The following is a 121,896-nucleotide window of genomic DNA, read 5'->3' on the forward strand; positions in this document are numbered from 1 at the left end:
GAGAGAGGAGAGAAGATAGAGAGGGGTGAGAGGAGAGAGAGGGTAGAGAGGAGAGAGAGTGTAGAGAAGAGAGAGAGTGGAGAGAAGATTGAGAGGGGTGAGAAGATGAGAGGGGCGAGTAGATAGAGATGGGAGAGAAGATAGAGATGGAGAGAGGAGAGAGAGGGGCAAGAAGATAGAGAGGGTCGAGAAGATAGAGAGGGGCGAGAGGAGAGAGAGGGGAGAGAGGAGAGAGAGAGTTGAGAGGAGGGAGAGGGGAGAGACGATTAAGAGGGGTGAGAAGATGAGAGGGGCGAGAATATAGAGCGGGGAGAGAGGAGAGAGAGAAGCGAGAAGATAGAGAAGGGCGAGAAGATAGAGAGGGGAGAGAGGAGAGAGAGGGGAGAGAGTGGAGAGAAGATAGAGAGGAGAAAGAGGAGAGAGAGGGGTGAGAACATAGAGAAGGGCAAAAAGATAGAGAGGGGCGAGAGGAGAGAGAGGGGAGAGAGGAGAGAGAGGGTTGAGAGGAGAGAGAGGGGAGAGAAGATAGAGATGGGCGAGAGGAGAGAGAAGAGCGAGAGGAGAGAGGGTAGAGAAGATTGAGAGGGGTGAGAAGATAAGAGGGGCGAGTAGATAGGGGAGAGAAGATAGAGATGGAGAGAGGAGAGAGAGGGGCGAGAAGATAGAGACGGGCGAGAGGAGAGAGGGGAGAGGAGAGAGAGGGGTGAGAAGATAGAGAGCTGGTGAGAGGAGAGAGAGGGGTGAGAAGATAGAGAGGGAAGTGAGGAGAGAGAAGAGCGAGAGGAGAGAGGGGAGAGAAGATAGAGAGCGGAGAGAGGAGAGAGAGGTGCGAGAGGAGAGAGAGGGGAGAGAAGATAGAGAGGAGAGAGAGGAGAGAGAAGGGAGAGAAGATAGAGAGGGGCGAGAGGAGAGAGAGGGGTGAAAAGAGAGAGGGGCGAGAGGAGAGAGAGAGGAGAGAGGAGAGAGAGGGATGAGGGACGAGAAGATAGAGAGGGGAGAGAGGAGAGAGGAGAGAGAGGGACGAGAAGATAGAGAACGGCGAGAAGATAGAGAGGGGTGAGAGGAGAGAGAGGGTAGAGAGGAGAGAGAGTGTAGAGAAGAGAGAGAGTGGAGAGAAGATTGAGAGGGGTGAGAAGATGAGAGGGGCGAGTAGATAGAGATGGGAGAGAAGATAGAGATGGAGAGAGGAGAGAAAGGGGCAAGAAGATAAAGAGGGGCGAGAAGATAGAGAGGGGAGAGAGGAGAGAGAGAGTTGAGAGGAGGGAGAGGGGAGAGACGATTAAGAGGGGTGAGAAGATGAGAGGGGCGAGAATATAGAGCGGGGAGAGAGGAGAGAGAGAAGCGAGAAGATAGAGAAGGGCGAGAAGATAGAGAGGGGAGAGAGGAGAGAGAGGGGAGAGAGGGGAGAGAAGATAGAGAGGAGAAAGAGGAGAGAGAGGGGTGAGAACATAGAGAAGGGCAAAAAGATAGAGAGGGGCGAGAGGAGAGAGAGGGGAGAGAGGAGAGAGAGGGTTGAGAGGAGAGAGAGGGGAGAGAAGATAGAGATGGGCGAGAGGAGAGAGAAGAGCGAGAGGAGAGAGGGTAGAGAAGATTGAGAGGGGTGAGAAGATGAGAGGGGCGAGTAGATAGGGGATTGAAGTTAGAGACGGAGAGAGGAGAGAGAGGGGCGAGAAGATAGAGAGGGGTGAGAGGGGAGAGAGGGGAGAGAAGATAGAGAGGAGAAAGAGGAGAGAGAGGGGTGAGAACATAGAGAAGGGCAAAAAGATAGAGAGGGGCGAGAGGAGAGAGAGGGGAGAGAGGAGAGAGAGGGTTGAGAGGAGAGAGAGGGGAGAGAAGATAGAGATGGGCGAGAGGAGAGAGAAGAGCGAGAGGAGAGAGGGGAGAGAAGATTGAGAGGGGTGAGAAGATGAGAGGGGCGAGTAGATAGGGGAGAGAAGATAGAGATGGAGAGAGGAGAGAGAGGGGCGAGAGGGGCGAGAAGATAGAGAGGGGAGAGAGGAGAGCGAGAGGAGAGAGGGGAGAGAAGATAGAGAGCGGAGAGAGGAGAGAGAGGGGCGAGAGGAGAGAGAGGGGTGAGAAGATAGAGAGGAGAGAGAGGAGAGAGAAGGGAGAGAAGATAGAGAGGGGCGAGAGGAGAGAGAGGGGTGAAAAGAGAGAGGGGCGAGAGGAGAGAGAGAGGAGAGAGGAGAGAGGGATGAGGGACGAGAAGATAGAGGGGGGCGAAAAGATAGAGAGGGGCGAGAAGATAGAAAGGGGAGAGAGGAGAGAGGAGAGAGAGGGACGAGAAGATAGAGTAGGGCGAGAAGATAGAGAGGGGCGAGAGGAGAGAGAGGGTAGAGAAGATTGAGAGGGGTGAGAAGATGAGAGGGGCAAGTAGATAGGGGATTGAAGTTAGAGAGGGAGAGAGGAGAGAGGGGGCGAGAAGATAGAGAGGGGTGAGAGGGGAGAGAGGGGAGAGAAGATAGAGAGGAGAAAGAGGAGAGAGAGGGGTGAGAAGATAGAGAAGGGCAAGAAGATAGAGAGGGGAGAGAGGAGAGAGAGGGGAGAGAGGGGAGAGAAGATAGAGAGGAGAAAGAGGAGAGAAAGGGGTGAGAAGACTGAGAAGGGCAAGAAGATAGAGAGGGGAGAGAGGAGAGAGAGGTGATTGAGGGGAGAGATGAGAGAGAGGGACGAGAATATAGAGAGGGGCGAGAAGATAGAGAGGGGCGAGAGGAGAGAGGGGAGAGAAGATAGAGAGCGGAGAGAGGAGAGAGGGGTGAGAAGAGAGAGGGGCGAGAAGAGAGAGAGAGGAGAGAGAGGGACGAGAAGATAGAGAAGGGCGAGAAGATAGAGAGGGGTGAGAGGAGAGAGAGGGTAGAGAGGAGAGAGAGAGTTGAGAGGAGAGAGAGGGGAGAGACGATTGAGAGGGGTGAGAAGATGAGAGGGGCGAGAAGATAGAGAGGGGCGAGAGGAGAGAGAGGGGAGAGAGGAGAGAGAGAGTTGAGAGGAGAGAGAGGGGAGAGACGATTGAGAGGGGTGAGAAGATGAGAGGGGAGAGAGGAGAGAGAAGAGAGAGAGGGGCGAGAAGATAGAGAGGGGCGAGAGGAGAGAGAGGGGAGAGAGGAGAGAGAGAGTTGAGAGGAGAGAGAGGGGAGAGACGATTGAGAGGGGTGAGAAGATTAGAGGGGAGAGAGGAGAGAGGAGAGAGAGGGACGAGAAGATAGAGTAGGGCGAGAAGATAGAGAGGGGCGAGAGGAGAGAGAGGGTAGAGAAGATTGAGAGGGGTGAGAAGATGAGAGGGGCGAGTAGATAGGGGATTGAAGTTAGATTTGGAGAGAGGAGAGAGAGGGGCGAGTAGATAGGGGATTGAAGTTAGAGACGGAGAGAGGAGAGAGAGGGGCGAGAAGATAGAGAGGGGTGAGAGGGGAGAGAGGGGAGAGAAGATAGAGAGGAGAAAGAGGAGAGAGAGGGGTGAGAAGATAGAGAAGGGCAAGAAGATAGAGAGGGGAGAGAGGAGAGAGAGGGGAGAGAGGGGAGAGAAGATAGAGAGGAGAAAGAGGAGAGAAAGGGGTGAGAAGACTGAGAAGGGCAAGAAGATAGAGAGGGGAGAGAGGAGAGAGAGGGACGAGAATATAGAGAGGGGCGAGAAGATAGAGAGGGGCGAGAGGAGAGAGAAGGGCGAGAGGAGAGAGGGGAGAGAAGATAGAGAGCGGAGAGAGGAGAGAGAGGGGTGAGAAGAGAGAGGGGCGAGAAGAGAGAGAGAGGAGAGAGAGGAGAGAGGAGAGAGAGGGACGAGAAGATAGAGAAGGGCGAGAAGATAGAGAGGGGTGAGAGGAGAGAGAGGGTAGAGAGGAGAGAGAGTGTAGAGAAGAGAGAGAGTGGAGAGAAGATTGAGAGGGGTGAGAAGATGAGAGGGGCGAGAAGATAGAGAGGGGCGAGAGGAGAGAGAGGGGAGAGAGGAGAGAGAGAGTTGAGAGGAGAGAGACGGGAGAGACGATTGAGAGGGGTGAGAAGATGAGAGGGGAGAGAGGAGAGAGAAGAGAGAGAGGGGCGAGAAGATAGAGAAGGGCGAGAAGATAGAGAGGGGAGAGAGGAGAGAGAGGGGTGAGAAGATAGAGAGGAGAGAGAGGAGAGAGAAGGGAGAGAAGATAGAGAGGGGCGAGAGGAGAGAGAGGGGTGAAAAGAGAGAGGGGCGAGAGGAGAGAGAGAGGAGAGAGGAGAGAGAGGGATGAGGGACGAGAAGATAGAGAGGGGCGAGAGGAGAGAGGGGAGAGGAGAGAGAGGGTTGAGAAGATAGAGAGCTGGTGAGAGGAGAGAGAGGGGTGAGAAGATAGAGAGGGAAGTGAGGAGAGAGAGGGGCAAGAAGATAGACAAGGGCGAGAAGACAGAGAGGGGCGAGAGGAGAGAGAGGGGAGAGAAGAGAGAGAAGATAGAGAGGAGAAAGAGGAGAGAGAGGGGTGAGAAGATAGAGAAGGGCGAGAAGATAGAGAGGGGAGAGAGGAGAGAGAGGTGATTGAGGGGAGAGATGAGAGAGAGGGACGAGAATATAGAGAGGGGCGAGAAGATAGAGAGGGGCGAGAGGAGAGAGAAGGGCGACAGGAGAGAGGGGAGAGAAGATAGAGAGCGGAGAGAGGAGAGAGAGGGGTGAGAAGAAAGAGGGGCGAGAAGAGAGAGAGAGGAGAGAGAGGAGAGAGGAGAGAGAGGGACGAGAAGATAGAGAAGGGCGAGAAGATAGAGAGGGGTGAGAGGAGAGAGAAGTGAGAGGGACGAGAAGATAGAGTAGGGCGAGAAGATAGAGAGGGGCGAGAGGAGAGAGAGGGTAGAGGAGATTGAGAGGGGTGAGAAGATGAGAGGGGCGAGAAGATAGAGAGGGGCGAGAGGAGAGAGAGGGGAGAGAGGAGAGAGAGAGTTGAGAGGAGAGAGAGGGGAGAGACGATTGAGAGGGGTGAGAAGATGAGAGGGGAGAGGAGAGAGAAGAGAGAGAGGGGCGAGAAGATAGAGAAGGGCGAGAAGATAGAGAGGGGAGAGAGGAGAGAGAGGGGAGGGAGGAGAGAGAGGGTTGAGAGGAGAGAGAGGGGAGAGAAGATAGAGAGGGGCGAGAGGAGAGAGAAGAGCGAGAGGAGAGAGGGGAGAGAAGATAGAGAGCGGAGAGAGGAGAGAGAGGTGCGAGAGGAGAGAGACGGGTGAGAAGAGAAGATAGAGAGGAGAGAGAGGAGAGAGAAGGGAGAGAAGATAGAGACAGGCGAGAGGAGAGAGAGGGGTGAAAAAAGAGAGGGGCGAGAGGAGAGAGAGAGGAGAGAGGAGAGAGGGATGAGGGACGAGAAGATAGAGTGGGGCGAAAAGATAGAGAGGGGCGAGAAGATAGAGAGGGGAGAGAGGAGAGAAGAGAGAGGGACGAAAACATAGAGATGGGCGAGAAGAGAGAGAGGGGCGAGAGGAGAGATAGTGTAGAGAGGAGAGAGAGGGTAGAGAGGAGAGAGAGTGGAGAGAAGATTGAGAGGGGTGAGAAGATGAGAGGGGCGAGTAGATAGGGGAGAGAAGATAGAGATGGAGAGAGGAGAAAGAGGGGCGAGAAGATAGAGAGGGGCGAGAGGAGAGAGGGGAGAGGAGAGAGAGGGGTGAGAAGATAGAGAGCTGGTGAGAGGAGAGAGAGGGGTGAGAAGATAGAGAGGGAAGTGAGGAGAGAGAGGGGCAAGAAGATAGAGAAGGGCGAGAAGATAGAGAGGGGCGAGAGGAGAGAGAGGGGAGAGAAGAGAGAGAAGATAGAGAGGAGAAAGAGGAGAGAGAGGGGTGAGAAGATAGAGAAGGGCGAGAAGATAGAGAGGGGAGAGAGGAGAGAGAGGTGATTGAGGGGAGAGATGAGAGAGAGGGACGAGAATATAGAGAGGGGCGAGAAGATAGAGAGGGGCGAGAGGAGAGAGAAGGGCGAGAGGAGAGAGGGGAGAGAAGATAGAGAGCGGAGAGAGGAGAGAGAGGGGTGAGAAGAGAGAGGGGCGAGGAGAGAGAGAGGAGAGAGGAGAGAGGAGAGAGAGGGACGAGAAGATAGAGATGGGCGATAAGATAGAGAGGAGAGAGAGGGGAGAGAAGATTGAGAGGGGTGAGAAGATGAGAGGGGCGAGAAGATAGAGAGGGGCGAGAGGAGAGAGAGGGGAGAGAGCAGAGAGAGAGTTGAGAGGAGAGAGAGGGGAGAGACGATTGAGAGGGGTGAGAAGATGAGAGGGGAGAGAGGAGAGAGAAGAGAGAGAGGGGCGAGAAGATAGAGAAGGGCGAGAAGATAGAGAGGGGAGAGAGGAGAGAGAGGAGAGAGTGGAGGAGAGAGGGGAGAGAAGATAGAGAGGAGAAAGAGGAGAGAGAGGGGTGAGAAGATTGAGATGGGCAAAAAGATAGAGAGGTGCGAGAGGAGAGAGAGGGCAGAGAGGAGAGAGAGGGTTGAGAGGAGAGAGTGGGGAGAGAAGATAGAGAGGGGCGAGAGGAGAGAGAAGAGCGAGAGGAGAGAGGGGAGAGAAGATAGAGAGCGGAGAGAGGAGAGAGAGGTGCGAGAGGAGAGAGAGGGGTGAGAAGATAGAGAGGAGAGAGAGGAGAGAGAAGGGAGAGAAGATAGAGAGGGGCGAGAGGAGAGAGAGGGGTGAAAAGAGAGAGGGGCGAGAGGAGAGAGAGAGGAGAGAGAGGGATGAGGGACGAGAAGATAGAGAGGGATGAGAAGATAGAGAGGGGAGAGAGGAGAGAGGAGAGAGAGGGACGAGAAGATTGAGAACGGCGAGAAGATAGAGAGGGGTGAGAGGAGAGAGAGGGTAGAGAGGAGAGAGAGTGTAGAGAAGAGAGAGAGTGGAGAGAAGATTGAGAGGGGTGAGAAGATGAGAGGGGCGAGTAGATAGAGATGGGAGAGAAGATAGAGATGGAGAGAGGAGAGAGAGGGGCAAGAAAATAGAGAGGGGCGAGAAGATAGAGAGGAGCGAGAGGAGAGAGAGGGGAGAGAGAAGAGAGAGAGTTGAGAGGAGGGAGAGGGGAGAGACGATTAAGAGGGGTGAGAAGATGAGAGGGGCGAGAATATAGAGCGGGGAGAGAGGAGAGAGAGAAGCGAGAAGATAGAGAAGGGCGAGAAGATAGAGAGGGGAGAGAGGAGAGAGAGGGGAGAGAGGGGAGAGAAGATAGAGAGGAGAAAGAGGAGAGAGAGGGGTGAGAACATAGAGAAGGGCAAAAAGATAGAGAGGGGCGAGAGGAGAGAGAGGGGAGAGAGGAGAGAGAGGGTTGAGAGGAGAGAGAGGGGAGAGAATATAGAGATGGACGAGAGGAGAGAGAAGAGCGAGAGGAGAGAGGGGAGAGAAGATTGAGAGGGGCGAGTAGATAGGGGAGAGAAGATAGAGATGGAGAGAGGAGAGAGAGGGGCGAGAGGGGCGAGAAGATAGAGAGGAGAGAGAGGAGAGAGAAGGGAGAGAAGATAGAGAGGGGCGAGAAGATAGAGAGGGGCGAGAAGATAGAGAGGGGAGAGAGGAGAGAGGAGAGAGAGGGACGAGAAGATAGAGTAGGGTGAGAAGATAGAGAGGGGCGAGAGGAGAGAGAGGGTAGAGAAGATTGAGAATGGTGAGAAGATGAGAGGGGCGAGTAGATAGGGGATTGAAGTTAGATTTGGAGAGAGGAGAGAGAGGGGCGAGTAGATAGGGGATTGAAGTTAGAGACGGAGAGAGGAGAGAGAGGGGCGAGAAGATAGAGAGGGGTGAGAGGGGAGAGAGGGGAGAGAAGATAGAGAGGAGAAAGAGGAGAGAGAGGGGTGAGAAGATAGAGAAGGGCAAGAAGATAGAAAGGGGAGAGAGGACAGAGAGGGGAGAGAAGATAGAGAGGAGAAAGAGGAGAGAAAGGGGTGAGAAGACTGAGAAGGGCAAGAAGATAGAGAGGGGAGAGAGGAGAGAGAGGTGATTGAGGGGAGAGATGAGAGAGAGGGACGAGAATATAGAGAGGGGCGAGAAGATAGAGAGGGGCGAGAGGAGAGAGAAGGGCGAGAGGAGAGAGGGGAGAGAAGATAGAGAGCGGAGAGAGGAGAGAGAGGGTAGAGAAGATTGAGGGGGGTGAGAAGATGAGAGGGGCGAGTAGATAGGGGATTGAAGTTAGATTTGGAGAGAGGAGAGAGAGGGGCGAGTAGATAGGGGATTGAAGTTAGAGACGGAGAGAGGAGAGAGAGGGGCGAGAAGATAGAGAGGGGTGAGAGGGGAGAGAGGGGAGAGAAGATAGAGAGGAGAAAGAGGAGAGAGAGGGTTGAGAAGATAGAGAAGGGCAAGTAGATAGAGAGGGGTGAGAGGGGAGAGAGGGGAGAGAAGATAGAGAGGAGAAAGAGGAGAGAAAGGGGTGAGAAGACTGAGAAGGGCAAGAAGATAGAGAGGGGAGAGAGGAGAGAGAGGTGATTGAGGGGAGAGATGAGAGAGAGGGACGAGAATATAGAGAGGGGCGAGAAGATAGAGAGGGGCGAGAGGAGAGAGAAGGGCGAGAGGAGAGAGGGGAGAGAAGATAGAGAGCGGAGAGAGGAGAGAGAGGGGTGAGAAGAGAGAGGGGCGAGAAGAGAGAGAGAGGAGAGAGAGGAGAGAGGAGAGAGAGGGACGAGAAGATAGAGAAGGGCGAGAAGATAGAGAGGGGTGAGAGGAGAGAGAGGGTAGAGAGGAGAGAGAGTGTAGAGAAGAGAGAGAGTGGAGAGAAGATTGAGAGGGGTGAGAAGATGAGAGGGGCGAGAAGATAGAGAGGGGCGAGAGGAGAGAGAGGGGAGAGAGGAGAGAGAGAGTTGAGAGGAGAGAGAGGGGAGAGACGATTGAGAGGGGTGAGAAGATGAGAGGGGAGAGAGGAGAGAGAAGAGAGAGAGGGGCGAGAAGATAGAGAAGGGCGAGAAGATAGAGAGGGGAGAGAGGAGAGAGAGGGGTGAGAAGATAGAGATGGGCAAAAAGATAGAGAGGGGCGAGAGGAGAGAGAGGAGAGAGAGGGTTGAGAGGAGAGAGAGGGGAGAGAAGATAGAGAGGGGCGAGAGGAGACAGAAGAGCGAGAGGAGAGAGGGGAGAGAAGATAGAGAGCGGAGAGAGGAGAGAGAGGTGCGAGAGGAGAGAGAGGGGTGAGAAGATAGAGAGGAGAGAGAGGAGAGAGAAGGGAGAGAAGATAGAGAGGGGCGAGAGGAGAGAGAGGGGTGAAAAGAGAGAGGGGCGAGAGGAGAGAGAGAGGAGAGAGGAGAGAGAGGGATGAGGGAAGAGAAGATAGAGAGGGACGAGAAGATAGAGAGGGGAGAGAGGAGAGAGGAGAGAGAGGGACGAGAAGATAGAGAACGGCGAGAAGATAGAGTGGGGTGAGAGGAGAGAGAGGGGTGAGAAGATAGAGAGCTGGTGAGAGGAGAGAGAGGGGTGAGAAGATAGAGAGGGAAGTGAGGAGAGAGAGGGGCAAGAAGATAGAGAAGGGCGAGAAGATAGAGAGGGGCGAGAGGAGAGAGAGGGGAGAGAAGAGAGAGAAGATAGAGAGGAGAAAGAGGAGAGAGAGGGGTGAGAAGACTGAGAAGGGCAAGAAGATAGAGAGGGGAGAGAGGAGAGAGAGGTGATTGAGGGGAGAGATGAGAGAGAGGGACGAGAATATAGAGAGGGGCGAGAAGATAGAGAGGGGCGAGAGGAGAGAGAAGGGCGAGAGGAGAGAGGGGAGAGAAGATAGAGATGGAGAGAGGAGAGAGAGGGGCGAGAGGGGCGAGAAGATAGAGAGGAGAGAGAGGAGAGAGAAGGGAGAGAAGATAGAGAGGGGCGAGAAGATAGAGAGGGGCGAGAAGATAGAGAGGGGAGAGAGGAGAGAGGAGAGAGAGGGACGAGAAGATAGAGTAGGGTGAGAAGATAGAGAGGGGCGAGAGGAGAGAGAGGGTAGAGAAGATTGAGAATGGTGAGAAGATGAGAGGGGCGAGTAGATAGGGGATTGAAGTTAGATTTGGAGAGAGGAGAGAGAGGGGCGAGTAGATAGGGGATTGAAGTTAGAGACGGAGAGAGGAGAGAGAGGGGCGAGAAGATAGAGAGGGGTGAGAGGGGAGAGAGGGGAGAGAAGATAGAGAGGAGAAAGAGGAGAGAGAGGGGTGAGAAGATAGAGAAGGGCAAGAAGATAGAAAGGGGAGAGAGGACAGAGAGGGGAGAGAAGATAGAGAGGAGAAAGAGGAGAGAAAGGGGTGAGAAGACTGAGAAGGGCAAGAAGATAGAGAGGGGAGAGAGGAGAGAGAGGTGATTGAGGGGAGAGATGAGAGAGAGGGACGAGAATATAGAGAGGGGCGAGAAGATAGAGAGGGGCGAGAGGAGAGAGAAGGGCGAGAGGAGAGAGGGGAGAGAAGATAGAGAGCGGAGAGAGGAGAGAGAGGGTAGAGAAGATTGAGAGGGGTGAGAAGATGAGAGGGGCGAGTAGATAGGGGATTGAAGTTAGATTTGGAGAGAGGAGAGAGAGGGGCGAGTAGATAGGGGATTGAAGTTAGAGACGGAGAGAGGAGAGAGAGGGGCGAGAAGATAGAGAGGGGTGAGAGGGGAGAGAGGGGAGAGAAGATAGAGAGGAGAAAGAGGAGAGAGAGGGTTGAGAAGATAGAGAAGGGCAAGTAGATAGAGAGGGGTGAGAGGGGAGAGAGGGGAGAGAAGATAGAGAGGAGAAAGAGGAGAGAAAGGGGTGAGAAGACTGAGAAGGGCAAGAAAATAGAGAGGGGAGAGAGGAGAGAGAGGTGATTGAGGGGAGAGATGAGAGAGAGGGACGAGAATATAGAGAGGGGCGAGAAGATAGAGAGGGGCGAGAGGAGAGAGAAGGGCGAGAGGAGAGAGGGGAGAGAAGATAGAGAGCGGAGAGAGGAGAGAGAGGGGTGAGAAGAGAGAGGGGCGAGAAGAGAGAGAGAGGAGAGAGAGGGACGAGAAGATAGAGAAGGGCGAGAAGATAGAGAGGGGTGAGAGGAGAGAGAGGGTAGAGAGGAGAGAGAGTGTAGAGAAGAGAGAGAGTGGAGAGAAGATTGAGAGGGGTGAGAAGATGAGAGGGGCGAGAAGATAGAGAGGGGCGAGAGGAGAGAGAGGGGAGAGAGGAGAGAGAGAGTTGAGAGGAGAGAGAGGGGAGAGACGATTGAGAGGGGTGAGAAGATGAGAGGGGAGAGAGGAGAGAGAAGAGAGAGAGGGGCGAGAAGATAGAGAAGGGCGAGAAGATAGAGAGGGGAGAGAGGAGAGAGAGGGGTGAGAAGATAGAGATGGGCAAAAAGATAGAGAGGGGCGAGAGGAGAGAGAGGAGAGAGAGGGTTGAGAGGAGAGAGAGGGGAGAGAAGATAGAGAGGGGCGAGAGGAGACAGAAGAGCGAGAGGAGAGAGGGGAGAGAAGATAGAGAGCGGAGAGAGGAGAGAGAGGTGCGAGAGGAGAGAGAGGGGTGAGAAGATAGAGAGGAGAGAGAGGAGAGAGAAGGGAGAGAAGATAGAGAGGGGCGAGAGGAGAGAGAGGGGTGAAAAGAGAGAGGGGCGAGAGGAGAGAGAGAGGAGAGAGGAGAGAGAGGGATGAGGGAAGAGAAGATAGAGAGGGACGAGAAGATAGAGAGGGGAGAGAGGAGAGAGGAGAGAGAGGGACGAGAAGATAGAGAACGGCGAGAAGATAGAGTGGGGTGAGAGGAGAGAGAGGGGTGAGAAGATAGAGAGCTGGTGAGAGGAGAGAGAGGGGTGAGAAGATAGAGAGGGAAGTGAGGAGAGAGAGGGGCAAGAGATAGAGAAGGGCGAGAAGATAGAGAGGGGCGAGAGGAGAGAGAGGGGAGAGAAGAGAGAGAAGATAGAGAGGAGAAAGAGGAGAGAGAGGGGTGAGAAGACTGAGAAGGGCAAGAAGATAGAGAGGGGAGAGAGGAGAGAGAGGTGATTGAGGGGAGAGATGAGAGAGAGGGACGAGAATATAGAGAGGGGCGAGAAGATAGAGAGGGGCGAGAGGAGAGAGAAGGGCGAGAGGAGAGAGGGGAGAGAAGATAGAGAGCGGAGAGAGGAGAGAGAGGGGTGAGAAGAGAGAGGGGCGAGAAGAGAGAGAGAGGAGAGAGAGGAGAGAGGAGAGAGAGGGACGAGAAGATAGAGAAGGGCGAGAAGATAGAGAGGGGTGAGAGGAGAGAGAAGAGAGAGGGACGAGAAGATAGAGAGGGGCGAGAGGAGAGAGAAGGTAGAGGAGATTGAGAGGGGTGAGAAGATGAGAGGGGCGAGAAGATAGAGAGGGGCGAGAGGAGAGAGAGGGGAGAGAGGAGAGAGAGAGTTGAGAGGAGAGAGAGGGGAGAGACGATTGAGAGGGGTGAGAAGATGAGAGGGGAGAGAGGAGAGAGAAGAGAGAGAGGGGCGAGAAGATAGAGAAGGGCGAGAAGATAGAGAGGGGAGAGAGGAGAGAGATAAGAGAGAGGAGGAGAGAGGGGAGAGAAGATAGAGAGGAGAAAGAGGAGAGAGAGGGGTGAGAAGATAGAGATGGGCAAAAAGATAGAGAGGGGCGAGAGGAGAGAGAGGGGAGAGAGGAGAGAGAGGGTTGAGAGGAGAGAGAGGGGAGAGAAGATAGAGAGGGGCGAGAGGAGAGAGAAGAGCGAGAGGAGAGAGGGGAGAGAAGATAGAGAGCGGAGAGAGGAGAGAGAGGTGCGAGAGGAGAGAGACGGGTGAGAAGATAGAGAGGAGAGAGAGGAGAGAGAAGGGAGAGAAGATAGAGACAGGTGGGAGGAGAGAGAGGGGTGAAAAAAGAGAGGGGCGAGAGGAGAGAGAGAGGAGAGAGGAGAGAGGGATGAGGGACGAGAAGATAGAGTGGGGCGAAAAGATAGAGAGGGGCGAGAAGATAGAGAGGGGAGAGAGGAGAGAAGAGAGAGGGACGAAAAGATAGAGATGGGCGAGAAGAGAGAGAGGGGCGAGAGGAGAGAGAGTGTAGAGAGGAGAGAGAGGGTAGAGAGGAGAGAGAGTGGAGAGAAGATTGAGAGGGGTGAGAAGATGAGAGGGGCGAGTAGATAGGGGAGAGAAGATAGAGATGGAGAGAGGAGAGAGAGGGGCGAGGAGATAGAGAGGGGCGAGAGGAGAGAGGGGAGAGGAGAGAGAGGGGTGAGAAGATAGAGAGCTGGTGAGAGGAGAGAGAGGGGTGAGAAGATAGAGAGGGAAGTGAGGAGAGAGAGGGGCAAGAAGATAGAGAGGGGAGAGAGGAGAGAGAGGGGAGAGAGGGGAGAGAAGATAGAGAGGAGAAAGAGGAGAGAGAGGGGTGAGAAGATAGAGAAGGGCAAAAAGATAGAGGGGGCGAGAGGAGAGAGAGGGGAGAGAGGAGAGAGAGGGTTGAGAGGAGAGAGAGGGGAGAGAAGATAGAGAGGGGCGAGAGGAGAGAGAAGAGCGAGAGGAGAGAGGGGAGAGAAGATTGAGAGCGGAGAGAGGAGAGAGAGGTGCGAGAGGAGAGAGACGGGTGAGAAGATAGAGAGGAGAGAGAGGAGAGAGAGGGTAGAGAGGAGAGAGAGTGGAGAGAAGATTGAGAGGGGTGAGAAGATGAGAGGGGCGAGTAGATAGGGGAGAGAAGATAGAGATGGAGAGAGGAGAGAGAGGGGTGAGAAGATAGAGAGGGAAGTGAGGAGAGAGAGGGGCAAAAAGATAGAGAAGGGCGAGAAGATAGAGAGGGGCGAGAGGAGAGAGAGGGGAGAGAAGATAGAGAGGGGAGAGAGGAGAGAGAGGAGAGAGAAGAGAGAGGGGTGAGAAGATAGAGAGGGGAGAAAGGAGAGAGAGGGGAGAGAGGGGAGAGAAGATAGAGAGGGGCGAGAGGAGAGAGAAGGGCGAGAGGAGAGAGGGGAGAGAAGATAGAGAGCGGAGAGAGAAAAGAGAGGGGTGAGAAGAGAGAGGGGCAAGAAGAGAGAGAGAGGAGAGAGGAGAGAGAGGGATGAGGGACGAGAAGATAGAGATGGGCGATAAGATAGAGAGGAGAGAGAGGGGAGAGAAGATTGAGAGGGGTGAGAAGATGATAGGGGCGAGAAGATAGAGAGGGGCGAGAGGAGAGAGAGGGGAGAGAGCAGAGAGAGAGTTCAGAGGAGAGAGAGGGGAGAGACGATTGAGAGGGGTGAGAAGATGAGAGGGGAGAGAGGAGAGAGAAGAGAGAGAGGGGCGAGAAGATAGAGAAGGGCGAGAAGATAGAGAGGGGAGAGAGGAGAGAGACGAGAGTGTGGAGGAGAGAGGGGAGAGAAGATAGAGAGGAGAAAGTGGAGAGAGAGGGGTGAGAAGATAGAGATGGGCAAAAAGATAGAGAGGGGCGAGAGGAGAGAGAGGGGAGAGAGGAGAGAGAGGGTTGAGAGGAGAGAGAGGGGAGAGAAGATAGAGAGGGGCGAGAGGAGAGAGAAGAGCGAGAGGAGAGAGGGGAGAGAAGATAGAGAGCGGAGAGAGGAGAGAGAGGTGCGAGAGGAGAGAGAGGGGTGAGAAGATAGAGAGGAGAGAGAGGAGAGAGAAGGGAGAGAAGATAGAGAGGGGCGAGAGGAGAGAGAGGGGTGAAAAGAGAGAGGGGCGAGAGGAGAGAGAGAGGAGAGAGGAGAGAGAGGGATGAGGGACGAGAAGATAGAGAGGGACGAGAAGATAGAGAGGGGCGAGAGGAGAGAGAGGGGAGAGAGGAGAGAGAGAGTTGAGAGGAGGGAGAGGGGAGAGACGATTAAGAGGGGTGAGAAGATGAGAGGGGCGAGAATATAGAGCGGGGAGAGAGGAGAGAGAGAAGCGAGAAGATAGAGAAGGGCGAGAAGATAGAGAGGGGAGAGAGGAGAGAGAGGGGAGAGAGGGGAGAGAAGATAGAGAGGAGAAAGAGGAGAGAGAGGGGTGAGAACATAGAGAAGGGCAAAAAGATAGAGAGGGGCGAGAGGAGAGAGAGGGGAGAGAAGATAGAGATGGGCGAGAGGAGAGAGAAGAGCGAGAGGAGAGAGGGGAGAGAAGATTGAGAGGGGTGAGAAGATGAGAGGGGCGAGTAGATAGGGGAGAGAAGATAGAGATGGAGAGAGGAGAGAGAGGGGCGAGAGGGGCGAGAAGATAGAGAGGGGAGAGAGGAGAGCGAGAGGAGAGAGGGGAGAGAAGATAGAGAGCGGAGAGAGGAGAGAGAGGGGCGAGAGGAGAGAGAGGGGTGAGAAGATAGAGAGGAGAGAGAGGAGAGAGAAGGGAGAGAAGATAGAGAGGGGCGAGAGGAGAGAGAGGGGTGAAAAGAGAGAGGGGCGAGAGGAGAGAGAGAGGAGAGAGGAGAGAGGAGAGAGAGGGACGAGAAGATAGAGTAGGGCGAGAAGATAGAGAGGGGCGAGAGGAGAGAGAGGGTAGAGAAGATTGAGAGGGGTGAGAAGATGAGAGGGGCGAGTAGATAGGGGATTGAAGTTAGAGACGGAGAGAGGAGAGAAAGGGGTGAGAAGATAGAGAGGGGTAAGAGGGGAGAGAGGGGAGAGAAGATAGAGAGGAGAAAGAGGAGAGAGAGGGGTGAGAAGATAGAGAAGGGCAAGAAGATAGAGAGGGGTGAGAGGAGAGAGAGGGTAGAGAGGAGAGAGAGTGTAGAGAAGAGAGAGAGTGGAGAGAAGATTGAGAGGGGTGAGAAGATGAGAGGGGCGAGTAGATAGAGATGGGAGAGAAGATCGAGATGGAGAGAGGAGAGAGAGGGGCAAGAAGATAGAGAGGGGCGAGAAGATAGAGAGGGGCGAGAGGAGATAGAGGGGAGAGAGGAGAGAGAGAGTTGAGAGGAGGGAGAGGGGAGAGACGATTAAGAGGGGTGAGAAGATGAGAGGGGCGAGAATATAGAGCGGGGAGAGAGGAGAGAGAGAAGCGAGAAGATAGAGAAGGGCGAGAAGATAGAGAGGGGAGAGAGGAGAGAGAGGGGAGAGAGGAGAGAGAGGGTTGAGAGGAGAGAGAGGGGAGAGAAGATAGAGATGGGCGAGAGGAGAGAGAAGAGCGAGAGGAGAGAGGGGAGAGAAGATTAAGAGGGGTGAGAAGATGAGAGGGGCGAGTAGATAGGGGAGAGAAGATAGAGATGGAGAGAGGAGAGAGAGGGGCGAGAGGGGCGAGAAGATAGAGAGGGGAGAGAGGAGAGCGAGAGGAGAGAGGGGAGAGAAGATAGAGAGCGGAGAGAGGAGAGAGAGGGGCGAGAGGAGAGAGAGGGGTGAGAAGATAGAGAGGAGAGAGAGGAGAGAGAAGGGAGAGAAGATAGAGAGGGGCGAGAGGAGAGAGAGGGGTGAAAAGAGAGAGGGGCGAGAGGAGAGAGAGAGGAGAGAGAGGGATGAGGGACGAGAAGATAGAGAGGGATGAGAAGATAGAGAGGGGAGAGAGGAGAGAGGAGAGAGAGGGACGAGAAGATTGAGAACGGCGAGAAGATAGAGAGGGGTGAGAGGAGAGAGAGGGTAGAGAGGAGAGAGAGTGTAGAGAAGAGAGAGAGTGGAGAGAAGATTGAGAGGGGTGAGAAGATGAGAGGGGCGAGTAGATAGAGATGGGAGAGAAGATAGAGATGGAGAGAGGAGAGAGAGGGGCAAGAAAATAGAGAGGGGCGAGAAGATAGAGAGGAGCGAGAGGAGAGAGAGGGGAGAGAGAAGAGAGAGAGTTGAGAGGAGGGAGAGGGGAGAGACGATTAAGAGGGGTGAGAAGATGAGAGGGGCGAGAATATAGAGCGGGGAGAGAGGAGAGAGAGAAGCGAGAAGATAGAGAAGGGCGAGAAGATAGAGAGGGGAGAGAGGAGAGAGAGGGGAGAGAGGGGAGAGAAGATAGAGAGGAGAAAGAGGAGAGAGAGGGGTGAGAACATAGAGAAGGGCAAAAAGATAGAGAGGGGCGAGAGGAGAGAGAGGGGAGAGAGGAGAGAGAGGGTTGAGAGGAGAGAGAGGGGAGAGAATATAGAGATGGACGAGAGGAGAGAGAAGAGCGAGAGGAGAGAGGGGAGAGAAGATTGAGAGGGGCGAGTAGATAGGGGAGAGAAGATAGAGATGGAGAGAGGAGAGAGAGGGGCGAGAGGGGCGAGAAGATAGAGAGGAGAGAGAGGAGAGAGAAGGGAGAGAAGATAGAGAGGGGCGAGAAGATAGAGAGGGGCGAGAAGATAGAGAGGGGAGAGAGGAGAGAGGAGAGAGAGGGACGAGAAGATAGAGTAGGGTGAGAAGATAGAGAGGGGCGAGAGGAGAGAGAGGGTAGAGAAGATTGAGAATGGTGAGAAGATGAGAGGGGCGAGTAGATAGGGGATTGAAGTTAGATTTGGAGAGAGGAGAGAGAGGGGCGAGTAGATAGGGGATTGAAGTTAGAGACGGAGAGAGGAGAGAGAGGGGCGAGAAGATAGAGAGGGGTGAGAGGGGAGAGAGGGGAGAGAAGATAGAGAGGAGAAAGAGGAGAGAGAGGGGTGAGAAGATAGAGAAGGGCAAGAAGATAGAAAGGGGAGAGAGGACAGAGAGGGGAGAGAAGATAGAGAGGAGAAAGAGGAGAGAAAGGGGTGAGAAGACTGAGAAGGGCAAGAAGATAGAGAGGGGAGAGAGGAGAGAGAGGTGATTGAGGGGAGAGATGAGAGAGAGGGACGAGAATATAGAGAGGGGCGAGAAGATAGAGAGGGGCGAGAGGAGAGAGAAGGGCGAGAGGAGAGAGGGGAGAGAAGATAGAGAGCGGAGAGAGGAGAGAGAGGGTAGAGAAGATTGAGGGGGGTGAGAAGATGAGAGGGGCGAGTAGATAGGGGATTGAAGTTAGATTTGGAGAGAGGAGAGAGAGGGGCGAGTAGATAGGGGATTGAAGTTAGAGACGGAGAGAGGAGAGAGAGGGGCGAGAAGATAGAGAGGGGTGAGAGGGGAGAGAGGGGAGAGAAGATAGAGAGGAGAAAGAGGAGAGAGAGGGTTGAGAAGATAGAGAAGGGCAAGTAGATAGAGAGGGGTGAGAGGGGAGAGAGGGGAGAGAAGATAGAGAGGAGAAAGAGGAGAGAAAGGGGTGAGAAGACTGAGAAGGGCAAGAAGATAGAGAGGGGAGAGAGGAGAGAGAGGTGATTGAGGGGAGAGATGAGAGAGAGGGACGAGAATATAGAGAGGGGCGAGAAGATAGAGAGGGGCGAGAGGAGAGAGAAGGGCGAGAGGAGAGAGGGGAGAGAAGATAGAGAGCGGAGAGAGGAGAGAGAGGGGTGAGAAGAGAGAGGGGCGAGAAGAGAGAGAGAGGAGAGAGAGGAGAGAGGAGAGAGAGGGACGAGAAGATAGAGAAGGGCGAGAAGATAGAGAGGGGTGAGAGGAGAGAGAGGGTAGAGAGGAGAGAGAGTGTAGAGAAGAGAGAGAGTGGAGAGAAGATTGAGAGGGGTGAGAAGATGAGAGGGGCGAGAAGATAGAGAGGGGCGAGAGGAGAGAGAGGGGAGAGAGGAGAGAGAGAGTTGAGAGGAGAGAGAGGGGAGAGACGATTGAGAGGGGTGAGAAGATGAGAGGGGAGAGAGGAGAGAGAAGAGAGAGAGGGGCGAGAAGATAGAGAAGGGCGAGAAGATAGAGAGGGGAGAGAGGAGAGAGAGGGGTGAGAAGATAGAGATGGGCAAAAAGATAGAGAGGGGCGAGAGGAGAGAGAGGAGAGAGAGGGTTGAGAGGAGAGAGAGGGGAGAGAAGATAGAGAGGGGCGAGAGGAGACAGAAGAGCGAGAGGAGAGAGGGGAGAGAAGATAGAGAGCGGAGAGAGGAGAGAGAGGTGCGAGAGGAGAGAGAGGGGTGAGAAGATAGAGAGGAGAGAGAGGAGAGAGAAGGGAGAGAAGATAGAGAGGGGCGAGAGGAGAGAGAGGGGTGAAAAGAGAGAGGGGCGAGAGGAGAGAGAGAGGAGAGAGGAGAGAGAGGGATGAGGGAAGAGAAGATAGAGAGGGACGAGAAGATAGAGAGGGGAGAGAGGAGAGAGGAGAGAGAGGGACGAGAAGATAGAGAACGGCGAGAAGATAGAGTGGGGTGAGAGGAGAGAGAGGGGTGAGAAGATAGAGAGCTGGTGAGAGGAGAGAGAGGGGTGAGAAGATAGAGAGGGAAGTGAGGAGAGAGAGGGGCAAGAAGATAGAGAAGGGCGAGAAGATAGAGAGGGGCGAGAGGAGAGAGAGGGGAGAGAAGAGAGAGAAGATAGAGAGGAGAAAGAGGAGAGAGAGGGGTGAGAAGACTGAGAAGGGCAAGAAGATAGAGAGGGGAGAGAGGAGAGAGAGGTGATTGAGGGGAGAGATGAGAGAGAGGGACGAGAATATAGAGAGGGGCGAGAAGATAGAGAGGGGCGAGAGGAGAGAGAAGGGCGAGAGGAGAGAGGGGAGAGAAGATAGAGATGGAGAGAGGAGAGAGAGGGGCGAGAGGGGCGAGAAGATAGAGAGGAGAGAGAGGAGAGAGAAGGGAGAGAAGATAGAGAGGGGCGAGAAGATAGAGAGGGGCGAGAAGATAGAGAGGGGAGAGAGGAGAGAGGAGAGAGAGGGACGAGAAGATAGAGTAGGGTGAGAAGATAGAGAGGGGCGAGAGGAGAGAGAGGGTAGAGAAGATTGAGAATGGTGAGAAGATGAGAGGGGCGAGTAGATAGGGGATTGAAGTTAGATTTGGAGAGAGGAGAGAGAGGGGCGAGTAGATAGGGGATTGAAGTTAGAGACGGAGAGAGGAGAGAGAGGGGCGAGAAGATAGAGAGGGGTGAGAGGGGAGAGAGGGGAGAGAAGATAGAGAGGAGAAAGAGGAGAGAGAGGGGTGAGAAGATAGAGAAGGGCAAGAAGATAGAAAGGGGAGAGAGGACAGAGAGGGGAGAGAAGATAGAGAGGAGAAAGAGGAGAGAAAGGGGTGAGAAGACTGAGAAGGGCAAGAAGATAGAGAGGGGAGAGAGGAGAGAGAGGTGATTGAGGGGAGAGATGAGAGAGAGGGACGAGAATATAGAGAGGGGCGAGAAGATAGAGAGGGGCGAGAGGAGAGAGAAGGGCGAGAGGAGAGAGGGGAGAGAAGATAGAGAGCGGAGAGAGGAGAGAGAGGGTAGAGAAGATTGAGAGGGGTGAGAAGATGAGAGGGGCGAGTAGATAGGGGATTGAAGTTAGATTTGGAGAGAGGAGAGAGAGGGGCGAGTAGATAGGGGATTGAAGTTAGAGACGGAGAGAGGAGAGAGAGGGGCGAGAAGATAGAGAGGGGTGAGAGGGGAGAGAGGGGAGAGAAGATAGAGAGGAGAAAGAGGAGAGAGAGGGTTGAGAAGATAGAGAAGGGCAAGTAGATAGAGAGGGGTGAGAGGGGAGAGAGGGGAGAGAAGATAGAGAGGAGAAAGAGGAGAGAAAGGGGTGAGAAGACTGAGAAGGGCAAGAAAATAGAGAGGGGAGAGAGGAGAGAGAGGTGATTGAGGGGAGAGATGAGAGAGAGGGACGAGAATATAGAGAGGGGCGAGAAGATAGAGAGGGGCGAGAGGAGAGAGAAGGGCGAGAGGAGAGAGGGGAGAGAAGATAGAGAGCGGAGAGAGGAGAGAGAGGGGTGAGAAGAGAGAGGGGCGAGAAGAGAGAGAGAGGAGAGAGAGGGACGAGAAGATAGAGAAGGGCGAGAAGATAGAGAGGGGTGAGAGGAGAGAGAGGGTAGAGAGGAGAGAGAGTGTAGAGAAGAGAGAGAGTGGAGAGAAGATTGAGAGGGGTGAGAAGATGAGAGGGGCGAGAAGATAGAGAGGGGCGAGAGGAGAGAGAGGGGAGAGAGGAGAGAGAGAGTTGAGAGGAGAGAGAGGGGAGAGACGATTGAGAGGGGTGAGAAGATGAGAGGGGAGAGAGGAGAGAGAAGAGAGAGAGGGGCGAGAAGATAGAGAAGGGCGAGAAGATAGAGAGGGGAGAGAGGAGAGAGAGGGGTGAGAAGATAGAGATGGGCAAAAAGATAGAGAGGGGCGAGAGGAGAGAGAGGAGAGAGAGGGTTGAGAGGAGAGAGAGGGGAGAGAAGATAGAGAGGGGCGAGAGGAGACAGAAGAGCGAGAGGAGAGAGGGGAGAGAAGATAGAGAGCGGAGAGAGGAGAGAGAGGTGCGAGAGGAGAGAGAGGGGTGAGAAGATAGAGAGGAGAGAGAGGAGAGAGAAGGGAGAGAAGATAGAGAGGGGCGAGAGGAGAGAGAGGGGTGAAAAGAGAGAGGGGCGAGAGGAGAGAGAGAGGAGAGAGGAGAGAGAGGGATGAGGGAAGAGAAGATAGAGAGGGACGAGAAGATAGAGAGGGGAGAGAGGAGAGAGGAGAGAGAGGGACGAGAAGATAGAGAACGGCGAGAAGATAGAGTGGGGTGAGAGGAGAGAGAGGGGTGAGAAGATAGAGAGCTGGTGAGAGGAGAGAGAGGGGTGAGAAGATAGAGAGGGAAGTGAGGAGAGAGAGGGGCAAGAGATAGAGAAGGGCGAGAAGATAGAGAGGGGCGAGAGGAGAGAGAGGGGAGAGAAGAGAGAGAAGATAGAGAGGAGAAAGAGGAGAGAGAGGGGTGAGAAGACTGAGAAGGGCAAGAAGATAGAGAGGGGAGAGAGGAGAGAGAGGTGATTGAGGGGAGAGATGAGAGAGAGGGACGAGAATATAGAGAGGGGCGAGAAGATAGAGAGGGGCGAGAGGAGAGAGAAGGGCGAGAGGAGAGAGGGGAGAGAAGATAGAGAGCGGAGAGAGGAGAGAGAGGGGTGAGAAGAGAGAGGGGCGAGAAGAGAGAGAGAGGAGAGAGAGGAGAGAGGAGAGAGAGGGACGAGAAGATAGAGAAGGGCGAGAAGATAGAGAGGGGTGAGAGGAGAGAGAAGAGAGAGGGACGAGAAGATAGAGAGGGGCGAGAGGAGAGAGAAGGTAGAGGAGATTGAGAGGGGTGAGAAGATGAGAGGGGCGAGAAGATAGAGAGGGGCGAGAGGAGAGAGAGGGGAGAGAGGAGAGAGAGAGTTGAGAGGAGAGAGAGGGGAGAGACGATTGAGAGGGGTGAGAAGATGAGAGGGGAGAGAGGAGAGAGAAGAGAGAGAGGGGCGAGAAGATAGAGAAGGGCGAGAAGATAGAGAGGGGAGAGAGGAGAGAGATAAGAGAGAGGAGGAGAGAGGGGAGAGAAGATAGAGAGGAGAAAGAGGAGAGAGAGGGGTGAGAAGATAGAGATGGGCAAAAAGATAGAGAGGGGCGAGAGGAGAGAGAGGGGAGAGAGGAGAGAGAGGGTTGAGAGGAGAGAGAGGGGAGAGAAGATAGAGAGGGGCGAGAGGAGAGAGAAGAGCGAGAGGAGAGAGGGGAGAGAAGATAGAGAGCGGAGAGAGGAGAGAGAGGTGCGAGAGGAGAGAGACGGGTGAGAAGATAGAGAGGAGAGAGAGGAGAGAGAAGGGAGAGAAGATAGAGACAGGTGGGAGGAGAGAGAGGGGTGAAAAAAGAGAGGGGCGAGAGGAGAGAGAGAGGAGAGAGGAGAGAGGGATGAGGGACGAGAAGATAGAGTGGGGCGAAAAGATAGAGAGGGGCGAGAAGATAGAGAGGGGAGAGAGGAGAGAAGAGAGAGGGACGAAAAGATAGAGATGGGCGAGAAGAGAGAGAGGGGCGAGAGGAGAGAGAGTGTAGAGAGGAGAGAGAGGGTAGAGAGGAGAGAGAGTGGAGAGAAGATTGAGAGGGGTGAGAAGATGAGAGGGGCGAGTAGATAGGGGAGAGAAGATAGAGATGGAGAGAGGAGAGAGAGGGGCGAGGAGATAGAGAGGGGCGAGAGGAGAGAGGGGAGAGGAGAGAGAGGGGTGAGAAGATAGAGAGCTGGTGAGAGGAGAGAGAGGGGTGAGAAGATAGAGAGGGAAGTGAGGAGAGAGAGGGGCAAGAAGATAGAGAGGGGAGAGAGGAGAGAGAGGGGAGAGAGGGGAGAGAAGATAGAGAGGAGAAAGAGGAGAGAGAGGGGTGAGAAGATAGAGAAGGGCAAAAAGATAGAGGGGGCGAGAGGAGAGAGAGGGGAGAGAGGAGAGAGAGGGTTGAGAGGAGAGAGAGGGGAGAGAAGATAGAGAGGGGCGAGAGGAGAGAGAAGAGCGAGAGGAGAGAGGGGAGAGAAGATTGAGAGCGGAGAGAGGAGAGAGAGGTGCGAGAGGAGAGAGACGGGTGAGAAGATAGAGAGGAGAGAGAGGAGAGAGAGGGTAGAGAGGAGAGAGAGTGGAGAGAAGATTGAGAGGGGTGAGAAGATGAGAGGGGCGAGTAGATAGGGGAGAGAAGATAGAGATGGAGAGAGGAGAGAGAGGGGTGAGAAGATAGAGAGGGAAGTGAGGAGAGAGAGGGGCAAAAAGATAGAGAAGGGCGAGAAGATAGAGAGGGGCGAGAGGAGAGAGAGGGGAGAGAAGATAGAGAGGGGAGAGAGGAGAGAGAGGAGAGAGAAGAGAGAGGGGTGAGAAGATAGAGAGGGGAGAAAGGAGAGAGAGGGGAGAGAGGGGAGAGAAGATAGAGAGGGGCGAGAGGAGAGAGAAGGGCGAGAGGAGAGAGGGGAGAGAAGATAGAGAGCGGAGAGAGAAAAGAGAGGGGTGAGAAGAGAGAGGGGCAAGAAGAGAGAGAGAGGAGAGAGGAGAGAGAGGGATGAGGGACGAGAAGATAGAGATGGGCGATAAGATAGAGAGGAGAGAGAGGGGAGAGAAGATTGAGAGGGGTGAGAAGATGATAGGGGCGAGAAGATAGAGAGGGGCGAGAGGAGAGAGAGGGGAGAGAGCAGAGAGAGAGTTCAGAGGAGAGAGAGGGGAGAGACGATTGAGAGGGGTGAGAAGATGAGAGGGGAGAGAGGAGAGAGAAGAGAGAGAGGGGCGAGAAGATAGAGAAGGGCGAGAAGATAGAGAGGGGAGAGAGGAGAGAGACGAGAGTGTGGAGGAGAGAGGGGAGAGAAGATAGAGAGGAGAAAGTGGAGAGAGAGGGGTGAGAAGATAGAGATGGGCAAAAAGATAGAGAGGGGCGAGAGGAGAGAGAGGGGAGAGAGGAGAGAGAGGGTTGAGAGGAGAGAGAGGGGAGAGAAGATAGAGAGGGGCGAGAGGAGAGAGAAGAGCGAGAGGAGAGAGGGGAGAGAAGATAGAGAGCGGAGAGAGGAGAGAGAGGTGCGAGAGGAGAGAGAGGGGTGAGAAGATAGAGAGGAGAGAGAGGAGAGAGAAGGGAGAGAAGATAGAGAGGGGCGAGAGGAGAGAGAGGGGTGAAAAGAGAGAGGGGCGAGAGGAGAGAGAGAGGAGAGAGGAGAGAGAGGGATGAGGGACGAGAAGATAGAGAGGGACGAGAAGATAGAGAGGGGCGAGAGGAGAGAGAGGGGAGAGAGGAGAGAGAGAGTTGAGAGGAGGGAGAGGGGAGAGACGATTAAGAGGGGTGAGAAGATGAGAGGGGCGAGAATATAGAGCGGGGAGAGAGGAGAGAGAGAAGCGAGAAGATAGAGAAGGGCGAGAAGATAGAGAGGGGAGAGAGGAGAGAGAGGGGAGAGAGGGGAGAGAAGATAGAGAGGAGAAAGAGGAGAGAGAGGGGTGAGAACATAGAGAAGGGCAAAAAGATAGAGAGGGGCGAGAGGAGAGAGAGGGGAGAGAAGATAGAGATGGGCGAGAGGAGAGAGAAGAGCGAGAGGAGAGAGGGGAGAGAAGATTGAGAGGGGTGAGAAGATGAGAGGGGCGAGTAGATAGGGGAGAGAAGATAGAGATGGAGAGAGGAGAGAGAGGGGCGAGAGGGGCGAGAAGATAGAGAGGGGAGAGAGGAGAGCGAGAGGAGAGAGGGGAGAGAAGATAGAGAGCGGAGAGAGGAGAGAGAGGGGCGAGAGGAGAGAGAGGGGTGAGAAGATAGAGAGGAGAGAGAGGAGAGAGAAGGGAGAGAAGATAGAGAGGGGCGAGAGGAGAGAGAGGGGTGAAAAGAGAGAGGGGCGAGAGGAGAGAGAGAGGAGAGAGGAGAGAGGAGAGAGAGGGACGAGAAGATAGAGTAGGGCGAGAAGATAGAGAGGGGCGAGAGGAGAGAGAGGGTAGAGAAGATTGAGAGGGGTGAGAAGATGAGAGGGGCGAGTAGATAGGGGATTGAAGTTAGAGACGGAGAGAGGAGAGAAAGGGGTGAGAAGATAGAGAGGGGTAAGAGGGGAGAGAGGGGAGAGAAGATAGAGAGGAGAAAGAGGAGAGAGAGGGGTGAGAAGATAGAGAAGGGCAAGAAGATAGAGAGGGGTGAGAGGAGAGAGAGGGTAGAGAGGAGAGAGAGTGTAGAGAAGAGAGAGAGTGGAGAGAAGATTGAGAGGGGTGAGAAGATGAGAGGGGCGAGTAGATAGAGATGGGAGAGAAGATCGAGATGGAGAGAGGAGAGAGAGGGGCAAGAAGATAGAGAGGGGCGAGAAGATAGAGAGGGGCGAGAGGAGATAGAGGGGAGAGAGGAGAGAGAGAGTTGAGAGGAGGGAGAGGGGAGAGACGATTAAGAGGGGTGAGAAGATGAGAGGGGCGAGAATATAGAGCGGGGAGAGAGGAGAGAGAGAAGCGAGAAGATAGAGAAGGGCGAGAAGATAGAGAGGGGAGAGAGGAGAGAGAGGGGAGAGAGGAGAGAGAGGGTTGAGAGGAGAGAGAGGGGAGAGAAGATAGAGATGGGCGAGAGGAGAGAGAAGAGCGAGAGGAGAGAGGGGAGAGAAGATTAAGAGGGGTGAGAAGATGAGAGGGGCGAGTAGATAGGGGAGAGAAGATAGAGATGGAGAGAGGAGAGAGAGGGGCGAGAGGGGCGAGAAGATAGAGAGGGGAGAGAGGAGAGCGAGAGGAGAGAGGGGAGAGAAGATAGAGAGCGGAGAGAGGAGAGAGAGGGGCGAGAGGAGAGAGAGGGGTGAGAAGATAGAGAGGAGAGAGAGGAGAGAGAAGGGAGAGAAGATAGAGAGGGGCGAGAGGAGAGAGAGGGGTGAAAAGAGAGAGGGGCGAGAGGAGAGAGAGAGGAGAGAGGAGAGAGGGATGAGGGACGAGAAGATAGAGAGGGGCGAAAAGATAGAGAGGGGCGAGAAGATAGAGAGGGGAGAGAGGAGAGAGGAGAGAGAGGGACGAGAAGATAGAGTAGGGCGAGAAGATAGAGAGGGGCGAGAGGAGAGAGAGGGTAGAGAAGATTGAGAGGGGTGAGAAGATGAGAGGGGCGAGTAGATAGGGGATTGAAGTTAGAGACGGAGAGAGGAGAGAGAGGGGCGAGAAGATAGAGAGGGGTGAGAGGGGAGAGAGGGGAGAGAAGATAGAGAGGAGAAAGAGGAGAGAGAGGGGTGAGAAGATAGAGAAGGGCAAGTAGATAGAGAGGGGAGAGAGGAGAGAGAGGGGACAGAGGGGAGAGAAGATAGAGAGGAGAAAGAGGAGAGAAAGGGGTGAGAAGACTGAGAAGGGCAAGAAGATAGAGAGGGGAGAGAGGAGAGAGAGGTGATTGAGGGGAGAGATGAGAGAGAGGGACGAGAATATAGAGAGGGGCGAGAAGATAGAGAGGGGTGAGAGGAGAGAGAGGGGTGAGAAGATAGAGAGGGGAGAAAGGAGAGAGAGGGGAGAGAGGGGAGAGAAGATAGAGAGGAGAAAGAGGAGAGAGAGGGGTGAGAAGATAGAGATGGGCAAAAAGATAGAGAGGGGCGAGAGGAGAGAGAGGGGAGAGAGGAGAGAGAGGGTTGAGAGGAGAGAGAGGGGAGAGAAGATAGAGAGCGGAGAGAGGAGAGAGAGGTGCAAGAGGAGAGAGAGGGGTGAGAAGATAGAGAGGAGAGAGAGGAGAGAGAAGGGAGAGAAGATAGAGACAGGCGAGAGGAGAGAGAGGGGTGAAAAGAGAGAGGGGCGAGAGGAGAGAGAGAGGAGAGAGGAGAGAGGGATGAGGGACGACAAGATAGAGTGGGGCGAAAAGATAGAGAGGGGCGAGAAGATAGAGAGGGGAGAGAGGAGAGAAGAGAGAGAGGGACGAAAAGATAGAGATGGGCGAGAAGATAGAGAGGGGCGAGAGGAGAGAGAGTGTAGAGAGGAGAGAGAGGGTAGAGAGGAGAGAGAGTGGAGAGAAGATTGAGAGGGGTGAGAAGATGAGAGGGGCGAGTATATAGGGGAGAGAAGATAGAGATGGAGAGAGGAGAGAGGGGCGAGAAGATAGAGAGGGGCGAGAGGAGAGAGAGGGGTGAAAAGAGAGAGGGGCGAGAGGAGAGAGAGAGGAGAGAGGAGAGAGGGATGAGGGACGAGAAGATAGAGAGGGGCGAAAAGATAGAGAGGGGCGAGAAGATAGAGAGGGGAGAGAGGAGAGAGGAGAGAGAGGGACGAGAAGATAGAGTAGGGCGAGAAGATAGAGAGGGGCGAGAGGAGAGAGAGGGTAGAGAAGATTGAGAGGGGTGAGAAGATGAGAGGGGCGAGTAGATAGGGGATTGAAGTTAGAGACGGAGAGAGGAGAGAGAGGGGCGAGAAGATAGAGAGGGGTGAGAGGGGAGAGAGGGGAGAGAAGATAGAGAGGAGAAAGAGGAGAGAGAGGGGTGAGAAGATAGAGAAGGGCAAGTAGATAGAGAGGGGAGAGAGGAGAGAGAGGGGACAGAGGGGAGAGAAGATAGAGAGGAGAAAGAGGAGAGAAAGGGGTGAGAAGACTGAGAAGGGCAAGAAGATAGAGAGGGGAGAGAGGAGAGAGAGGTGATTGAGGGGAGAGATGAGAGAGAGGGACGAGAATATAGAGAGGGGCGAGAAGATAGAGAGGGGTGAGAGGAGAGAGAGGGGTGAGAAGATAGAGAGGGGAGAAAGGAGAGAGAGGGGAGAGAGGGGAGAGAAGATAGAGAGGAGAAAGAGGAGAGAGAGGGGTGAGAAGATAGAGATGGGCAAAAAGATAGAGAGGGGCGAGAGGAGAGAGAGGGGAGAGAGGAGAGAGAGGGTTGAGAGGAGAGAGAGGGGAGAGAAGATAGAGAGCGGAGAGAGGAGAGAGAGGTGCAAGAGGAGAGAGAGGGGTGAGAAGATAGAGAGGAGAGAGAGGAGAGAGAAGGGAGAGAAGATAGAGACAGGCGAGAGGAGAGAGAGGGGTGAAAAGAGAGAGGGGCGAGAGGAGAGAGAGAGGAGAGAGGAGAGAGGGATGAGGGACGACAAGATAGAGTGGGGCGAAAAGATAGAGAGGGGCGAGAAGATAGAGAGGGGAGAGAGGAGAGAAGAGAGAGAGGGACGAAAAGATAGAGATGGGCGAGAAGATAGAGAGGGGCGAGAGGAGAGAGAGTGTAGAGAGGAGAGAGAGGGTAGAGAGGAGAGAGAGTGGAGAGAAGATTGAGAGGGGTGAGAAGATGAGAGGGGCGAGTATATAGGGGAGAGAAGATAGAGATGGAGAGAGGAGAGAGGGGCGAGAAGATAGAGAGGGGCGAGAGGAGAGAGGGGAGAGGAGAGAGAGGGGTGAGAAGATAGAGAGCTGGTGAGAGGAGAGAGAGGGGTGAGAAGATAGAGAGGGAAGTGAGGAGAGAGAGGGGCAAGAAGATAGAGAAGTGCGGTAAGATAGAGAGGGGCGAGAGGAGAGAGAGGGGAGAGAAGAGAGAGAAGCCCTGCTCAAACTCCTCAATCTCATCATGACAGCTGGATGTTTCCCCGAGGCCTGGAACCAAGGACTGATCACGCCCATCTATAAGAGTGGAGATAAACTCGATCCCAACAACTACCGGGGCATCTGTGTGAACAGTAACCTGGGGAAGGTATTCTGCAGTATCCTAAATACACGAATACTGGCCTTCCTTACCGAACACAATGTCCTGAGTAAAAGTCAGATTGGCTTCTTGCCAGATCACCGCACATCTGATCACATTTACACCCTACACACACTGATAGACAAACACGTCCACCAAAAACACAAAGGAAAAATTTTTGCCTGCTTTGTCGAATTCAGAAAAGCATTTGACTCGATTTGGCATGAGAGATTGTTTTATAAACTACTCCAAAGTGGCATAGGGGGCAAAGTGTACGACATAATTAAATCAATGTATTCAGAGAGCAAATGTGCAGTGAAAATTGGAAACAAAAGGACTAAATTCTTCACCCAAGGCCGCGGGGTGAGACAGGGCTGCAGCCTGAGCCCAACACTGTTCAATATCTATATCAATGAATTAGCAGGAATGTTGGAGCAGTCTGCAGCTCCTGGTCTTACACTACACGACACAGAAATCAAGTTCCTGCTTTACGCAGATGACCTGGTCCTGCTGTCGCCCACAGAACAGGGGCTGCAGCAGAACCTGGCACTGCTGGAGCAGTACTGTCAGACCTGGGCACTGACAGTCAATCTGGACAAGACCAGAGTTATGGTTTTCCAGAAGAAAGCCAGACCTCAGGGAAACAGGTACAAATTCACACTGAACAACAACACATTGGAGCACACATCCAGCTACACATATCTCGGTCTCACCATCAGCTCTTCCGGGAGTTTTGACCTGGCAGTGAAGGCACTGAGGGAGAAGGCACTCAGGGCTTTCTACGCAATAAGAAGGAGGCTCTTCAACATCAACCCACCAACAAGAATCTGGCTCCTAATATTTGAAAGTGTAATCCAACCCATTGCCCTATACGGCAGTGAAGTTTGGGGTCCCCTCACAGACCAGGATTACACCCAATGGGACAAACACCCCACAGAAACTCTGCACATGGAAATCTGTAGAATCATCCTCCGTGTGCAGAGAAAAACTCCTAACAACGGGTGCAGGGCCGAATTAGGCCAGTACCCACTATTGATAAACATACAGAAAAGAATATTAAAGTATTGGCTACACCTAAAAAACAGTGACCAAAATTCCTACCACCACAAAGCCCTGCTCAGCCAAGAGCTGAGCCCAAAACAGAGCCCCCTGAGCCAGCTGGTCCTGAGGCTCACCAACACTAACCAGCCTCAGGACAGCACTGCTAGAGCACCACAACCCAGACTCAACCACATCACAGCACAGATCAAACAGCAATATCTCACACACTGGGACACACACACACACAAACACAACATAAACTGGAATGCTACAGAACCTTAAACAGACAATACACACTAGCTGAATATTAGACCAAAATAAAAAATAACAAACAGAAACAGACCCTGACGAAGTACAGGCTCAGTGACCACAACCTGGCCATAGAAACTGGGTGACACAGGCAGACCTGGCTGCCCAGAGAGGACAGGCTGTGCTCCCACTGCCAGCAGGGAGAAATAGAGACAGAGGTGCACTTCCTACTGCACTGTGACAGATACTCTGGGATTAGAGAAACATTCTTCCAGAAATTCAGAAATCTAATCCCAGAGTTCCCACACCTGCCAGAATCACAATGGGTCCCAATCCTACTGGGAGAGGGAGGAGGGAACTCAGTTGATCTGGCAGCCCAGTATGTGATCTCCTGTCACAGCCTGAGGAACAGTGAGTCCGTCTCCCAATAATGCTCCAGCCGCCTACAGTATATGTCGATATTATATAATATGTCTTTGTTGTAAATGTCTGTAACATGTCTGTAGATTTTATTTTACTTCTATTTTTTGTTTTGTTCTATGTTAATTTTATTATTTTTATTTGCTTTGGCAACACTGATTGTACCCATCGCTCATGCTAATAAAGCACCTTGAATTGAATTGAATTGAGAAGATAGAGAGGAGAAAGAGGAGAGAGAGGGGTGAGAAGATAGAAAAGGGCGAGAAGATAGAGAGGGGAGAGAGGAGAGAGAGGTGATTGAGGGGAGAGATGAGAGAGAGGGACGAGAATATAGAGAGGGGCGAGAAGATAGAGAGGGGTGAGAGGAGAGAGAGGGGTGAGAAGATAGAGAGGGGAGAGTGAAGTTAGAGGGGCAAGAAGATATAGAGGGGAGAGAGGAGAGAGAGGAGAGAGGAGAGAGAGGGGTGAGAAGATAGATAGGGGAGAAAGGAGAGAGAGGGGAGAGAGAGGAGAGAAGATAGAGAGGAGAAAGAGGAGTGAGAGGGGTGAGAAAATAGAGAGGGATGAGAGGAGAGAGGTGCGAGAGGAGAGAGGAGAGAGGAGAGAGAGGGGTGAGAAGATAGAGAGGGGTGAGAGGAGAAAGGGTAGAGAAGATAGAGAGGGGAGAGAGGAGAGAGGAGAGAGAGGGACGAGAAGATAGAGAGGGGTGAGAGGAAAGAGAGGGGCGAGTAGATAGAGAGGGGAGAGAAGATAGAGAGGGGCGAGAAGAGAGAGAGGGGAGAGAGGAGAGAGAGGGATGAGGGACGAGAAGATAGAGAGGGGCGAGAAGATAGAGAGGAGAAAGAGGAGAGAGGAGAGAGAGGGACGAGAAGATAGAGAAGGGCGAGAAGATAGAGAGGGGTGAGAGGAGAGAGAGGGTAGAGAGGAGAGAGAGTGTAGAGAAGAGAGAGAGTGGAGAGAAGATTGAGAGGGGTGAGAAGATGAGAGGGGCGAGAAGATAGAGAGGGGCGAGAGGAGAGAGAGGGGAGAGAGGAGAGAGAGAGTTGAGAGGAGAGAGAGGGGAGAGACGATTGAGAGGGGTGAGAAGATGAGAGGGGAGAGAGGGGTGAGAAGATAGAGAGGAGAGAGAGGAGAGAGAAGGGAGAGAAGATAGAGACAGGCGAGAGGAGAGAGAGGGGTGAAAAGAGAAAGGGGCGAGAGGAGAGAGAGAGGAGAGAGGAGAGAGGGATGAGGGACGAGAAGATAGAGTGGGGCGAAAAGATAGAGAGGGGCGAGAAGATAGAGGGGGGAGAGAGGAGAGAAGAGAGAGAGGGACGAAAAGATAGAGATGGGCGAGAAGATAGAGAGGGGCGAGAGGAGAGAGAGTGTAGAGAGGAGAGAGAGGGTAGAGAGGAGAGAGTGGAGAGAAGATTGAGAGGGGTGAGAAGATGAGAGGGGCGAGTAGATAGGGGAGAGAAGATAGAGATGGAGAGAGGAGAGAGAGGGGCGATAAGATAGAGAGGGGCGAGAGGAGAGAGGGGAGAGGAGAGAGAGGGGTGAGAAGATAGAGAGCTGGTGAGAGGAGAGAGAGGGGTGAGAAGATAGAGAGGGAAGTGAGGAGAGAGAGGGGCAAGAAGATAGAGAAGGGCGAGAAGATAGAGAGGGGCTAGAGGAGAGAGAGGGGAGAGAAGAGAGAGAAGATAGAGAGGAGAAAGAGGAGAGAGAGGGGTGAGAAGATAGAGAAGGGCGAGAAGACAGAGAGGGGAGAGAGGAGAGAGAGGTGATTGAGGGGAGAGATGAGAGAGAGGGACGAGAATATAGAGAGGGGCGAGAAGATAGAGAGGGGTGAGAGGAGAGAGAGGGGTGAGAAGATAGAGAGGGGAGAGAGGAGTTAGAGGGGCGAGAAGATAGAGAGGGGAGAGAGGAGAGAGAGGAGAGAGGAGAGAGAGGGGTGAGAAGATAGAGAGGGGAGAAAGGAGAGAGAGGGGAGAGAGGGGAGAGAAGATAGAGAGGAGAAAGAGGAGAGAGAGGGGTGAGAAAATAGAGAGGGGTGAGAGGAGAGAGGTGCGAGAGGAGAGAGAGAGGAGAGAGGAGAGAGAGGGGTGAGAAGATAGAGAGGGGTGAGAGGAGAAAGGGTAGAGAAGATAGAGAGGAGAGAGAGGAGAGAGGAGATAGAGAGGAGAAAGAGGAGAGAAAGGGGTGAGAAGACTGAGAAGGGCAAGAAGATAGAGAGGGGAGAGAGGAGAGAGAGGTGATTGAGGGGAGAGATGAGAGAGGGACGAGAATATAGAGAGGGGCGAGAAGATAGAGAGGGGTGAGAGGAGAGAGAGGGGTGAGAGGAGAGAGGGGAGAGAAGATAGAGAGCGGAGAGAGGAGAGAGAGGGGTGAGAAGAGAGAGGGGCGAGAAGAGAGAGAGAGGAGAGAGGAGAGAGAGGGATGAGGGACGAGAAGATAAAGAGGGGCGAGAAGATAGAGAGGAGAGAGAGGAGAGAGGAGAGAGAGGGACGAGAAGATAGAGAAGGGCGAGAAGATAGAGAGGGGTGAAAGGAGAGAGAGGGTAGAGAGGAGAGAGAGTGTAGAGAAGAGAGAGAGTGGAGAGAAGATTGAGAGGGGTGAGAAGATGAGAGGTGCGAGAAGATAGAGAGGGGAGAGAGGAGAGAGAGGGGAGAGAGGAGAGAGAGAGTTGAGAGGAGAGAGAGGGGAGAGACGATTGAGAGGGGTGAGAAGATGAGAGGGGAGAGAGGAGAGAGAAGAGAGAGAGGGGCGAGAAGATAGAGAAGGGGGAGAAGATAGAGAGGGGAGAGAGGAGAGAGAGGAGAGAGAGGAGGAGAGAGGGGAGAGAAGATAGAGAGGAGAAAGAGGAGAGAGAGGGGTGAGAAGATAGAGATGGGCAAAAAGATAGAGAGGGGCGAGAGGAGAGAGAGGGGAGAGAGGAGAGAGAGGGTTGAGAGGAGAGAGAGGGGAGAGAAGATAGAGAGGGGCGAGAGGAGAGAGAAGAGCGAGAGGAGAGAGGGGAGAGAAGATAGAGAGCAGAGAGAGGAGAGAGAGGTGCGAGAGGAGAGAGAGGGGTGAGAAGATAGAGAGGAGAGAGAAGGGAGAGAAGATAGAGACAGGCGAGAGGAGAGAGAGGGGTGAAAAGAGAGAGGGGCGAGAGGAGAGAGAGAGGAGAGAGGAGAGAGGGATGAGGGACGAGAAGATAGAGTGGGGCGAAAAGATAGAGAGGGGCGAGAAGATAGAGAGGGGAGAGAGGAGAGAAGAGAGAGGGACGAAAAGATAGAGATGGGCGAGAAGATAGAGAGGGGCGAGAGGAGAGAGAGTGTAGAGAGGAGAGAGAGGGTAGAGAGGAGAGAGAGGAGGAGAGAGGGGTGAGAAGATGAGAGGGGAGAGTAGATAGGGGAGAGAAGATAGAGATGGAGAGAGGAGAGAGAGGGGCGAGAAGATAGAGAGGGGCGAGAGGAGAGAGGGGAGAGGAGAGAGAGGGGTAAGAAGATAGAGAGCTGGTGAGAGGAGAGATAGGGGTGAGAAGATAGAGAGGGAAGTGAGGAGAGAGAGGGGCAGGAAGATAGAGAAGGGCGAGAAGATAGAGAGGGGTGAGAGGAGAGAGAGGGGAGAGAAGATAGAGAGGAGAAAGAGGAGAGAGAGGGGTGAGAAGATAGAGAAGGGCGAGAATATAGAGAGGGGAGAGAGGAAAGAGAGGTGATTGAGGGGAGAGATGAGAGAGAGGGACGAGAATATAGAGAGGGGCGAGAAGATAGAGATGGGTGAGAGGAGAGAGAGGGGTGAGAAGATAGAGAGGGGAGAGAGGAGTTAGAGGGGCGAGAAGATAGAGAGGGGAGAGAGGAGAGAGAGGAGAGAGGAGAGAGAGGGGTGAGAAGATAGAGAGGGGAGAAAGGAGAGATAGGGGTGAGAGGGGAGAGAAGATAGAGAGGAGAAAGAGGAGAGAGAGGGGTGAGAAAATAGAGAGGGGTGAGAGGAGAGAGGTGCGAGAGGAGAGAGAGAGGAGAGAGGAGAGAGGGGTGAGAAGATAGAGAGGGGTGAGAGGAGAAAGGGTAGAGAAGATAGAGAGGGGAGAGAGGAGAGAGGAGAGAGAGGGACGAGAAGATAGAGAGGGGTGAGAGGAAAGAGAGGGGCGAGTAGATAGAGAGGGGAGAGAAGATAGAGAGGGGCGAGAAGAGAGAGAGAGGAGAGAGGAGAGAGAGGGATGAGGGACGAGAAGATAGAGAGGGGCGAGAAGATAGAGAGGAGAGAGAGGAGAGAGGAGAGAGAGGGACGAGAAGATAGAGAAGGGCGAGAAGATAGAGAAGGGTGAGAGGAGAGAGAGGGTAGAGAGGAGAGAGAGTGTAGAGAAGAGAGAGAGTGGAGAGAAGATTGAGAGGGGTGAGAAGATGAGAGGGGCGAGAAGATAGAGAGGGGCGAGAGGAGAGAGAGGGGAGAGAGGAGAGAGAGGGGTGAGAAGATGAGAGGGGAGAGAGGGGTGAGAAGATAGAGAGGAGAGAGAGGAGAGAGAAGGGAGAGAAGATAGAGACAGGCGAGAGGAGAGAGAGGGGTGAAAAGAGAAAGGGGCGAGAGGAGAGAGAGAGGAGAGAGGAGAGAGGGATGAGGGACGAGAAGATAGAGTGGGGCGAAAAGATAGAGAGGGGCGAGAAGATAGAGGGGGGAGAGAGGAGAGAAGAGAGAGAGGGACGAAAAGATAGAGATGGGCGAGAAGATAGAGAGGGGCGAGAGGAGAGAGAGTGTAGAGAGGAGAGAGAGGGTAGAGAGGAGAGAGTGGAGAGAAGATTGAGAGGGGTGAGAAGATGAGAGGGGCGAGTAGATAGGGGAGAGAAGATAGAGATGGAGAGAGGAGAGAGAGGGGCGAGAAGATAGAGAGGGGCGAGAGGAGAGAGGGGAGAGGAGAGAGAGGGGTGAGAAGATAGAGAGCTGGTGAGAGGAGAGAGAGGGGTGAGAAGATAGAGAGGGAAGTGAGGAGAGAGAGGGGCAAGAAGATAGAGAAGGGCGAGAAGATAGAGAGGGGCGAGAGGAGAGAGAGGGGAGAGAAGAGAGAGAAGATAGAGAGGAGAAAGAGGAGAGAGAGGGGTGAGAAGATAGAGAAGGGCGAGAAGATAGAGAGGGGAGAGAGGAGAGAGAGAGGAGAGAGGAGAGAGAGGGGTGAGAATATAGAGAGGGGTGAGAGGAGAAAGGGCAGAGAAGATAGAGAGGGGTGAGAGGAAAGAGAGGGGCGAGTAGATAGAGAGGGGAGAGAAGATAGAGAGGGGCGAGAGGAGAGAGAGTGGAGAGACGATTGAGAGGGGTGAGGAATTGAGAGGGACGAGAAGATAGAGAGGGGAGAGAGGAGAGAGAGGGGAGAGATGATAGAGAGGAGAAAGAGGAGAGAGAGGGGTGAGAAGATAGAGATGGGCAAAAAGATAGAGAGGGGTGAGAGGAGAGAGAGGGGAGAGAGGAGAAAGAGGGTTGAGAGGAGAGGGAGGGGAGAGAAGATAGAGAGGGGAGAGAAGATAGAGAGGGGTGAGAAGATAGAGAGGAGAGAGAGGAGAGAGAGGGGAGAGAAGATAGAGAGGGGCGAGAGGAGAGAGAAGGGCAAGAGAAGAGGGGAGAGAAGATAGAGAGCGGAGAGAGGAGAGAGGGGAGAGAGGGACGAGAAGATAGAGAAGGGCGAGAAGATAGAGAGGGGTGAGAGGAGAGAGAGGGTAGAGAGGAGAGAGAGTGTAGAGAAGATTGAGAGGGGTGAGAAGATGAGAGGGGCGAGTAGATAGAGAGGGGAGAGAAGATAGAGATGGAGAGAGGAGAGAGAGGGGCGAGAAGATAGAGAAGGGCGAGAAGATAGAGAGGGGCGAGAGGAGAGAGAGGGGAGAGAGGAGAGAGAGAGTTGAGAGGAGAGAGAGGGTAGAGAGGAGAGAGAGTGTAGAGAAGAGAGAGAGTGGAGAGACGATTGAGAGGGGTGAGAAGATGAGAGGGGCGAGAAGATAGAGAGGGGAGAGAAGAGAGAGAGGAGAAAGAGGAGAGAGAGGGGTGAGAAGATAGAGATGGGCAAAAAGATAGAGAGGGGCGAGGGGAGAGAGAGGGGAGAGAGGAGAGAGAGGGTTGAGAGGAGAGAGAGGGGAGAGAAGATAGAGAGGGGCGAGAGGAGAGAGAAGAGCGAGAGGAGAGAGGGGAGAGAAGATAGAGAGCGGAGAGAGGAGAGAGAGGTGCGAGAGGAGAGAGGGGTGAGAAGATAGAGAGGAGAGAGAGGAGAGAGAAGGGAGAGAAGATAGAGACAGGCGAGAGGAGAGAGAGGGGTGAAAAGAGAGAGGGGCGAGAGGAGAGAGAGAGGAGAGAGGAGAGAGGGATGAGGGACGAGAAGATAGAGTGGGGTGAAAAGATAGAGAGGGGCGAGAAGATAGAGAGGGGAGAGAGGAGAGAAGAGAGAGGGACGAAAAGATAGAGATGGGCGAGAAGATAGAGGGGGCGAGAGGAGAGAGAGTGTAGAGAGGAGAGAGAGGGGAGAGAAGAGAGAGAAGATAGAGAGGAGAAAGAGGAGAGAGAGGGGTGAGAAGATAGAGAAGGGCGAGAAGATAGAGAGGGGAGAGAGGAGAGAGAGAGGAGAGAGGAGAGAGAGGGGTGAGAAGATAGAGAGGGGTGAGAGGAGAAAGGGCAGAGAAGATAGAGAGGGGAGAGAGGAGAGAGGAGAGAGAGGGACGAGAAGATAGAGAGGGGTGAGAGGAAAGAGAGGGGCGAGTAGATAGAGAGGGGAGAGAAGATAGAAAGGGGCGAGAGGAGAGAGAGGGGAGAGACGATTGAGAGGGGTGAGGAATTGAGAGGGACGAGAAGATAGAGAGGGGAGAGAGGAGAGAGAGGGGAGAGAAGATAGAGAGGAGAAAGAGGAGAGAGAGGGGTGAGAAGATAGAGATGGGCAAAAAGATAGAGAGGGGTGAGAGGAGAGAGAGGGGAGAGAGGAGAGAGAGGGTTGAGAGGAGAGAGAGGGGAGAGAAGATAGAGAGGGGCGAGAGGAGAGAGAAGAGCGAGAGGAGAGAGGGGAGAGAAGATAGAGAGCGGAGAGAGGAGAGAGAGGGGCGAGAGGAGAGAGAGGGGTGAAAAGATAGAGAGGAGAGAGAGGAGAGAGAGGGGAGAGAAGATAGAGAGGGGCGAGAGGAGAGAGAGATGAGAGAGGGGAGAGAGTGTAGAGAGGAGAGAGAGGGTAGAGAGGAGAGAGAGTGGAGAGAAGATTGAGAGGGGTGAGAAGATGAGAGGGGCGAGTAGATAGGGGAGAGAAGATAGAGAGGGGAGAGAGGAGAGAGAGGGGCGAGAAGATAGAGAGGGGTGAGAGGGGAGAGAGGGGAGAGAAGATAGAGAGGAGAAAGAGGAGAGAGAGGGGTGAGAAGATAGAGAAGGGCAAGAAGATAGAGAGGGGAGAGAGGAGAGAGAGGGGAGAGAGGGGAGAGAAGATAGAGAGGAGAAAGAGGAGAGAAAGGGGTGAGAAGATTGAGAAGGGCAAACAGATAGAGAGGGGAGAGAGGAGAGAGAGGAGATTGAGGGGAGAGAGGAGAGAGAGGGACGAGAATATAGAGAGGGGCGAGAAGATAGAGAGGGGTGAGAGGAGAGAGAGGGGAGAGGAGAGAGAGGGGTGAGAAGATAGAGAGGGGAGAAAGAAGAGAGAAGGGAGAGAGGGGAGAGAAGATAGAGAGGAGAAAGAGGAGAGAGAGGGGTGAGAAAATAGAGACGTGTGAGAGGAGAGAGTTGCGAGAGGAGAGAGAGAGGAGACAGGAGAGAGAGGGTTGAGAAGATAGAGAGGGGCGAGAGGAGAAGGGGGAGAGAAGATGAGAGGGGAGAGAAGATAGAGATGGAGAGAGGAGAGAGAGGGGCGAGAAGATAGAGAGGGGCGAGAGGAGAGAGAGGGGTGAGAAGATAGAGAGTGAAGAGAGGAGAGAGAGGGGCGAGAAGATAGAGAGGGGCGAGAGGAGAGAAGGGAGAGAAGATAGAGAGGGGAGAGAGGAGAGAGGGGCGAGAGGAGAGAGAGGGGTGAGAAGATGAGAGGGGAGAGAAGATAGAGAGGGGAGAGAGGAGAGAGAGGGGCGAGAAGATAGAGAGGAGAGAGAGGAGAGAGGAGAGAGAGGGGCGAGAAGATAGAGACGGTAGAGAGGAGGCTGGTGTCTATCAGGAAGAGCACACAGTCGAGCCCGAGGTGTCCTGCTCGACGCAGCAGGGTGAAGGTCAGCTCCCTCCAGGACAGCGAGGCCGGGCCGAACAGCAGTTTCTGCACTGCCTTCAGGCGAAAGGTGTCCACCCGGCTACGGATGTCGATAAGTCCTTGCCCTCCGTCCTCTCTGGGCAGATAGAGGACGCCCCTCCACAGCCAGTGCAGTCCGTCCCAGAAGAAGTCGAGGAGCGTGGCCTGCAGCTCCTCGACCAGTCGGGCTGGTGGCTCCAGGCACACCAAGCGATGCCACAACATCGAAGCCACCAGGGTGTTGACAATCAGAACCCGGCCTCTGTAGGAGATCTGGGGGAGCAGCCAGCGCCAGCGGTCCAGACGACCTTTCACTTTTTCCAGGAGCCCCTCCCAGTTCTTTTTCACGCTGGCCTCGTCCCCCAGGTGCACCCCCAGGTATTTGAGTCCCCCTCAGGTCCAGCTGAGCCTCTCTGGCAAGACTGGGGGACCCATCTCGCTCTACTCCCCCAGGAGTAGGGCGCTACTCTTGGCCCAGTTTACTTTGGCTGATGATAGCCGCTGGAAATCACTCAAAGTTGTCTGTAGCGCCCTGACATCCTGTTCTCCTCCAACCACAACCATGATGTCATCAGCGTACGCCGAGATCTTGACAGTGGAATCGGGGCAGCCCGGGATGGACAGGCCCCTGATGACCCGGCGCAGCTGATGTAGCAGAGGCTCAATGGCAAGGGAGTAGAGCATTCCTGAGAGTGCACAGCCCTGCCTGATTCCCCTCCACACTGGAAACGGAGCACTCAGCCCTCCGTTGACCTTTAGCACACTGAAGATGTCACTAAACAGCACCTGAATCATGGCAACAAAGATGGGGCTGAACCCTTAGGACCTCATGGTCCTCCACAAATACTGATGTTCAACCCTATCAAAGGCCTTTTCCTGGTCTAACGAAATGAGACCAGTATCTTAACCCAATAGTCTGGAGGTGGCCAAAACATCTTGAATCAGAAATATGTTATCAAAGATTGACCTTCCGGGCACGCAGTACAATTGGTCGGAGTGCACCACGGACCCTAGCACCACCTTCAGCCTGTTGGCCAGAGCCTTGGACAGGATTTTATAATCCACACACAGCAGGGCAACAGGTCTCCAGTTCTTAATGTTATACAGGTCCCCTTTCTTGGGCAGCAGGGTGACAACAGCTCTCCTGCAACTCAGTGGCAGGTCCCCCTGCTCCAGACTTTCCAAATATACATCGAGCAGGTCAGGACCCAGCACAGCCCAGAAGGCACGATAGAATTCGGCTGGCAGGTCATCGAGACCAAGGGTCTTGCCATTGCTCAAGCCACTGAGTGCAGTGGAGAGCTCCTCCAGGGAGAGAGGCCTCTCCAGCCCTGCCCTCTCCTCTTCGGGGACCTGTGGAAGGTCTTCAAGGAACCTGCGTGTGCGGACCGAGTCCTCACTAGCCTCGCTGGAGAAGAGCGCTTTGTAGAACTGCACGGTCCTCTCCTGGATCTGCCCGGCCTCGTGCAGCTCCTGCCCTGTCTCCGAGCGCAGGCAGTGGATTTGCCGGCTCTGGCCCGGTTTCTTCTCTAGGCCGAAGAAGTAGCGAGTCGGGGCGTCTACATGTGATGCACTCTGAACCCTAGAATTTATTAGAGCTCCTTGTACTTTTGTGTCCAGAAGGCCAATGAGTGATGCTTTTTGGGTGTGGAGGTCATCAATTAGCCTCCTGTCTGCACGACACTCTAGAGCCTGGTGGAGCTCCAGAATGTCTCTCTCCAGAGCCTTCATGGACTCACGGATAACTCTCATGACACTTCCAGTGTACTGCTGGCAGAACTGGCAAATCTGCACCTTGCCAATATCCCACCACTGCCTCAGGGAGACAAAGTGGGCTTTCTGACTCCTCCACTGCTGCCAGAAGAACACCAGGCAGTCACAGAAGTGAGCATCGTCAAGCAGCTGGGTATTAAAGTGCCAGTAGGCACTGTGGGACCTCACTGATGGCACAGCGACTGTGCAGACAGTGAGACAGTGGTCCGACAGGCCCACTGGACAGATGGAGCACTGCTTGACGATGCTGTAATGATGTTTACGGCAGTAGAATCGGTCTAGCCTGGCCAGAGAGAGGGTATTCCCCCTGACCTGGGCCCAGGTGTACTGCCTCGTGTCCCCATGACATCTCCTCCAGATGTCAGTGAGGTCAGACTTGACGAGGATCCTGCGCAGCTCCCTGGCCAACGGGCCATGTGGCTCTGCGTGATTCCTGTCCAGTGTGCTGCTCTCTGTGCAGTTGAAATCCCCCCCAGGAAGACCAGCTCTTCAGGCTGGCAGGTCGCCAGTGCAGTCTCAAGCTCCCTGAAGAGGGTGACCCTCTCCCCGCCGTCGGTGGGTGCGTAAACGTTAATAAAAACAATGGATTTCTTCCCGAGAACTACTCGCACGAGTAGCAAGCGACCCTTCACCACCTCCTGGACGGCGATAGAGAGGGGCTTGAACCCCACAGAGAACAGCACCGCGACCCCCGCGCTCACAGGGGACCCGTGACTGTACACGATGTCCCCCTGCCACTCCGCTGCCAGGCGACGATGTTGGAGCTGTCGGTGTGGGTCTCCTGCAGGAAAGTCACCTGCAGGCTCTTTTTTTTGATAATCTCCAACACCGCAGCTCGCTTCAAAGCCCTCCGGCACACATTGGTGTTCAAACTCCCTCTTCTAATGTCGCCCATGTTTGCGGAAAAGAAAAAAAGAAAGAACATAAAACACGAACAGATCGGCCAGATCGGTAGACTGCAGGAAAATGACTATCCCTCCACTCATGCGGGAAGCGGACCTGATGTTCCTGCAGCCCACAACCTCCCCGACTGCAAGAATGCACCACTCCAGCGGACAGAACTCCGCAGGGGAGATTTTCACACCATGGCGTCGAGTTAGTTTCTCAAAGGAGAGGTCTGGAGGATCAGAGCCTCCAGAACCAGCCATGATGAGAAAATAAACCCCGCTTTTCCCCAAAAAAGACAGAAAAACACAAAACCAGTGAAGAAACACCGCCACATGATCAAACCCACCGAAACTCCACCCACTCACTCCCTCAGTCTCGCGAAAAACACACAGAGAGAGAGGGGGGTTCATACAGACACTGACTGGACACTGCAGTACATTAACACTGCACTGAGAGAGAGAGCGGTTAATACAGACACACTGACTGGACACTCCAGTACATTAACACTGCACTGAGAGAGAGAGGGGTTAATACACACACACTGACTGACACTCCAGTACATTAACACTGCACTGAGAGAGAGAGGGGTTAATACACACACACTGACTGGGCACTCCAGTACATTAACACTGCACTGAGAGAGAGAGAGGGGTTAATACACACACACTGACTGGACACTCCAGTACATGAACACTGCACTGAGAGAGAGAGGGGTTAAGACAGACACACTGACTGGACACTCCAGTACATTAACACTGACCTGAGAGAGAGAGGGGTTCATACAGATGGAGTGAGAGAGAACCTTTATTTCTCTGGTTATGATCTGGTGTGTTTCTGGTGTGGGTGGCGGGTGGTAATGATTAACAGGGGAGAGAGGCGTGTCTCACTGCGGTGGCACACCTGATGGCAGCCCCCTGTCTGGGCAGCAGCGCGCCGAGAGCACAGACGAACCGCAGACGTGCAGCTCAGCTCCGCCACAGTGAAACAGGACGAGGCAGTTGTCCTGTGGCCTCAACCAGCTTGTGTCTCTTGAAAGCAGGAGATTCATAGTGAGGCTGGAGGTGAGTCTGACAGTAAGAGGCCAGACACACCAGACAGGATTTCACAGCTCCCCTCTGTCTCCCAGTGCAGACATCACACAGCACATCTCCAGGGCCAGCAGGACTGTGAGCAGGAGGAGGACCACTGAGCCCTGTCTCCTTCAGTTTCTCCACCACTTCAGCCAGGATGGTGTTTCTGTGAAGATCAGGTCTTGGGGTGAAGGTCTGTCTGCACTGGGGGCAGCTGTAGATCCCAGTCTGATCTTCCTGATCCCAGCAGTTCTTAATACAGCCCATACAGTAACTGTGTCCACAGAGCAGAGCCACTGGATCCTTCAGCAAATCCAGACACACTGAGCAGCTGAACTGGTCCTGAGAAACTGAAATACTGCCTTCTGCCATTTTTCTGACAAGTAGAAACTGCACAGAGAGGAGCAGTAGAGACGGAGCTGCAGTGAGGCTGTTTCTAGTGAAACGAAACTGATCTCTGAGTTTCACTTCCTGGATCTGCACAGAGCTGCGGGGGTGTGATTATTAGGGGGTGTGGTTGCTAGGGGTGTGATTAGGGTTGTCAGGGGGCGTGGTGAAACAGGACGCGGCACACGCGCTCAAACAGCAGCGAGGGACACGCGTGACGAAACGAGCCGAGAGGAAGTCGAGGAGTCTGGGACATGTCACCATCCCCACCCCTCCTCTAGGGGGCGCTCCGGTCCTCTCCGATGTCCCCTGGTGACGGGCCCCTGCCCCCAGTCCTGCCCCTCCCGCTGTTCCGGGCTCAGCACTGGGAAGACCCGCCTGCCAGCAGCTCCAGGAGAGCCCCGACGGCACGGGCTTCACCCCGACTTCACCCTGACCCCTGACCCGGGGCTCGCAGCGCCTGGTTCGAGTCCCTGTCCCTGCCCCGGATCCCGTTCCGGATCGGAACCCGTCTGTCTCGGATGGACCCCCCGGCTCCTGTTTCAATAAGTTTGAAACATTTATTTTCATTCTCTAGGAATCTGAAAAGTGCAAAAGCAAGTGAACGTTTGTTCTATGTCAAAAATAATCTTCTTATATAATTTCCTTCATCACCTCTGGCGGTTAATTGTTTTTTTTCTGATTGTGTCTTTTTCCTCTTGTACTGGTCTCTGCTCCTCTAGTTGTAGTTGTACCTGTAAATTCTTTAAACACTGAATCATTAAAAAAAAACAAAAACAGCCCTGCTCAACCTCCTCAATCTCATCATGACAGCCGGCTGTTTCCCCGAGGCCTGGAACCAAGGACTGATCACGCCCATCTGTAAGAGTGGAGACAGACTCCATCCCAACAACTACCGGGGCATCTGTGTGAACAGTAACCTGGGGAAGGTATTCTGCAGTATCCTGAACACATGAATACTGGCCTTCCTTACTGAACACAGTGTCCTGAGCAAGAGTCAGATTGGCTTCTTGCCAGATCACCGCACATCTGATCACATTTACACCCTACACACACTGATAGACAAACACGTCCACCAGAAACACAAAGGAAATATTTTTGGCTGCTTTGTCGATTTCGAAAAAGCATTTGACTCGATTTGGCGTGAAGGACTCTTTTACAAAGCCCTCCAAAGTGGTGCAGAAGACAAACTCCACAACGTCAATGTGCTCAGAGAACACATCCCAATCAGATCTTATGATGTTGGCACAGCTTTGCACCACATGCATATTATATTTGGAAGAACAAAGATAAAATAATAATAGTAATTGCTGACACTTATATAGCGCTTTTCTGGACACTCCACTCAAAGCTCTTTACAGGTATTGGGGATCCCCTCCACCACCACCAGTGTGCAGCCCCACCTGGATGATGCACCAGTACACTCACCACACACCAGCTCTCAGTGGGGAGGAGAGCAGAGGGAAGCCAGTTCAGAGAGGGGGGTTATTAGGAGGCCATGATTGGTAAGGGCCAATGGGAAATTTGGCCAAGACACCCCTACTCTTTTCGAGAAACACCCTGGGATTTTTAATGACCACAGAGAGTCATTAAAAATCCCAGGGTCTCATCCGAAGGACGGCGCCTGTTTTACACTATAGTGTCCCCGTCACTACACTGGGGCATTAGGACCCACACAGAGCGCAGGGAGAGAGCGCCCCCTGCTGGCCCCACTCACACCTCTCCCAGGAGTCTCCCCTCCAGGTACTGGCCAGGCTCCCCCTGCTGGGCTCCAGTGGGCTGGGAGCTGGGAGAGAGCGCCCCCTGCTGGGCTCCAGTGGGCTGCCAGTTGTGAGCTGCAGAGTGACCTGGCTGCTGTCCAGATCAAAACGTGCCAAACCTTTGGAAAGAACTAATAATGCAATTGGAGACTTGTCGATTGAGGTAATACGGCACATCTTGAGAGCTACATAGCTCAGTAGCTACGGCGAGCAATGAAGAGATTCGGAGCGCCTAAAAGCTGTTTTTGCAGAGGTTCATCCCCTTCCACCCAAACCCACCCGTTTGGACATAACTTCTACAGAGGAGACAGCTCTAAAGTCAGGACTCCGCGACCTGGCAGTGGTGTTTTGTGGCTGTAAGTGACTGAACACGCGGTCTCAGAAGTGGTGAAAAGACCGACCCCCGACTAACGCCAAGCGTCCGCACGTCAGTACAAGACTTGAACTTGCGAAAGCATTTTTTGCTGAGGGGCAGAATCAGAGAATGTGGGGGCAGGAAGGAGGTGATGTGATGGTCAGGGGTGCTGCAGCAGAACCTTGAACCTGAACTTGAACTTTATTGCCATATGTAACCGGTACTGGTCCAATGGAATTCTTACTGACAGGAAGTCTCTCGATTGTAAAACAGGTGTAAAAAACAAAACAAAGTGCAGACAGTGCATCAAGACAATATAGAAACAAACAACAGACAATGTGCAAGTAAACATGTAGACAGTTTGAATGTAAACAATACAGACGTGTAAACAGTGACTGGAGATGTGCGATAGATAAGAAATCACAATGAGGTGGATGTGATGGTGTAGCTGTGGTCCGAGGGGGATGGCTAAATGTGTTCGCCAGTCTCACTGCTTGTGGATAGAAGCTATTGAAGAATCTAGTGGTAAGTGTCCGTATGCTCTTATATCTCTTGCCTGAGGGCAGTGGGGTGAAGAGCTCATGCCCGGGGTGGTGACTGTCCTCTGTGATGGCCAGAATTCTACCACGGCAGCGGTCCCCATAGAGCTGTTTAATCTCGGTGAGACCGCAGCCGATGATCTTCTGGGCCATATTGACCATTCTCTGCAGTGCCTTTCTTTCTCGTGAAGAGGTGTTGCCATACCACACGGTGATCCCGTTGGTGAGGACGCTCTCGATGGTGCAGCGGTAGAAGTTCACCAACACATGTATTGGCATCCCCCAGCGCTTGAGGCACCTCAAGAAATAAAGGCGCTGCTGAGCCTTCTTCATGATAGAGTCAGTGTTCACAGTCCAGGTTAGATCTTTAGAGATGTGAATTCCCAAAAACCTAAAGCTGGTGACTGTTTCCACTTCCGTTCCATCAATACTGAGTGGGCTGTGAGTGTGTGGCCTGTGTCTCCGAAAGTCCACTATTAGCTCTTTCGTTTTCTTTACGTTCAAGTCCAGGTTATTGCTATGACACCACCTAAGCAGCTGTACGACTTCATCCCTGTAAGTGGACTCATCATCATCACTGATCAGTCCTATTATAGTGGTGTCATCAGCAAACTTAATGATGTGGTTGTTGCTGTGTCTTGCTGTGCAGTCGTGAGTGAACAGGGAGTACAACCTTGGACTCAGACAGCAGCCTTGTGGGGTTCCAGTGCTCAGGGTGAGTGGTGTTGATGTTTTATTGCCTATCCGCACCACCTGTGGTCTCTCGACAAGAAAGTCCAGCAGCCAGTTGCAGACAGAGGTGCACAGACCTAATCCCCTGAGCTTTGTCACCAGTTGACTGGGTATGATGGAATTGAATGCTGAACTGTAGTCCACAAACAGCATTCTCACATACAAGTTCTTAGTGTCCAGGTGTTCCAAGGCTGTATGCAGAGCCAGGGAGACAGCATCATCCACTGATCTGTTGTTCTGGTAGGCGAACTGCAAGGGGTCCAGGGACTCTGTGATGGAGGAGTTGATGTGTGACAACACCAGCTTCTCCAGGCATTTCATCACCACAGATGTTAATGGTGGTGATGAAACACCACCAACATTGTTTTTACCACATTGTTGTCATAGAGAAATTTTAGTCAAGCGGTTTAATTTATGTGCATAATAAAATGTATTTCTAAGAAAATATGTAACAGCTCGAAGTTCGATACTCATTTTGTCAACAGTGTTTTCCCGCGGTACAGCGCTGCGTCACGAAGCGAACAAAGTGAAATATTTCAGATGCGGTCGGAGAGGGCGGTACTGAGAGTCCTGAACTGGACGTTTCTCAGGTTGTTCTGAGAGTTTGGACACGGCTAAGATTAAAACAAAAGTTGAACAAGTAACAAATTGTAGCGCGTTTTGTTCCAATACAGAGGAACTAAAATAAGCTAAATGAAATATATTTATATATTGTACATGCCAAAGTTTCACAAATAATCCCTCAGATAATGATGTTGAATACACAAACTGCCGAAGCAGTGCAGTCTCTCGTGTTTCAGGTTAGTTTATATATATTAAACACAGCTGAACACAACACCAGGAATGAGTTTAACTTCACTTCTTACTAGAACAGCAGGTCTGTCGCCATCTTCTAACCCGCTTGCTCTAGGGAGCGTCTCACAATTACCACACTAACCAGCGCACAAGGGAATGTGTTAAAACTACCTCTCACGACACAGTCCCTCTGTGGACAGAGAATCATCCATATGAAATGTCCAAACGACAGGACAGAACACAAGACTGACACGGAGCACAAGTTTCTGTCCGTGAAGAAAAAAACTCGCCGCTACCAACAAACTTTTGGGCTTCATATGAAGGAAAGCGGAGCTTTCACTGGCCCATTACCAAACTTCATTGGGAAATAAAATAAAGAAAAGACTAGAAAGAAACATCCACTTTTCCCTGGATCACGATCAGAGATCAAATAAAACGTCTCTCACAAACTACCACAGTAAAAATAAACCCCAAACGAACATAAAATACCGAATATAGTCATGTATCCCTGTATTAAAGGGAGCCGAGTATAAGACTGGCTGGAGCTGCTCACAGACACAGCGCTGGTGATAAACTACAACTCCCATAACCACCCTGAGCCACTTCCTGTCTGCGTCACAGTCCCTATTCCTCCAGGCTGTGGTGACGTCAGCGGGTCCCTCCCCGTTCTGGCAGCTTCACGGTCACCGGCGCGCACAGGAGAGACTCACACGGGATTTCATTTTTAAAAGTTTATTTTCTCAAAAATTAGAAAAAAAAACACGGGAGGGTTTCCAGAGATATTTACAAGTCAGGAGTACAGCAGGCTGGTAGCGAGTTATCTCGCCCTCTCTCGTACATGTTATTTTTCCCCATCTAATTTTTTTAATATAACGCATTTAAACACGACACAACACGTACATGTTATTTTCCCCGTTTAAATGTGTTATAGTAAATAAAAAATTTAAACACGACAAACATCATCATTTCTACAATTACTACTATATTTCTGACCTCACAGTAAACCCGTCTCCCAGTGTGAGCAGTGGACAGAGAGCTGGGAGAGAGTCAGCCTGTGTTCATGAGTCAGTGACGGGTTTAATCTCCACACTGACAGCAGGCAGCAGCTCAAGGGCTTTATTACGATCCTCAGTCCAGAAGACAGGATAGATCTTCTCCCCCTGAGGGAAGACCATGTCAGTGAAAGTGTAGACATGAGCTCTGGACTCCACTGTGTAAAAGGAGACCTTCCTCTCCTCAATATCCACACACACCCCCAGCTTCCTGGGCCGCAGACTGAGGGGGAGAGGGGTCACAGGGTCAGTGAGAGCAGAGAAACCAGGGTTATAGTCCAGACACCAGTAACCCTGCTGGGGAGAGAAGCTGATCCCCCCTTTCCTCTCTGCAGACTCTCTGGTCACTCCTATTCTCCACAGGTCATTCACCTCCACCTCCCAGTAGTGTCTCCCTGAGGTGAAGGCCTCCCTGCTCACGACACAGCGCCAGAGATCAAACCTGTGAGGATTGTCAGAGAGACTCTTCCACTGTCCCAGTCTCACTCTCATCCTCTGTCCCAGTCTCACTCTCTTCCCATCCTCAGACAGGCTGAGCCCCCAGTGAGCTGTATCAGGGTCCAGAGTCACAGCAGCTGGGGAATAAAACACAAACATCACAACAGGCTCCTGCCGATCACAGTCCAACTCAACTCCATCAGACAGTGAAATGTCTTTGTCCCCAAACACACCGAGAGAGAAACACCAGTCAGTTACTAATGACTGCTCTTCCCTTCCAGAGAAACAACATCTTCTTCACTGTTTCACTAGTGTTACACATGGGAGTGATCCCCAATATCCTCTAAATACAAACATTAAACACTTGTTTTCACAGCGATGAAGCTTTATTTTTTTAAACGACATTATTAATAAACACAGGACCGACCGGACTGCAGGAGAAACTACAGCCCGACCACTCGCTTTCAAACACTTCACAACCCACCACAGCGACCTGTATACTGTAAGAAACTGGACAGCCTGTCTGTTAAACCGGTTTATTTCAAATCCCAGTTCAGCAGCTCGTTCATCTTCTCTGAGACCATTTTCCTGACGACGCAGAATAAAAAAGTGCTGAATTCAAAGACTGTGTAATGCAAGTTTTTACAGAAAAAAAATATAATGGAAAAAGCAAAACCTTGCTGAAATATAAGAAAGCCTTCCCACTTACTTTGAAAATGCGAAGAAATATCCAAAGTATTCAGTTTAAAGCAGAAATAACACATCCAGAAACCCGGAGAGAAAGACGAGAGAAACAGAGGCGCTCATACTGACTTCAGACTGCTCGCGCTCACTGTCCGCCTCTCTGATAGGAGACACCAGCTGTCAATCAGTGAGCTCTGACCACTGAGAGATGGGGGCCGGGCTTATACATGCCCAGAGCGAATGGGGGTTTTAATCGATTCAAGAAGTTTATTCGCATGACTAAAGAATACTGACTTAATACTCTCCTCATACTTAATACTTCAGTGTAAACTATTAATACTTAATACTGAGTAAATACTCCCCTTTGCCTGTCTGCCTGTCAATCTAGTGAAGATCAAAGATATTCTTATCAGCTCTTATTTTTGGACTCCTGGAGCCTAGAAAGGCTGACACAGTCACCTACATGAATTTATAAAAACACCGGCAGCCATATCACCCTGCAACTCACAACTGGCAGCCCACTGCAGCTCAGCAGGTGTGAGCCTGGTCAGTACCTGGATGGGAGACCTCCTGGAAAAAACTAAGGCTGCTGCTGGAAGAGGTGTGAGTGGGGCCAACAGGGGGTGCTCACCCTGCAGTCTATGTGGGTCCTAATTCCCCAGTATAACGATGGGGACATGATACTGTAAACAGGCGCTGTCCTGTGGATGAGACTTAAAACCAAGGTCCTGTGTGGTCATTAAAAATCCCAGGGTGTTTCTTGAAAAGAGTCGGGGTTTAACCCTGGTGTCCTGGCTAAATTTCCCCCTGGCATGTCTGAGCTGCTCTGAGGAAAACAGGCCACATAGACACTGACTGACTTCATGTCACTGAAACACTGTCATTAAAAAGAGATATCAGAATTAATTACCCCCTGTCCTGAGAGGAGGGCAATTCTCAACTCAATACTCTACTGCTCCTTCCTTTCACAGTGCTGGCATGAGTAACTGAACTTCTTATTTTGGCAGGAAATACATTATTTATTGTATTACTCTTGGCCTAGGAATAGTCCCTCAATTCAAATTACATATCCCCTTCTGTTATAGTAGTTTTTTTCACACATAGATTCTTAGACACACAGTCACTGTGTCACACTAAGGAGATAAAGACCTGTCTGATATGGAAACACAGAAGCTAAATTTACTCCCCCTGCCCTGTAAAGAAACACCCAAATCTGAGGTAAAAACCCCAATCTCTACTGACAGTAGTGATTAATGAGCTGATGTTGAAATGACTGATCTATTCTGAGACAAACACTCCACTGAGTCTCTTACTGAACCCCCATCACTGCAGCCTGTCTCAGTAGAGCTCACAGCTCTCAGATTTATTCTCCAGATCAATCACAGCCTCAGGGAGCGCAGTGGGAAGGGTCTGATTTCCTAGCGCAGCACAGTGGGAAAAAGACAAAGTGTAGCTACAGTTTCCCTGGAAAAGCAATGCAAAAGAGGGAAGAAACACCAAACAAGATGAAAAAGGCCACAAACTGTACAAAAAGAAAAACAATCCTTACCATGGAGAAAAACACAAAAATAATCCTTATATTGCAGAAAAAACCTCACCCTACTTCCAAGGATTTAGCACCTGCTTTAAAGCCCTTTAAGAGAAATAGTGCTTCTCTTGTGCCTTCAGACAAGCCTGACCAGACCTGCCTTCACTCCCCTTTTATACACTGCAGGGCTGTATAGACTGAAACACACACTGAGACTGGGGAGCATATGGGGAAAAACATTCATGCCCAGATGAAAATAAACTCTTCTTACTTGATACATCCTCCTGTAAATCAGGATATATAAAACAGAGAAAAATGGGGTTTGTTGTGTGTTCTGTGTTTTGGCCTAGTCTTACAAGACGTACGGTAATCTGAAAAAGGGCACTGCTGTTAGGAGACATACGGTAGTTAAACAAGTACAGGCAGCAAAAATTGTCCCCAGGTACAAGGATGTGTTTACAGGGATTCAAATCTAGTTTATGTCATTTTCAGAGAGGAAACTGTTTTTTAAACATGGAATGGGAAGATATTTTTTTAAAACCCAGAGTAAGAGAGGACAGCAAGCTGCAGGAGAGCCCAGAGTAAGAGAGAGAGAGACAGAGGACAACAAGCTGCAGGAGAGCCCAGAGTAAGAGAGAGACACAGAGGACAACAAGCTGCAGGAGAGCCCAGAGTAAGAGAGAGAGAGACAGAGGACAGCAAGCTGCAGGAGAGCCCAGAGTAAGAGAGAGAGAGAGACAGAGGACAGCAAGCTGCAGGAGAGCCCAGAGTAAGAGAGAGAGAGAGACAGAGGACAATGACCGACACTAACAGAAAGATTACAGCAGCTGAGAAATGAGCAGAGACTGTTTTTTTTATATTTTCTGAACTGCAAAAGGTGAAGATGTTGCTGTCATTTTTTTCATGTATAACGGTCATGTACCCTAGGATTTGGACAGCTGATTGTTACTGGCTCTGCTCCTGATTCCTCCTGATATTTCACATTTATTCTCAAAATCCAGGGTCACAGGCTCTGCAAAATTCAGCCTGAAGACCCTCACGAAGGAGTGACACTGACAAAGGAGTGAGCAGAGCTCACAGGACATGGCCTTTGGGTAGAACGAGTTTTGGAACACCTTCAGCCCCTCTGGAAGAACTTTCTGCTGGCCACTAGGTGAAGATCTCTTAAGGATCCCAATAGGATTTCATGTACTATATTACAGACGTGACAATGAAATACATCTTCTATTTACCTAACAGGAACAACCAATTAACACTAAAGAGATCGTCTGAGAGTGTATTCAATAACCTCTGACACGAGGGCTTAAAACAGCCCCTGTGTCATCAAGAGGAAACAGACCTACCTGCAGCACTGCAGATCCACTGCCATTCTGAAACACAGAGATACAGACACTGTTAATCACAGTCACACACTGGAACACAGAGATACAGACACTGTTAATCACAGACACACACTGGAGCACAGAGATACAGACACTGTTATTCACAGCCACACACTGGAACACAGAGATACAGACACTGTTAATCACAGACACACACTGGACCACAGAGATACAGACACTGTTAATCACAGTGACACACTGGAACACAGAGATACAGACACTGTTAATCACAGTCACACACTGTAACACAGAGATACAGACACTGTTAATCACAGTCTCACACTGGAACACAGAGACACAGACACTGTGAATCACAGTCACACTCTGGTAATAAGATGTCAGTACAGTCAGTGCTGTCAGTCAGCAGAGTTTCACACAGTGTACATACGTGATTTAGGGATAGGAGCTCGCTTCACAGCATCTACAGAAAGAGAGAGTAGATCTTTATTGTATTAAAGACCTTTCTTGCTTCTTACCTGTTATTATAGCAGAGTTTATCCTACAGTCTGCAGTCAGTTCAGTTCAGGATCCCCAGTCTCCACTGCAGTGTGGATCAGAGTGTCAGTGAGTGTGAGCAGCAGTGGCTGTAAGACTGGAGTCTCACTCAATAAGACTGAGCAGCACAAGGCAATAAGACACACAGACACATCACAGGACACCCTGGAGTCTGGTGCTTGAGCCACTGAGAGATGAGAAATTAACAGTCTGCTGTTAACAACAGTGAGGAATATTTCACATTTAAAGACCAATCATTGATACTGAAAACTGTTCCTTGTTCAGTCAGATGAGTGAAAGTGTTGGCAATTCTCACACAGCCTGAGTGACCCGTCCCCACAGTGACCAGTATCACTGACTGAGATACAGTGATGTCCTGCTCACTGGTCACACTGCCTGATCTCTGGACATCAGCTGGACAGTGAGAGATGACCAGTTACAGTCGATGGTGAGCACATCTCCACACCAGGCCTGATCCAGGAAGACTGACACACAGACAGTGCGCTCCTGTGTTTTTGTGTATGGCTCATGCATTCATCAAGACATCTCAGACAACCTCATCCATCGTACACATGTGTAGAATATAAATAAATAATATATAGTATCTTACAAAAAATGGTAATTGTACCTAATTTTAATACATTAAAATATCTGCTGTCCCAAACACAGAATTTTTCAGAAAAACCTGAATGTAAAACAAGATGCAACCTATTATTTATGATGAGAAAAATGTCCTCGGGTTATATTTCTAGTTCACAATGGTCTAAATCATAGAGTTTAAGGAAAGTGAATAGGTTTATGGAGTGGGAAATATGTCAAATATTTCAAACATAATCTTCTACTTATTTGTATAGAGTGGGAGAGCTGTATAAGCTGTTGCAGGTTGCAAAAGAAAAAGAAGAAGCTAATTCTATGCTGCAAAGTAATGTAAGACAGCAAAATATGCAACATTTCACCTTTGAAGTCTTCATGCATTTCATAGAATTAAACCTCATTTGTTACTTCCAGTATTCCGTTTCCTTGTTTATTTTTTTAATAGAATCTCTTCCATTATGTTTTTAAACAGGTTTTTGCTCCCCTTTCTTTTTAAACCTCTCTCACACTCACTCTGGTGGGACTAGTGAAATAATATTGACACTCCAGTGTCATTCTTAGTGAAACACACCACTGGGTCTCTTAATGACCAGGACCATGTGAGAACACCAGCTGGGCTGAAGAGAAAGACCCCAAAGTTATTACCCCTGACCAGTAAGAGGAGCCCTACAGCTCCAGTAAATACCCCTCTTAAACTAACCATGAGCACCTGACTCTGACATGTCTGAGCTGCTCTGAGGAAAACAGGCTGAACTGTGACCCCAAGCTTCTCTCTGTCTGTGTGTCTGTGTCTCATGGAGAGCAAGCTGGGGTCCTGTATGTGAAAAGATGAATTCCTAATGCAAGAGATTGTATATGGCAAATAAAGAGATCTTGATCTTAAACGTGTGTCATTTTTACCATTTCTGTGACAAGTAGAATTGACACAGCTTTCCAAACATCTGTTCTTCTTGATGTGACACTGCAGGAACATGTCCTGTACAGAGTGTTTGCTCACTCTTTCAACACTGAACAGAATACATTTACGATGACTTATACCTGCTGTTGGCTTCCTGTTACTGTTGGTCCCAGTAAACAGCAAGCCAGCAATGGACAAACTGTGTAACGGGTTGTGTGTCATCCTGAATTCTTTTTCTTTTTGTCTGTCATTCCCCTATCTCTTCACATTCATCTGCGCAAAATACACAGAAATACTGTTTCTTCCCTTTCAACTTATACCTCTCCTGCATTTTACTGTGTAATTCCCAGTTCAAGTGTATTTGATGTCTGCAAACTGTAGTCTAAAAGCGTTTGAGGTTTTTGTGCTTAAAGATTTAGTGACTGACCAACAATAACCTAAGACATTCTGATTTTGGCAGGATATCAAGAACAAATGATGTTGGGTTTTCCTATTGCTCTGTTTGTTCAGACAGATCAAGTCCTGACTGTTTCTTCCTGCTGACCCATCAGCCTGGTTGATGTGTGAAGAGAAGCAGCCATTTCTCAGACAAGACAGAGGCCTACAGGCCCCAGAGGAGCCCCTGTACCAGAGTCACACTGCTGCCGCTCACAAGAGGCTGTGTGTCTGTGAAGCTGCAGGGGAAGAGCAGTGTCATCATACCATCATTATTGTGAGACTGGCTCTGCTCCTGAATATTCCAGTTATTCACAAATCCAGGGTCTCAGACTCTGACACATTCTGACAGATGGAGAATGGCAAAGGGCTGTGGCAAGACGGACTTCCCAAGGAATTCTACACCTGCTTCTGGGACACCCCAGGGGCAGACCTGGTGGAGGTGGAACAAGAGCTCTTCCATCAGCAAAAAGCTTGGACACAGGATGAGGGAAGGTGTCATCTCTCAGCACTTCAGGAGGGGTTCAAAAGATGCTCTGCATGGACATCAAGATCGTGTCCAAGCTACTGGCCATTAGACTGAGGACCGCCCTGCCCCACTTTATCAGCAGCGTCCAGATATGTGTGGTGAGAGGGTGATAAGTCAGCTGGAAAGTTTCAGCTGCTGGACAGGATACTGTACTCTGAAGTGAACAGTAGGGTCAACATGAACAGACATCTTTGGGATTTAATCCCCCAGGAATCTGGAGTAGGACAAGGGTGTCCTCATTCACCTCTTCTCTATGTTCTCATTACAGAGCTGTAGGCAGAGGCACAGGGGAAGTCCTCAAGATCTCCCAGTACACATGACGCTGTTCCTGATTTCAGACAGGGGGTTGCAGAGTGGGCTGCAGGTCAGGGAGCAGTACTGCAGGGCCTCAGACTTGAGGCTAATAAACAGAAAGAGCAAGGGCAAGCTCTTTGGACCCTGGAGGGACAGGAACATGCCGCCAGCAGGTCTCAAGCTTTGCATGGAGCCCCTAATGATACTGGTGGTTTCATTCCAGAGCCAGGACAACAAGAACATAAACTGGACAGAGAGGACCGTCAAGGTCAACGTGTAACTGGGCCTGTGGAAGACTCGCACGCTGACTCTCATGGGGAAAGTGAGGGTGCTGAAGGCAGACACCCTGCTGGCTTTAGCTGACCTGGTCGTGGTGTACCCTCTGTCAGCCAGACTCAGACAAGCGCTGCAAGGGATGGTGGAACAGGTACGAGTACATCACAAGGAACCAGATGTGCCAGACAGTGAGGAAGGGGGAGAGATGTGCCGAATTCCCCCTGAAACTCCACTGCATCTTCTTCTGAAACCTCTGTCACTAGGGGCTGGACCCCATCAGTCACAATTCTCAGTACTTTGTCAGGCTGTGGTTCTCCCTCCCAGTGAAGCATCTGATCTGGTGTCAAACACTAGTCCTAAAGCAGAAAACTGACCGGAGACCTACTAGGAGGTATGAGGCCATGAGACAGCCAGAGCTCTGTACCAACAAAAGTCACTATACAAGGAAGAGAAAGGAGGAACTAGTCACCAGGGAGAGACAGATGATCCTACAGGTCACCGGGGAGGGGCTGACGATCCCATGGGAGACCTCAGTAAAGACTCAACCCAGAGGACTAGACAACAAGCTGAAGGCCCTCAGCTGGATGACTGTGCACCAGAGCTGGTGACCAGAGAGGTGTCATGCCCTCTGCAGCCAAAGGGTGCTCCTACTCTGTCCTGTCCCCAGTTCCTTGTGCTTTGCTGTCCTTCCGGTGTCTCTGTCTCTGGGGATATACAGTATATGTCCAGGTCTCTCATTCCCCTTCGCTCATCATTGACGTTCGGATGTCCTGAGACCCGCCCAGCACCAGGTCGCCCCACGTCCGCTGCCTGAGGACATTGGTTTCTATACGACTCCTGAACAGCTGAGCCCAGGCTAACCCCTGTTCCACAACTACGCATAGGCTCTTTTTCACTCTCCTGCCTCTCCACGATTTGTCCCTTCCGACATCCGTGACAGAATGCTGAGCCTCCTACTGACCCTGCGAGCGGCGCTTTTTTGGTTTTCCACAGTTTTTTTTCCTCTGGGCTTTTTTTTTCTCTCAGCTCTCCTATTCTAATTGCGAGATTCTTTTTCCGACTCCTGTGCCTGTGAGCGGGCCGTGTGCCTGGCTTTCCTCGGGTTGTCCACTCCGATATCAGTGATAGAATGTTGAATGTGCCTATTGCCCAGTCTGCGGTAATTTTCCTGGGTTTTTGTCCTTTTCTTTGTTTCTGCCTGGTGTTTTGCTTTTTTCACTTCCTGGTTTCCCCTTCTCTCTGGTCCCCCTGTCCCCTGTGTTGTAGAACTCTTGGTTCCTATCTGTTTATTGTGGTTTGTAACCCTGGTCTCCCAGGTTTATTTCTGTCGTTGTTTGTGCTTGTTTACTTGTCTTTGTTTGTTTTATGTCTCCGGAGCACTACCCCGGCCCCCCCTTCCGCTACCCAATAAAGGTTTCTACCCTGGAGGAGGGGGTAGCTCTCAGCCGTGGACTCCCGGAGGTTTCCTTTCAGTTAAATGATGTTTTTCCTCCCCCAGTGCTGTGCAGCTCGCTTATTTGTATGGGCGTCAGGAGCCGCCCATGAAGGGGAGGGGGTACTGTCATGGCCTCTGCATCCAGAGGGAGCTCCAACTCTGTCCTTTCCCTAGTTTCCTGTGCTTTGCTGTCCTTCCGGTGTCTCTCTCTCTGGGGATATATATTTCCGGGTCTCTTATTCCCCTTGGCTCAGGATTGACGTTCGGATGTCTTGAGACCCGCCTAGCACCAGATCGCCCCACGTCCGCTGCCTGAGAGCATTGGTTTCTATACAACTCCTGAACTGCTGAACTGTTTCATCAGAGCAAAAGAGCACTGGACAGTACTGAGGGCTGAAGAAAACCCAGAAAAACTGTTCCTTGGTGCTCCTGTTGAGAAATGGACAATCGCAGTTTCAAAGCCAGGACTGCAGCCAGTGGTAACACCCAGGAGGCTTGGAGGGGCTCTTATTCTGTGAACCAGCCTCACTGACCACTTGCAAAATAGAATGATTGATAATGGACAATCACTCTTTTTGAGACGATTTAAATTCTGTAGAATAGTTGTTGTCAGAATTGTATTCTCTGTAAGCACTGTGCACTGCACATTGTTGTAATAAAGTGCATTTTCTTAAATAAACTACACCCACTGGAACTTCTGTGTCCATCTGTGTGTTTGACACAGTGTGTCTCTGATCCACACAGAGTGACTGTCTGCAAGCTTGATTTTCTGAATTCAGACGTGTATCAGCATGTATCAGAGTGTGAATCAGTGTGTGTGTCAGAGTGTGTATCAGTTTCTGTATCACTGTTCCTGCTGTGTGTTTGAGCTCCAGGTATATTTCAGAGGGGAACTGGTGTGAAAACAGACTCACAGTGTAAAAGCTCTGCTCTGGACCCGGGCTCTGGAGTCAGCAGACTGTAGACTTCAGTCACTGGGGAGACACACAGAGAAATGTCTCATCAGGGCTGCAGTAACAGAGTAACAGGAATAACATGTTCTACTGGACTGGGACTGTAGCCCCTATTTAAACATTCCTGTTAAACTATATACAGCACAATATAACAACTCACTTACTGTCATAAAGATTTGTGAGACTGGAGATTTTAAGACATTTCACCTAGAATTTGAATCATTGACTGATAAGCTGCTCTGATAAATACAGTCACTGCACAAAAAATTCATTGACAATATAAGAGAAAAACAGGAAATATATAAGCTGTCCAGAAAAACATCAGTGTGTTTCTCTACTAACCTGTTATGGAAATCTTTATTGATTCCTTCTTGCAGAGATCCTCCAGTCGCTCTTTCAGTCCAGAGACAGCTCTCCTCACTGCCTCAGGAGAGAAGTGTGGACGGACAGGGATGCTGGGTGAGTCTCCAGCTCCAGGGGGGACACAGACAGACTGGAAACCCTGCAGCAGGGAAGAGAAAGAGGAGTTTCCAGTCAAACACAGCACACATTCCTGGGGAGAAGCCAGGAGCAGCTCTGTGTGAGAGACACCCTTCTGTACTGCAGAGTCACAGAGCAGTGATGTTACCTGGAGGAAATGGATGTGATCCTCTGTGTGTGAGAGCTGGTTCAGCTCAGAGTCTCTCCTTTTCAGCTCAGCGATTTCCTTCTCCAGTTGCTCTAGAAGTCCTTCAGCCTGACTCACTGCAGCCCTCTCTTGAGCTCTGATCAGCTCTGTAACCTCAGAGCGTGTTCTCTCAATGGAGCGGATCAGCTCAGTAAAGATCCTGTCAGTGTCCTGTACTGCTGTGTGTGCAGAGCTCTGAGGGAGGAGACACACACTGGATTATTACACAGGAAAACACTCAAACTACATTATGCTGTATGCTCTGTTTCCAAAGGGTACTGTCCAGTGTCCAGCTGTGGAAATGTGTGTCTGTGTGTCCACTCCTCTGGTAAATACCCACTCTGAGTGACTCCACAGCCTGTCTCAACTCCTGCAGCTCCTTCTCTCTCTCCTGCAGTCTCTGCTGAGTTTGTGTCTGTGTCTCCACCAGCTGCTTCTGTGGAGAAACAGAGACACAGGACATTTCTGCTGTGAGAGAATCACATTACAAAGACACCCCTTAGAGTCACCCTCGGAAATCCACACTCTGTATCCCTGATGTCTTATCCACACGAGATGTGTTTCCTGGTCCTGTCTGACATGCTCCTGTTTCATGTCTAATCAACACCGGCAGCGTGTGCAGCGCAGCAGACACCTGACACCTGGGTCTGCACATCTGTATGTGAGGTGAAATGAAAAAACAAGATAATTGTGTTTCAAATTATATATGAAACATAATCTAGAGATAGTTCAGGTGGGGAGCTGCATCAGCATGCGTAGGCTGCAAAGGAACAAGCAATAGGCTTATTCCATACTGAAAAAAAGAAGAAAGAAAACACAACGTTTCTCACACCTGAAGAAGAATAAACCTATTACTTGTTCCTTCATAATCTAGAGATTTCAGATTTCATTCATCTCAATATACACTAGTGTCCTGACTGCTCTCGGCATCTCAAAACAGAGGACTACAGCAGTGCTGATGAGCCTTGTTGCCACTAGTTTCTCTGAGTGGTCAGAGGAGACCCTGTGGCTGACGTGCTTGACCGCTGGATGAGGTTCTGGACCAGGCAGACCCTGTGTCCGACCACATCTCACATCCTGTCTGCTTCTGGGGAAATTCAGATCATTTCAGAGGACAAAAGGAAACATGTTCTGTGTCAGATTGACTCCAGCAGAGCCCAGCGTGAGTCTTGTATTTAATAAAGCAGGTGAAGGTATTATACCACAGTTAAGTGGTTTATGTGTCTGAGATCCACCACCTGCCTATTAGATCCCCTTCCCAGCACTTTATTTCAATCCTGTTTCTCTGCTTTCTGCCCCATAGTCCTCAGTATAATAAATGAATCCTTGAGCACTGATGTGGTACCAGTGGCTTCACAACTGCTGCTGTTACCCCTGTGTGAGAAAGAGAATCATGGCTCTGAACAACTTTCACCCTCTCTCCAACTTTCATACCCTTTCATTACCTTTTCATGCAGAAAGTTTACAGTGTGCTGTTAGACTTCAGTTAAATAATCCTCTTTGAACTCCAATATGGTTTCAGACAACCTCACAGCACAGAAAGTGCCCTGGTCAAAGTCACTAACGATCTTCTAACGGCTTCTGATTCTCGTTCTCTTTCTGTCCTCATTCTTACTGAGCTCAGTGCTGCTTTCGACACTGTCAGCCATGACCTCTCACTTTCTTGTCTTGAGACTGTGTTTGGAGTTTCTGACACTGCTCTTCAATGGTTCCAGTCTTACCTCACTGATCACTTTCACTCTGTCTCTCTTGGCGATTGTAGCTCTGAAATTGGACTCATTAAGTCTGGTCTTCCTCAGGGGTTGACACTGGGCCCCTACCCTTCAGCATGTATGAGTTCTGATGATACTCAAATCTGCAGTACAGTCTGTCCATACTAAACTGACACTGACATGTCTCTGCTCTAATTGCTTCTCTGACATAAACACATGGATGACTCACAATTTCCTTCATTTAAACTGCAACAAGACAGAAGTCATGTTTCTTGGCACACCAATGCAGTATCCTTATCTGTGGATGACACTGTACTGGAGTCACAGTCAAAATTGAAGAATTTGGGGGTGATATCTGATCAAGGATGACATATTCAACAAATTGTCAAAACATCATTCTTCCACCACAGAAATACCACCAGGTTGTGTCCTATGTTATAGCTAAGTGTTGCTGAAAGCTGGTCAACTCTTTCATCTTTACTCATATTGACTACTGTAACGCTCCACACGCTGGGGTATCTAAACCCACACTGAACAAACTTCAGTTTGTCCAGAATTTGGCAGCCAGAATCCTGATTAGGTCTAGTGCAAGTGATTACATTACTCCTGTCCTGGAGTCCCTGAACTGGCTTCCTATCAGGTTTCATGTCGACTTCAAAGTCCTCATGATCCCCTAAAAGTCTCTGCATGGCTCGACACCTCAGTACCTGTCAGAGTTACTATCATCCTACTCCCCACCTCACAACCTTCACTCTTCTAATTCTGGTCTCCTGTCTGTCCCCCAAGCCAGCACTCTGGGTGACAGGGCTTCTCCTGCTGCAGCCCAGAGCTCTGGAATTCTATCCCTGTGGATATCATAGAGTCACCTTCCCTGAGCTCTTTCTAATCCAGACTCACAATCTTCTATTCATTAAGAGCTTTAATTTAACTGGGTCTGTTTCTGTTTCTTTGCTTTTATACTGTTTTTCCAAACCCCCTTCTACTTTCTCCAATCACTGCATTTTTTGTGCTGTAAATTGCTTTGCCACTTTTAAAGGTGCCAAATAAAAATATAGTTTATTATTATTGATCATACAGTTATGGTGAAATTAAATTAGGACTTCATTAATGAGGGTGCAGTCTGTTCTAGAGGTGTTGAGTGTGCTGTGCATTAATGAGGGTGCAGTCTGTTCTAGAAGTGTTGAGTGTGCTGTGTGCAGTTGTACAGGTTCACTGGTGCTTCATGAGGACAGTAAAGAGGGAAACAGTGAAGGAGAGGAGGAGGAGATAATGAACAACAGACAGAAGAACAGGAGACACTTCAGAGACACAACAGTGTGGATCACAGCTGAGTACATGAGCAGGACTCAGCAGTGGAGATCCAGCATTACAGATACAGTAAATACAGTCCAGAGATCACTTAGAGCACCAAATATACTATATGTCCTTTTTTAATCTTTTACTTGAGAGCTTAATTACAGTATCAAAGTCCTCACCTGTTTCTCTGTCCTTCCTGCTGCAACTGAGACAGCATCATGGCCTCTGTGTTCATCCAGTAGACAGAGATAACAAACACACTTCTGGTCAGTACAGCAATAGACCTCCAGCAGTTTGTCATGAGTGGAGCAGATCTTCTCCTGCAGTTGTCCTGTGGCATCAACCAGCTTGTGTTTCTTCAATGGAGCAGCTTCATAGTGAGGCTGGAGGTGAGTCTGACAGTAAGAGGCCAGACACACCAGACAGGATTTCACAGCTCCCCTCTGTCTCCCAGTGCAGACATCACACAGCACATCTCCAGGGCCAGCAGGACTGTGAGCAGGAGGAGGGCCACTGAGCCCTGTCTCCTTCAGTTTCTCCACCACTTCAGCCAGCAGGGTGTTTCTGTGAAGATCAGGTCTTGGGGTGAAGGTCTGTCTGCACTGGGGGCAGCTGTAGATCCCAGTCTGATCTTCCTGATCCCAGCAGTTCTTAATACAGCCCATACAGTAACTGTGTCCACAGAGCAGAGCCACTGGATCCTTCAGCAAATCCAGACACACTGAGCAGCTGAACTGGTCGTGAGAAACTGAAATACTGCCTTCTGCCATTTTTCTGAGAAGTAAAAGCTGCACAGAGAGGAGCAGTAGAGACGGAGCTGCAGTGAGGCTGTTTCTAGTGAAACGAAACTGATCTCTGAGTTTCACTTCCTGGATCTGCACAGAGCTGCAGGGGTGTGATTATTAGGGGGTGTGGTTGTTAGGGGTGTGATTAGGGTAGTCAGGGGGAGTGGTTTAGAACTGCAGTTATGAAACAGCTTTGGTGGTTGTTGTTTGGGGAAGGTGTGGGGTTGTAAGAGATGTGACTTTCTGTGTCATTTTGGACTCAGCCTGACAGAAAGAAGTTTTTTTAATAAACGTCGATGTCAGTAGCTGCTCAGGTGAAGTCAATCCAGTTGTTTGTGTTCCCAATAATCAAAACAATAAAATACTAACTCACTCACACAGCATGAGAAGATCAGAGCATGATGGTGACAGACAAGAGGAGGCCAGCTGGCCCATCCAGCTGTTTAATCGTTGGGAGTTATTTGGCTCCAGGATCTCCTCCAGCTGTGTTTTGACAGAGGGGTGTCACAGCTCCACATGGTGCAGAGGATTTCACTGTCCGGGTGTGAGCTCTTACTGTGAGCAGTCCAGTCTGCTGTGTCTCTCTCTCCTGGCCAGTGAGCCCAGCCTGCTGTCTGGCTCTGCCCTGCAGCGTGTGGGCCAGCAGGGTACGTCCAGGGCTTCGTGCTTCAGCTGCGCAGTGACCCCCCTGTGAGCCGCACAGACCTGCGGAGCGCTGCAGAGAGTCACGAGCCCATCTCTCCCCCGAGAGACGCTAGAGGAGCAGATGGACAGGGCAGTGTCATGTGGGTGTGATTGTGATCTCCATCCACCCAGCGCAACAGCGAGCCCCTGATCTCTGTGTGCAGCAGCTCTCCTTCCGTCCACAGGGACTGACAACACCCCGCGTGTCTGATAATTACTAGAAACTCATTAGTCTGACCATCTCATCTCATGTTACTCTAAGGGGTTGTGGAACCTGTTTCACACTCCCACCACTGTTTGTGTAAAGCAGTACTCCTGTGCTGTGATGGAAACCCACTTTCTTGTCAACACCTCTGAGAAGTTAATCAGTCTGGATACAGTAAGTCCCTCCTGCAGCTGAGATTCACTGGTGTTCAGTGTGACGTTATCAGAGGTCGTCAGGTCACAACCAATTGGAATCTCAAGGCTGTACTCCTGAGAAAAGCCAGGATTTTGTCCTCAAGTCTTTTACAACAAAGGCATCCTAAAACACAAGCAAGTTCCCTCTTTTAGGAAGAGAACCACAAGCAAATGGAATCCTTAATACAAACACCTGTCACGCTCGTAAGCCCCTCCTCTTAAGGAGGCTCCAGCCCTTCCTAGTTTAGTGTTGATCTCCTGCACCTGCCTCCGGTTCCTGCCCCCCCTGCTGTACAAGCCAGGCGTTCCTGCCAGTCTGGGCTCAGCTGTGGAAGATGGACACCCGGAAGTCCAGGAGCGACTCAGCGGCACAGGCTTCATCACGGTGTCCTGATCTTCTGGGTCCGGGATGAGGGAGCGTCTGGCCCCGTGACCCCCTTTTATTCCCCCGACCCTCCGCCAGATCCCGCTCCGGCTTGTAACTCTGTTCGTCTGTCAGGATGGATCACCCGGTCTTGGACTATTGCTACACCCATGGATTCACCTCGGACTCCCTTGGACAGCTTGCCTCGGACACACCTCCCCCAAACACCAGCGCACCGTGGACACGCCCCTGTTTCCCTCCAGCCCCCTGCCTGCCTCTTTCTCCCCGTTTTCCTCACTCCTCCCCGGATTGTGCCGTCTGCCCAGGGTCCGGAAAGAGACGCGCTCGGCCGACCGGTTTCCCTGCTGTAGCTCTTCTGCGTCAAAGGGGCCCTGCGTGTCATCAGCGGCGTGGCCCTGCAGTTTGTAAGAGGGTCTCGGAGCCGGGGGTCCGCTCTTGGACAGTGACTGTTTCATCCGTGAGGGTCTGCTCATACCCCTTCTCCAACACTCCCTTGATTCTGGACACCCGCACCTGGTCACCCACATTGGAGTGAAAACTTGGGACGGTTTAATAATCATAATTCCTCACACTTACATAGCACTTTTCTGGACACTCCACTTCACAGGTAATGGGGATCCCCTCCACCCCCACCAGTGTGCAGCCCCACCTGGATGATGTGACCGCAGCCATAGTGCGCCAGAACGCTCCCCACACACCAGCTCTCAGTGGGGAGGAGAGCAGAGTGATGAGGCCAGTTCAGAGATCACCCTAGACTGTTCTCCAGCCCTTAAGGGAGTCGTCTGGTGGGACGGAGGCCGGAGATCGCTCACTAGCCGTGTGGGAGAACTGGGGTTAGAAGAGCAAACGAGATCAGTTAGGACCCCAGTGGAGCGGGAGGTGTTTCTGTGGGGCGGCGCCTCCACGTTCTTGTGTTGATAGTTCCGCTGAACCTCTCTACCGCCCCAGCCCCCACGTCGCTGGCCGGCACGATATGTTCGGTCTTCTCGCGATTGAGAGCACCTTGGGAGGTCCCGCTTAAGAAATTCCTCTCCCCTCGGTGAGCCTGTCTCTCAATAATAATAATACAGTGTGTGATCTCCTGTCCCAGCCTGAGGAACAGACAGTGAGCCCGTCTCTCAATAATAATAATACAGTGTGTGATCTCCTGTCCCAGCCTGAGGAACAGACAGGGAGCCTGTCTCTCAATAATAATAATACAGTGTGTGATCTCCTGTCCCAGCCTGAGGAACAGACAGTGAGCCTGTCTCTCAATAATAATAATACAGTGTGTGATCTCCTGTCCCAGCCTGAGGAACAGACAGTGAGCCTGTCTCTCAATAATAATAATACAGTGTGTGATCTCCTGTCCCAGCCTGAGGAACAGACAGTGAGCCTGTCTCTCAATAATAATAATACAGTGTGTGATCTCCTGTCCCAGCCTGAGGAACAATGAGCCTGTCTCTCAGTAATGCTCTGTATGCTACAGTGCCTTGCGAAAGTATTCGGCCCCCTTGAACTTTTCAACCTTTTGCCACATTTCAGGCTTCAAACATAAAGATATAAATTTTTTATTTTATGTGAAGAATCACCAACAAGTGGGACACAATTGTGAAGTGGAACGAAATCTATTGGATTTTTGAAACTTTTTTAACTAATAAAAAAAATGAAAAGTGGGGCGTGCAAAATTATTCGGCCCCCTTGCGTTAATACTTTGTAGAGCCACCTTTTGCTGCGATTACAGCTGCAAGTCGCTTGGGATATGTCTCTATCAGTTTTGCACATCGAGAGACTGAAATTCTTGCCCATTCTTCCTTGCAAAACAGCTCGAGCTCAGTGAGGTTGGATGGAGAGCGTTTGTGAACAGCAGTTTTCAGCTCTTTCCACAGATTCTCGATTGGATTCAGGTCTGGACTTTGACTTGGCCATTCAAACACCTGGATACGTTTATTTGTGAACCATTCCTTTGTAGATTTTGCTGTATGTTTGGGATCATTGTCTTGTTGGAAGATAAATCTCCGTCCCAGTTTCAGGTCTTTTGCAGACTCCAACAGGTTTTCATCCAGAATGGTCCTGTATTTGGCTGCATCCATCTTCCCCTCAATTTTAACCATCTTCCCTGTCCCTGCTGAAGAAAAGCAGGCCCAAACCATGATGCTGCCACCACCATGTTTGACAGTGGGGATGGTGTGTTGAGGGTGATGAGCTGTGTTGCTTTTACGCCAAACATATCGTTTTGCATTGTGGCCAAAAAGTTCGATTTTGGTTTCATCTGACCAGAGCACCTTCTTCCACATGTTTGGGGTGTCTCCCAGGTGGCTTGTGGCAAACTTTAGACGAGACTTTTTATGGATATCTTTGAGAAATGGCTTTCTTCTTGCCACTCTTCCATAAAGGCCAGATTTGTGCAGTGTAAGACTGATTGTTGTCCTATGGACAGACTCTCCCACCTCAGCTGTAGTTCTCTGCAGTTCATCCAGAGTGATCATGGGCCTCTTGGCTGCATCTCTGATCAGTCTTCTCCTTGTCTGAGCTGAAAGTTTAGAGGGACGGCCAGGTCTTGGTAGATTTGCAGTGGTCTGATACTCCTTCCATTTCAAGATGATCGCTTGCACAGTGCTCCTTGGGATGTTTGAAGCTTGGGAAATCATTTTGTATCCAAATCCGGCTTTAAACTTCTCCACAACAGTATTACGGACCTGCCTGGTGTGTTCCTTGGTCTTCATGATGCTCTCTGCGCTTTCAACAGAACCTTGAGCCTATCACAGAGCAGGTGCATTTATACAGAGACTTGATTACACACAGGTGGATTCTATTTATCACCATCAGTCATTTAGGACAACATTGGATCATTCAGAGATCCTCGCTGAACTTCTGGAGTGAGTTTGCTGCACTGAAAGTAAAGGGGCCGAATAATTTTGCACGCCCCACTTTTCATTTTTTTATTAGTTAAAAAAGTTTCAAAAATCCAATAGATTTCGTTCCACTTCACAATAGTGTCCCACTTGTTGGTGATTCTTCACATAAAATAAAAAAATTATATCTTTATGTTTGAAGCCTGAAATGTGGCAAAAGGTTGAAAAGTTCAAGGGGGCCGAATACTTTCGCAAGGCACTGTATATGTAAATGTACTATGATGTGTTCATTGTATATGCTTTGGCAACACTGCAAATCAGCAGTAATACCAGTAAAGCTACTAACAGTGTGGAGAGAGAGGAAAGAGGAGAGAGGGAGTGTGGAAAGAGAGAAAGAGGAGAGAGGGAGTGTGGAAAGAGGAGAGAAGGAGGAGAGAGGGAGTCTGGACTCAGTGTGTGGGAGACAGGGAACAGAGACACTGGACACCATCTGCCCCAGCAGGGGGTGTTAATTGTTAATAACAATCAATCAATCAAGTTTATTTACGGCATCTCCAAACAGGCGCCCAGCTTGTGGGAGCCCTGGGTCAGCAGGTGCTCACAGCCGGTCAGACCAGAGGCGAAGGCCGGGAGACAGAGGCACTGCGATCCTTGAACTCCAGTGAAGAAACGTCACAGGACTGACAGGGAGCTGTGAAGCAGCTACTGAGAGTCCCCGCGCTGCTTCCCAGACAGGAAGGTTTCTGTGCTCACCTGCAGGCCTGGACTCTGACCTGTGTGGACACACGTCTCCCCCCCGAAGTCCCAGAGTGTCTGGATGAGTTCTGAACTGGGATTATAATCAGACTCCACTGACACTGACAGAGCAGTCTGAGACTCTCCAGGCTGGACTGGACTGACTGGACTGGGAGCTGGATTAGTTATTCACTGGGATTATAATCAGACTCCCACTGACCCCAGAGAGTTTTTAGTATGTTAAATAAAAATTAAATGATATAAAAAGAGTAAAAAGGCACTAAGGAATGATGATGAATAAAATATGATTCTCCAGGGGGAGGAGTCAGGTCGCCGTGGAGACTCTCCTCTCGAGGGGGAGGAAGGAGTCAGGTCGCCATGGAGACTCTCCAGGGGGAGGAGTCAGGTCGCCATGGAGACTCTCCTCTCCAGGGGGAGGAGTCAGGTCGCCGTGGAGACTCTCCAGGGAATCAGGGAAGTGTGCAGAGATAGTTGTGTAGCGGGATGGCGGTCAGGCCAGACAGAGCGATGCCCACCGAATCGCCCACGCTGGCCGTGGCCATGGCGAACTCCCGGTGCCGGTCAGCACTCTGGAGAGAGAGACGACGTTCAGGCTCAGTTACCACAGCCTGGACACACACACTGGACACAGGCAGACCTGGCTGTCCAGAGAGGACGGGCTCAGTGACCACAGCCTGGACACACACACTGGACACAGGCAGACCTGGCTGTCCAGAGAGGACAGGCTCAGAGACCACAGCCTGGACACACACACTGGACACGGGCAGACCTGGCTGTCCAGAGAGGACAGGCTCAGTGACCACAGCCTGGACACACACACTGGACACGGGCAGACCTGACTGTCCAGAGAGGACAGGCTCAGTGACCACAGCCTGGACACACACACTGGACACAGGCAGACATGGCTGTCCAGAGAGGACAGGCTCAATGACCACAGCCTGGAGACAGGGCTGTCCAGAGCCCCTCTCTCACCTCCTTGGTGACGTTGTTGAAGGTGTTGACGTACGCAGCCCCCCCCAGCAGCCCCTCGTACAGCACGATGGCGAACAGGAGCCAGATGCTGGGCAGGAACTGGAAGCAGACGGCGAAGAGGAGGAACACAGCGTTCACACACTGGGAGAGAGGAGAGAGAGAGACAGGTCAGCACTACAGGACACTGGATATCACAGGACACAGCGTTCACACACTGGGAGAGAGGAGAGAGGGAAACGGGTCAACACAACAGGACACAGTGATCACACATTGGGAGAGAGGAGAGAGAGAGACAGATCAGCACTACAGGGCACTGGATACCACAGGACACTACAGGGCACTGGACACCACAGGACACTACAGGGCACTGGACACCACAGGAAACTACAGGGCACTGGACATCACAGGACACAGGACACTGGACATCACAGGACACAGGACACTGGATACCTGTAGCAGCGCCAAAATCCAAACCTTCCTGATCTGGAAACAGAACAGAGAGGAGCGAGACAGAAAGACTCCGATCTGATAGAGAGTCTGGTACCTGGAGAGAGGAGAGAGAGAGAGTAGAGAGAGAGGGAGGAGAGAGGAGAAAGAGGGATTAGAGAGAGGAGAGAGAGAGGGGGAGAGAGAAGAGAGGGGGAGAGAAGAGAGGGAGGGGGAGAGAGAAGAGAGAGAGGGGAGAGAGAGGAGAGAGAGTGGAGAGGAGTGAGGGGAGAGAGGAGAGGGGGAGAGAAGAGAAAGAGGGATTAGAGAGAGAAGAGAGAGGGAGGAGAGAGGAGAAAGAGGGATTAGAGAGAGGAGAGAGGGGAGAGAGGGGAGAGGGGAGAGAGGGGAGAGAGAGAGGAGGGGGGGAGACGGATTAGAGAGGAGAGAGGGGGGAAAGAGGGGAGTGAGAGAGTAAATCTTAATTATAATTAATTAATATAATTGTTAATTATATTCTGTCTTGAAAATTTGCAATTGTTTTGATAACTGGCGGTACTCACCAGCGGTACTGTTCTGAGTGTGTCAGAGAGAACTGAGGGAAATACAGCAGCTCCAGCTACAGAGAGAGAGAGGGGTTAATACACACACACTGACTGGACACTCCAGTACATTAACACTGCACTGAGAGAGAGGGGTTAATACAGACACACTGACTGGACACTCCAGTACATTAACACTGCACTGAGAGAGAGGGGTTAATACAGACACACTGACTGGACACTCCAGTACATTAACACTGCACTGAGAGAGAGAGGGGTTAATACAGACACACTGACTGGACACTCCAGTACATTAACACTGCACTGAGAGAGAGGGGGGTTAATACACACACACTGACTGGACACTCCAGTACATTAACACTGCACTGAGAGAGAGAGGGGTTCATACAGACACACTGCACTGAGTGACTCACCAGTCCCTGGTTGATGAAGTACTCAGCATAGTAAACCACACACAGGGGCACAACGTACTTCAGCAAACCCTGGGAGATACACAGAGAGAGAGTGTCTGGAGACCCTGAGGCAGAGAGATCAGCTCACTCCAAAGCCACAGACAGGGAAGAGAGAGACAGAGGAGATGGATTAACGAGAGGGAGAGGCTGGGAGACAGGGAGAAGAGAGACAGGGGAGATGGATTAACGAGAGGGAGAGGCAGGGAGACAGGGAGAAGAGAGACAGGGGAGGTGGATTAACGAGAGGGAGAAGCAGGGAGACGGGGAGAAGAGAGAGACAGGGACTCACTCTGATTACAATCAGTTTCTCCTTGCAGGTCAGGGGCTCGGTGCTCCTCAGGTCTGGGAAAGAGACACAGATGGAGACGTGTCAGAGTCTCTGCAGATCTGGGACAGACAGACAGACAGACAGACAGACAGACAGACAGACAGACAGACAGACAGACAGACAGACAGACAGACAGACAGACAGACAGACAGACAGACAGACAGACAGACAGACAGACAGACAGCTGTGCAGAGAGACAAGCAGGAGGGCAGACAGACAGGCACAGCCAGGCAGAGAGATAGACAGCTGTGCAGAGACAGACAGACAGATGGATAGAACTGCAGGGTAGAGACCCCCCACTGTCACGTGCTGATAACTGCCATCTCTCTCTTACCTGGGCTGCCCTCGGAGTCGTCGGACAAGAGGGGGCGCCTGTCAGCGGAGTCAGGGCGCACTCCTCCGGGCCCCTCTGCCTGGCTCCAGTTGGGGAGAGAGGGGGGACGCACCAGGAGCACAAAGTAACTGGGGGAGACAAGGAACATGGGACTGGGAGTTATACTTGGAGGTCAATCAGAGGGCAACGGGGACCAGTCTGATCAATAAGAGGTCACTGGGGACTAAATAGGTCAATCAGAGGTCAACAGGGACCAGTCAGGTCAATCAAAGGTCACTGGGGATTGAAGATGTCACTCAGAGGTCATCAGGGATATGTGGGGTCTGTTGGTCATCAGGTCTAGTTAGAACGGTCAGCTTTCACCAGGACCAGTCAGGACCAGTCTGCGGTCATCAGTACTAGTCAGGATGAGTCTGCGGTCATCAGGACTAGTAAGGACCAGTCTGCGGTCATCAGGACCGATCAGGACCAGTCTGCGGTCATCAGGACCGATCAGGACCAGTCATCAGACCAGTCTGTTGTCAGACCAGTCTGTGGTCATCAGCACTAGTCAGGACCAGTCTGTGGTCATCGGTCATCAGGACCGGTCGGGACCAGTCTGCGGTCATCAGGACCGGTCGGGACCAGTCTGCGGTCATCAGGACCGGTCGGGACCAGTCTGCGGTCATCAGGACCGGTCGGGACCAGTCTGCGGTCTTCAGCACTGGTCGGGACCAGTCTGCGGTCATCAGCACTGGTCGGGACCAGTCTGTGGTCATCAGCACTGGTCGGGACCAGTCTGTGGTCATCAGGACCAGTTGGGACCAGTCTGTGGTCATCAGCACTGGTCGGGACAAGTCTGCGGTCATCAGCACTAGTCAGGACCAGTCTGTGGTCATCAGGACCAGTCGGGACCAGTCTGCGGTCATCAGCACTAGTCAGGACCAGTCTGTGGTCATCAGGACCAGTCGGGACCAGTCTGTGGTCATCAGGACCGGTCGGGACCAGTCTGTGGTCATCAGCACTAGTAAGGACCAGTCTGTGGTCATCAGGACCGGTCGGGACCAGTCTGTGGTCATCAGCACTAGTAAGGACCAGTCTGCGGTCATCAGATCAGTCTGTGGTCATCAGGACCAGTCGGGACCAGTCTGTGGTCATCAGCACTAGTCGGGACCAGTCTGTGGTCATCTGCACTAGTCGGGACCAGTCTGTGGTCATCAGGACCAGTAAGGACCAGTCTGTGGTCATCAGCACTAGTAAGGACCAGTCTGCGGTCATCAGACCAGTCTGTGGTCATCAGCACTAGTCAGGACCAGTCTGCGGTCACCATGACCGGTCAGGACCAGTCTGTGGTCATCAGGACCAGTCGGGACCAGTCTGTGGTCATCAGCACTAGTCGGGACCAGTCTGCAGTCATCAGACCAGTCTGTGGTCATCAGCACTAGTCAGGACCAGTCTGCGGTCATCAGGACCAGTCGGGACCAGTCTGTGGTCATCAGCACTAGTCGGGACCAGTCTGTGGTCATCTGCACTAGTCGGGACCAGTCTGTGGTCATCAGGACCAGTTGGGACCAGTCTGTGGTCATCAGCACTAGTAAGGACCAGTCTGTGGTCATCAGGACCAGTCGGGACCAGCCTGTGGTCATCAGCACTAGTCGGGACCAGTCTGTGGTCATCAGCACTAGTCGGGACCAGTCTGTGGTCATCAGGACCAGTTGGGACCAGTCTGTGGTCATCAGGACTAGTCAGGATGAGTCTGTGGTCATCAGGACCAGTCGGGACCAGTCTGTGGTCATCAGGACCGGTCGGGACCAGTCTGTGGTCATCAGGACCGGTCGGGACCAGTCTGTGGTCATCAGGACCAGTCGGGACCAGCCTGTGGTCATCAGGACCAGTCAGGATGAGTCTGTGGTCATCAGGACCAGTCAGGATGAGTCTGTGGTCATCAGGACCAGTCAGTACCAGACTGTGGTCATCAGGAACAGCCGGGACCAGTCTGTGGTCATCAGGACTAGTCAGGACCAGTCTGTGGTCATCAGGACCAGTCGGGACCAGTCTGTGGTCATCAGGGACAGTGAGTAACTGGTACAGAGGGGGAGGGCGAGGCAGGGGGTCGAGTCAGAGCAGGAGGGCTGGTGAACCAGAGGTGAGCAGAGCTGACGAGAGTAACCGAGAGTAACCGAGAGGACGTCGCTGGAGACCGGAGGGGACGACACTCACAGCTCAGGCTACAGGAGCGACACGGGGGGGCACTGACCTCAGAGCCAGGGTGGCGGGGATCACGAGCATGACCTGCAGAGTGACCCGGGGTCCCAGGCCCAGCTGGGTCAGCGCCGAGTACGATACCGCCCCCAGAACCCCAGCACCTCCGGTCCCAGAGGACCAGCCACACACCACCCCACTGAGAGAGAGAGAGAGAGAGGGGTCACTACACACTGACTGGACACTCCAGTACATTAACACTGCACTGAGAGAGAGAGGGGTTCATACACACACACTGACTGGACACTCCAGTACATGAACACTGCACTGAGAGAGAGAGGGGTTAATACAGACACACTGACTGGACACTCCAGTACATTAACACTGCACTGAGAGAGAGAGGGGTTCATACAGACACACTGACTGGACACTCCAGTACATTAACGCTGCACTGAGAGAGAGGGGTACCTGTGGAAGAAGGTTGTGAGGGACAGGAAGGACAGCTCTCCCAGGCCGCCGGACACACTGGCAAACACCACCCCTGAGAAGCGTGTTGGGGTAGAAACCAGAGAGAGAACCATGATCAGTGGCAAAAATACCCCAGGTGTCACAGGCCCAGAGGGGGGACCCTCAGCACCTGTAGCTTTCATCAAGACCACGACAGCTACCCTGGACAACGGCCACTGGAGCCCAACCCGTATCTACACTGCTACAACATCCAGCGCTACATCATGCAGGCCAGCAGCCACGCCACCCTGCAGCTCCCAGCTGGCAGCCCACTGGAGCCCAGCAGTGTGAGCCTGTCAGTACCTGGAGGGGAGACTCCTGGGAAAAGAGTAGGGGTGTTACCCCTGTGTCCTGGCCAAATTTCCCCCTGGCCCTTACCCATCATGGCCTCCTAATAACCCCCCTCTCTGAACTGGCTTCATCACTCTGCTCTCCTCCCCACTGAGAGCTGGTGTGTGGTGAGTGTACTGGAGCATCATCCAGGTGGGGGGACACACTGGTGGGGGTGGAGGGGATCCCCATTACCTGTAAAGGGCTTTGAGTGGAGTGTCTAGAAAAGCGCTATATAGTGTAAGCAATTATTATTATTATTATTCTTATTATTATGAATCCTAACCCTAACCCTAACCGGCTGTCCTTATTGAGCCCACAAGACCCAACAAGTGCTCCTGCTCCTCTGATCAAGAACCTCCCGCAACACCACCCTGATGTCAGAGCCACCGCTGACATCACCGCCACCGATGACATCACGGACGAGGTCGCCGTTACCCAGAATGCTCATGCCGACGCTGGTGGAGAAGGAGACGATCAGGAAGCTGCCGGCCGCCGTCAGGACACACAGCACCACGCGCCACCTGCGCCAGGGGAGAGACACGATCACGGAGCGCATGCGACGCGCAGACAACCCCCCCCCCCCCGCAGGGAGGTGCCGAGGTGTTATTCTATGACAGGAATCTGTGCTGATGAGCGCACTTTAAACGTTAAGCGCAAGAAAAGTGACATGAACACAGTCCTGTGTAAAACCTCCGATTTGCATCTCAGAATAGAGGAAGTTTCCAGGTCTGCGCAGCGCCGTGGTCTGTGACGCACAACGAGGCCACAACACTGCCGGTGAGTTGTTGCGGCCCTGTGACACTGTCAACAAGCAGGGTTGTGAGTCCACCTCTGAATCCAGTAGACACACTGCTCTCGACTTTGAGACCGTTCTGTTGACAAATACTGCTTACTTATTAACTCTGCACGCAGATCGCCTTGGAACATCGTCACAGTGAAGTATCTGCTGCACAGCCTGTACTTACCCACTCGTCCATCACAGTACATCTATCATGACAGAGACTAGTGAGCAGGAAGGGCTACCTCACATCACAGTACACCAGTCAGTACAGGGACTAGTGAGCAGGAAGGGCTACCTCACATCACAGTACACCAGTCAGTACAGGGACTAGTGAGCAGGAAGGGCCTCTTCACATCACAGTACAGCAGTCAGCACAGGGACTAGTGAGCAGGAAGGGCCTCTTCACATCACAGTACACCAGTCAGCACAGGGACTAGTGAGCAGGAAGGGCTACCTCACATCACAGTACACCAGTCAGTACAGGGACTAGTGAGCAGGAAGGGCAGCTTCACATCACAGTACACCAGTCAGCACAGGGACTAGTGAGCAGGAAGGGCCGCTTCACATCACAGTACATCAGTCAGTACAGGGACAAGTGAGCAGGAAGGGCCTCTTCTCATCACAGTACATCAGTCAGTACAGGGACTAGTGAGCAGGAAGGGCCGCTTCACATCTCAGTAACCAGTCAGTACAGGGACTAGTGAGCAGGAAGGGCCTCTTCACATCACAGTACAGCAGTCAGTACAGGGACTAGTGAGCAGGAAGAGCCGCTTCACGTCACAGTACATCACTCAGTACAGAGACAAGTGAGCAGGAAGGGCCGCCTCACTTCACAATTCCCACGAGCTCTTGCTCTCGCTGGAGAGACCAGGGCTTCGTGATGAAATGGCGACTTACAGCACTTTCACAAATGTCCCCATTTGGTGCTTCGCTCAGAAATCAGTAGCAAGCTGTTTATGCCCCGTCAATGAATGTACTTGGCATCGGAGATCTAGTGACCGGTCTGCGAAAGAGGGCGGCCTTACCCGTAGGGCAGGAGGTGAATGAAGAAGGGAGCAGCGAACTTGATGACCATAGTGGGGAGCACGTCAGCCAGCAGGATCGCCTGTCGATCACAGAGCAAGCGATCAGCCCGACTCTTGGCCCGAGAGAGAAGACGTTGCGGGCGTTTCAGATCACACGGCGGCGGAGGAGGGGAGGAGGAGAGGATGAACCTTCCTCCTCCTCCTCCTCCTCCGGACAATAAGAATCAAGAGAGACGGAGGCGCACTGACCGCGGTGGAGATGGGATTGCAGTCGTATCGGCTGCCGTTGCGGCTGCCGTTGCCCCACGACAGGACGGGGTAGTGGGAGTGACTGCGGACGCTGGGCAGGGCGGGGCCTGGGGTCTGACAGAGAGAGAGAGATTAGAGAAACTGGGATTAGAGAAACATTCTTCCCGAAATTCAGAAATCTAATCCCAGAGTTCCCACACCTGCCAAAACCACAACAGGTCCCAATCCTACTGGGAGAGGGAGGAGGGAACTCAGTTGATCTGGCAGCCCAATATGTGATCTCCTGTCACAGCCTGAGGAACAGTGAGTCCGTCTCCCAATAATGCTCCAGCCGCCTACAGTATATGTCGATATTATATAATATGTCTTTGTTGTAAATGTCTGTAACATGTCTGTAGATTTTATTTTACTTCTATTTTTTGTTTGGTTCCATGTTAATTTTATTATTTTTATTTGCTTTGGCAACACTGATTGTACCCATCGGTCATGCTAATAAAGCACCTTGAATTGAATTGAATTGAGTCAGTGTGTGTGTGTCTCACTCTGGATTCTGAGAGAGAGAGAGAGAGAGAGTCAGTGTGTGTGTGTCTCACTCTGGATTCTGAGAGAGAGAGAGAGAGTCAGTGTGTGTGTCTCACTCTGGATTCTGAGAGAGAGAGAGTCAGTGTGTGTGTCTCACTCTGGATTCTGAGAGAGAGAGTCAGTGTGTGTGTGTCTCACTCTGGATTCTGAGAGAGAGAGAGAGAGTCAGTGTTCGTGTCTCACTCTGGATTCTGAGAGAGAGAGAGTCAGTGTGTGTGTGTCTCACTCTGGATTCTGAGAGAGAGAGAGAGAGTCAGTGTGTGTGTGTCTCACTCTGGATTCTGAGAGAGAGAGAGAGAGTCAGTGTGTGTGTGTCTCACTCTGGATTCTGAGAGAGAGAGAGTCAGTGTGTGTGTGTCTCACTCTGGATTCTGAGAGAGAGAGAGTCAGTGTGTGTGTGTCTCACTCTGGATTCTGAGAGAGAGAGTCAGTGTGTGTGTCTCACTCTGGATTCTGAGAGAGAGAGTCAGTGTGTGTGTGTCTCACTCTGGATTCTGAGAGAGAGAGAGAGAGTCAGTGTTCGTGTCTCACTCTGGATTCTGAGAGAGAGAGAGTCAGTGTGTGTGTGTCTCACTCTGGATTCTGAGAGAGAGAGAGAGAGTCAGTGTGTGTGTGTCTCACTCTGGATTCTGAGAGAGAGAGAGTCAGTGTGTGTGTGTCTCACTCTGGATTCTGAGAGAGAGAGAGTCAGTGTGTGTGTGTCTCACTCTGGATTCTGAGAGAGAGAGAGAGAGAGAGAGAGTCAGTGTGTGTGTCTCACTCTGGATTCTGAGAGAGAGAGTCAGTGTGTGTGTGTCTCACTCTGGATTCTGAGAGAGAGTTAGTATCTCTGACCCCATCAGAATGTTAGAGGGTCAAAGAGTCAGTGCCTCTGTCACAGGGTCAGTCAGTGCATCAGAAGTGTGTCAGAGTGTCAGCAGTGTGTTAGACATGGTCACTGTGTCATCAGTGTGTCAGAGTGTCAGTCACCTGTCAGTGTTACACCAGTGTGTCAGACAGTCAGTCAGTCTAGCAGTGTCAGTCAATCTGTCAGTCTGTCAGACGTGTGTCAGTGTTACACCACAGTGTCACGAGTGTCAGTGAGTCATTAGTCTGTCAGAGTGGCAGTATGTCAGAGTTTCAGAAGTATGTCAGTGTGTCAGACAGTGTCAGAGAGTCTCACCGGCGCAGTGCTGTTGTCCGTCCTCTCCTGCTGGGACAGGATGTCATGGGCAGCACTCAGCATCACTACATAGGCAAAGTTATTACACAGTCCCAGGAGCCTGGACACAGAGAGAGAGAGTTACTGTCCACACACACTGTCCACACACACTGCCCTCAACACCCCCAGAGCCTGGACACAGAGAGAGAGAGTTACTGTCCACACACACTGTCCACACACACTGCCCTCCACAGCCCCAGAGCCTGGACACAGATAGAGAGAGTTACTGTCCACACACACTGTCCACACACACTGCCCTCCACAGCCCCAGAGCCTGGACACAGATAGAGAGAGTTACTGTCCACACACACTGTCCACACACACTGCCCTCCACAGCCCCAGAGCCTGGACACAGATAGAGAGAGTTACTGTCCACACACACTGTCCACACACACTGCCCTCCACAGCCCCAGAGCCTGAACACACACAGAGAGAGAGAGTTACTGTCCACACACACTGTGTGTTCCAGACCCCCCAAACCCACACTTCCCCAGACAGGGGACACCTACCAGAAACCAGCCAGGTTCCTCCAGTGAGCCACTCGCCCTGAAGACACAGGGGGAGACGAGTTACAAACTACAGCGACCATGGGGTACAGTACACAGAGACAGTGGGGTACAGAGCTGACTCAGTGGGGTACAGAAGAAGGATTCTGGGGTACAGTACACAGAGACAGTGGGGTATAGTATAAACACTGTGGGGTAGAGCACAGCGATCATGGGTTACAGTACTGAGACAGTGGGGTACAGCACACAGAGACAGTGGGGTACAGTATAAACACAGTGGGGTAGAGCACAGCGATCATGGGTTACAGTACGGAGACAGTGGGGTACAGTACACAGAGACAGTGGGGTACAGTATAAACACAGTGGGATAGAGCACAGCGATCATGGGTTACAGTACTGAGACAGTGGGGTACAGTAAACAGAGATAGTGGGGTACAGTATAAACAGTGGGGTAGAGCACAGCGATCATGGGTTACAGTACGGAGACAGTGGGGTACAGTACACAGAGACAGTGGGGTACAGTATAAACAGTGGGGTAGAGCACAGCGATCATGGGTTACAGTACTGAGACAGTGGGGTACAGCACACAGAGACAGTGGGGTACAGTATAAACACAGTGGGGTAGAGCACAGCGATCATGGGTTACAGTACTGAGACAGTGGGGTACAGTATAAACACAGTGGGGTAGAGCACAGCGATCATGGGTTACAGTACTGAGACAGTGGGGTACAGCACACAGAGACAGTGGGGTACAGTATAAACACAGTGGGGTAGAGCACAGCGATCATGGGTTACAGTACTGAGACAGTGGGGTACAGTATAAACACAGTGGGGTAGAGCACAGCGATCATGGGTTACAGTACTGAGACAGTGGGGTACAGCACACAGAGACAGTGGGGTACAGTATAAACACAGTGGGGTAGAGCACAGCGATCATGGGTTACAGTACTGAGACAGTGGGGTACAGCACACAGAGACAGTGGGTACAGTACAGCGGGGTACAGCACAGAACCAGTGGGGATAGAATACAGTAACGGGAGGTCAGAAGAAGGATTCTGGGGTACAGCACAGTGACAGCGGGGTACAGAAGACTTAAAGGCAGGGCGGGGGCTGCTCACACAGCACGCTCGCCCATAGCGGCACCGGGAAGGGGAAACACACACCAGCCCGCCCCGGGGGGGTCTCACCTTCGCCCCGGCCGGCCGCGGGGTCGGTGTTGATGCTCTCCGCGCCCTCCTCCATAGCCTGCGGATCAGCCGGACCTTCCGGAGAACAGCCGAAATCACAACTCAAGTCGAAACTAAAACCCGCATCCCGACAAATCTAGCGGCGCCGTGACACTTCGACGTATCGGTTTCTTTCTTTCTCTCTCTCTCGCCTCTGCCGCTGTTCCGCTTTCGGCGTGAGTCGAGTCTCACCGCTGCAAAACCAGCACCGCAGCAAAAGCAGAGATTGTTTACACCGGCGAGCGGTGTCACACCGAAACCCTTCCCCCCCGCTGTGTCTCCTGTCCGCTGTCCCCCCGGACACCGGGGCCGCCGCGCAGAGGGTTCCGGGAGGGAGTGAGAGTCAGCCTGTAGCCGTGAGCCCATCCAAAGCCCGTTTATAAACTGCGCAACTTATCTCTGAACTTCGGGTACAACTGAAACTCTTCTCGTTGCCGGTCAGAGGGCGAAATCATTGAACTGGCGGAGGGGAGGGATCTGTCTGTTCATTTTTCCACGAACACCTCGGGCTATCTCTTATGAACTTTAACCCTGCCTCGGCACAACCCTGTTTTGTTCTCGCCTGCCGTCTGGCAGCCGGTCAAAGGCCGAACAGATGACGGGACAGCCCCCACCTCCAGGCAATCAGACTGCTGGACAGCCAAGCTGCGGTCACCGTCAGCACGTCACCCTAGCGGGCACTGATAACTGGACAGGTGGACACGGACATATAGTGTGTAATTGTGTTTGGCACACTGCAAATTGCACTATTTGGGCATAATACATCGCATACACGCTGGACATATAGCAGTTCTAGTACTTTTCAGTTTCATTTTATAATAATAATAATAATAATATAAATAATAATAATAATAATTGCTTATATAACCTGGAATAACCAGCATAGGACACAAATACATTTTGGGGTTCTATATTTCCAGGTAAGTATGGTGTCTGATCTGTTTTGTAAGTTTGGAGAATAATTAAAAAAACAAAAACAAAATAAATGACATATGATGATATTTTTGCCTGAACAACATACGGCAGTGGCTCTTTCACGCAGCGCGTGCAGAAAGGTCACCTCTCAGCTCTACCCTCACCGAGAACGGTACAACTCAATTCAATTTTTCAATTCCAGGTGCTTTATTAACCCTTTATTATGGCCAGCAACCATGTCACCCTGCAGCTCACAACTGACAGCCCACTGGAGCCCAGCAGTGTGAGCCTGTCAGTACCTGGAGGGGAGACTCCTGGGAGAGGGGTGAGTGGGGCCAGCAGGGGGCGCTCTCACCCAGCTGCCAGCCCACTGGAGCCCAGCAGGGGGAGCCTGGCCAGTACCTGGAGGGGAGACTCCTGGGAGAGGGGTGAGTGGGGCCAGCAGGGGGCGCTCTCTCCCAGCTCCCAGCCCACTGGAGCCCAGCAGGGGGAGCCTGGCCAGTACCTGGAGGGGAGACTCCTGGGAGAGGGGTGAATGGGGCCAGCAGGGGGCGCTCTCTCCCAGCTCCCAGCCCACTGGAGCCCAGCAGGGGGAGCCTGTCAGTACCTGGAGGGGAGAATCCTGGGAGAGGGGTGAGTGGGGCCAGCAGGGGGCGCTCTCTCCCAGCTCCCAGCCCACTGGAGCCCAGCAGGGGGAGCCTGGCCAGTACCTGGAGGGGAGACTCCTGGGAGAGGGGTGAGTGGGGCCAGCAGGGGGCGCTCTCTCCCAGCTCCCAGCCCACTGGAGCCCAGCAGGGGGAGCCTGGCCAGTACCTGGAGGGGAGACTCCTGGGAGAGGGGTGAGTGGGGCCAGCAGGGGGCGCTCTCTCCCAGCTCCCAGCCCACTGGAGCCCAGCAGGGGGAGCCTGGCCAGTACCTGGAGGGGAGACTCCTGGGAGAGGGGTGAGTGGGGCCAGCAGGGGGCGCTCACCCTGCGGTCCATGTGGGTCCTAATGCCCCAGTATAGTGACGGGGACACTATACTGTAAACAGGCGCCGTCCTTCGGATGAGACGTAAAACCAAGGTCCTGACTCTCTGTGGTCATTAAAAATCCCAGGGTGCTTCTCGAAAAGAGTAAGGGTGTAACCCCGGCGTCCTGGCCAAATTTCCCCCTGGTCTTTACCAAACATGGCCTCCTAATAACCCCCCTCTCTGAACTGGCTACATTACTCTGCTCTCCTCCCCACTGAGAGCTGATGTGTGGGGAGCGTTCTGGCGCACTATGGCTGCCGTCGCATCATCCAGGTGGGGCTGCACACTGGTGGGGGTGGAGGGGATCCCCATTACCTGTAAAGCGCTTTGAGTGGAGTGTCCAGAAAAGCGCTATATAAGTGTAAGCAATTATTATTATTATTATTAGCATAACCGATGGGTACATCAGTGTTGCCAAAGCAGATAAAAACAATGAAATTCACACGAAACAAAACAAAAAATAAAAGTAAAATAAAATCTACAGACATATTATAAAATATTTACATATTATATATATTTACTTACTAACTATATACATCTAGTTACAACTCTGCAGAGATTTGGTTGTTTTAACTGTACCTCACGGCTTCCTAGTCCCTACTGCCCATGCGCAGGACGCTGAACCCGGAGACACCGCGAACTAAGAGGCAGCGCCATCTAGTGGATTTGGCAAAACAGACAGCTCTTCACCACTGGGTCACACATTGCATTACTCTTCTGGAAACTCCACTCAGAGCGCTTTACAGGTCATGGGGATCCCCTCCACCCCCACCGGTGTGCAGCCCCACCTTTATGCCGTGTTGTTCACTTCTTCCTGTGTTATTTATTATGTCATTTGATTTTGTAACTTTTATTCTCTTTCCTCACGGTGACCTTGCAGAAAAACAAACAAACCCCACAACAACATTTCATTGGCAGCCATCGCTGCCGTGGGCCGGATTGACGTGCGTTTGACAAATAAATCAACTCTGAACTTCGAGCTGTATTCACGATTTTAGATCAGTTTCAGATTTCCCTCGAACTGTTTGACCAGAAAAAAAAACCGAATATGAACAATAAAAAGTGGACCCCAAAATGAGACCCCCGCTTTTACATAGAACAGTGTCGTATCTACATATTTATCCGATATTTTAACTGGCCAAAGTGGCCTTTTTTTGTGGATTTTATACGGATTGGCCGTCGGCAGTCACTCCGGTGTTAGGACGACGGCCGACAGCGCCACATCGCGCCCGTGTGGTGTCTTTTCAAGACGGTACCGCGGGGACACGGCGGATGAACAGGACACCGGCACCGCGGGGACACGGCGGATGAACAGGACACCGGCACCGCGGGGACGCGGCGGATGAACAGGACACCGGCACCGCGGGGACACGGAGGATGAACAGGACACCGGCACCGCAGCCTTAAACTCGTGAGTTATACTTCCGCGTTTCAGTCCAGCTCAGACGCATCGTATAGCGGGCAGGCGCTCGTCGAGTTGGTGATACAAATATCGATCTGCACTCCCAGAATGGGTATCGGGTCTGGGGTGCGTGTTCACAGGGACGTGGGATTTGCCCGGGGGGATAAGGGGGGCTAGGACGATTTAATGGGGGTCTATAAGACGTCAGCCAGCGCTTTTCGGCGAGCTCGGGAGCAAGTCCGCATTACTGTTAAAGGATCTGGTGGATCACCGGATAACAGCGCCACATTGCTCCACAGGATCACACAGCCCAGGGAGCTCTGCAGAAGAAAAAGACTGGATGATCTGAAGCAAATATTGGATAACTCATAAGGTTAAGGAGGTATCATCGTATTGTTGTGGGAACTTCTTCCTCAGAGGGGCAGGGCACAGTCTTGTGCAGATTCAGTTTTATTGAGCCCAGTAGGTCCGACAACGCGCGCCGGGTCTGGCCCGCAGAACAGACACACTGCAGGGGTCTCCCAGCTCTTATATACAGCCAGGGGAGAGTCTGTGTCACGATCTGAGAGCTTGTCCTGTTCTCTGATATGTCATTACTTCTGGTCCTGCTCTGTCTTGCTCTCGGTTCTGTCCTCTGATAGGCAGCAGACATTGGTCTGCTGTGTCCTGTTTGTGGGTGTTGTTTGTGGGTGTTGTGAGTGATGTGCAATGTCTTTCTTATTTTTTGTAATAGAATAATGTGCAATGTCTTTCCTCTCTTCTTTTCTTGCCTTCTATTTAAACGGGGACAATAAAATCCGATCTCTCTGTCTTTTCCCTCGTGTGACAGTCGTCGTCCCTGTGCTGAAAAGCGACCATGAATCTGGGGCTGTTAATAGGAATTTCTCAAAGTGTGTAAGACGGATAGTTCCGGTCCTGAAACCCGATCGGTGGGCACGCCGTGCCATGTCTTCCGCTATACGCACAGCCCGGAGGAGTTTGGACTTTTTAACTGTGTGATAAGGAAACTAAGGTTGCTGCTGGAAGATGTGCAAGAACACACCTGTCCTTTGAGGACTGAGGGACACTCTGACTGTGTTACTGCTGTACACTACACAGTCACAAAGAACAAAAGAGCACATTGTCACAACTATTATAAGTAACTACTGAGAAATCCAGATGCAATAGGTAACACCTGTCTATATGGCCAGCAGCCAAAGCACCCTGCAACTCTCAACTGGCAGCCCCACTGGACCTCAGCAGGTGTGAGCCTGGTCAGTACCTGGATGGGAGACCTCCTGGAAAAAACTAAGGCTGCTGCTGGAAGAGGTGTTAGTGGGGCCAGCAGGGGGTGCTCACCCTGCGGTCCATGTGGGTCCTAATACCCCAGTATAGTGACAGGGACACTATACTGTAAAACAGGCGCCGTCCTTCGGATGAGACGTAAAACCGAGGTCCTGACTCTCTGTGGTCATTAAAAATCCCAGGGCGTTTCTCGAAAAGAGAAGGGGTGTAACCCTGGCGTCCTGGCCCATTTCCCATTGGCCCTTACCGATCATGGCCTCCTAATAATCCCCATCTATGAATTGGCTTCATTACTCTCCTCTCCTCCCCACTGAGAGCTGGTGTGTGGGGAGCGTTCTGGCGCACTATGGCTGCCGTCGCATCATCCAGGTGGGGCTGCACACTGGTGGGGGTGGAGGGGATCCCCATTACCTGTAAAGCGCTTTGAGTGGAGTGTCCAGAAAAGCGCTATATAAGTGTAAGCAATTATTATTATTATTATTATTATTATCATCAATGATAAATAACAGTCAATCAAATCAATCGAATAGGCTTTTAAAGACTGCTGTTGGGCGTAGATATAAAAGCTTGGATTCTCAGGTTTTGGATACTGGATTTATATGATTTTATATGACTTATATGATTATAAGATCTATGATCTTTTTTGGGTCTCTTTGTCGCGCTCTTTTTGGACTCTTTGTGTCGCGTAGTTGAAGTCATGTTCATTCTTGGACATGATCACACGCTCGCTTACAAGCCAGGGGGGTGATGTCCGTCGTAGTGGAAATAAGAACGAACCCAGTTCTGACGAGGGACAGCGCTGGCGTGATATCCTGGCGGGCACTGGGACCAGCCGCAGTGGGCGCGCTCCCGACGAGCTGGGGGCAGGACAGTTTTTCCCTGCAGGTGGTGCGAGCCGGCTGGCCAGCGCGGTGACATCGCCGCCCTCCCCGGCGAATTTTCTTTTCTATTTGTTTTTATTGATGCTTAACAGAATAACAAAAATTACAATACGAACAAGAGCACATATAACAATTCGAGACAAGAAGGTCGTCGGGGGTACATACGACTACGTCAATTCAAGTTATGAGAAAAGATTAAACAAATGAAATACAAATTATGTCCTTCCTATCTTTGCATTTCGAAATAGTCTGCAAATACCCCCTTATTTCCATTTTAAAATGCTCAGACAAAGGGCTCTTCCCAGACCACTTCATTTTATGTATGTAATAACGTGGCGTTATAATAATTAAACTTATTACACACTGCATTTTAATATTGTTTTCGATGGGGCTGAAACTCTTCCCTGTGAATAGCAGGGGCCGCAGCCGCCGGGCTGAGGGGAGATCTCTCTTTAACTCAGCCGGCTGGGTCCCTGTTGAGTGACGCCGGAGGCCAGGGTTCGAGTCCCTGGCGGGTACCCCTAACCCCTAATGACCTCTGACCTGTCCTCATCGCTCTGCTCTCCTCCCCACTGAGAGCTGGAGTGTGTGGGAGCGGACTGGAGCATCATCCAGGTGGGGGGACACACTGGTGGTGGTGGTGGAGGGGATCCCCATGACCTGTAAAGCGCTCTGCGTGGAGTGGGAAAAAAAATGTGGATGATGCCCACTAAATATTGTATAACTAATACGGTTAGGGAGGTTTCATACAAAATAATTCATCGAATTTCCCCGGTTAAGACTCTTGTTCTCCAGCGATTTAAAATTCAAATAGATGATAAATGTGTTTGATTTATTGTGGTTCTGTCCCAGGGTAGAAACTTTCTGGACCGAGTCGGGCACACATCTTCAAAACGAGACCCATGCGGATATTTGTTCCTGAAGAAAACGACGTGATGCGAAGCTCCAGTCCCGTCGGATGCGAAACGGAAATACCGTCTGTAATCGATGTCGTGATGATAAGGGCACGACACTGCAGGGGTCTGGGAGGAATCCCACGCCTGAGCGCGGTAAGACGGATGCAGAGGAGTACTGTATCTCCAGGCTCTTCCACAGTGTAAACATGAGAAAGCAGGTGCGGACGTCACCTGTGTTTCATTCGGTTCAACTTTTTTCATAATTGGAAATTATTTTACACTGTGTAACCCCCCCGCCCCGACGATGTTTGTGTCTGGAAATGTTATCTATCCTCCTGTTTGGATTCTATTTTCTGGCGGGGGTATTATTTGTGCATGAATAAAAACATTTTTACAAGGTGATGACTGTTATCATCATCATCATCGCCGTCGCGAACAGGAAGACCCCGCTCGGCTCTGCTGCAGAGGAAACGAAAGCGAAAGCTGATGTCCAGGAGCACGATGGCGGCGGCGGCTGCGCCCGGGTCCGAGGGCGCGAAGCAGCAGCACAAGACGGTCCAGGACGTGCTGGTCGAGGCGCTGGACAACCTCACCCGCGACGCCAGGAAGCGCTTCCGGATGAAGCTGTGCGACACGGCGTTCAGGTTCGACGGGCTGGCGGCCATGACGCGGGAGCAGGTGGAGAAGGCGAGGCACAGCACCGACCTGGCGGCGGCCCTGCTCCGGTACTACACCGAGCGGTGCGCCCTGCCGCTGGCCGTCAACGTGATGGCCGCCGTGGGCGAGAACCAGCTGGCCGAGACGCTGAGGGAGGAGGCCGCCAGGAGAGGTCGGGGCTCGGTCCTGCCGTCTCGCCGGACTCGTCCGTTTTGAGTGTGAAGTTATGGGCAGAGGGGGAGAGGAGAGAGGAGAGAGGAGAGAGGAGCTCATTGCTATATCAAGTTTATTGTCATCATACTCACACACAGGTCTAGGGTGTAGTGAAATGCTATTTAGCCACAGTAGCTGTACAGGAAACAACAACAATACAATTGTGTAAGAAAAGACGGAGACAACAGGCAAAGTGCCACACAACAACAGGAAACCGGCAGTGTGCCACACAACAACACATCATGTGCAAAATAACAACAGGTAACAGATAATGTGCACAACAGCAATAGATAATGTGCAAAACAACAACAGATAATGTGCACAACAACAGGAAACAGATAATATGCAAAACAGCAACAGATAATGTGCACAACGTTCTTGTCTGTTTTGAATGTGAACTTCTGGGCAGAGAGTCTGGGCAGCCAGGGAGAAGGGAGAGGAGAGAGGAGCTCATTGCTACAGATGCAGCCATTCAAAATGCGCGGTAAAAACCCGCGGTACGGTAACCTACCCACAAGCCACCGCGGGGCACCGGAGCATACCGCAGGGCAAGTGATTGGCTGGCCAAAATGACCGACAGGGGCACTCGTGGTGCATTGGTTGGTAGTGCAAAGATTTAATCATTTAATGTCTTTACTGTGCACATTTTAATCCGCTTAGTTTTGAATATTTATATGGATTTTACCACTAAAGGGAAATTTTAGTAGCTGAGCATAAAAAGAAGAGGAGCATAACGCATCTGAAGGTCATAAACGATATTAATTTAAAACATTACTGTATGTATGTAAACTGTACTGTGTATGGCTGGTCTTGGTAGTTTAAAGAAAAAATACACACCAGTCTTCCATTTCTCCCTAAACATTTTAAGCATGAAAGTTTTATGAAACGGTACCCAAATATGCGATTGCTGTATAGAATGAATTTTAATTAAAAAAAATATTTAACACGAACATTAAGCTGTTTACATGTTCCGCCTGAGAACAGTCACCCATTGCTACCCAACGCAGAATGGTGATTGGCTGACACCATCTGACACCCCTCTGATTGGAGAAAAAAGACGTGCTGGTTTGCTATACATACTGTACCAGGAAGAGGATTTCTTTCAATTCAAAACGTGTATTTTAAAAGTTTAAGAAGTAAAAACCTTACAGCGTACACAGATTTCTAAACTGATCAGGATCGTTATCTTTGTCTTATGCATAATAATATTCACCGCTCTGTCCAGCAAATTAATAATAAACTTTATTTTATATAGCTTTTTAAACGAATAAGTAATTAGATTGCTCATAAACCTAATCACTTGCTTTTTCTTTTTGTTTAGGCTCAGATTTTAACTATAGATCGTATTATTAATAACCATAATAACAACCAACCAACAAAAACAACCATATAAACATAATACCAACCAAAAACATAGATAACAACCACAATACAAAATCAAATAATCAAACCATTTTACACTCGCAAAGTCCTCCAATTATCATAATCCCGCCCCTTATGCAAAACCAAACCTTCCTCCCATCCCAGTTTATCCTGTTTATCATAAACAAAATCCACCTCAATTTTCAACATAAAGCATTACACAAAATCAATACCTCAACACTCCATACTCAACAACGATAATTCACAAACAGCCAGAACATGTAACTACACATTCCCAAACATACCTACTTTCCATAGCCCCGCCCCTTATGCAAAACCAACATCCCTCCCCTGTTCTCTCTCTCCCCTGGCGGTTGTAATTGTTTTTATTTTCAAATAAATTTTAGCAAAGTCATGTATTTTAAAAATCTTAAGATTTTTCTATTTATGTCTTTATTTAGTGGTTTCATTAGTGACAAAGGCTAAACTTTCTTGGAAAAATGTCTTTTATGTAAACCATGTTTGCTATTAATTCATTCAGGGCTAAAATATGTTCATTGTCTTCTAATGAAAGAAGGGTTCCTTTCGCCGTAGTCGGGAGCCTAGCCTTTAACTAGTAAGTACTGTATTTACTGGGTTTTTGAGGGGGGGTGTCTTTCGCTGGAAATCTCGCCTCCTACTTTGAAAATACCCGTGAAACCGGTTCAATTCGTCACAGCCAGCACTCCTGCAGAGAGTTGGGTTGTACTTGCAGTGCATACAGTACACGCGTTATGCTCTTCGTTAATGTCTGTGAAGTTTTATTTAATCTCTGAGCCATACTGATTCTTCTGGAAGCCAGTTTCCGCCAGGGAGTAAAAAAAAAAAAACACACTATGGTATTCTCTCCAATGCAGTGCAGTTAAAAACATACCTCTGATGCTGCTCCTAAATGAATATCGTTTATGACCATCAGAAGCTTTATGCTCCTTTTCTTTTTTCCAGTGGATTGAACAGGGAGAGGCATTTCATGATGTACTTTTCCCTGATGAAACAACAGTGGCTCTGGAACAGTTTTCAACCAAGTCGTTTTATAAAAAGGGGAGATATGTACACGTTACTGAAGCTAAAAGTTTAGCCTGTGTCACTAATGTAAACACTAAATAAAGACATATAGAAATCCCATTTTTAGGATCAGAGTCTTACATGTGGTTATTTCGAAAACGTTTGTACGTGCTCCTTCTTACCATGTTACTGTTTACCGTTACTGACCATATTAAGTTTAAGTGCCTGTGGGCACTTTTCCTGTCCGTGGGGGGTGGACCGTCTTTCATTAAAAGGTTAGTCTGTTCTACTCTGAGAATGTAGAGGCGGTGGGAAGTGCCCGCGGTCATTTAATTAGTATTAAAATCTTAGTTATCTTTCTAGTTCACAGGTTTGCATGCATAATTTAATTTTGAAAGCCACTGAGACATCAGGTACTACTGTTGTATTTATGAAAAAGAAACAAAACAAAAAACATACTAACAACTGTGCCATCCTACTCCTTAGTTAATACATTTTATTCATAAACAGTTAACATTGTTAGCAAAATATTTTGAATTATATTTAACCCTATTTTTTCTTTAGTTTTGTATTTAACTTATTATATGATAGTCAGACTTAATGTATATTAATGTATATTTGAACAATGAAAATATATTTTTACAAGATTTTACATTAAGCACTTAAAATTAATATGGTTAATAATAGTAAACTGTAACATGCTGTTACAAGATCGGTTAACTGCGAAGAAAATCCTTTCAGAGAAAATGTTTCAGGTGTGAAGAACAAACCTGTTCCCACACACCCTGCCCCCACTACCATTAGAATATACACAAACATTTTAGCGTTTCATTCTGAGCAGAAGACCCTCACACCTGAAGAGTGCTGGCTGTGACGAATTAAACCGGTTTTACAGGTTTCAATCACAGATTGGGACTCAGTAAAGTAACACACAGCGCCACTGGATTTGATAATACTGTACCTAACCAAAATCCGCAATATGGAAACAGAACCTAATTGTTGATAGATGATGTACTCGTAACATTTTTTCAAGACGAACTACAACATTTAAAAAATGACTTGTATGTACTTGATATCTCTAATCAATCCACGGGTTCCAGCACAAAACGAAACTAAAACGCATACCGTTTCGCGCTTCTTATTAGTTGCTCAAAAGTAATTTGACCGTATGAAATGCATAATATAAACCTAGAAACATATACGTGAGCAGTAGTTAAGCACTGTAGTATCGGTGTTAAGACATACCTCTCAAATACTGTAAATCAAGTTAAAAATATCTCAAGACCGATTCTGGTCGTAATGAAACCATGTTTCGTGTATGTTTTCTTTTTCATCTTGAAATAACTCATTTCTAAATACCTTTTTCACTGTTAACATCTTGTAGCAACTTTGCGACAAAATATACACTCTGACAGTTCATCCTGCTACCAACATTAAATAAAACAAATCTTAAGATTTCTATATTTATGTCTTTATTTAGTGGTTTCATTCGAAGCTTACAATGTTTAGGGAGAAATGGAATACTGGTGTGTATTTTTTTCTTTAAAGTACCGAGACCAGCCATATACTGTATGTTTATGTTAAGATTTCCCTTCAGTGGTAAAATTAGATATGAATATTCAATACTTAAACGGGCACAGTTAAGACATTAAATAAACATATACATATTGTATACAGTACAGTTTGCATACGGTAATATGTTTATGTTACGCGATTAAAAAATAAATAAATAAAACTGAAAGGTCCAGCACCAGCTGGATTTGAACACACAACCTGCCAGTTGGTAGTCACGCACCTAGACCAGTAGGCTACAAGACAGCTCGCATAAGCAGGCAGGCGAAACAGCCCTACACAGCCCTGCCGCAGTACACGGATATAATCATACCGTTATTAAATTCTTGAGATACGCGATTCCATATTATATTCCCTTTTAATCAAATTCTAAAAGTATGCTTGTTGACTCCGGTATCACGTTAGTTAAAGACTTCAAAGCTTACAATGTTTAGGGAGAAATGGAATACTGGTGTGTATTTTTTTCTTTTCATGATAGGTGTCGCATTTTAAATCATTTTCGTAATTAGAAATTATGAAACGCCCTGTTAAAAGCAAGGAAGTTTTTATGCCCGTTGAAGTAAAACAAAATGCCTGACAAAGTATGGCTTGGACAGATTCCAAGTGCTTGTACAAATGTGCTAAAGAAATTATACTTTGAGTATACAGCTTGTCCAAAGTCATCCATTATCAATACTATTAGTAATATCTTCAGTAAAGGCTTTGATGCATAAATATTTCTGATAAAGGTAGGTTGTGTACTTTTGTCCAACTGAGCAATCTTGCTTTCATAAAATATACCAACATTTGAATGACTGATGATTAACATGCTGTAATACACAGTTCAAAATTAAAGGCTCGAATGCTGTACATGAGAGGTTAAGCTCCCCCTGGCGGTTTTACAAGGCGACGCCGGATAGCTAGTCACGTGACACGCGTGATACCCCGGTGGGCGTGTCGCGGTATGCCGTGAAATACCTCACCCATTTTGAATGGCTGCATCTGTATATCAAGTTTGTTGTCATCATACTCACACACAGGTCTAGGGTGTAGTGAAATGCTATTTAGCTACAGTAGCTCTCAGACGGTAAGCAGCACAGGAAACAACAACAATACAATTGTGTAAGAAAAAACAGAGACAACAGGCAAAGTGCCACACAACAACAGGAACCAGGCACTGTGCAAAACAGCAAGAGTTGTGCAAAATCACACGTCATCAGAATGAAAAGGATGTGAAATTATGGGGAGTGAAGGTCTCGACCTGTGAGGCAGAGGCAGGTGTCAGTGTGATGGAGAGAGAGGCACTGTGAGGTTCAGAGGCTGGGAGTTTACCAGTTTGACAGTGCGGGGGTAAACACTGTCTCCGAGTCTGGTAGTCCAGGCCTGGATGCTCCTGTACTGTTTTCCAGATGGTAGAGGGTCATACAGTCTGTAGCTGGGGTGTGTGGGGGTCTTTGATGATGCTCAGAGCTTTCCTCAAGCACCGTCTGTCATCAATGTCCTGTATGGATGGGAGGGCAACCCCAGTGATGGACTGGGCAGTGTCCACCACCCGCTGTAGGGCACTGCGGTCAGCGGTACCTCAGTTGCCATACCACACTGTGATGTAACCTGTCAGTGTGCTTTCTGTAGTGCATCTGTAAAAGTTAGTGAGGATCTGGGCACATATCTCAGCCTCCTTCAACCATCTGAGGAAGTACAGGTGCTGTTGCGCTTTCTTGATCAGACAGGTGAAGTTACTGACCCTTTCATTTACTGTAGATGGGATGTACAGATAGATAACACTTTATTGATCCCATATTAGGGAATTGATTGATCATTACATTGGCATCCTTATTCGCGTTGATCTCTGGGGACAGACAGAACACGACAGATAAAACAGTACATCACAAACAAATGAATAAATCAGGACAGGAACAATAAACAAGTTGTGGGACAGTAAAATGGGTTCGTGAGATGAGAAGGGCAGGCTTGTGGACTATGGAGACAGGTCATGGTCTGTTGAGGAGGTGGACTGCAGTGAGACAACAGGTGTTCCTCAGTCTGGTGCTCTGTGCTTTAACAGTGCGGTACCGCTGGTCAGAGCACAGGGGGGCCGGGCTGGGTGTGACTGTCAGGTCTGCCTGTGTCCAGTGTGTGTGTCCAGGCTGTGGTCTCTGAGCCTGTCCTCTCTGGACAGCCAGGTCTGCCTGTGTCCAGTGTGTGTGTCCAGGCTGTGTCACTGAGCCTGTCCTCTCTGGACAGCCAGGTCTGTCTGTGTCCAGTGTCTGTGTCCAGGCTGTGGTCACTGAGCCTCTCCTCTCTGGACAGCCAGGTTTGCCTGTGTCCAGGCTGTGTCACTGAGCCTGTCCTCTCTGGACAGCCAGGTCTGTCTGTGTCCAGTGTGTGTGTCCAGGCTGTGGTCACTGAGCCTCTCCTCTCTGGACAGCCAGGTTTGCCTGTGTCCAGGCTGTGGTCACTGAGCCTGTCCTCTCTGGACAGCCATGTCTGCCTGTGTCCAGTGTCTGTGTCCAGGCTGTGTCACTGAGCCTGTCCTCTCTGGACAGCCAGGTCTGTCTGTGTCCAGTGTGTGTGTCCAGGCTGTGGTCACTGAGCCTGTCCTCTCTGGACAGCCAGGTCTGCCTGTGTCCAGTGTCTGTGTCCAGGCTGTGTCACTGAGCCTGTCCTCTCTGGACAGCCAGGTCTGTCTGTGTCCAGTGTGTGTGCCCAGGCTGTGGTCTCTGAGCCTGTCCTCTCTGGACAGCCAGGTCTGTCTGTGTCCAGTGTGTGTGTCCAGGCTGTGGTCACTGAGCCTGTCCTCTCTGGACAGCCATGTCTGCATGTGTCCAGTGTGTGTGTCCAGGCTGTGGTCACTGAGCCTGTCCTCTCTGGGCAGCCAGGTCTGCCTGAGTCCAGTGTCTGTGTCCAGGCTGTGTCACTGAGCCTGTCCTCTCTGGGCAGCCAGGTCTGCCTGTGTCCAGTGTGTGTGTCCAGGCTGTGTCACTGAGCCTGTCCTCTCTGGACAGCCAGGTCTGCCTGTGTCCAGTGTGTGTGTCCAGGCTGTGGTCACTGAGCCTGTCCTCTCTGGACAGCCAGGTCTGCCTGTGTCCAGTGTGTGTGATACAGGGGTCACTGAGCCTGTTCTCTCTGGACAGCCAGGTCTGTCTGTGTCCATTGTGTGTGTCCAGGCTGTGGTCACTGAGCTTGTCCTCTCTGGACAGCCATGTCTGCATGTGTCCAGTGTGTGTGTCCAGGCTGTGTCACTGAGCCTGTTCTCTCTGGACAGCCAGGTCTGCCTGTGTCCAGTGTGTGTGTCCAGGCTGTGGTCACTGAGCCTGTCCACTCTGGACATCCAGGTCTGCCTGTGTCCAGTGTGTGTGATACAGGGGTCACTGACGGGAGGCACACAGGAGACTCTCTCTCCTTTATTGCTCCTCTTGACCTTCTCTCCTCTTTTCTGCTCCAGCCCCGAAACGGAAGCGCCGTGCAGCTGACCCCTCTCCAGCGGTCAAGCCTGAAGGTGAGGGGCGCGCCCCGTCCGTCCTGTCCAGAGCAGGGGCGCCCCAGTGCACCCCAGTCCACCCAGCCCCTGCTCGGGGTTCGGCCTTGTTCCAGCAGAAGCAGCGCTGATCGCTGCCCTCGGCTCCGAGACCCCTCTGTCACTGGTGGGGGGCACACGGAGCACCAGCATGGCGCCACAGCAGAGTCTGCGTGTCCCCCCTGTGCTCGTGTGGGGATCCCCCCCCCAGCCCAAAGACAGGCTGGGGGTGAAGTGGCTTCTGGTGTCCATATGCATGTCCTGTGATGGGCTGGTGTCCTGTCCAGGGTGTGTGTGTGTCCTGTGATGGACCAGTGTGCTGTCCAGGGTGTGTGTCCAGGCTGTGGTCTCTGAGCCTGTCCTCTGTGGGCAGCCAGGTCTGCCTGTGTCCAGTGTGTGTGTCCAGGCTGTGTCACTGAGCCTGTTCTCTCTGGACAGCCAGGTCTGCCTGTGTCCAGTGTGTGTGTCCAGGCTGTGGTCTCTGAGCCCGTCCTCTCTGGACAGCCAGGTCTGCCTGTGTCCAGTGTGTGTGTCCAGGCTGTGGTCTCTGAGTCTGTCCTCTCATGACAGCCAGGTCTGCCTGTGTCCAGTGTGTGTGTCCAGGCTGTGGTCACTGAGCCTGTCCTCTCTGGACAGCCATGTCTGCATGTGTCCAGTGTCTGTGTCCAGGCTGTGTCACTGAGCCTGTCCTCTCTGGGCAGCCAGGTCTGCCTGTGTCCAGTGTGTGTGTCCAGGCTGTGTCACTGAGCCTGTCCTCTCTGGACAGCCAGCTCTGCCTGTGTCTAGTGTGTGTGTCCAGGCTGTGGTCACTGAGCCTGTCCTCTCTTGACAGCCAGGTCTGCCTGTGTCCAGTGTGTGTGTCCAGGCTGTGTCACTGAGCCTGTCCTCTCTGGACAGCCAGGTCTGCCTGTGTCCAGTGTGTGTGTCCAGGCTGTGGTCTCTGAGTCTGTCCTCTCTGGACAGCCAGGTCTGCCTGTGTCCAGTGTGTGTGTCCAGGCTGTGTCACTGAGCCTGTCCTCTCTGGACAGCCAGGTCTGCCTGTGTCCAGTGTGTGTGTCCAGGCTGTGGTCTCTGAGTCTGTCCTCTCATGACAGCCAGGTCTGCCTGTGTCCAGTGTGTGTGTCCAGGCTGTGGTCACTGAGCCTGTCCTCTCTGGACAGCCAGGTCTGCCTGTGTCCAGTGTGTGTGTCCAGGCTGTGGTCTCTGAGCCTGTCCTCTGTGGGCAGCCAGGTCTGCCTGTGTCCAGTGTGTGTGTCCAGTCTGTGGTCACTGAGCCTGTCCTCTCTGGACAGCCAGGTCTGCCTGTGTCCAGTGTGTGTGATACAGGGGTCACTGACGGGAGGCACACAGGAGACTCTCTCTCCTTTATTGCTCCTCTTGACCTTCTCTCCTCTTTTCTGCTCCAGCCCCGAAACGGAAGCGCCGTGCAGCTGACCCCTCTCCAGCGGTCAAGCCTGAAGGTGAGGGGCGCGCCCCATCCGTCCTGTCCAGAGCAGGGGCGCCCCAGTGCACCCCAGTCCACCCAGCCCCTGCTCGGGGTTCGGCCTTGTTCCAGCAGAAGCAGCGCTGATCGCTGCCCTCGGCTCCGAGACCCCTCTGTCACTGGTGGGGGGCACACGGAGCACCAGCATGGCGCCACAGCAGAGTCTGCGTGTCCCCCCTGTGCTCGTGTGGGGATCCCCCCCCCAGCCCAAAGACAGGCTGGGGGTGAAGTGGCTTCTGGTTTCCATATGCATGTCCTGTGATGGGCTGGTGTCCTGTCCAGGGTGTGCGTGTGTGTGTCCTGTGATGGACCGGTGTGCTGTCCAGGTTGTGTGTGTGTCCTGTGATGGACCAGTGTGCTGTCCAGGGTGTGTGTGTGTCCTGTGATGGACCAGCGTGCTGTCCAGGGTGCGTGTGTGTCTCCTGTGAAGGACCCGTGTGCTGTCCAGGGTGTGGGTGGGTGTGTGGGTGTGGGTGTGTGTGTGTGTCCTGTGATGGACCGGTGTGCTGTCCAGGGTGTGTGTGTGTCCTGTGATGGACTGGTGTCCTGTCCAGGGTGTGTGTGTGTCCTGTGATGGACTGCTGTCCTGTCCAGGGTGTGTGTGTGTCCTGTGATGGACCGGTGTGCTGTCCAGGGTGTGTGTGTGTGTGTGTGTGTGTGTGTCCTATGACGGAGGAACTCACACCCCCCCCCCTCTCTCTCCCCCAGCTCCCACTGCCAAGACCCCCAAAACCACCGAGGAGGTGAGTCCTGCGCTCGTCGGGCCCCTCCCTGCGGGGGTTGGAGTGGGTGGGGTGTGTGTCCTGAGCTGGGCTCCTCGTGCCAGCAGGGACACGGGACTGGTGACTGCGGCGTCTCTCACAGAGCCCGCCTTCGTGTCTCCTCACAGAGAGTGACGGTCGCCCAGCTGCTGGACTTTCCCGTGAACTCTTTCCCACCGCCTGTGGCAGTGAGGGTGGTGCAGAAATCCAAGCAGATTCCCTACGTCGATGCTCAGGTACGCGAGCCGACCGTGATCACGCCCGAGTTCAGCTGAGGACTCCTGCTGCTCAGGGTCTGAGGGCGACTTCTGGGCCACACCTGAGCTCGGGCCGGGCCCCTCCTGAGCCACACCTGAGCTCGGGCCGGGCCCCTCCTGAACTCACCTGAGCTCGGGCCGGGCCCCTCCTGAACTCACCTGAGCTCGGGCCGGGCCCCTCCTGAGCCACACCTGAGCTCGGGCCGGGCCCCTCCTGAACTCACCTGAGCTCGGGCCGGGCCCCTCCTGAACTCACCTGAGCTCGGGCCGGGCCCCTCCTGAGCCACACCTGAGCTCGGGCCGGGCCCCTCCTGAGCCACACCTGAGCTCGGGCCGGGCCCCTCCTGAACTCACCTGAGCTCGGGCTGGGCCCCTCCTGAGCCACACCTGAGCTCGGGCCGGGCCCCTCCTGAACTCACCTGAGCTCGGGCCGGGCCCCTCCTGAGCCACACCTGAGCTCGGGCCGGGCCCCTCCTGAACTCACCTGAGCTCGGGCCGGGCCCCTCCTGAGCCACACCTGAGCTCGGGCCGGGCCCCTCCTGAGCCACACCTGAGCTCGGGCCGGGCCCCTCCTGAACTCACCTGTGGTCCTGTGGTTGACAGGAGAAGAAGAAGAAGAGAGTCTGCATGTCGCTGGCCGACCAGGAGGGGGCGATCAGGGCGACGGCGTTCGATATGCAGAAGGCTTGCCTCCTCAGAAAGAACAAGTTCTTCGTCCTGAAGGGCTACAAGATGAAAGAATTCAAGGGCAAGCCCAGCCTGGCCATCGGGGAGAGGACGGAGGTGCGTCCGACGGAGCAGTGGAGTGTGTCTGCAGGGTGATGGCAGGGCCTGCTGACCTCTCACTCTCTCACTCTCTCTCACTCTCTCTCACTCTCTCTCACTCTCTCACTCTCTCACTCTCTCGCTCAGATCGTCGAAATGGAAGGGAAGATCCAGGTGCCCAGGAAAGTGCTGAACCAGGCTAAGAATATATACACAACCTGATCAGCCGAGCTTGTCCAGTCCCACTTCCCTGAGCCGGTCCGGTCCAGTCCCACTTCCCTGAGCCGGTCCGGTCCAGTCCTGCGTGACACTGCCAATTCCTCAAGCTGGTCCATTTCTGATCCCGACCACCAGTTCCTGACTGGATCCACATCGTGCACCTCCTCCTCCTCCAGCAAGCTGGTCCGGTCGGGTCCTGCCCCAGATCCTGGCTATTCCAGGAGCCACCCAAGACTGCCTGAGCTGGCCCGGTCCAGTCCTGCGTGGTCCTCCCCCTACTTCCCCAAACTGGTCCAGTTCTGACCCCGATCCCGGGTCCTGACCAGACCCACTACTCACGGGAGAATCTGAGTCCTCTGTAAAACTCCATTTTCATCGTGTGTCCAGAATTCGGCAGCCAGAATCCCCACCAGGCCTAGTGCAGGTGATCCCATCACTCCTGTCCTGGAGTCCCTGCACTGGCTTCCTGTCGGGTTTCATATCGCCCCACAGCCTGAGCTCTTTTACATCGTCTAATTCTGCTCTCCTGTCTGTCCCCCAAGACTGTCGACACTCTGGGGGTGACAGGGACTTCTCCTGCTGCACCCCAAAGCTCAGGAGCTGTACCCCAGGGGTATCAGAGAGCCCCCCAGCCTGAGCTCTTCCACATCGTCTAATTCTTCTCTCCTGTCTGTCCCCCAAGACTGTCGACACTCTGGGGGTGACAGGGACTTCTCCTGCTGCACCCCAAAGCTCAGGAGCTGTACCCCAGGGGTATCAGAGAGCCCCCCAGCCTGAGCTCTTCCACATCGTCTAATTCTTCTCTCCTGTCTGTCCCCCAAGACTGTCGACACTCTGGGGGTGACAGGGACTTCTCCTGCTGCACCCCAAAGCTCAGGAGCTGTACCCCAGGGGTATCAGGGAGCCCCCCAGCCTGAGCTCGTCCACATCGTCTAATTCTGCTCTCCTGTCTGTCCCCCAAGACTGTCGACACTCTGGGGGTGACAGGGTCTGCTCCTGCTGCACCCCAACACTCAGGAGCTGTACCCCAGGGGTAACAGAGAGCCTGAGCTCTGTCACATCCAGACTCACAAGCCTCTTCTTCCACAAGCCTCTTCGTTACCAGTTCCGTCGGCCCCGTCAGATCCCTGCACTGGTTCCAAACCCTTCTTGTCCTGCTGCGATACTCCAGTTCGCAGTCATGCTCCTTTTCTCCTTTTCTCACCTATAAAGACTTCAGAGGTGCCTTCTCCCAGATTCGGCACGAGATGAAGTCTCATCGATTGCCCTCGCCGGGCCCCGCGGGACCAGAGCCGACCCGTGACACACAGGATTGACCGGCTGTGTCTGAGAAACGAGAGCTTTTTCTGGGGTGGCGTCGTGACCGTCCACCTCCTGGCTGACCAGCTGCAGGGCGGCTCGAGAACGGACGGACGAACGGATGGGGAGGTCACTCCGACGCTGGTCTCTCTGGCCTGGGGATGATGGGGAATTATGGTCAACCCACCCACCCTTGTCCATCTCGGTCGGCACCCTGCACCCCCATCTCCTACACAGCAGCGCTGGAGAACAATAAATGTTTTTTAAACAATAAACAGATTTGTTTGATGGAGTTTTGTTTCACCCAAGTGACAGTCATCCTTCTGGTCCACCCCAACTGGATTTGAACCATCAGGCAAGCTGTCCTGCCAGTCCCACAGGACGGCACCATCTTTTAAGCAAAAAACACAAGACGTTCATGTCGGTGCCAGCAGCCAGGTCACCCTGCAGCTCCCAGCAGGGGGCGCTCTCTCCCAGCTCCCAGCCCACTGGAGCCCAGCAGGGGGAGCCTGGCCAGTACCTGGAGGGGAGACTCCTGGGAGAGGGGTGAGTGGGGCCAGCAGGGGGCGCTCTCTCCCAGCTCCCAGCCCACTGGAGCCCAGCAGGGGGAGCCTGGCCAGTACCTGGAGGGGAGACTCCTGGGAGAGGGGTGAGTGGGGCCAGCAGGGGGCGCTCTCTCCCAGCTCCCAGCCCACTGGAGCCCAGCAGGGGGAGCCTGGCCAGTACCTGGAGGGGAGACTCCTGGGAGAGGGGTGAGTGGGGCCAGCAGGGGGCGCTCTCTCCCTGCGCTCTGTGTGGTCCTGATGCCCCAGTCCAGTGATGGTGAGCTATAAAAGACTAGGGCTGGACACTGACGGGGACACTGGACTGGAAGAAGGCTCCGTCCTTCAGATGAGACATGAAACCGGGGTCCTGACTCTCTGTGCTCATGAACAATCCCGGGGTGTCTCTATAAAAGAGTCGGGGTGTTACCCCGGTGTCCCCCTGGTCTTGACCAGTCCTGGCCTCCTAGTAACCCCTAATGACCTCTGACCTGTCCTCCTCGCCCTGAGAGCTGCTGTGTGTGAGCACACTGGTGGGGCTCCACACTGCTGCTGCTGGAGGGGATCCCTACCACCGGCGGGGCGCCCAGAAAGGCGCTATATAAGTATAAGGCTATTATCAATAACCCCTGATGACCTCTGACCTGTCCTCATCGCCCTGAGAGCTGCTGTGTGGGGAGAGTACTGGAGCATCATCCAGGCGGGGGTACACACTTGTGGGAGAGGAGGGGATCCCCATGACCAGTAAAGCGCTCCGAGTGGAGTGTCCAGAAAAGCGCTGTAGGAGTGTAAGGAATTACAAGTGTCAAGCGACGCTGCGCGTCAAAACCCCTTGATCTAACTGGGGAGAAAAATAAGTCTCCCGCGATCACCACGGCGGCGCGGTTTGTCCTTCGCGCTGCGCCGTAGTGCGGCTCACGGCGTTGCCCCGGTAACCGCCTCGGCAACCCTTCCGGCGCGACGGTCTGAAAAAAAAAAACACACACAACGGGGCGAAACGGATTCCGAGGAATTAAAACCGTAACAGCGAGAACTGGCCCTTAAATCCGATTAAAATCAAGTCACGGCGCCCTGAAAGAAAGAAAGTGTCGCGGGAAGACGCCTGGGGGTGGAGCGGCGCCAGTGCGGGAGGTAGTGTTTGTGTACGAAACGGGTCTCGAAAACGAGAAATCAAGAGAGAGATTAAACTGTTCGAGGTCGTAAACGACACGACAGCGCGGAAAAACGGGGGGTATCTACCGTGAGAGGCTATGACACGGCATGGTGAGGACCTTACCTCCGACCCGATCGGCTTCGGACACCGGAGCACATTTTAAAAAAAAACAACAACCAATAATACAAATTACGAGTTCAAAACCTTCTGTTCAAATCATCCATGCGAAGCAAACAGCCCTCTCCATCTCTCCTCGGCGGCAGAAAAAACCCACCGTACGATGTCCCCTTTCAATTCTGCCGTATATGGACACATCTGCTCTGATTGTCCCCAGTCAGCTCTCCGCTGTGAAACTACACCGTGCTCAACCGGTTCGTCCCCTGATGACCGAATGTGGGACTTGACCATACCAATCGTTACCCAAAGCAGAAAGTTGACACTCCACTTCCGAACTCGTGGTAGTCACACCGGAGCACATACTGGAGAAACTGTCACGACAGACGGCGTAAAAAAATAAAATCCAAGTACCCCAGAAACCCGTTTAAATGTGACCTGCTGTTACAACCCACCCGCAGCGGGTCCTGAGATACCAAACCTCACCCATTAACAGTCAATTAACACCCCATCCAGCGCCGGGGCAGTGGTCAACACCTCTCCTGGACACTGTCTCTCAGCACTGTGTCCACTGTCCTCCTGTGATTGATATATCTGCTGTCTTCCTCTCTCTCTCTGCTCTGTCCTCTGTCCTCCTGTGATTTATATATCTGCTGTCTTCCTCTCTCTCCAGTGTGTTTTCTCTCACTGCTCTGTCCTCTGTCCTCCTGTGATTGATATATCTGCTGTCTTCCTCTCTCTCCAGTGTGTTTTCTCTCACTGCTCTGTCCTCTGTCCTCCTGTGATTGATATATCTGCTGTCTTCCTCTCTCACTGCTCTGTCCTCTGTCCTCCTGTGATTGATATATCTGCTGTCTTCCTCTCTCTCCTGTGTATCCTCTCTCACTGCTCTGTCCTCTGTCCTCCTGTGATTTAAATATCTGCTGTCTTCCTCTCTCTCCTGTGTGTCCTCTCTCACTGCTCTGTCCTCTGTCCTCCTGAGATTTATATATCTGCTGTCTTCCTCTCTCACTGCTCTGTCCTCTGTCCTCCTGTGATTTATATATCTGCTGTCTTCCTCTCTCTGGCCTGTGTATCCTCTCTCACTGCTCTGTCCTCTGTCCTCCTGTGATTGATATATCTGCTGTCTTCCTCTCTCTCCTGTGTGTCCACTCAGATCAGAGATCCCCGCCGTAATAAGTCATCAGAGGGAGAGGTGGCGGGGGACAGACGGTTTGACAGAGGGCCGAGGACAGGGACCAGGACGCAGAGGGGCCGTTGACAGAGGAGCACCAGGGATGGCGGTGAGGAGTTCTCCACCCTGTCTGGACTGACGGACGAGTGGACGTTGTAGTAACCCTCCCTCCCTCGCTCTCTCTCCCTCCCTCTCTCTCCCCCCCCCCCCGTCCAGCCTGTGTCTCTCCCCCCCGTCAGGCTGGTTGCCGTGGTGCCGGTGGCCGAGCTGGCTTTGCCCCTCCCTGCCATCGTGATGATCGGGGTCTGCGCCTACCTGCTCCTCCTGCTGGGGGCGCTGTGGTGCCGCCAGTGCCTGAAGGTAAGAGTGGGTGAGAACATTTAGTGTTCATGTACTGGAGTGTCCAGTCAGTGTGTCTGTATTAACCCCTCTCTTTCTCTCAGTGCAGTGTTAATGTACTGGAGTGTCCAGTCAGTGTGTGTGTATTAACCCCTCTCTCTCTCAGTGCAGTGTTAATGTACTGGAGTGTCCAGTCAGTGTGTCTGTATTAACCCCTCTCTCTCTCAGTGCAGTGTTAATGTACTGGAGTGTCCAGTCAGTGTGTCTGTATTAACCCCTCTCTCTCTCAGTGCAGTGTTAATGTACTGGAGTGTCCAGTCAGTGTGTCTGTATTAACCCCTCTCTCTCTCAGTGCAGTGTTAATGTACTGGAGTGTCCAGTCAGTGTGTCTGTATTAACCCCTCTCTCTCTCAGTGCAGTGTTAATGTACTGGAGTGTCCAGTCAGTGTGTCTGTATGAACCCCTCTCTCTCTCAGTGCAGTGTTAATGTACTGGAGTGTCCAGTCAGTGTGTCTGTATGAACCCCTCTCTCTCTCTCAGTGCAGTGTTAATGTACTGGAGTGTCCAGTCAGTGTGTCTGTATGAACCCCTCTCTCTCTCAGTGCAGTGTTAATGTACTGGAGTGTCCAGTCAGTGTGTGTATGAACCCCTCTCTCTCTCAGGTTCAGGGTCTGTGTCCAGCATGCTGTGACTGCACTAAGGGCCTCCCCTGTAACTGTGAGTACTGCTTGGCATGTGCAGAGTCATGCGACTGCAAAGTGCCCTCCCTCAGGGCCTGTCTGGACAGCAGCTGCCCGGCACCTTCGGTGAGTCCTCTGTCTCTGTTTGTTCCGGCCTGTATTGTGTCTGTGTGCTAGGTTTTTATAGTGTTTATATCTTTATCAGTGCAGTGTTAATGTACTGGAGTGTCCAGTGTGTCTGTATTAACCCCTCTCTCTCTCTGTGTCAGGGTCAGTGTTGTTCCATGTGGGACTGTGCCTGTACCTGTCAGCCTCCAGAGTGTGAGAGTTTCAACTGTCTCTGCTTCGAGATCAAGTTCAGATAGACGTTTTGTTACCACAAACACTACAGACTGATGCTACTTTAGACAGACTGACAGACTTTTGAGTGACTGAAACTAGGACAGACACACTGACACACACACACAGGCTGTAGAGTCACTGACACCAGTGCAGACACACTGACACACACACACACAGGCTGTAGAGTCACTGACACCAGTGCAGACACACTGACACACACAGGCTGTAGAGTCACTGACACCAGTACAGACACACTGACACACACACAGGCTGTAGAGTCACTGACACCAGTGCAGACACACTGACACACACAGGCTGTAGAGTCACTGACACCAGTGCAGACACACTGACACACACAGGCTGTAGAGTCACTGACACCAGTGCAGACACACTGACACACACAGGCTGTAGAGTCACTGACACCGGTGCAGACACACTGACACACACAGGCTGTAGAGTCACTGACACCAGTGCAGACACACTGACACACACAGGCTGTAGAGTCACTGACACCAGTACAGACACACTGACACACACACAGGCTGTAGAGTCACTGACACCAGTGCAGACACACTGACACACACACACACAGGCTGTAGAGTCACTGACACCAGTGCAGACACACTGACACACACAGGCTGTAGAGTCACTGACACCAGTGCAGACTGTCTGCAGACTCATCAAACAGCAGCATATTAACACACAGCGATGACTCACTGGGCCCAGTCTGGAAGCACTGGGGACCCTCTGGGACCAGTACGGCGGTCGTGTTGCTGTGTGAGCTGCAGGGACTCTGCAGTGATGACCGCGGCCCTCCCCAGTCCCAGCCTGACCCGGTGCCCTGAAGACTCGCTGAATTCGCGATCCAGACCGTGCCTCTCCTCTCCTGACGCGCTGTCCCCCCGGGAAGGGGTTCGGTTCCGGTACCAGACCCGTCGACTGCAGCCCGAGAAAGCTGTTGCGTGTTTGTTTTTGTTGTTTTTTAAATAAATATTTATTTTTCCACTGTGAATAAAAGCATTTAGTTTCTCGCAGAAAGGGGGTGTCCGCTTGTTTTGTGTGCGCGCTCCCGGCAGAGACGGTCCTGCCGGATTGCTCCTGTGCTGTGCAGGCCGGTGTTTCCCGCTTTGTAAACACCTCCTTCAGGTGCAAAACACTCTCGGGGAAGGGCTGATGCTTTTGCCAGCTTCCGACTTAGCTGGCGTTTTCTGCGACGGAGAATTCACGCGGGGATGTCTAAAATGCACCCGTTGTTGTTGTTGTTGAGAATGGAAGAGGACTCGTCTGCACTCCCGAGTTCAGCTCTCGGGCGGCGGCCCGGCGAGGGGCTTGAGCGCGGTGATTAACTCGCACCCACGTCCGCCCGGACACGCATAGCCGCCTTGTTTAATCGACCTGTCGGGGCAGTACACGTGTGACTCCCTCCTCGGGCTCCGGGGTGTCTACTTCTGTATATATTTCATTATTCTGCCTCCCTTTTTTTTTTTATTTGTGGTGTTTCAATAAAAACGTGTTTTTTTTTTTAAAGTCAAGTCCGGGCTGGGCTGGGGGCTGTCGCTAGGCGCGCTGGTGTGGAAATGTCCGGCGTGGGGTAGTGGTGTGCTTGTATAGGACGCGGGAGGGGCTTTTCCTACGGGCCCGGATAGCTCAGTCGGTAGAGCATCAGACTTTTAATCTGAGGGTCCAGGGTTCAAGTCCCTGTTCGGGCGGCCCGGATCTTTTTTTTTCTTTTTTTTTTTCCTTTTATGATGAATTAATTTTCCAATTAAACCAACGACAGAATCTCGCCTCCGCACGGGAAGGTTGTTGCATTTGCTGGTGAATCAAAAGCAGTACCGATCTCGACACAGGAGCGACTTGAGGTCTGAGTTACGTCAAGGGGGAAGAATACGGACGTGGGTTGGGCCTGCGGCTCCCTGTTCGTTCGCGGTAGTTTTCTGACCAATCACAGCCCGGCCTGCCGCCTAGATTGAGCCGTGAACTAGCCAATCAGAGTCCCTCGCTCGCCCTCCCGCCCACAGGTCTCCGTTCGAGCGTGGTGGTTCTGTCCAATCGCAGCCCGTTCTGCTCTCGGGTTCGAACCGTTAACCCACCAATCAGAGGAGTGGGGTCGAGTCTCAGGCTGGGTGGGTTTCGTCCAATCACGGCTCAGGAATGGGGGAGAGGGGCGGGAGCCTCAGCTAATCACGTGTCCCAGAGGCGCTCGCTGGTGTAGCCAGCTGACGTAGCTGTCGGTGACGTCAAACTCGCCGCGCCCACGCACGGGGGGGTGTGCGGTGTCGCACGTTTCCCGTGGTGGTGTTTTAAAATAAATCCCTCAGGGGCGGAGGAAGAGGTCTCGGTGAAGATCTGATGCCCTTTTCCCCAGCCTCTGACCTGTCTGCCGTTTTCTTCGGCGGGGTTCTAACATTTCCCGTCGTACAAAATACGCTTTTTGTACTTCAAAAGTAGTTACAGTGTATATTCGGTACATACCGTGCAGCCTCGTCTGACTGTATACAGACGTGAATCTGCTTTGTTCTCGTCCACTTGTAACATTTATACATTTATGTGTACATTGTGTGTGTAAACAGTATATAAATGTATACATACATGTATATGTGACGCCGCCCCAAGCGGTACGGCGTCAAATCCACACGCGAAAACGTTTTTATATTCTTTGTAAGATTGTATTCGTATATCGACTCGATATCGCGACAAACCGGTACTTGATAACGGAATCGATTAAACATTTGAACCAACACGGGTCCCTTCTATTTTTTTACTGAGTTGTGTGTAAAGCAGACATTTAAATCACGTATTGGGTCAAACTGGAGTCCTTTTCTTTCCGACTGTGTGATCCGCGTCGTGCCTTCTTAGTGAATTCATAAGTGTGAAACGAACTTGGTTTTCGAAGCCTATGCCAGCAGACCTGTAAACGCCCAGCCCCATCTCGTCTCGTTCATGCTGAGTCATTTTCCGATTCTTTACTTCTGTTTGAGCGTCATGGGAAAGCACATTGAGATTCACCGTAATGAAATTTATTATTATTTTTAGAAAAACAGGAGCTCGGGCTGTGGTCCGTTTGTCCCAGCAGCTTCTCTGCGAACTGCAGGTCATCGGCTGACAGAGACAGTGTCACAGTGAAAACCGGGAGTCTGTCGTGAATGTCAGTGAAACAGTGAAGGACAACGAAAAACCGGGAGTCTGTCGTGAATGTTGTCAGTGAAACAGTGAAAAACCGTGTCTGTCGTGAATGTTGTCATTAAAAAAAATGTCCAAAAGAGAGAATCTCTCGTGGCGTGTCGGTGGGTCACCTGTCCGTGGACAGGTCTGGGTGGGGGGCTGTGCGTGTGTGTTTCACACAGGAGCCCGTGCTCTTAAAATACACCGTGACACTTCTGCGGAGCACCGGGCCATGTCCCCTGACCCCTGACCTCTGACCTCCGGGCGACAGGCGGTGTGAGCTGGGAGGGACGGGTGAAGAAAGCGTCGGACCTGTGTTCTCTTTCCCCCTTCATGGAGCTCATAACATTGTTTTAAGCGATTGCATTGCAGGTCAGAAGATAAAACAGGATAGGAGCCGTGTTTGCTGATAAACCGAGTTGTTGTTTTTTTGGTCCCTGTGATTAAAATCAAACAGACCCGTTCAGACTCCTCTATTCACAGAAGAGTTCACTCGAGGCCTGTATTGAATTACGGGTCGTGCGCAGTCGGACCATCGCTTTCTTCACAGAAGCCCAAGGTGCTGAAGGAGTTTCCCCCCAGTGTTATTTGGGGGATTTAGACGGGGCAGAGAGGAGCACACGGGCCGTGACGCCCAGAATCGCCACATCTCGGGTCATCGTGTCCGTCTCCTCCGGCCGGGGCGGCGGTGCGCGGCAGTTCGCCGAGCTCCCCAGCAGAGGGCGACATAACGCGCCTCCAAGTATAATAATAAGAATAATAATTATAATCATAATAGGGAACGAGTAATAATAATAATAATAATTGCTTACACTTATATAGCACTTTTCTGGACACTCCACTCAAAGCGCTTTACAGGTAATGGGGACTCCCCACCACCACCACCAATGTGCAGCCCCACCTGGATGATGCGACGGCAGCCATAGTGCTCCAGAACACTCACAACACATCAGCTTTTAGTGGGGAGGAGAGCAGAGAGTAATGAAGCCAATTCATAGATGGGGATTGTTAGGAGGCCATGATTGGTTAAGGCCAATGGGAAATTTGGCCAGGACACTGGGGTTACACCCCTTCTCTTTTCGTGAAACGCCCTGGGATTTTTAACGACCACAGCGAGTCAGGACCTCGGTTTTACGTCTCATCCAAAGGACAGCACAGTGTCCCCGTCACTATATTGGGGCATTAGGACCCACGTGGACCACAGGGTGAGCGCCCCCTGCTGGCCCCACTAACACCTCTTCCAGCAGCAGCCTTAGTTTTTCCCAGGAGGTCTCCCATCCAGGTACTGACCAGGCTCACACCTGCTGAGCTTCAGTGGGTTGCCAGTTGTGAGTTGCAGGGTGATATGGGTGCTGAGTAATAGGTTTATTCCCTGCTGAAAAGAGAGGAAAGAAAACACAAGGGCTCCACGGCCGAAACGTTGTGTTTCCTCTCATCTCAGCAGGAATAAACCTTTACTGACCCAGCTCCCCACCTGATCTATATAGATTATAGATTATATGATCTATAATAATAATAATAATTAATTCTTTCAACACTCGTAGGGCTTTTCAGGACACTCCACTCGAAGTGCTTCTCAGGTAATGGTGTTTTCGGTGCTGAACACACCTCCCTCCCCACACACACGCGGTATCCGAGCGAGTATACACGCCGGACACGCTGAACACACCCCCCTCCCCACACACACGCGGTATCCGAGCGAGTATACACGCCGGACACACTGAACACACCCCCCTCCCCACACACACGCGGTATCCGAGCGAGTATACACGCCGGACACACTGAACACACCCCCCTCCCCACACACACGCGGTATCCGAGCGAGTATACACGCCGGACACACTGAACACACCCCCCTCCCCACACACACGCGGTATCCGAGCGAGTATACACGCCGGACACACTGAACACACCCCCCTCCCCACACACACGCGGTATCCGAGCGAGTATACACGCCGGACACACTGAACACACCCCCCTCCCCACACACACGCCGGACACGCTGAACACACCCCCCTCCCCACACACACGCGGTTTCCGAACGAGTATACACGCTGAACACACTGAACACACCCCCCTCCCCACAAACACGCGGTTTCCGAACGAGTATACACGCTGAACACACCCCCCTCCCCACACACACGCGGTATCCGAGCGAGTATACACGCCGGACACACTGAACACACCCCCCTCCCCACACACACGCGGTATCCGAGCGAGTATACACGCCGGACACACTGAACACACCCCCCTCCCCACACACACGCGGTATCCGAGCGAGTATACACGCCGGACACGCTGAACACACCCCCCTCCCCACACACACGCGGTATCCGAGCGAGTATACACGCCGGACACACTGAACACACCCCCCTCCCCACAAACACGCGGTTTCCGAACGAGTATACACGCTGAACACACCCCCCTCCCCACACACACGCGGTATCCGAGCGAGTATACACGCCGGACACACTGAACACACCCCCCTCCCCACACACACGCGGTATCCGAGCGAGTATACACGCCGGACACGCTGAACACACCCCCCTCCCCACACACACGCGGTATCCGAGCGAGTATACACGCCGGACACGCTGAACACACCCCCCTCCCCACACACACGCGGTATCCGAGCGAGTATACACGCCGGACACGCTGAACACACCCCCCTCCCCACACACACGCGGTATCCGAGCGAGTATACACGCCGGACACGCTGAACACACCCCCCTCCCCACACACACGCGGTATCCGAGCGAGTATACACGCCGGACACGCTGAACACACCCCCCTCCCCACACACACGCGGTATCCGAGCGAGTATACACGCCGGACACACTGAACACACCCCCCTCCCCACACACACGCGGTATCCGAGCGAGTATACACGCCGGACACGCTGAACACACCCCCCTCCCCACACACACGCGGTATCCGAGCGAGTATACACGCCGGACACGCTGAACACACCCCCCTCCCCACACACACGCGGTATCCGAGCGAGTATACACGCCGGACACGCTGAACACACCCCCCTCCCCACACACACGCGGTATCCGATGGAGAGGGACCCACCCGGGTGATGCAGTCATGGGGCACACAAGGACACGCTGGGTCTCCCCCAGACTCCTGGCTGCGGTGTGACCTTCAGGCTGGGCCGACAGGGGGATCGGGTTGCTGAGGGAGAGTGGGGAAAGAGCAGGGGGTCAGTGTGTGTCTGACCGCCCAGCGCCCAAGCCTGTTCCTATCTGGACAGGTAATAATGTTCTTCTTCACCGCTGTTACAAGACCAGATCACTTTATTGGTCCGATACAGTCTCTTGTGTGAGGAATCTGTCTTCTCACAGAGCCCAGCTCGCTCTCCAGAGACACACACACACACAGACACACACACACACACACACACACACACAGACACACACAGACACACACACACACAGGGAGAGAGGAGCGCAGGGTCAGAGCACAGGGTCAGACATTTATACAGCACCCCTGGAGCAGTTGGGGTTCAGGGGCCTCGCTCAGGGGCCCAGTGGAGTAGGATTCCTCTGCTGGCTGCAGGATTCGAACCGGCAGCCCTCCAGCCCCAGGCACAGCGCCTGAGCCCCTGAGCCCCTATTATGGTCTAACGGTGTGGTGTGGGAGTTTGTCAGTCCAGTTAAGACCCATAATCACCCTGTTGTCCAAAACAGCAGGGAGGGTTCTGGGAGTGAAGCAGCAGACGGTATCGGACCATCAGGGATCACGCGGGCGGAGAAAACGAGACCAGATCCCTTTCATGTCCTCAAGTCTGAACATCGGGTTCTTCCCTGGGGCAACCGCCTGAGGGTTCCCCCATGTAGATCAAAGAGATACTGATGTGGGTTTGTTCCTTCATCTATTAAAGCAATTAACACAGATCAGTGAGAAGTTTGACTGCAACTGGGTCAGTATTGAAATATTATAACAAATTCTTTACATGGAATTTTATGGAGTTTTATGGAATGAGTGTCTATTCATCTTGTCCTGTGAGGACACTGTCCCCAGTGTCAGTCCACTCTGTCCTGTGTGGAACGGCCTGTCCCCAGTGCCTGCCCACTCTGTCCTGTGTCCCCAGTGTCTGTTCCCTCTGTCCCGTGTGGAACGCCTGTCCTGTGTTCCTGTGTGGACCCTGCCGGTCCCCAGTGTCTGTCCCCTCTGTCCTGTGTCCCCAGTGTCTGTCCCCTCTGTTGTGTGTGGACCCTGCCGGTCCCCAGTGTCTGTCCCCTCTGTCCTGTGTCCCCAGTGTCTGTCCCCTCTGTCCTGTGTGGACCCTGCCTGTCCCCAGTGTCTGTCCCCTCTGTCCTGTGTCCCCAGTGTCTGTCCCCTCTGTCCTGTCTGCTGGGGGATAACCTCTGTGCCGCCCGGGCGGCTGAAGAATGTCAGAGGGCCTCTCGAATTGCACGGCCCCCCTGGCTATTATTAGCTGCCCTGCCCAAATGCTAAGGGTCAAGCCAGCGATTTAAATACAGGCCTGCCGGGGCGTCCCAGCAGCGGATCGTCCCGACCCCCCGTCACTGTCAGCGCGCCCTCGTCCCGAGCCAGTCCTCCCAGCCCTGCGGTCAGCTCTGCATCTCTCTCGCTCGCCAGCGTCCATCTGCAGGTAAGAGCCGCCGCACTCTGTCATCCTGAGGAACGTGTGTTAGTTAATACTGACTGAACACTGACTGGACACTCCAGTACATTAACACTGCACTGAGAGAGAGTGGGGTTAATACAGACACACTGACTGGACACTCCAGTACATTAACACTGCACTGAGAGAGAGAGAGGGGTTAATACAGACACACTGACTGGACACTCCAGTACATTAACACTGCACTGAGAGAGAGGGGTTCATACACACACACTGACTGGACACTCCAGTACATTAACACTGCACTGAGAGAGAGGGGTTCATACACACACACTGACTGGACACTCCAGTACATTAACACTGCACAGAGAGAGAGGGGTTAATACAGACACACTGACTGGACACTCCAGTACATTAACACTGCACTGAGAGAGAGGGGTTAATACAGACACACTGACTGGACACTCCAGTACATTAACACTGCACTGAGAGAGAGGGGTTAATACAGACACATTGACTGGACACTCCAGTACATTAACACTACACTGAGAGAGAGGGGTTAATACAGACACACTGACTGGACACTCCAGTACATTAACACTGCACTGAGAGAGAGGGGTTAATACAGACACATTGACTGGACACTCCAGTACATTAACACTACACTGAGAGAGAGGGGTTAATACAGACACACTGACTGGACACTCCAGTACAGTAACACTGCACTGAGAGAGAGAGGGGCTAATACACACACACTGACTGGATACTCCAGTACATTAACACTGCACTGAGAGAGAGAGGGGCTAATACACACACTGACTGGACACTCCAGTACATTAACACTGCACTGAGAGAGAGGGGTTAATACAGACACACTGACTGGACACTCCAGTACATTAACACTGCACTGAGAGAGAGAGGGGCTAATACACACACTGACTGGACACTCCAGTACATTAACACTGCACTGAGAGAGAGGGGTTAATACAGACACACTGACTGGACACTCCAGTACATTAACACTGCACTGCGAGAGAGGGGTTAATACAGACACACTGACTGGACACTCCAGTACATTAACACTGCACTGAGAGAGAGAGGGGTTCATACAGACACACTGACTGGACACTCCAGTACATTAACACTGCACTGAGAGAGAGAGGGGCTAATACACACACTGACTGGACACTCCAGTACATTAACACTGCACTGAGAGAGAGGGGTTAATACAGACACACTGACTGGACACTCCAGTATATTCCTGACACACAGAGAGCTTGCTTAACAGCTGCTCTGCTCTGCAGTGGGTCTATATTTAGACTGACCTTCAGAGAGAAAGGGAGAAGGTCAGAGTGTGACAGAGGGATGCCGAGGGTGAAGGGGAGAGAGGTTTCTTGAAGCTGGGGGGGGGGTCAGAGAACGTCAGGGAGAGACGCTCGCTCAGGAGGGGGATTGTGAAGGAGTCAGGCTGATGGAAAAACTGAGCGCTGTGACCGAGACAAGGAGACGGAGGGAAACGAGACAGAGAGAGGCAGATTTTCCGAGCGAAGGAGCCCAGTGCTTAGAGCTGGGTTTTTTCAGAAATGCTGCCATCCATTGCCAGGAAGTGAAGAGGGGAACAGGATGAGTGCAACACCAGTTCAGTTTTGTTGAGCATGTTACATACAGCCCAGTCTTGTGTCACAGTGAAATATGTTGTACCCTCCGAGGACAATATTATCTCATAGCCACACTGCATGGGCTTGTGTCACAGTGAAATATGTCCTCCCAGTTCAGTGTTTCCTCATAGCCACACTGTAGGGGCTTGTGTCACAGTGAAATATGTCCTCCCAGTTCAGTGTTTCCTCATAGCCACACTGTAGGGGCTTGTGTCACAGTGAAATATGTCCTCCCAGTTCAGTGTTTCCTCATAGCCACACTGTAGGGGCTTGTGTCACAGTGAAATATGTCCTCCCAGTACAATATTACTTCATGGCCTCACTGTGGAGAGTCCCTACACAGGCTCTTACTGCTGAAGCCAGACAGGGGGGTTTTCAGTGCGTCAGTGAGTCGGCACATCGGCCAGTGTGCCAGTGAGTCAGGGATTCAGTGTGTTGGCTGGCCGGTGAATCAGTCAGTCACAGTAACAGAATGAGGTTGTTCTACAGTGGTGTAAAATACACAGCACTGCTGATCGTAGTACAGTAGTGATGCTCGACGTATAGGAGTGGGATTGTGATACAGTTGTGATTGTGATAACAAAGAGTTGTAATTGTGCTACAGTAGTGATTATAGTACAGGAGGGATGACTGTGGTACAGTAGTGGTGTTTGTGGTACAGTAGTGATTATAGTACAGGAGGGATGACTGTGGTACAGGAGTGGTGTTTGTGGCACAGAAGTGATTATGATCATGATACCGTAGTGATTGTAATACAGGAGTGATGATCATGGTAGAGTAGTGAATGAGATACAGGAGTAATTGTGGTACAGTAGTGATGTTGGTAGTGCAGCAGTGATTGTAATGCAGAAATAGTGACTGTGCTGCAGTCGTGTTGTGATGCAGCAGTGTTTGTGATACAGCAGCAGTGTTTGTGGTACAGCAGTGCTTGTGATACAGCAGCAGTGTTTGTGGTACAGCAGTGATTGTGGAACAGTGGTGATTGTGGTACAGCAGTGCTTGTGATACAGCAGCAGTGTTTGTGGTACAGCAGTGATTTTGGAACAGTGGTGATTGTGGTACAGCAGTGCTTGTGATACAGCAGCAGTGTTTGTGGTACAGCGGTGATTGTGGTACAGTGGTGATTGTGATACAGCAGCGGTGATTGTGGTACAGTGGTGATTGTGATACAGCAGTGCTTGTGATACAGCAGCGTTGATTGTGGTACAGTGGTGATTGTGATACAGCAGTGCTTGTGATACAGCAGCGGTGATTGTGGTACAGTGGTGATTGTGATACAGCAGTGCTTGTGATACAGCAGCGGTGATTGTGGTACAGCAGTGCTTGTGACACAGTAGGAGAGTGAGATGCAGGAGTGTGCTAGCGCCAGCGAGGTCAGCTCTGCAGTGGGGGTCAGAGGGGCGCGGTGCTCGTGCCCGTCTGGCTTCAATGGCATTTCCAGGGGCACAGGCCGGCAGTATTGGGTGTTGTGTGTGGCCTTCAGTGACCTCTGAGCTATGTGTCTGTAATCAAACACGCTGCTCTGTCTCCACACTGGAGCGTGAGGCACTGGGTATTTATAGCAGCCCCAGGACAGGGGGAGAGGAGGAGAGACAGAGGAGAGAGGAAGGAGGGAGAGATAAAAGGGAGAGGGGGGTTAGAGAGAGGAGGAAGGAGAGAGAGGAGAGGGAGAGGTGGAGAAGAGGAAGGGGAGAGAGAGGAGAGGGGGAGCGAGACGGACGATGGAGAAAGAAATGCAGAGAGAAAGGAGACGGGGTGAGAGAGATGCCTGGTGAGGAAGAGGGAGGAGAACAAGACTGAGAGAAAGGGGAGGTGAAAACTCTTCCCAGCCTCTGTGAGCACTGAGGAAAAGTCACGGAAAGGAAACTGCCGCTGTCGGGAACCCCCCTGCCCCCCCCTCCCTTCCCCATCATGAACACGTGACAGGAAACAGGAAGGCAGTTCAAGAGCCGCCTGCGCGAGAGCGGATACCGCGAGGCGTTGGTGGTATAGTGGTGAGCATAGCTGCCTTCCAAGCAGTTGACCCGGGTTCGATTCCCGGCCAACGCAGGCTCGAGCTTTTAAACTTTTATTAATTTAATAATAAGCTTTATGTTGTATATCCCGCCTTTGAAGGCAGAATGACAACAAAAATGAAATTATTTCCGTTTCTCCCACGAGTCTGTATCCGTTCGAAAACCCAAAAATATAATAATAATAATAATAATAATTCCTTACAGTCCTATAGCGCTTTTCTGGACACTCCACTCAGAGCGATGAGGACAGGTCAGAAGTCACTAGGGGTTATTAATAATATCCTTATACTTATATAGCGCCTTTCTGGACACCCCGCTGGTGGTGGGGATCCCCTCCAGCATCAGCAGTGTGGAGCCCCACCAGTGCGCTCACACACAGCAGCTCTCAGGGCGAGGAGGACAGGTCAGAGGTCATTAGGGGTTGTTAGGAGGAGTATGACGAAGATCAGACCGCGGACACCCGGGGAGCCGGGCTCTCAAGCGCAGGTCGCCTCTCTCCTGCCTCAGCGTGCCTGACCGCCTTCAGACACGGGGGCGGCGTTCAACCCCGAGCCTCTCGCTCACAATTACAGCCCATGAAAAGGAAAAAAAGAATAGCTCGTTCTGGACCCGAGGACGGCCACGCACGCCCGTCCTTTCCTAAACGCTTTACGGGACTTTACTTCTGTTTGCGTTTGTTTTTTTTCTGCCCGGCCATGTTGCGATACCGTGTTCTGTGGGGTCACCAGCTCTTGCGGGATGTGCGATGTGTCTTGCTCGCTGCTTAAACGGAAGTATTTTTAAGCTGAATGAGACGGCAGGCAGGCAGGAGACCCGCATGTCTGAGCCTGACTGCGGTAGAGCCAGCAGGGCTGAAGCAGTAACACACACACAGCCCGCCTCACCAGCATCTTGTCATGAATATCAATCACACGCCTCCCTAGCGCCGCCGCCGAGCGTGTGCCGGCTGTCACGTCCTCCCCTTTTCCGGGCACCGTCATCCCCATAGCAACGAGCGTGTCTTCCCCCCCTCCCTTCTGACGTCAACGCGCCCCCGGGCCCCGCCCACTCGCCGCGGCTCTCCAATCGAGCCGCAAGGGCCGCATCCCCACGCCCCGCCCCCTCCCCGATCGCTCTCCTGTCACCGTCCTCGCCTCCGGGAAGCCGCGCCCCCTGCCTTATTTGGGAGTGGGGGGGGGGTGCAGCCACGCCCCCTCCTCCCACACGCTGTTGCAAGAGTCGCCGCCGCACAGGCGCAGATCTCTCACTCTCACTCTGGTCTGCGGCATCCCTGCGCCTGTCTCTCTCCAATCTCCTCCTCCGGGCTCGGCTGCCGAGAACAGTTCCCCTCCTCGCCTTGGGAAGAGAAAGTCAGTAAGTAAATCAGCCATAAGCCGTCGCCTTGCGCTCAGCAGCCGCAGCACCGAAGCCATCATATCCCTCGGGCGGCCGGAGCTCAGGAGCCCCCGGGTGTCCGTGCTCCTGCGTGGCGTCATTTGGCTTCAAGGTCGGTTCCGGCCCGACAAGGGCGGCGGCGTGTCCGTGTCTCCCTCCCTCTCCCTGGCTCTTCCCCGGGTCTCGCCGGCTGCTCTTCCCGCTAGCCCAGCCGGGAAACCCGAAACGAGTTTCTTTTTTCCTCCCCGGGACAGTATAACAACAACTACAACAACACAAAAAGTTAGGGTGTGACTTCGGCGTGGCGAGACGGGCGATCGCTTCGTCTCTCTTCTTGTCTTTATTTTTTCTAAAAACTTTTTTTTTCCCCCACCTCTCCCTCCCTCTGTGCCTCGCGAGCTGCCGGAGGACGGAGAGGGGTAGCACGTGCCCGAGTCGACGCCCACTCGGGATGGGGCTCTCTCTCTGCCTCGCGCGCGTCCCACTTCCTCTAGGGGAGACGGACGCGGGGCTCGCGTTCACTCCACGCGGGTCTGTTGACGGAGAATTTCGCCTTTCGTAATTACACACCTGCACTGGCTTTTATAAGAGACTCTGGGGCTCCTGTCTCTGTACACACCTGCACCTGCTTTTATAAGAGACTCTGGGGCTCCTGTCTCTGTACACACCTGCACCTGCTTTTATAAGAGACTCTGGGGCTCCTGTCTCTGTACACACCTGCACCTGCTTTTATAAGAGACTCTGGGGCTCCTGTCTCTGTACACACCTGCACTGGCTTTTATAAGAGACTCTGGGGCTCCTGTCTCTGTACACACCTGCTCCTGCTTTTATAAGAGACTCTGGGGCTCCTGTCTCTGTACACACCTGCAATGGCTTTTATTATAATAATCTTTATTTTATATAGCGCCTTTAAAGGTGGCTTCTCAAAGTGCTTTACAGAATGACAATAAATAAGAAGACTACACCAGATAAAACCCAATGACAGCGCACAGAGGAGACCGGGGAGGGTGGTAGTGAGAAGAGCAGAGGGGTGAGGAACGAGACCAGTGAAGTACAGACTCTTCTAGAGAAGGAGGTTTGAGTCTGGATCTGAAGGAGACTCTCTGATGTCCTCGGGCAGAGAGAGTTCCAGAGCTTGGGGGCGCATCAGGAGAAGCCCTGTCACCCCTAGAGTGTAGACGGGCTTGGGGATGAGAGACTCTGGGGCTCCTGTCTGTTTTCACACACTTGATAGTTTCATTGTTTTTAAGGAGGAAATGTGTTGCAGTTGTTGCTGTGATTGTGAAAGGTATAGGAAATGACTTGGCATCTTGTCTGAAGGCCTTGCCCTGTGTTTCAGTGAAGTGTCAGTGTTGACACTACAGGGCTTGGTGCCACAGAAGATCCTATCGTAGTAGGAGTAGCGATTGCATTGTGTTGAACTGCAGTTCCTTGGCTCTGTTGTCCAGACTGAGGGGGTGCTGTTTCTCCCTGATCAGCAGCAGTATCATTATTAATGAGCTGTAATTCCCCCCCACTGATCCTGTACAGACTGAGGGGGTGCTGTTTCTCCCTGATCAGCAGCAGTATTATTAATGAGCTGCTATTCCCTTGCCTGGCCTGTACAGACTGAGGGGGCGCTGTTTTCTCACCAGATTTCCCCTTCTGTCTCTCCCCCCAGTCACCATGCCTCACCAGTACCCTTTCCTGACTCCGGAGCAGAAGAAGGAGCTCTCCGATATCGCCCAGCGCATTGTTGCCCCTGGCAAGGGCATCCTGGCTGCTGATGAGTCCACAGGTAGGGGCAGCTTGTTCGTTAGTTGGCTTGGTAATTGCTTAACGAGCGGTAGAGCGTCGTGTTCCCTGTAACCGAGGAGCACCGCCGTGTCTCCCCTCTCTCACCCCCTCGCCGTGTCTCCCCTCTCCTGCAGGCAGCATGGCGAAGAGGCTGCAGAGCATCGGGGTGGAGAACACAGAGGAGCACCGCCGCTTCTACCGCCAGATCCTGTTCTCCGCCGACGACCGCGTGAAGCCCTGCATCGGCGGCGTCATCTTCTTCCACGAGACGCTGTACCAGAAGGACGACTCGGGCAAGCTCTTCCCCCAGGTCATCAAGGACAAGGGCATCGTGGTGGGCATCAAGGTGAGAGACAGGAGACACACAGAGAGAACCCTTCCCCCAGGTCATCAAGGTGAGAGACAGGAGACACACAGAGAGAACCCTTCCCCCCGGGTCATCAAGGTGAGAGACAGGAGACACACAGAGAGAACCCTTACCCCCAGGTCATCAAGGTGAGAGACAGGAGACACACAGAGAGAACCCTTACCCCCGGGTCATCAAGGTGAGAGACAGGAGACGCACAGAGAGAACCCTTCCCCCAGGTCATCAAGGTGAGAGACGGGAGACACACAGAGAGAACCCTTCCCCCAGGTCATCAAGGTGAGAGACGGGAGACACACAGAGAGAACCCTTCCCCCCGGGTCATCAAGGTGAGAGACAGGAGACACACAGAGAGAACCCTTCCCCCAGGTCATCAAGGTGAGAGACAGGAGACACACAGAGAGAACCCTTGCCCCCGGGTCATCAAGGTGAGAGACGGGAGACACACAGAGAGAACCCTTGCCCCGGGGTCATCAAGGTGAGAGACGGGAGACACACAGAGAGAACCCTTCCCCCCGGGTCATCAAGGTGAGAGACAGGAGACACACAGAGAGAACCCTTCCCCCAGGTCATCAAGGTGAGAGACAGGAGACACATAGAGAGAAACAGGAGACACACAGAGAGAACCCTTCTCCCAGGTCATCAAGGAGGAGGGTATCGTGGTGGGCCTCAAGGTGAGAGACAGGAGACACACACAGACAACACTGTCTCACCCTCTGGGGGGGGACATACCCCAACACAACATGGACTGCAATGAAGGAGAGAGGGGACACTACTCTTGACACAAATTCATGGCCTCATCTGAGCACTTCAGGTCAGTGTGGTGTAATTGTGGGATTCACCTTAATTATTGTTAATTTTTTGTTCTATGTTTCCAAACAGGTTGACAAAGGTGTTGTTCCCCTGGCTGGAACTAATGGAGAGACCACTACACAAGGTGAGACTGGAATGTCCAGTCAGTGTGTGTGTATTAACCCCTCTCTCTCTTCAGTGCAGTGTTAATGTACTGGAGTGTCCAGTCAGTGTGTCTGTATGAACCCCTCTCTCTCTCTCAGTGCAGTGTTAATGTACTGGAGTGTCCAGTCAGTGTGTCTGTATTAACCCCTCTCTCTCAGTGCAGTGTTAATGTACTGGAGTGTCCAGTCAGTGTGTGTGTATTAACCCCTCTCTCTCTCTCCCAGGTCTGGACGGGCTGTACGAGCGCTGTGCCCAGTACAAGAAGGATGGCGCCGACTTTGCCAAGTGGCGCTGCGTGCTGAAGATCACACCCACCACCCCCTCCCATCTCGCCATCATCGAGAACGCCAACGTCCTCGCCCGCTACGCCAGCATCTGCCAGATGGTACGAGCTGGGGTCGGGGGTTAAGAGACCCATTCAGTTCCGACATCAATTATATTTCTTTTCCCACTTGAATTGACACATCTGAGAGAGTTTACCCCATCAAATTCATTTTCCTAACACTTTCATTCTGACGTAGTTTTGTAGGACACATCCTGTACTGTCTAATGCTGCACTAAGTATGTGGAAAAGCACCCCTAGCTGGGGTGGAAACTGAGAGATTCGGCAATGCGTTTCTGAAGCCTTCCGCTTAACAGGTTTAAAAAGAAAAGGTTCCTCAAACTAAAAAAGTAGGAACTTCAACAGTCAAATCCCAGTGGGACCGGTGGGCCCTGTAGGCAGTTGGACGTACTGGACTAGTTCAGGTTTTTGATTTGGAAGCAGTGCGTGCGCGTGCACGTCAGTCTGCGAGCGCTGCCCCAGCCCGTGTTAACGCAGTGCTGTCGTGTCTGTGCTGCAGCATGGCATCGTGCCCATCGTGGAGCCCGAGATCCTGCCCGACGGAGACCACGACCTCAAGCGCTGCCAGTACGTCACCGAGAAGGTGAGAGAATCGGGGCGCGGGAGGGGGTGAGAGTCGGGGCGTTGGTGCATTATTGTGCTACCCCTAGAAGTGGTCTTACAGTGACCTGCAGTTCCCCTGCTGTGCCTGAGCACCATGGGGGCGCTGTTTCTCACGGAAATAATTCCTTTGAGCTGCAGTTCCCCTGCTGTGCCTGGGCACCATGGGGGCGCTGTTTCTCACGGAAATAATTCCTTTGAGCTGCAGTTCCCCTGCTGTGCCTGAGCACCATGGGGGCGCTGTTTCTCATTGTAATAATTCCTCTGAGCTGCAGTTCCACTGTTGTGTCCGTTCCTCGGTGAGTTTGTCTGCTTGCTGTTGTGACAAACGTGGCTTCTGTGCCTCCAGGTGCTCGCCGCGGTGTATAAGGCCCTCTCCGATCACCACGTCTACCTGGAGGGCACACTCCTGAAGCCCAACATGGTGACCCCCGGTCATGCCTGCACCCAGAAATACACGCCCCAGGAGATTGCCATGGCAACGGTCACCGCCCTGCGCCGCACCGTGCCCCCCGCTGTGCCAGGTCAGGGGTCGCGGGAGTGTGAGGGGGGTTACATTTCGAGGGTGTGGCGTCCGGCAGTTGTGTGACGCCCCTCTCTCTCTCCCTCTCTGTCCCAGGGGTGACGTTCCTGTCCGGTGGGCAGAGTGAGGAGGAGGCCTCCATCAACCTCAACGCCATCAACAAGTGCCCCCTGCACAAGCCCTGGGCCCTGACCTTCTCGTACGGCCGCGCGCTGCAGGCCTCCGCGCTGAAGGCCTGGGCAGGCAAGAAGGAGAACGCCAAGGCCTCCCAGGAGGAGTACATCAAGAGAGCAACGGTACTGACCCACTGTCACACTGTCTCACTGACTGACCCACTGTCACACTGTCTCACTGACTGACCCACTGTCACACTGTCTCACTGACTGACCCACTGTCTCACTGTCTCACTGTCTCACTGTCTCACTGTCTCACTGTCTCACTATCTCACTGACCCGCTGACCCGCTGACCCACTGTCTCACTGACTGACTCACTGTCTCACTGACTCACTATCTCACTGACCCGCTGACCCACTGACCCGCTGACCCACTGTCTCACTGACTGACCCACTGTCTCACTGACTGACCCACTGACACGCTGACCCACTGACACGCTGACAGACTAACTGACGTTCTGACACACTGACGGACCCAGTGACGCAGTGACGGACCCACTGTCACACTGACACAATGACATGGAGGAGAGCACCAAGCCCTCACAGGTACTGACACACCGACTGACGCACTGAAACCTGCCACAGAGAAACAGATCAGGACCGCTTCCTGCTTTTTAAGGAAATAAGTGCCCTGGACAGTCGATCAGTGAGGGTTTCCCTGGGGACCAGCAGTGAAGCCGGGCGGAGGGGCAGTCTGCTGCTCGGACACTCTTTACTGAGCCGGTGCTGATATCCGTCTCTCCCTCTCTCTCAGACTAACAGCCAGGCTGCGGTCGGGAAGTATGTTCCCACCGGAGACAAAGGCGCAGCTGCTGGAGAATCCCTGTTCGTCGCCAACCACGCCTACTGAGGACACTCCACCCCTGGTGAAGACACGCCCCCGGCCGTGACATCATCACATGGGGGCGGGACTCTCGAGGGGAGACGTGGCGAGACGGACAGCGCCTTCAGCCAATCGGGCCCCTGCGTTTGTGTAGTTAACTGTGCTGTCCTGGTAGTTGTAGACCCTTCTGTGTGATGTCACTTCCTGTTCCATGTTGTGCCTTCTCTCTCCTTTTTGCCTCTAATATTGGGGGAAAAAAATAAAAAAAGGTAACCCACAAATGCTGGATTTTGAGTTTATGGGGAGATTTTGTCAAATTGTTTTGCTTCTGGAGCAATAAGTGTCTTTACTAGGACAGGAGAACTTACCCCTGTCTCCTGCGGTCAGTGAGCTTGTTACTGAATCAGGAAGTCCAGCAGTGATGTGGATTCAGGGTCACTCCTGAGACTACACTGTGTAAATGAAGTGCTGGAGGTTCGAGGGGGCTGTCTCACTCCTGGGCTGCTCAGGGACAGGTCGAGCAGAAGGAAAAGACTCAGTGTTTCGTCTGCAGAGTCTCTACAGGCCTGAGGGAGGACGAGGAGAGCAGGAGAGTCCTGTGCTGGTGTCCTGAGACTGCTGTAGGGAGGAGGGGGTCAGTCCAGCTGGCTGTCTCTTGATTTCAAGCAGCTGAACTAGAACAGGCTAAACTCAGGCTCATAACTGAGGTCCTTAGGCGGTTTCCAGTAGCGTTAGTGATATTGACAGGCAGCCCTGAGCTTGATAGCTCTATTAACCAGTACTGGACACCACAGGAACACCGGTCAGCTCAGATACTCGACACAGCTGGGGCTGATGCTGACCAGCACACACTTCCACAGGAAGAAGCATTAACAGATAATTCCCCT

The 121,896-nt window shown here is 52.0% G+C and overlaps 5 protein-coding genes and 2 non-coding genes across 11 annotated transcripts; 5 read left to right on the top strand and 2 right to left on the bottom strand.

Moving 5' to 3' along the window:
* Positions 1-47,321: 47,321 nt before the first annotated feature.
* On the bottom strand, positions 47,322-62,207 carry LOC148659651 (E3 ubiquitin-protein ligase TRIM39-like). Its single transcript, XM_088637560.1, has 8 exons — positions 61,453-62,207; positions 58,606-58,701; positions 58,227-58,460; positions 57,941-58,100; positions 57,560-57,619; positions 52,078-52,110; positions 51,651-51,677; positions 47,322-48,232 (listed from the first exon to the last, which is right to left on the bottom strand). The coding sequence occupies exons 1-8, from the start codon at positions 62,041-62,043 to the stop codon at positions 47,664-47,666; spliced, it is 1,770 nt and encodes a 589-aa protein (XP_088493686.1). The 5' UTR covers positions 62,044-62,207; the 3' UTR covers positions 47,322-47,663.
* Positions 62,208-66,868: 4,661 nt separating this feature from the next.
* Positions 66,869-79,225, bottom strand: cln3 (CLN3 lysosomal/endosomal transmembrane protein, battenin). The gene is made up of 15 exons (XM_088633868.1): positions 78,744-79,225; positions 77,560-77,596; positions 77,012-77,111; positions 75,268-75,381; positions 75,019-75,098; positions 73,648-73,733; positions 72,841-72,913; positions 72,428-72,571; positions 70,192-70,319; positions 69,819-69,871; positions 69,491-69,559; positions 69,078-69,133; positions 68,539-68,632; positions 68,089-68,229; positions 66,869-67,685 (listed from the first exon to the last, which is right to left on the bottom strand). Exons 1-15 carry the CDS (start codon positions 78,796-78,798, stop codon positions 67,566-67,568), a joined length of 1,350 nt encoding a protein of 449 aa, XP_088489994.1. The 5' UTR covers positions 78,799-79,225; the 3' UTR covers positions 66,869-67,565.
* Positions 79,226-81,737: 2,512 nt separating this feature from the next.
* Positions 81,738-98,575, top strand: LOC148659653 (uncharacterized). Of its 3 annotated transcripts, none has more exons than XM_088633871.1 (9): positions 81,738-82,120; positions 85,129-85,325; positions 85,612-86,001; positions 93,445-93,498; positions 95,708-95,742; positions 95,889-95,996; positions 96,621-96,800; positions 96,930-96,962; positions 98,212-98,575. In XM_088633871.1, exons 2-9 carry the CDS (start codon positions 85,235-85,237, stop codon positions 98,302-98,304), a joined length of 984 nt encoding a protein of 327 aa, XP_088489997.1. In that variant the 5' UTR covers positions 81,738-82,120; positions 85,129-85,234; the 3' UTR covers positions 98,305-98,575. The 3 variants fall into 3 exon arrangements, with proteins under 3 accessions (XP_088489997.1, XP_088489996.1, XP_088489995.1); XM_088633870.1 differs by lacking the exon at positions 93,445-93,498 and adding an exon at positions 94,923-94,976; XM_088633869.1 differs by lacking the exon at positions 81,738-82,120 and adding an exon at positions 94,923-94,976 and having other exon boundaries at positions 85,144-85,325.
* A 1,198-nt stretch (positions 98,576-99,773) lies between these two features.
* On the top strand, positions 99,774-103,682 carry LOC148659654 (uncharacterized). 2 transcript variants are annotated; one of them, XM_088633872.1, is made up of 5 exons: positions 99,774-99,973; positions 101,266-101,392; positions 101,500-101,643; positions 102,285-102,428; positions 102,572-103,682. In XM_088633872.1, exons 2-5 carry the CDS (start codon positions 101,387-101,389, stop codon positions 102,665-102,667), a joined length of 390 nt encoding a protein of 129 aa, XP_088489998.1. In that variant the 5' UTR covers positions 99,774-99,973; positions 101,266-101,386; the 3' UTR covers positions 102,668-103,682. The 2 variants fall into 2 exon arrangements, with proteins under 2 accessions (XP_088489998.1, XP_088489999.1); XM_088633873.1 differs by having other exon boundaries at positions 99,967-100,105.
* Positions 103,683-104,280: 598 nt separating this feature from the next.
* trnak-uuu (transfer RNA lysine (anticodon UUU)) lies at positions 104,281-104,353 on the top strand. The gene has a single exon. It is a non-coding gene; the product is annotated as a tRNA-Lys (tRNA).
* Positions 104,354-110,270: 5,917 nt separating this feature from the next.
* On the top strand, positions 110,271-121,290 carry aldoaa (aldolase, fructose-bisphosphate A a). Of its 2 annotated transcripts, none has more exons than XM_088637499.1 (9): positions 110,271-110,430; positions 117,111-117,227; positions 117,361-117,572; positions 118,473-118,527; positions 118,772-118,932; positions 119,390-119,473; positions 119,840-120,014; positions 120,110-120,309; positions 120,941-121,290. In XM_088637499.1, exons 2-9 carry the CDS (start codon positions 117,116-117,118, stop codon positions 121,034-121,036), a joined length of 1,095 nt encoding a protein of 364 aa, XP_088493625.1. In that variant the 5' UTR covers positions 110,271-110,430; positions 117,111-117,115; the 3' UTR covers positions 121,037-121,290. The 2 variants fall into 2 exon arrangements, with proteins under 2 accessions (XP_088493625.1, XP_088493627.1); XM_088637501.1 differs by lacking the exon at positions 110,271-110,430 and adding an exon at positions 115,269-115,429.
* Positions 114,039-114,110, top strand: trnag-ucc (transfer RNA glycine (anticodon UCC)). The gene has a single exon. It is a non-coding gene; the product is annotated as a tRNA-Gly (tRNA).
* Positions 121,291-121,896: the final 606 nt, after the last annotated feature.

Source organism: Lepisosteus platostomus, chromosome 6 (assembly GCF_059453375.1).
Source record: "Lepisosteus platostomus isolate fLepPlt1 chromosome 6, fLepPlt1.hap1, whole genome shotgun sequence".
NCBI lineage: Eukaryota > Metazoa > Chordata > Actinopteri > Semionotiformes > Lepisosteidae > Lepisosteus > Lepisosteus platostomus.

What these genes read in the sequence shown, in the direction of transcription:
- LOC148659651 (XM_088637560.1), bottom strand. Translation starts at nt 62,043, where the DNA reads ATGGCAGAAGGCAGTATTTCAGTTTCTCACGACCAGTTCAGCTGCTCA. An exon ending in CAGGAAGGACAGAGAAACAG is followed by an intron (nt 58,702 to 61,452) that starts GTGAGGACTTTG and finishes GTTTCTCCACAG; the next exon opens with AAGCAGCTGGTGGAGACACA. An exon ending in AATAAAGATTTCCATAACAG is followed by an intron (nt 57,620 to 57,940) that starts GTTAGTAGAGAA and finishes GTGTCTCCCCAG; the next exon opens with TGACTGAAGTCTACAGTCTG.
- cln3 (XM_088633868.1), bottom strand. Translation starts at nt 78,798, where the DNA reads ATGGAGGAGGGCGCGGAGAGCATCAACACCGACCCCGCGGCCGGCCGG. An exon ending in CCCGCCACCCTGGCTCTGAG is followed by an intron (nt 70,320 to 72,427) that starts GTCAGTGCCCCC and finishes TGTCTCCCCCAG; the next exon opens with TTACTTTGTGCTCCTGGTGC. An exon ending in CACTCAGAACAGTACCGCTG is followed by an intron (nt 68,633 to 69,077) that starts GTGAGTACCGCC and finishes TCCTCTCTCCAG; the next exon opens with GTACCAGACTCTCTATCAGA.
- LOC148659653 (XM_088633869.1), top strand. Translation starts at nt 85,235, where the DNA reads ATGCGAAACGGAAATACCGTCTGTAATCGATGTCGTGATGATAAGGGC. An exon ending in GAATCCCACGCCTGAGCGCG is followed by an intron (nt 85,326 to 85,611) that starts GTAAGACGGATG and finishes CGTCGCGAACAG; the next exon opens with GAAGACCCCGCTCGGCTCTG. An exon ending in AAGGGAAGATCCAGGTGCCC is followed by an intron (nt 96,963 to 98,211) that starts AGGAAAGTGCTG and finishes TCTCACCTATAA; the next exon opens with AGACTTCAGAGGTGCCTTCT.
- LOC148659654 (XM_088633872.1), top strand. An exon ending in GGTGCCGCCAGTGCCTGAAG is followed by an intron (nt 101,644 to 102,284) that starts GTAAGAGTGGGT and finishes TCTCTCTCTCAG; the next exon opens with GTTCAGGGTCTGTGTCCAGC. An exon ending in GCAGCTGCCCGGCACCTTCG is followed by an intron (nt 102,429 to 102,571) that starts GTGAGTCCTCTG and finishes TCTCTGTGTCAG; the next exon opens with GGTCAGTGTTGTTCCATGTG.
- aldoaa (XM_088637499.1), top strand. Translation starts at nt 117,116, where the DNA reads ATGCCTCACCAGTACCCTTTCCTGACTCCGGAGCAGAAGAAGGAGCTC. An exon ending in GCCAGTACGTCACCGAGAAG is followed by an intron (nt 119,474 to 119,839) that starts GTGAGAGAATCG and finishes CTGTGCCTCCAG; the next exon opens with GTGCTCGCCGCGGTGTATAA. An exon ending in CGTGCCCCCCGCTGTGCCAG is followed by an intron (nt 120,015 to 120,109) that starts GTCAGGGGTCGC and finishes TCTCTGTCCCAG; the next exon opens with GGGTGACGTTCCTGTCCGGT.